Here is a 144,179-nt window from a genome sequence, read left to right on the forward strand (position 1 = left end):
CTCGGGACCACCGTTATTGGTCCTGGGCCGGTAGACATGGTGACAGTTTGCTGCCATGACAAACCTGCACGTTATGGAGGCTTAGTGCAGTGCAGTCCATGACGTACAGGTACTGTATGTCAGGTTGGCTTAAGGGGTTAAATCATGTTTTTAGATTAAACATATTTTAAAATAATTTTTGGTGATGCTATATTAAACTTTTCATGTCAGTATCTATATTGAAAAATAAAATCCTGTAGTTTTTGCACTGGCCACTAACCCTTGTTATAGGCGCCACTTCTTGGTCTGTACAAATCACTTTACAGTTCTCTGTTTATCATTACATGCAGGGTCACAATAACATATATCACATATATTCAGAGGCGTAGCTAGAACTGACTGGGCCCCACAGCAAATTTTTGTATCCCCCCCCTCCCCACACACACACACACACACACACACACACTTCATTGCAACCCCTTACTCCCGCGCAAACCCCATTACATGGCTATTTTGTGATTTATTTATTTTTTTATGTATTTTACTGTAATCTTTAGCATCCATTTTAATAAGGGGCACGTAACTACTGCAGCCAATGACTGGCCTCAATGGTGGCTTGTCACCTGTTTGACACGTGACCCAGTGACATACTACATGGGTGATACATCACTGCTGTGGCCAGTCATTGGCTGCAGTAGTCAGGTGCCCTGGGACCTGCAGAGATGGCAGTGAAGTCACAGAGCTGGAACCTAGCAAATAGGGATCAGGTATGTATGATTAGCACCACAGGTCTGGCTACACTGGGGAAGAGCCGCTATCCCAACCTCTACCCACTCCTCTGTCAGCCTTCTGTACTATAGCTTGCAGTACATGGCAGCCTCCCCTCTCTGCCCCCGCTGCTCCACCATTTACTAGTAGTTATTATGGCACAATACATATGTATGCACCCAATGCCAGGACTATCCTGGCATCGCATATGTGTATATGTACTGTAAGTGTGCCAAAATAAGCACTAGTACACAGCGGAGGCAGAGAGGAGAGGCTGCCATGTAATGTGTGCTATAGTGCAGAAGGCTGACAGAGGAGAAGCCTGCCTTGCACTCATAGCTGTGCCCTGTACCCAATAACACATACCTCTCCTCTCGCAGCTGCCCTACCATCAGGCCCGGAACCTGCAGAATACCCTCTCTGCTATATGGCACGGCACATACCCACAGAAAGCTGTTGCGCCATCTTCTTCTTCCGGTCTGGTCCTCCTGTTTCCTGGGCAGCTGCTGCATACGTGACTCATACGCATAGCGTGCCGCCAGCCCAGGGAAAAATAAGGCTGGTGGTAGGGCTGGACGATATGGCCTAAAATCTATATTGCGATATAATTTGAAGCATGTACGATATAACGATATATCACAATATATTATTTTCTTCTGTATGTATTCAAATCATGGCCAACATCATCCATGTCCCCCAGCCAGCGCCATCAGCCCCATGCCATTGCCATTTGCCATCATCCATGTTCCCCAGCCAGCGCCATCAGCCCCATGCCATTGCCACCATCATGTCCCCCAGCCAGCACCATCAGCCCCATGCCATTGCCACCATCATCATGTCCCTCAGCCAGCGCCATCAGCCCCATGCCATTGCCATCATCATGTCCCCCAGCCAGTGCCATCAGCCCAATGCCATTGCCATCATCATGTCCCCCAGCCAGCGCCATCAGCCCCATGCCATTGCCATTTGCCATCATTCATGTTCCCCAGCCAGCGCCATCAGCCCCATGCCATTGTCACCATCATCATGTCCCCCAGCCAGCACCATCAGCCCCATGCCATTGCCACCATCATCATGTCCCTCAGCCAGCACCATCAGCCCCATGCCACTGCCACCATCATCATGTCCCTCAGCCAGCGCCATCAGCCCCATGCCATTGCCACCATCATCATGTCCCCCAGCCAGTGCCATGAGCCCCATGCCATTGCCATTTGCCATCATCCATGTCCCCCAGCCAGTGCCATCAACCCCATGCAATTGCCACCATCAAGTTCCACAGCCGGCGCCATCATCCCCATGCCATTGCCACCATCATCATGTCCCCCAGACAGCGCCATCAGCCCCATGCCATTGCCACCATCATAATTCCCAGCCAGTGCCATCAGCCATATGCCATTGTCACCATCATCATGTCCCACAGCCAGCGCCATCAGCCCCATGACATAGCCATCCACCCCCTCAGCACCCCACCCCCTGACCCCCCCACTCCCCGGTAGTTAGGGGCCCTTGTTAATATACTTACCTTTCATGCAGGGTGCGCGGCTGGCTGATGGAGTCCACAGGAGACGGACCGCGTCTTCCTCCCAGAATGCACTGGAAGGGACCTGACATCACACACAGCGTCAGCCAGCGCGCTGTCAATGTGTGAACGCAAGGCCCTGCAGCGCGGTGCAGAGTTGGAAGGCCACGGAACGGTGAGTGAGAAGCTTCACTACCGCTCCATGGTCATCTATCGTGATATGGCGATATAACTAAAATCTTTATCTTTGCCTGAATTTATGACGATATTATTGTATATCGTTTATATCGACCACCCCTAGCTGGTGGGCTCCATGCTTAGGGCCCTTCCTTTCATGAATTAAGGTGGCCCGGGCCCCAATGTTACCGCATGTTGAGGGGGCATGGCAATAAAATAATTTAGTGATGCTCCCGGGCCTCAAAGCATCCACTTCCAGTGCTTTCCTGATAGATATGCCACTGATTCCAGTCTTAGGCCCTGTTCACACGACTGACTTTGAAAAACATGCTTAAATAATTAGCGCAGAATCCACGTGTTTTTTTTTTTTCCAGCGCAAAAAAACATAGCTTAACACGACCAATGTTGAAGGTTTGATCAAACCGATGCTATTATAGTGGGCTAAACCCTTTATCCAATGAAAATTCACAATAGTGGGTTGCTAAATTAATACTTAACATTTATTAGTATCAAAAATTAAAATGATGGGCCCTTAGTATATAGAAAAAATCTAGACTGAGTGCATAAGATACTACATTCAACTCTCCGCTGGCAGATGCCAATCCAGAGAGAGGGGTATGGACCAAAAAATGAGAAGGGATAGATATAAAGATAGTTTGAGAAGAAAGGATGCGTAGTAAGAGGGACACACTGCTGGGTCAATAACCCTAGAGGTCCCTTGCCCTGACTCCTCAATACTCTATATAATCTACCACAGACCCTAGATGGCCCTACCTAAACATGGACTGCCCAGCTTTGACCGAAAGATAGAGTGTGGTCCCTAAAACTAGGGGAAAACAGTCAAAATGAGAGAAAGGAGGGCAGTGTAGACTGACAAACAAAACATATAGCGACCTATAATTGAACAATTTAACTGTAACTATAGGTATGATGCTCAGGAATAGATGATAAGTCCCAAGTCAATTAGAAAAAATGTCCCGACGCGTTTCCTTGAAGGTTAGCAAATCTTCAGGGGACTGAAACCTTTAATTGTATCGGTCACTGAGTTGGCTGAAATATAGATGTCACATTCAGTCAACTATATCAAGTTCTGCAAAAAGGTAGCTCTCAAGTATCAAAGATATAGCCACACAGGTAGTATACAGAAATCTTGTCTTTTTACCAAAAAAGACTCAAGAGACCCCCTGTGTATCCACCTATTGCAGGGTCACAGACTCAAAAAACATTCAAGTGAAGGGGTCTCGAGTCACTCCGGTTCAAATGACTAAAGCAGGCCAGTGACCACCTGTTCCAGGGTCACTAGTTCAGTTCATCAATCATAAACAATATATCAAGTGACTAACTGTTCAAAAGTCACTTGAAATGTACAGTGTATCAATTAGACCACCAATAAAACTAAAGTCCAAATGTAGGACAATATATGTAGCCTGGTTTACACTCAAAAAGATGCTAAAACTAGCTGGCTCTCCAGTGTTGAAACGGCTTTACTGGTGTAGTATAATACCCCAGCAGGTAATCATAGGCCGTTCAACACAGTGTGCCAAGAAGCGCTGTGCAGCAAATGATATTCAATTGCACAATCAGCAAAGTACTTTGCCTAAAGGCACTGTGCAACATTGATGTTTAATCACACAGTCAGCAGAGTACTTATCTGTACAGTCATAGTGTTCCGACTGTCCACAGAGAGGTGCGGGTGTCACTCCTTGGCATTCCGCGTATGGCAGCTGCACCGAGGGTGAGTTCGCGGCTCATTTAAAAAGGCCGCCTTGTACCGCCCATTCTCCGCCCAGTGACGTCATCACGTCAGCTGATCGGGTCACGTGACGACAGCACGTGAATGTTTACCGATCAGATGACCCGGCCGTGGTGAGAGGCGCTAGGCAAATCATGCTGTCATGGCAACTGCAAACGCGACAACTACCTCCACACACTGGAGGCCTCGATTGCTCTGCTGTCAATCCAGCGGTCGCCATGGCCATAGCGCCGCCCCACTCACGCAGGGTTATTGGCGTCACAAAGGGCGGATTTGTTTCAATGTGTCAGTGAAGCAAGCAGGCTAAGCAGCTCCACCTGGCACTTTAAACAGTAGAAACTTATCTAAGGGATCAATGATGTCATTGATCACCAGATAGTAACATAGAGCTTATATGGCTGGATATTGATAATAATAACTGCGTCAATATTAACTATGGAATGCTTCCACAAATCAAAACAGCAATGACAACAAGCCAAAGGCGAGAGGGAGAGATGAGACAGGTAGGCGTTGTTTAAAATACAGATGAGTAGTACATGGTGGTATCTATAAGACTGAGGCCTAGGGATCAATGTAGCTATTGAATGACAATTGTTCATTCAATCCCAAAGGAGCCACAGTCTGCAATTGGAAGATCCACCAAGTCTCCCTCTGTAGAATCCTCCTGTCCCAGTCTCCCCCTCGTCTTGGCCTCTGAACCATCTCTATTCCCATAAACTTGAGGCCAGATGTGTCGCCCCCATGTATAGTATTAATATGTGTGGCTATGGGTGTATCCCTGTCATTCCTGACGTCACCCAGATGTTCCCCAACCCGTCGACGGAGTTCACGGGTGGTTTTGCCCACATATTCAAGGCCACAAATACAATTGGCTTTATATACCACGCCCCTTGTGCGGCAGTTCACAAAGTGTCTAACCTGGTACTCCGTACCGGTGACATTACTACAAAAAGAGCGTCCCTGTATAATATGAGGGCATGCCACGCAGCCACTGCAGCGAAAACTACCAATAGGAGGCCGAAGCCAGGTTTCTCTCACCTCCTGGTTCTCGCTGAAGTGGCTGCGGACCAGCCGGTCCTTTAGGCTCAATCCCCTGCGATATGTGACCTGTGCTGTCTCGGAGACCGCATGTTTTATATCAGGGTCAAGTAGGAGGACCTCCCAGTGGTTCCTAAGAATCTGTTTCACTTCATTTGAAGCGCCATCAAACGTGCCTATCAGGCGTATCAGACCACTGGTTGTTGTTTTCGGTTTAGGGTATAATAGTTCATCCCTATTACTATTACAGGCCCTCCTATAGGCTGATCTCAGGACAACATCAGGATACCCCCTGTCACGAAACCTGCACCGCAAATCCCCGGCCTGTTTTTTGAAGTCATGCCAGGTGGAGCAGTTCCTCCTAATGCGTAGGTACTGTCCCACCGGTATCCCTCTCTTTAGGGGTTGTGGATGATGACTTGTCCAATGTAGCAGTGCATTCGTGGAGGTGGGTTTCCTGAATGTTTTAGTTTGTAACATGTTGTCCTTATCCCTTGATATCTCTATATCAAGAAAGGGCAAGGTGTTACTTTTATATTCAAAGGTGAATTTCATATTGATGGAGTTAACATTAAGTTCTTTAATAAACGCAATAAATTCACTCTCCTTGCCCTTCCAGACGACAAAAATGTCGTCTATGAATCTGGCCCAAGTCAAGACACATGGGATATAGTTACTGGGTGCATCGCTGAACACCAGGGTCCGTTCCCACCAGCCCAGGAACAAATTAGCATACGATGGGGCACAAGAACTCCCCATCGCGGTGCCCCTGAGCTGGTGGTAAAGGACCCCGTCGAACAAAAAGAAATTTCTTGTCAAGACAAAATTCAATAAGCATAAAACAAATGAATTATGCAAATGGAATTGACGTCCCCTTGTATTTAAGAATGTTTCTACTGCCCTCATACCTAGGACATGGGGTATTGAGGAGTATAGGGCCTCCACATCAATTGAGGCCAGAGATGTACCCTCCTCCATGGATATCCCCTCAAGCCGACCCAGAAGATCGCTCGTATCCCTCAGGTATGAGGGCAGGGTCTTGACAAAGTGTGCCAAAATGCGATCTATATAGATCCCCACATTCTGTGTCAAGCTGTTCACACCTGACACAATGGGGCGTCCTTTAACAGGGGTGCCACCCTTATGAATTTTAGGTAAACTATAAAAGGTGGCTATAGTTGGATGTTTTTTATAAAGGAAATCAAATTCCTCCCCTGAGATCAGATCTTTTGCCTTGGCATCCCGTAAAATACAAATCAGTTCTTGCTGAAAAATACCAGTGGGATCACTACTTAATTTTTCATAAGTGTCTCCATCACTGAGTAAGGTCTGACACATTGTCTTATAGTCAATGGTGTCCATCAAGACAATGTTCCCCCCTTTATCAGAGGGTTTAATGGTCAGATTTTTCTTCTGTTCAAGATCTTTTATAGATTTGTATTCAGCTTTGCTACAGTTGAAGTCATATGAAGATGGTACCAATTTTGACAAATCACGACATACCTGATTGACAAATACGTCGATACAGGTAGGGTCCCCCGACGGTGGGGTTTTAATACTTTTATTTTTTAAGGTAGTAAATGGACCCTTGCCTTCCTGAGGTGTACTATCACTGAGACTAAATAGAAGACGGACATCTTTCAAAATTTCTGGCGAGACACCCATCTCCTTGCTTTCTCGTTTCTCAACTAACGCAAAATGTTTGCGCCACCTGAGTTCCTCGCAAAGAGGTGGATGTCCCTCACCCAACTGAAGAGATCGAAACTGGATACAGGGACAAAAGAGAGGCCTTTGCTTAGGATACCTATCTCTGAATCCTGCAAAGACTGACTTGAAAGATTAACTATTTGGCTGTGTTTACCTGGGGCCTTGTTGTCTGTGAAGGTGGTTTTTGAGGACCCCGATTGCGAAGTGGATAGGGTGTCTCTAAAAAATCAAATCCACCACCAGTCTGACCACCTCTTAAATTGTTCCTGTCTCCCCTACGACCTCTTGTCTTCTGTCGGCCTCTGCCCCTACCTTTATTGTAGTGGCCTGCCTCTCTCCCATTTTCAGAGGCATCAGTGTCACTGGATGTGACATCCGTCTCAGGTCTTTTATTTTGTGATGCACCTCGATCTACAGCGTAGTAAACTCGGTTTTCCCTAAAGTCTTAAAGATCATGATTGAATTGACGATGCTTCCGTTCTTTCAAATGGAACTGGAATTTTTCCAAAACATTTTTAAGTTGTAATTCCTTATTATTGAACTCTGTTTCGGTTTTAAATTTTTGGGTGAGCTCTATCTGTTCTCTCAGTTTATTATCTAGAACGACAAGATTATTCTTCTCCTCCTCCAGCAATAGCTGCATGAACCGCAACGTGCTTTTGGTGGCTTCCTCCTCCCATTTACTACTCAATGAAGCGGTTCTGCATCTATTAGCTGGCATCAAAGTGATCCTCAATCCTCTAGGGACAATTCTATTCTTCAGGTAGTTTTCAATTGACTGAATCTCCCACCATGAAGTAATCTGCTCCTTGTAGATTTTGGTAAGATCTTTAAATGCTGCCTTGAATGAGGGTGCATACTTACTCTGGACTAGTGTTTTCTCAGAGAAAACCTCACTAGCCTCAGATAGTAATAATTTTTTGTCGACGCCAGTAGAAAGAAACCCAGCCATACTCTAGAGAAATAGAATAGCTTAACACGACCAATGTGGAAGGTTTGATCAAACCAATGCTATTATAGTGGGCTAAACCCTTTATCCAATGAAAATTCACAATAGTGGGTTGCTAAATTAATACTTAACATTTATTAGTATCAAAAATTAAAATGATGGGCCCTTAGTATATAGAAAAAATCTAGACTGAGTGCATAAGATACTACATACAACTCTCCGCTGGCAGATGCCAATCCAGAGAGAGGGGTATGGACCAAAAAATGAGAAGGGATAGATATAAAGATAGTTTGAGAAGAAAGGATGCGTAGTAAGCTACATTTATCCCTAGGCCTCAGTCTTATAGATACCACCATGTACTACTCATCTGTATTTTAAACAACGCCTACCTGTCTCATTTCTCCCTCTCGCCTTTGGCTTGTTGTCATTGCGGTTTTTTTGATTTGTGGAAGCATTCCATAGTTAATATTGACGCAGTTATTATTATCAATATCCAGCCATATAAGCTCTATGTTACTATCTGGTGATCAATGACATCATTGATCCCTTAGATAAGTTTCTACTGTTTAAAGTGCCAGGTGGAGCTGCTTAGCCTGCTTGCTTCACTGACACATTGAAACAAATCCGCCCTTTGTGACGCCAATAACCCTGCGTGAGTGGGGCGGCGCTATGGCCATGGCGACCGCTGGATTGACAGCTGAGCGATCGAGGCCTCCAGTGTGTGGAGGTGTGGATTATTACTATCTGAGGCTAGTGAGGTTTTCTCTGAGAAAACACTAGTCCAGAGTAAGTATGCACCCTCATTCAAGGCAGCATTTAAAGATCTTACCAAAATCTACAAGGAGCAGATTACTTCATGGTGGGAGATTCGGTCAATTGAAAACTACCTGAAGAATAGAATTGTCCCTAGAGGATTGAGGATCACTTTGATGCCAGCTAATAGATGCAGAACCGCTTCATTGAGTAGTAAATGGGAGGAGGAAGCCACCAAAAGCTCGTTGCGGTTCATGCAGCTATTGCTGGAGGAGGAGAAGAATAATCTTGTCGAATCTAGATAATAAACTGAGAGAACAGATAGAGCTCACCCAAAAATTTAAAACCGAAACAGAGTTCAATAATAAGGAATTACAACTTAAAAATGTTTTGGAAAAATTCCAGTTCCATTTGAAAGAACGGAAGCATCGTCAATTCAATCGTGATCTTCAAGACTTTAGGGAAAACCGAGTTTACTCCGCTGTAGATCGAGGTGCATCACAAAATAAAAGACCTGAGACGGATGTCACATCCAGTGACACTGATGCCTCTGAAAATGGGAGAGAGGCAGGCCACTACAATAAAGGTAGGGGCAGAGGCCGACAGAAGACAAGAGGTCGTAGGGGAGACAGGAACAATTTAAGAGGTGGTCAGACTGGTGGTGGATTTGATTTTTTAGAGACACCCTATCCACTTCGCAATCGGGGTCCTCAAAAACCACCTTCACAGACAACAAGGCCCCAGGTAAACACAGCCAAATAGTTAATCTTTCAAGTCAGTCTTTGCAGGATTCAGAGATAGGTATCCTAAGCAAAGGCCTCTCTTTTGTCCCTGTATCCAGTTTCGATCTCTTCAGTTGGGTGAGGGACATCCACCTCTTTGCGAGGAACTCAGGTGGCGCAAACATTTTGCGTTAGTTGAGAAACGAGAAAGCAAGGAGATGGGTGTCTCGCCAGAAATTTTGAAAGATGTCCGTCTTCTATTTAGTCTCAGTGATAGTACACCTCAGGAAGGCAAGGGTCCATTTACTACCTTAAAAAATAAAAGTATTAAAACCCCACCGTCGGGGGACCCTACCTGTATCGACGTATTTGTCAATCAGGTATGTCGTGATTTGTCAAAATTGGTACCATCTTCATATGACTTCAACTGTAGCAAAGCTGAATACAAATCTATAAAAGATCTTGAACAGAAGAAAAATCTGACCATTAAACCCTCTGATAAAGGTTGGAACATTGTCTTGATGGACACCATTGACTATAAGACAATGTGTCAGACCTTACTCAGTGATGGAGACACTTATGAAAAATTAAGTAGTGATCCCACTGGTATTTTTCAGCAAGAACTGATTTGTATTTTACGGGATGCCAAGGCAAAAGATCTGATCTCAGGGGAGGAATTTGATTTCCTTTATAAAAAACATCCAACTATAGCCACCTTTTATAGTTTACCTAAAATTCATAAGGGTGGCACCCCTGTTAAAGGACGCCCCATTGTGTCAGGTGTGAACAGCTTGACACAGAATGTGGGGATCTATATAGATCGCATTTTGGCACCCTTTGTCAAGACTGTGCCCTCATACCTGAGGGATACGAGCGATCTTCTGGGTCGGCTTGAGGGGATATCCATGGAGGAGGGTACATCTCTGACCTCAATTGATGTGGAGGCCCTATACTCCTCAATACCCCATGTCCTAGGTATGAGGGCAGTAGAAACATTCTTAAATACAAGGGGACGTCAATTCCATTTGCATAATTCATTTGTTTTATGCTTATTGAATTTTGTCTTGACAAGAAATTTCTTTTTGTTCGACGGGGTCCTTTACCACCAGCTCAGGGGCACCGCGATGGGGAGTTCTTGTGCCCCATCGTATGCTAATTTGTTCCTGGGCTGGTGGGAACGGACCCTGGTGTTCAGCGATGCACCCAGTAACTATATCCCATGTGTCTTGACTTGGGCCAGATTCATAGACGACATTTTTGTCGTCTGGAAGGGCAAGGAGAGTGAATTTATTGCGTTTATTAAAGAACTTAATGTTAACTCCATCAATATGAAATTCACCTTTGAATATAAAAGTAACACCTTGCCCTTTCTTGATATAGAGATATCAAGGGATAAGGACAACATGTTACAAACTAAAACATTCAGGAAACCCACCTCCACGAATGCACTGCTACATTGGACAAGTCATCATCCACAACCCCTAAAGAGAGGGATACCGGTGGGACAGTACCTACGCATTAGGAGGAACTGCTCCACCTGGCATGACTTCAAAAAACAGGCCGGGGATTTGCGGTGCAGGTTTCGTGACAGGGGGTATCCTGATGTTGTCCTGAGATCAGCCTATAGGAGGGCCTGTAATAGTAATAGGGATGAACTATTATACCCTAAACCGAAAACAACAACCAGTGGTCTGATACGCCTGATAGGCACGTTTGATGGCGCTTCAAATGAAGTGAAACAGATTCTTAGGAACCACTGGGAGGTCCTCCTACTTGACCCTGATATAAAACATGCAGTCTCCGAGACAGCACAGGTCACATATCGCAGGGGATTGAGCCTAAAGGACCGGCTGGTCCGCAGCCACCTCAGCGAGAACCAGGAGGTGAGAGAAACCTGGCTTCGGCCTCCTATTGGTAGTTTTCGCTGCAGTGGCTGCGTGGCATGCCCTCATATTATACAGGGACGCTCTTTTTGTAGTAATGTCACCGGTACGGAGTACCAGGTTAGACACTTTGTGAACTGCCGCACAAGGGGCGTGGTATATAAAGCCAATTGTATTTGTGGCCTTGAATATGTGGGCAAAACCACCCGTGAACTCCGTCGACGGGTTGGGGAACATCTGGGTGACGTCAGGAATGACAGGGATACACCCATAGCCACACATATTAATACTATACATGGGGGCGACACATCTGGCCTCAAGTTTATGGGAATAGAGATGGTTCAGAGGCCAAGACGAGGGGGAGACTGGGACAGGAGGATTCTACAGAGGGAGACTTGGTGGATCTTCCAATTGCAGACTGTGGCTCCTTTGGGATTGAATGAACAATTGTCATTCAATAGCTACATTGATCCCTAGGCCTCAGTCTTATAGATACCACCATGTACTACTCATCTGTATTTTAAACAACGCCTACCTGTCTCATCTCTCCCTCTCGCCTTTGGCTTGTTGTCATTGCTGTTTTGATTTGTGGAAGCATTCCATAGTTAATATTGACGCAGTTATTATTATCAATATCCAGCCATATAAGCTCTATGTTACTATCTGGTGATCAATGACATCATTGATCCCTTAGATAAGTTTCTACTGTTTAAAGTGCCAGGTGGAGCTGCTTAGCCTGCTTGCTTCACTGACACATTGAAACAAATCCGCCCTTTGTGACGCCAATAACCCTGCGTGAGTGGGGCGGCGCTATGGCCATGGCGACCGCTGGATTGACAGCTGAGCAATCGAGGCCTCCAGTGTGTGGAGGTTGTTTGTTGCGTTTGCGGTTGCCATGACAGCATGATTTGCCTAGCGCCTCTCACCACGGCCGGGTCATCTGATCGGTAAACATTCACGTGCTGTCGTCACGTGACCCGATCAGCTGACGTGATGACGTCACTGGGCGGAGAATGGGCGGTACAAGGCGGCCTTTTTAAATGAGCCGCGAACTCACCCTCGGTGCAGCTGCCATACGCGGAATGCCAAGGAGTGACACCCGCACCTCTCTGTGGACAGTCGGAACACTATGACTGTACAGATAAGTACTCTGCTGACTGTGTGATTAAACATCAATGTTGCACAGTGCCTTTAGGCAAAGTACTTTGCTGATTGTGCAATTGAATATCATTTGCTGCACAGCGCTTCTTGGCACACTGTGTTGAACGGCCTATGATTACCTGCTGGGGTATTATACTACACCAGTAAAGCCGTTTCAACACTGGAGAGCCAGCTAGTTTTAGCATCTTTTTGAGTGTAAACCAGGCTACATATATTGTCCTACATTTGGACTTTAGTTTTATTGGTGGTCTAATTGATACACTGTACATTTCAAGTGACTTTTGAACAGTTAGTCACTTGATATATTGTTTATGATTGATGAACTGAACTAGTGACCCTGGAACAGGTGGTCACTGGCCTGCTTTAGTCATTTGAACCGGAGTGACTCGAGACCCCTTCACTTGAATGTTTTTTGAGTCTGTGACCCTGCAATAGGTGGATACACAGGGGGTCTCTTGAGTCTTCTTTGGTAAAAAGACAAGATTTCTGTATACTACCTGTGTGGCTATATCTTTGATACTTGAGAGCTACCTTTTTGCAGAACTTGATATAGTTGACTGAATGTGACATCTATATTTCAGCCAACTCAGTGACCGATACAATTAAAGGTTTCAGTCCCCTGAAGATTTGCTAACCTTCAAGGAAACGCGTCGGGACATTTTTTCTAATTGACTTGGGACTTATCATCTATTCCTGAGCATCATACCTATAGTTACAGTTAAATTGTTCAATTATAGGTCGCTATATGTTTTGTTTGTCAGTCTACACTGCCCTCCTTTCTCTCATTTTGACTGTTTTCCCCTAGTTTTAGGGACCACACTCTATCTTTCGGACAAAGCTGGGCAGTCCATGTTTAGGTAGGGCCATCTAGGGTCTGTGGTAGATTATATAGAGTATTGAGGAGTCAGGGCAAGGGACCTCTAGGGTTATTGACCCAGCAGTGTGTCCCTCTTACTACGCATCCTTTCTTCTCAAACTATCTTTATATCTATCCCTTCTCATTTTTTGGTCCATACCCCTCTCTCTGGATTGGCATCTGCCAGCGGAGAGTTGTATGTAGTATCTTATGCACTCAGTCTAGATTTTTTCTATATACTAAGGGCCCATCATTTTAATTTTTGATACTAATAAATGTTAAGTATTAATTTAGCAACCCACTATTGTGAATTTTCAGCGCAAAAAAACTCATGTTTTTTCATGCTATTTTTAAGAAATTTTTGCTGAGGTACTTGATTTCGTCTTTTTTAACCAATGGATGTTCACTTCAATACAAAGCTGAATTGCCAGCTTGAGGTTTTGAAGCAGATCTGCGCCAAAAACGCATAGACTTACATGGAGCTGTTTTTTTTTTCTTCTTTCATTTCAAAGGGGGATTCAACTCTGATTCTGCCCCAAGATAGGGTATGCTGCTTCTTCTTCCACGTGTAAGTGCTGCTTCCCATTGAAATGAATGGGAGGGTGTTTTGAGGTGTTTTTGGAGCTGATTTTGATGCACAAACGCTCCAAAATCAGCACCAAAAATCTCTGTGTGAACTGGTCCTTGTTTATATCAGAATTTTGCCCCAGGTTTAACAGATGTCATACAGTGTTCCATTGTAAAAAAAAATAAAAAATAATATTTCACATATATGTTTTCACAGGACTCTGCAGCGTAGTATACTAGGCATTTGCATCCTTTTTTTCACACGTACAACATGTGTGAAATGTGGGACAAAAATGTTATTTGAACTAGCAGCATGTTACACATTTTTGTCGAAAAACAAAAACATACTCGCCTGCTCCCGACATGCTCTTCTGTGATCTTCCAGACCCGTTATGTAAATAAATGGATGGGCCACATGACTGGCCTCATAATGATGTGTCCCCAAGCAGCATATGGGGGCCCAGAGAACTAGCGGCATCAGATGGGCAGGGGGCCCAGGGGACAGTGGCATCAGATGGGTAGGGGGCCTAGAGGACTGGGTAGAGGGGGCCCAGAGGAAAGCAGATGAATGTCAGCTGGGGGACAGAGGACATGAAATGAAGGGTAGCTAGTGATGGCAGGGTTAAGCCTGGAATGTATGGGCTCCTGAGAGTGACAGAAACAGGCTCTCCTTTATGCAGCACTTCCTGTGCCACTGATCAGTCTCCCCTCTCCTTCCTGCTATTGCCAAATACAGAGCATTCTCTGTAGCAGGAAGCTGGACTGTACTAATAGTACAAGAGATGGAGGGGAGGCAGGGTCTTCCTGAAGCACACTGTACTGAGCCTTGGCTGCACTCTGAAACTGTGAGATTGTGAAACAGCTATTTCTGCATAATGTCTGTACTTAAACTGTCATTTTGCATTCCGGGCACTAGAGGCCACTGTTTTGCAGCTACAGCCAGCACACTCTGAGGTTTGAATATGCAAAACAGATGATGACTCATGCTGATGACTCATGCTGCTGCCTGTGAGTGAACCAGGAAGTGTGTTGATCTGGCATGGTGGAAGGATTGTGCTGTGAGGGACAGAATCCGATTCCATCCTGGCTTGCAGATGTCTGGCAGTTAATGGACACTCAGAAGAAGGAGAGTAGCTATTATACCCTGACTGAATCCAGCTCTTTTGAAAGAGAGGTTGTCCCAGGAAAACCAGTTCAGTGTGTGGACAGAAAGCCTCATCATCAAGCAAGGCCGCACGGTTGCTAAGAGGTTGGTGGCCATCCCTGGTAGGCTGCATCCTCGGGCCCAGAACGGATGCAGGTCAGTACACCTGGTTACTGATTGTTATATTGTGTGGCGCCTGAAGTTACAGAGACTAGCCTAGGCCTAGCATTAGTTAGTTAGTTAGGATTAGATCGTTTTGCTAGGCTGTACTGTGCTGTACTGTACTGCAGTGCAGTTATTGACTTGCAGGCTCTGCTGCATTTGCCATCGGCTAGGGGTGTCCTCTGTAGCGGCACAGCACAACTTGCAGGCTCTGCTGTGTCCACCATCGGCTAGGCCTGTCCAGTGGGCAGGGACATTGACTGTGGGTCCGGGGATATAGCGTTTTCTTTGCATGTTTGTATTGTTTTGGTGATGCTTATGTTATTACTCGTTGTCTAAGTAAAGTTTCTGTTCTTGCATAGTAAGATGGTGTCGGTGTCGCTTTCCTTGTCTGTGACTTCGCTGTTTCTGGGGAGCCCACCCAGGTACACGGCTTACAAAACAGTCAGGCTGCTCCATTAATGATCCGTGTTGGAGGGCGGGCTTATCTCACTGCTCTGCTATGCTGGAATCCTAGAGCAGTGCAGTGAGTGTAGAGGGTATGTAGCCAATCTGACACTGTTTAGTACAGCTCCCGGCCCCTTCTGAGCTTGGGCCGATTCACTTGCTTCCCTGGTAGCTATTAATGTTGATCGAGGACTAAAGTGCTCGGGTGCTCAAGTAGAACACTTTGGGATGCTCAGGTGCTCTACAGAGCATCCAAGCACAATAGAAGTCAATGGGAGAACCCGATGATTAAACCAGGCACCCCCTGCTCTGAAGATGGGAGGATGTCTGGTTCATAGGAAAAGGTCAGAAATTTATGGAAACACCACTGAAATGGTTCGGGAAGAGCATGGGGAGGATGTCTGGATGCATCTTGGACTCCCAGGTCGCTGCTGGGAACGATGTTGTCCGAGTAGTACACCACTTTTACAGACTGACAATAATACGCACCAAACCGAAGATAAAATCGATTTTAGAGGAAAAATGTTTAGTAAACATTCTTTCCTGTATATTTACTTGTATATAAAGTGCAAGTGCGGCCAGAAATTACAAGGAAGAGGCACTCCGATACAACCTGTATATCACATAAAGGAGGGCCTCATTCACATTTTGGTACAATTGTTCAGGTAGTGGGACTCCTACACTCATAAAGCCTATGCAGTAGGTGAAAGGGTTGCCAAAAATTACAAGGAACCGGCACTCCAATACACCCTTTATTACACATAAAGGAGGGCATCATACACACCCTTGAAAAATTATGATTGATGGCCTGCTGGTGACCCTCAAAACATTAGGAGCAAGGGCCTGCTGGTGACCCTGTAAAACATTAGGGGCGAGGGCCTGTTGTTGATCTGACCATCTAAAAAATTAGGGGTGAGGGTCTGCTGCTGAGCTGGCCCTCTAAAACATTAGGGGTGAGGGTCTGCTGCTGATCTCACCATCTAAAACATTAGGAGTGAGGGCCTGCTGCTGAGCTGACCCTCTAAAACATTAGGAGCGAGGGCAGCCTAATAAGTATGTTGATATGATGGAGGAGGAGGAGGAGAAAAGGAAGATTGAATCATATACCCTTTTTTTGTGGTGGAAGGGGTGCATGGGAATACAGTGCATTCAATACACCATAAAAGCCACATTTAAAGTGCCTTTATGTTCAGCCGCTTTCCTCTGGTAGAGTAGAGAAGTGAGGGGCAATCCAGGCCATGTTTATTTTGATAAGAGTCAACCTGTCAGCATTTTCAGTTGACAGGCAGATGTGCTTATTAGTTATTATACCCCAGCAGCACTAAATACCCGCTCTGACAAAACGCTGGCAGCAGGGCACCTCCAAGGCGTAGAGCGCCAGTTCGTGCCACGTGTCCAGCTTGGACACCCTATAGGTGTAAGGCACAGAGGGATTACTGAGAACGCTGACACAGTCTGCTATGTACTCCTTCACCATCTTCCACAACTTTTCCCTCTTTGTGACATTAGGCTGCGCATCAGGATGAGGGTACTGGCGGGGTGTCGTTAAACTGTTCCAGGCCTTAGAGAGTGTTTCCCTGCCTTTGTTGGAACTGCTGTGTGTTCAGTTAGTCTCCCCTCCTGGGTTGCCAAAGGAACTATGTACTCTGCCGCCAGCGTTGTCAGCAGGAAACGGGGGTCGAGAAGGGTGAACAACGGGTAATCGATGTTGGCCAAAATGCGTATAATGCGAGGGTCACGGGAAAGGCAGCATAACATAAAGTCAGTCATGTGTGCCAGAGTCCCAACAGACAAGACTTCGCTGTCCTCGTCAGGAGGATGACTCTCAATCTCCTCATCCTCTTCCTCCTCTTCGGCCCATCCACGCTGAACAGATGGAATAAACCTTTTATGGGTACCACCCTCTGTAGCGGAGGCAACCGTCTCCAGCTCCTCCTCCTCCTCATCATCCAATTCGCGCTGAGAAGACAAACTAAGGGTGGTCTGGCTATCACCCTGTGTACTGTCTTGCCCATTTCCACCTCTTCCACATGCAAAGCGTCCGCCTTCATTGTGAGCAGTGAGCGTTTCAGTAGAGACAGAAGTAGGATGGTTACGCTGATAATAGCGGCATCGCCGCTCACCATCTGTGTTGATTCCTCAAAGTTGCGTAAAACCTCACAGAGGTCAGACATTCATGCCCACTCGTCGCTTTTGAAGAGCGGAAGCTCACTGGAAAGACGACAACCATGTTGCAGCTGGTATTCCACTACTGTCCTCTGCTGCTCACAAAGCCTGGCCAACATTTGGAACGTGGAGTTCCAGCACATGCTCACGTCGCACAACAGTCCGTGAGCTAACAATTGCAAGCACTGCTGCAGCATTGCCAGCCCGGCGACAGTTGTAGATAACATTCAGAAATGGGCACACACCCAGTGAACTCTTCACCAGTAGCTCAGGCAAATTGGGGTAGGTTTTAAAAAAAACGCTGAACCACTAAGTTGAACCTGGCCTCCACAACATTCACTCAGTGTGCCGTCAGGGAAATGTAGCTTCCGTGGCCAAAAGCACTTGTCCATGTGTCAATCGTTAAGTGGACCTTTTCAATATGGTCAGGGCACGGGTGATGTTACGGAACACATGCTGGTGTAAGGCGGGGACGGCACACCAGGAAAAATAGTGCAGGCTGGGGACTGAGTAACGAGTTACCGCCACCGCCTTCAGGCTGCGGAAAGCCTAAGTGTCCACAAGCCTAAATGGCAACATTTCCAGGGCCAGCAATTTGGGATGGTGCGCATTTAGTGCTATGGCCTGTGGGTGGGTGGCTGGGTATTTTCGCTTTCGTTCAAAAGCTGGGACACAGAAGTCGATGTGCTAGCTGATGGTGCTTGCAAAGGTCCATGTGCGGGGCGGGAGGCATCCAGGCCTGCGTTTTGAACAGGGGATTGGCCAGCATGTAACAGGGGAAGAGGAGGCAGTGGTGTGACCCGCAGACACTGATTGTGGACCCAGGCATTTGGCCCACCTATTAGGGTGCTTTGATGCCATGTGGCGGATCATCCTGGTGGTGGTAAGGTTGCTAGTGTTCACGCCCCTGATCATTTTGGTACGGCACAGGTTGCAAATGACATATCTTTTTTCATCCGCACTTTCCTCAAAAAAGCGCCAGACTGCGGAACACCTACCCCCTGGCAAGGGAGATTGCCGCAAGGGGGTGCTCCAGGGAACAGTGGCGGGCCATTTTGGTGTGGCCCGCCATCTCCCTTTTGCCACCCCACTGCCTCTTCCAGCCTGTTGCGCTGCTGTGGATCCCTCCCCCTCTGTACTTCTGTCCTCGCTCGGCTTGCCACCTTCACAGGTTGGTTCAGTGATTTCATCGTCCACCACCTCCTCTTCCACTTCCTCACTCTGGTCATCCTCCTGACAAGGCAGCCTGATGCCTTGCAGAGGCTGCCCAATGCCTTGCACGGCATCGGGAACTGCCTTCTACGGGAGCCGAGGAGATCCAGCCTCAGGCTGGATCTCCTAGGCAACCTGTTAGTGTATGACTCAGTGTCATACACTAAAAGGCAATGCATTACAAAACAGATGTACTGTAATGCATTGCAGAGGGGATCAGACCCCCAAAAGTGAATGTCATAAAAAAATAAAGTAAAAAAAGTAGAAAAAAAGTGTTTTTAATAAAATTAATAAAGTAATAAAATTAATAAAGTAAAAAAGAAAAAAAAAAAAACGTCCCTTTCCTCTTATTTTATAATAACAGAAAAAAACCAAAACCCACACATATTAGGTATCACATGATCCACCCTGTCCGATAAAAACCATAAAAATAAATAAAATAAAAACAGTAAAAAAAAAAGCCATTTTTGTCACCTTACATCACAAAAAGTGCAACACCAAGCGATCAAAAAGGCGTATGCCCCCCAAAATGGTATCAATAAAACCGTCACCTCATCCCGCAAAAAATGTGCCCCTACCTAAGACAATAGATATGTAGAGAGAATCTCTAAATCGCACATCCTCATACCTATGCTTCTGATATAACAACTGTTTTCAATTATCAGCATTTCTTTTGATAAAACATGGCTATACAGCACTGTTATCAATCATTTGCTGTGCACTATAAAGAGGCAATTAGTATACAGTTTGATCAAAGAGCATAGGCCCACTTACCACGACAAGGTTGCCTCTTGTTTAAGTGGGAACCTACTCTAACCATGGCGCAGAGCCGTGCGGCGACCACCGCGCCTCCACACCGCTCCAGCAGGCAATGGGATCCAGCAGCCGCACAGCAGCCCCACTGTACAGTGAGGCCACCTGGGCCCCGGGTCCCATCACTCCACCAGCACGGCACAGAAGCAGAGACGGCCGCCGTCCAGCACCGCATGTGCACTATTGCAAAGAGCTCACCTGTTCACAGCCTCTCAGGAACTCCAACTGAGATGTGGTAGGAATTTATGGACCCTTTGCAGACTTCTGCTAATTAAAAAGCACCTGAGCCACATGGGGAGGGGTGCTGATTCAGGGGGGGGGGAAGAAGTTTATAGCATAAATTGTATAGATATGTAGAGAGAATCTCTAAATCGCAACATCCTCATACCTATGCTTCTGATATAACAACTGTTTTCAATTATCAGCATTTCTTTTGATAAAACATGACTATACAGCACTGTTATCAATCATTTGCTGTGCACTATAAAGAGGCAATTAGTATACAGTTTGATCAAAGAGCATAGGCCCACTTACCGCGACAAGGTTGCCTCTTGTTTAAGTGGGAACCTACTCTAACCTACTCTAATAAAACTGGCACCTTATCCCGTAGTTTCCAAAATGTGGTCACTTTTTGGAGTTTCCAATTCAGCTAAATTTGCCTTCCAAAAACCATATGGCATTCCTTTCCTTCTGCGCCCTGCCGTGTGCCCGTACAGCAGTTTACAATCACATGTGGGGTGTTTCTGTAAACCGAAGAATCAGGGTAATAAATATTAAGTTTTATTTGGCTGTTAACCCTTGCTTTGCTACTGGAAAAAATGGATTAAAATGTAAAACCTGCCAAAAAAGTGAAATTCTGAAATTTCATCTCCATTTTCCATCAATTCTTGTGGAACACCTAAAGAGTTAACAAAGTTTTTAAAATCAGTTTTGTATACCTTGAGGGGTGTAGTTTCTAAAATGGGGTCATTTTTGGGTGGTTTCTATTATGTAAGCCTCACAAAGTGACTTCAGACCTGAACTGGTCCTTAAAAAGTGGGTTTTGGAAATTTTCCGAAAAATTTCAAGATTTGCTTCTAAGCCTTCTAACGTCCCCAAAAAATAAAATGTCATTTTCAAAATGATCCAAACATGAAGTAGACATATGGGGAATGTAAAGTAATTACTTTTTTTGAAGGTATTACTATCTATTATAAAAGTATAGAAATAGAAATTTGGAAATTTGCTAATTTTTCAACATTTTTGTTAAATTTGGTATTTTTTATGAATAAAAATTGTTTTTTTTTAATCTTTTTTTTGCCACTGTCATGAAGTACAATATGTGAACAAAAAACAATCTCAGAATGGCCTGTATAAGTTAAAGCGTTTTAAAGTTATCACCACATAAAGTGACACATGTCAGATTTGCAAAAAATGGCCTCAGCAGGAATGTGAAAACAGGCCCGGGGATGAAGGGGTTAAAGCATATCTCTAAATGCTGTTAACAACAGTTCAGGCAAGTTGACAGCTCCATAATCATGTACATCAAATAGAATAAAAATATAAAAAAAAACTCAAATTAGAAATTATAAAGAAATTAGAAAAAAAGGATAAGGGTCAGTATCTGGTTTTAACTGGCAGAAAACTTTTTGGGTAACTTATTTGCTTTAAGTCAATAGAATGAACACTATCAAAGGTAGGCAAGATACAACACTATAAAGAATATGTAAACAAGGGACAGATAAAAGACATGCTAGAAAACAGTGTTCTAAGGGCTTGCTGCTCAAAATGGAATCAAAATGCACACACAAAGTTTTTTTTTTTTCATATTACCATATACTCACATAAAGATTAAAGAGGACCTGTTACTAGGGTTGAGCGAACCCAAACTGTAATGTTCGGGTTCGTACCGAACTTTTGGATTTTTGGACCCCGGACCTGAACCCGAACATTTCAGTAAAAGTTCGAGTTTGGGGTTCGGGGATTTCTTAGCGCTTTTTGAAAGGCTGCAGAGCAGCCAATCAACAAGAGTTTAACTGTCTGACCTTAGAAGCCATCACAGCCAGCCTACTAATGGCATGGCTGTGATTGGCCAGTGCAGCATGTGACCCAGCCTGTATATAAGCTTCAGTCACGTAGCGCTGCACGTCACTCTGCTGTTTCTAGTGTAGGGAGAGGATGCTGCTGTTGATTTCAGGGAGAGAATAGGAGAGAATCTTTGTTCAGAACTGGAATCTAACTCAGCGATCTACATACTGTACACTTAGTTGTGTGGGTGCAGGGCACAATCTTTTTACCCTACCCTGACCCCAGTGACAGAAAAAAAGAACTTTTATCCGTCTGTTAGTTAAGTGGGCGGCGGCAGTGGCGGCCATTTTATGCAAGCTCAGTGCACCAGCACTGCATCTGAGCTTTTGCGACATTCAAATCCAAGCTTGAAATACTGCACTAATAATCTGGCTTTAAAAAAATTACCCTTTTTTGGCAATATACAACATCTGGTGCATTTGCAGGATTAGTCAGTGTGCAACTTAAGCTAGAAATACAGCCATAATTTTTTGTATTTTTAAAAACACACTATTTTGCCAAAACACACAATTTGACAGCCCTTGCAGCATCAGCACTTGTTAAATTCAAGGGTTATATACTGCTGTCATATTGAGTTAGTAAAAAAAAAAACACTTTTTTGGCAATATCCAACATCTGGATTAGTCAGTGTGCAATTTAAGCTAGAAATACAGCCATAATTTTCTGGGTTTTTAAAAACACACATTTTTGGCAAAATCCATTATTTTACAGATCTGCACGTGTGAAATTCAAGTTTACTATATACAGCTTTAATATTCTGTTACTAAAAAAAAAAACACTTTTTTGGCAATGTCCAACATCTGGATTAGTCAGTGTGCAATTTTAGCTAGAAATACAGCCATAATTTTCTGGGTTTTTAAAAACACACTTTTTTGCCAAAATACCCAATTTTACAGCTCTTGCAGCATCAGCATGTGTGAAATTCAAGGGTTATATACAGCTTTCATATTAATTTAGTAAAAAAACAATTTTTTTCGGCAATATCCAACATCTGGATTAGTCAGTGTGCAATTTAAGCTAGAAATACAGCCATAATTTTCTGGGTTTTTAGAAACACGCTTTTTTGCCAAAATACCCAATTTTACAGCTCTTGCAGCATCAGCATGTGTGAAATTCAAGGGATATATACTGCTGTCATATTCAGTTACACCCAGTTTGGGCAAAAAACTTTAATTACGGCCTAGTCTGGATCAGGGCGTGTGAGATACACCCTTTACATACTGTGGTTCTAATCAGTTATTAAGCAAACACCCATTTTGGGCACAAATCTTTAATTGCAGCCTAGTCTGGATCAGAGCGTGTGAGATACACCCTTTACATACTGTGGTTCTATTCAGTTATTAAACAAACACCCATTTTGGGCACAAATCTTTAATTGCGGCCTAGTCTTGATCAGGGCGTGTGAAATACACCATTCACATACTGTGTTTCTATTCAGTTATTAAACAAACACCCATTTTGGTCAACAAACTTCAATTGCGGCCGAGTCTGTATCAGGATGTGTGAGATACACCGTTAACATACTGTGGTTCTATTCAGTTATTAAACAAACACCCATTTTGGGCACAAATCTTTAATTGCGGCCTAGTCTGTATCAGGACGTGTAAGATGCACCCTTTACATAATGTGGTTCTATTCAATTATCAAACAAACACTCATTTTGGGCATAAATCTTTAATTGCGGCCTAGTCTGGATCAGGGCGTGTGAGATACACCATTTACATTCTGTGGTTCTATTCAGTTATTAAACAAACACCCATTTTGGGCACAAATCTTTAATTGCAGCCTAGTCTGGTGGAAACGGATAGTTTTAAAGGCCTTATGGCGGTGGCTGTCCCACAGTACATCGTGCCCAGCTGCCACTACTTTTCCAGGCGAGCCATCCCTTTCCTGCACAACCAAGTGGGGGACAAAATCAGGTGTGCACTGCACAACACCATCTGTGGCAAGGTGCACCTCACTACGGATATGTGGACCAGTAAGCATGGTCAGAGACGCTATATTTCCATAACAGCACACTGGGTAAATGCAGTGGCGGCTGGGCCTGAGACGGATAGCAGTTTGGCGCATATCCTTCCACCACGAGCATTGCAGGGCACTTCAGTTTGTCTCCTGTTGCTTCCTCCTCCTACTACACTTACTCATCCTCTACCGGCTCCTCATCCGGTCAGCGTAACACCTTCACCGCAAACTTCAGCACAGCCAGGGGTAAATGACAGCAGGCAGTTTTAAAACTAATCTATTTGGGGGACAAACCCCACACCGCGCAGGAGCTGTGGACGGGTCTTTAACAACAGACCGATGAGTGGTTGGTGCCAGTAAGCCTCAAGTTCAGCCTGGTGGTGTGTGATAATGGGTGAAATCTTGTAGCAGCTCTGGGACTAGCCGGTTTGACGCACACCCCTTGCCTGGCGCATGTGCTGAATTTGGTGGTGCAGAGATTCCTTAAAAATTACCCCGATATGTCAGAGCTGCTGCATAAAGTGCGGGCCATCTGTGCGTGCTTTCGGCGTTCTAACCCTGCTGCTGCTCGCCTGTCAGCGCTGAAGCGTAACTTCGGCCTTCCCGCTCATCGCCTCATATGTGACGTGCCCACAAGATGGAACTCCAACTTGCACATGCTGGCCAGACTGTGCGAGCAGCAGCAGGCGATAGTGGAGATTCAGCTGCAGCACACACGGGTGAGTCGCTCTGCGGAACAGCACCACTTCACCAGCAATGACTAGGCCTCCATGCGAGACCTGTGTTCCTTGTTGCGCTGTTTCGAGGACTCCACCAACATGGCCAGTGCCGATAACGTAGTTCTCAGCGTAACTATCCCACTTCTATGCCTCTTAAAAAAAACGCTGCTGGCGATGATCGAAGAGGATGTGGCACAAGAGGAGGAGGAGGAAGAGGGATCCTATCGTAGGGTTTCCAACCAGTCATTCACAAGTGGCTCCGAGGGTGGGTTCCTGCACCCACAAACGCCAGGTACACAATTGTCCAGCCAGGGCACAGTTCTGGAGGATGACGAGGTGGAGGATGAGGAGGAACCATGTTCACAGCAGGGTGGCACCCAGACCAGCTCATGAACATCACTGGTGCGTGGCTGGGGGGATACAGAGGACCCCGGTTCGGGACCCGAACTTGACCCCGAACCCCATTGAAGTCAATGGGGACCCGAACTTTTGGGCTCTAAAATGGCTCTAAAATAGTCCTGGAAAGGGCTAGAGGGCTGCAAAAGGCATCAAAATGTGCTTAAGAGCATGTCAACTGTTCTGCAAACAAATGTGGATAGGGAAATGACTTAAAATAACATAAAATACAGAAAAATTTAAAATAACAATCTGGATAAAGGAGTAGGAGGTTGAGGAGGCGGTGGATGGGTGGATGTGGCGGTGTAGGTTGACATTGCAGTGTAGGTGGAAGTAGCGGTGAAGGAAGAATAGGTAGTCAACACTGATTTGTGTTATTTTTTATTTTTAAATTGGGGTATCCCCAAAAATATTGGGACATATAACAAAATAAAACTAATTATAAGTGCACTTGAGTACAATAATGAATGGTTGAGGCTGGTATAAATGTCTATTCTGCACAATGTACGGACAAGTCCTGTGGGATCCATGCCTGGTTAATTTTTATAATCGTAAGCTTGTCCACATTGGCTGTGGCCTGTGATAATGCTCTCTGCCGTGCTAAACACACGTTCACACTATACACTGGCTGCAGGGCAGGTCAGCACCTCCAAGGCTGACAAAGCTTTTCCACATTTGGGCCATGCTAACCCTGCCTTCTCAGGTGCTGCCGGTTCCCCAGCTGCATTGGCGACCTCTTCCTCCTCCTCTGCCTTCGCCTTGTGCTTCCACTGTGCCCCCGCTGTCAGGTGGGAATGCTATCATCAGCGTGCGCTTGTAGTCGAGCATCTTCCGATCAGTAACAGATGTTTTCACTAAATTTAGTTCCCTGTCAGCAATGCAGAGCAGGGGTTCATTGACGGCAAAAGGGGTACATGTCACCCAGCAATACAACAGAGGATTTGGAGAGATTGAGGCCCCTGTCACCCAGGCACAGCAGGGGTTTATTTACGGCAAAAGGGGGTTCATGTCACCCAGCAATACAACAGAGGATTTGGAGAGATTGAGGCCCCTGTCACCCAGGCACAGCAGGGGTTTATTCACAGCAAAAGGGGGTTCATGTCACACAGCAATACAACAGAGGATTTTGAGAGATTTAGGCCCCTGTCAGAAATGCAGAGCAGGGGTTCATTCACGGCAAAAGGGGGTACATGTCACCCAGCAATAGAACAGAGGATTTTGAGAGATTTAGGTCCCTGTCAGCAATGCAGAGCAGGGGTTCATTCACGGCAAAAGGGGGTACATGTCATCCAGCAATAGAACAGAGTATTTTGAGAGATTTAGGCCCCTGTCACCCAGGCACAGCAGGGGTTTATTCACAGCAAAAGGGAGTTCATGTCACCCAGCAATACAACAGAGGATTTTGAGAGATTTAGGCCCCTGTCAGAAATGCAGAGCAGGGGTTCATTCACGGAAAAAGGGGGTACATGTCACCCAGCAAAAGAACAGAGGATTTTGAGAGATTTAGGCCCCTGTCACCCAGGCACAGCAGTGGTTCATTCACGGCAAAAGGGGGTTTATGTCACCCAGCAATACAACAGAGGATTTTGAGAGATTTAGGCCCCTGTCACCCAGGCACAGCAGGGGTTCATTCATGGCAAAAGGGGGTTCATGTCACCCAGCAATACAACAGAGGATTTTGAGAGATTTAGGCCCCTGTCACCCAGGCACAGCAGGGGTTTGTATACGCCAAAAATGGTAAAATGTCACACGACAATTGAAAATAAGAATTTTTTCAATTTAGGGCACTAACATTGCCACTTTTTTGAATTAAAATGGCTCTAAAATAGTCCTTGAAAAGGCTAGAGGGATGAAAAAGGCATTAAAATGTGCTTAAGAGCATGGCAACTGCTCTGCAAATAAATGTGGATAGGGAAAGGAGGTTGAGGAGGCGGTGAATGTGGTGTTGTAGGTGGAGTCAGCAATGGAGGAGGAACAGGTAGCCAACAATGTTTTTTTTTTGTTTTTTATTGGGTAGGTAGCCCCCAAAATATTGGGACAAATAAAAAAAAAAAGAAAACAAAGAATCATTTCACTTGACTTGAGTACAAGAATGTATGTTTGATGGTGGTATAAATGTCTATTCTGCACAAGGTACAGACAAGTCTTGTGGGATCCAAGCCTGGTTCAATTTAATGAACGTGAGCTTGTCCACGTTGGCTGTGGACAGGCAGCTGTGTCTGTCTGTAATGACGCCTCCTGCCATGCTAAATACACGTTCAGAGAGTACACTGGCTGCAGGGCAGGCCAGCACCTCCAAGGCATACAGGGCAAGCTCTGGCCATGTGGACAATTTGGAGACCCAGAAGTTGAATGAGGCAGAACCATCAGTCAGTACGTGTAGTCGTGTGCACAGGTACTGTTCCACCATGTTGTTCAAATGCTGCCTCCTTCTAACACGCTCCATATCAGCAGTTGGGGCCGGTTGTTGCGGCTTTTCCACATGTCGGCCATGCTAACCCTGCATTATGAGGTGCTGGCGCTGACACAGCTGCGTTGGCAACCTCTTCCTCCTCCCCTGTCTTCGCCTTATGCTTCCACTTGTCCCCCGGCGTCAGTCGGGAATGCTCTCAGGAGAGCGTCTACCAGCGTACGCCTGTAGTCGCGCATCTTCCGATCATGCTCCAGTGAGGGAATTAAGGACGGCACATTGTTTTTGTAACGAGGATCCAGCAGGGTGGCCACCCAGTAGTCAGCACACGTTAAAATGTGGGCAACTCTGCAGTCGTTGCGCAGGCACTGCAGCATGTAGTCGCTCATGTGTGCCAGGCTGTCCAGAGGTAAGGCCAAGCTGTCCTCTGTGGGAGGTGTATCGTCTGCGTCATCCGTATCTCCCCAGCCACGCACCAGTGATGGGCCCGAGCTGCGTTGGATGCCACCCCGCTGTGAACATGCTTCATCCCTATCCTCCTCATCCTCATCCTCCTCCTCCTCGTCCACCAGTAGTGGGCCCTGGCTGGCCAAATTTGTACCTGGCCTCTGGTGTTGCAATAATCCTCTTTCTGAGCCACTTCTAAAAGACTGGCCTGAAAGTGTTAGAGATGACCCCTCTTCCTCCTCCTCATCCTGGGCCACATCCTCTTCCATCATCGACCTAAGTGTTTTCTCAAGGAGACATAGAAGTGGTATTGTAACGCTGATAACGGCATCATCGCCACTGGCCATGTTGGTGGAGTACTCGAAACAGCGCAAAAGGGTACACAGGTCTCACATGGAGGCCCAGTCATTGGTGGTAAAATGGTGCTGTTCCGCAGTGCGACTCATCCGTACGTGCTGCAGCTGAAACTCCACTATGGCCTGCTGCTGCTCGCACAGTCTCTCCAGCATGTGCAAGGTGGAGTTCCACCTGGTGGGCACATCGCATATGAGGCGGTGGGCGGAAAGGCCGAAGTTACGCTGCAGCGCTGACAGGCGAGCAGCAGCAGGGTGAGAATGCCGAAAGCGCGCACAGACGGCTTGCACTATGCAGCAGCTCAGACATGTCGGGGTAGTTGTGAATGAATTTCTGCACCACCAAATTCAGCACATGCGCCAGGCAAGGGATGTGCGTCAAACTGGCTAGTCCCAGAGCTGCAATGAGAATTCGCCCATTATCGCACACCACCAGGCCGGGCTTGAGGCCCACTGGCAGCAACCGCTCGTCGGTCTGTTGTTCTATACCCCGCCACAACTCTTGCGCAAACACATCAGTTTCAGAACGGCCTGCTAACGTTTTCCCCTGGCTGTGCTGAAGTTGGTGGTGAAGGTCTGTCACTGACCGGATGAGGAGGTGGAATAAGAGGAGGAGGAAGCCGAGTAGGAAGAGGAGGCAACAGGAGGCAAAGAATGATGCCCTGCAATCCTTGGCGGCGGAAGGACGTGCGCCAAACAGCTCTCCGCCTGGGGCCCAGCCGCCACTAAATTTACCCAGTGTGCAGTTAGGGAGATATAGCGTCCCTGGCCGTGCTTACTAGTCCACGTATCTGTGGTTAGGTGGACCTTGCCACAGATGGCGTTGCACAGTGCACACTTTATTTTATCCGATACTAGGTTGTGCAGGGAGGGCACGGCTCTCCTCGAGAAGTAGTGGCGGCTGGGAACGACGTACTGTGGGACAGCAAGCGACATGAGCTGTTTGAAGCTGTCCGTCTCCACCAGCCTGAATGACAGCATTTCAAAGGCCAGCAGTTTAGAGATGCTGGCATTCAGGTCCAGGGATTGAGGGTGGCTAGGTGGGAATTTACGCTTTCTCTCAAAGATTTGTGAGATGGAGAGCTGAACGCTTCCGTGTGACATGGTGAAGATGCTTGGTGACGGAGGTGCTGTTGTTGGTGGCACATCCTCTGTTTGCTGGGCGGCAGGTGCCAACGTTCCTCCAGAGGCGGAGGAAGAGGCTGAGGCAGCAGCAGAAGAGGGAGCAGGAGGGTCCTGAGCCCTTTCTTGGTTTTGAAGGTGCTTACTCCACTGCAGACCGTGTCTCGCATGTAGATGCCTGGTCATGCAGGTTGTGCTAAGGTTCAGAACGTTAATGCCTCGCTTCAGGCTCTGATGGCACAGCGTGCAAACCACTCGGGTCTTGTTGTCAGCACATTGTGTGAAGAAGTGCCTTGCTAGGGAACTCCTTAAAGCTGCCTTTGGTGTGCTCGGTCCCTGGTGACGGTGGCCAGTAGCAGGCGAACTGTTTTGGCGACGGCTGCTCTGCTTTTGCACCCTGCTCCCGCTTTTGCTACGCTGTTGGCTCGGTCTCACCACTGCCTCTTCCTCCGAACTCTGAAAGTCAGTGGCACGACCTTCATTCCATGTGGAGTCTAGGACCTCATCGTCCCCTGCATCGTCTTCCACCCAGTCTTCCTCCCTGACCTCCTTTTCGGTCTGCACACTGCAGAAAGACGCAGCAGTTGGCACCTGTGTTTCGTCATCATCAGAGACGTGCTGAGGTGGTATATCAGAGGGTTTTTCAACCCAGTAAGAAAAAAAGCTGTATTTCTGGCCTTAATGTGACAATCGCTTATGCACGTGTAATCAGAGATGTGCAGTATATCAGGCGGTTTTTTCACCCCAGTATGCCAAAGCCGGATTTCTGGCCTTAATGTGACAATCACTTATGCACGTGTAATCACAGATGTGCAGTATATCAGAGGGTTTTTTCACCCCAGTAAGAAAAAAGCTGTATTTCTGGCCTTAATGTGACAATCACTTATGCACGTGTAATCACAGATGTGCAGTATATCAGAGGGTTTTTTCACCCTAACCAAAAAGTTGTATTTCTGTCCTAAATGTGACAGTGACTTATGCAAGTGTAATCACAGATATGCAGTATATCAGAGGGTTTTTTAACCCCAGTAAGAAAAAAGCTGTATTTCTGGCCTTAATGTGACAATCACTTATGCATGTGTAATCACAGATGTGCAGTATATCAGAGGGTTTTTTCACCCCAGTATGCCAAAGCAGGATTTCTGGCCTTAATGTGACAATCACTTTTGCACGTGTAATCACAGATGTGCAGTATATCAGAGGGTTTTTTCACCCTTACCAAAAAGTTGTATTTCTGTGCTAAATGTGACAGTGACTTATGCACGTGTAATCACAGATGTGCAGTATATCAGAGGGTTTTTTCACCCTAACCAAAAAGCTGTATTTCTGTCCTAAATGTGACAGTGACTTATGCACGTGTAATCACAGATGTGCAGTATATCAGAGGGTTTTTTCACCCTAACCAAAAAGCTATATTTCTGTCCAAAATGTGACAGTGACTTATGCACGTGTAATCACAGTTGTGCAGTATATCAGAGGGTTTTTTCACCCTAACCAAAATACTGTATTTCTGTCCTAAATGTGACAGTGACTTATGCACGTGTAATCACAGATGTGCAGTATATAAAAGGGTTTTTTCACCGCAGTAAGAAAAAAGCTGTATTTCTGGCCTTAATGTGACAATCACTTATGCACGTGTAATCACAGATGTGCAGTATATCAGAGGGTTTTTTCACCCTAACCAAAAAGCTGTATTTCTGTCTTAATTGTGACAGTGACTTATGCACGTGTAATCACAGATGTGCAGTATATCAGAGGTTTTTTTCACCCTAACCAAAAAGCTGTATTTCTGTCCTAAATGTGACAGTGACTTATGCACGTGTAATCACAGATGTGCAGTATATCAGAGGGTTTTTTCACCCCAGTAAGAAAAAAGCTGTATTTCTGGCCTTAATGTGACAATCACTTATGCACGTTTAATCAGAGATATGCAGTATATCAGAGGGTTTTTTCACCCCAGTATGCCAAAGCAGGATTTCTGGCCTTAATGTGACAATCACTTATGCATGTGTAATCACAGATGTGCAGTATTTTAGAGGTTTTTTTTTCACTCTAACCAAAAAGCTGTATTTCTGTCCTAAATGTGACAGTGACTTATGCACGTGTAATCACAGATGTGCAGTACATTAGAAGCTTTTTTCACCCCAGTAACCAAAAAGCTGTATTTCTGTCCTAAATGTGACAGTGACTTATGCACGTGTAATCACAAATGTGCAGTATATTAGAGGGTTTTTTCACCCCAGTAAGAAAAAAGCTGTATTTCTGTCCTAAATGTGAGAGTGACTTATGCACGTGTAATCACAGATGTGCAGTATATTAGAATCTTTTTTCACCCCAGTAACCAAAAAGCTGTATTTCTGTCCTAAATGTGACAGTGACTTATGCACGTGTAATCACAGATGTGCAATATATTAGAGGGTTTTTTCACCCCAGTAAGAAAAAAGCTGTATTTCTGTCCTAAATGTGAGAGTGACTTATGCACGTGTAATCACAGATGTGCAGTATATTAGAAGCTTTTTTCACCCCAGTAACCAAAAAGCTGTATTTCTGTCCTAAATGTGACAATGACTTATGCACGTGTAATCACAGATGTGCAGTATGTAACCAAAAATCTGTATTTCTGGCCTTAATGTGACAATCACTTATGCATGTGTAATCACAGATGTGCAGTATATTACAGGCTTTTTTCACCCCAGTAACCAAAAAGCTGTATTTCTGTCCTAAATGTGACAGTGACTTATGCACGTGTAATCACACATGTGCAGTATATTAGAGGCTTCTTTCACCCCAGTAACCAAAAACCTGTATTTCTGTCCTAAATGTGACAGTGACTTATGCATGTGTAATCACAGATGTGCAGTATATTAGAGGCTTTTTTCACCCTAACCAAAAAGCTGTATTTCTGTCCTAAATGTGACAGTCACTTATGCTTGTCTAATCCCAGATGTGCAGTATATTAGAGGGTTTTTTCACCCCAGTATGCCAAAGCTGTATTTCTGGACTTGCAGATAGCCTATACTGGTGCACTATCAATGCATAAAATGGCTGCCGATCAGGTATTGATATTGATTTTCAGCAGTAGTTGGCTCAGGGCAGGCTTAAGAAAATTGTGCACTGCACCCACAAAACACTTTTTCTGTAGATCGCTGAGTACATGAACCAGTTCTTGATAAGATTGCTCCCTGATCTCTCCCTCACAGCAGCTGCAGCCTTTCCCTACACTAATCCGAGCAGAGTGACGGGCGGCACTAAGTGACTCCAGCTTAAATAGAGGCTGGGTCACATGCTGCAGTTGGCCAATCACAGCCATGCCAATAGTAGGCATGGCTGTGATGGCCTTTTGGGGCAAGTAGCATGACGCTTGTTGATTGGCTGATTTGCAGCCTTTCAAAAAATCCCATAAAAATCGCCGAACACCGAACCCGAACCCAAACTTTTACGTAAATGTTCGGGTTCGGGTCCAGGTGCCGAAAAACCTAAAGTTCGGTACGAATCCGAACTTTACAGTTCGGGTTCACTCAACTCTAGACACAGACAATACACCTCCCACAGAGGACAGCTTTTCGTTGCCTCTTGGCAGCCTGGCTCACATGAGCGATTACATGCTGCAGTGTCTCCGCAACGACCTCGGAGTTGCCCACATTCTAACTTGTGCTGATTACTGGGTGGCCACGCTGCTGGATCCCCATTACAAGGACAATGTACCGTCCTTAATTCCCTCACTGGAGCGTGATCGTAAAATGCGCAAGTACAAGTGCACGCTGGTAGACGCGCTGCTGGTGGCATTCCCACCTGACAGCGGGGGCACAGTGGAAGCACAAGGCAAAGGCAGCGGACGAGGAAGAGGTCGCCAACGCAGCTGGGGCACCGCCAGCACTTCAGAAGGCAGGGTTAGCATGGCCGAAATGTGGAAAAACTTTGTCAGCACGCCATAACAACCAGCACCACCAGCTGATATTGAACATCTTAGCAGGAGGCAGCATTTTCCCAACATGGTGGAGCAGTATGTGTGCACACGCCTACACGTACTGAATGACGGGTCTGCCCCCTTCAACTTCTGGGTCTCCAAATTGGGCTCATGGCCTGAGATTGCGCTTTACGCCTTGGAGGTGCTGGCCTGCCCTGCAGCCAGTGTATTATCTGAACGTGTGTTTAGAACGGCAGGGGGCGTCATCACAAACAAGCTCAGCCGCCTGTCCACAGCCAATGTGGACAAGCTCACGTTCATTAAAATGAACCAGGCATCGATCCCACAGACTTGTCCGTACCTTGTGCAGAATAGACATGTATACCGGCCTTAACCAGCCATTGTTATACTGCAGCGCAATTGCTCATTCTTGTATTTTGGATATTTCACACTCTTTTGGAGTGTAGCCTAATTTTTTTTTAAATAATCAAATTAAAACGAAAAACCAGTGTTGGCTACCTCATCCTCCTCCACTGCCGCTTCCACTCCATATGGAACTCCACCTCATAAATCAAATTTATTTTTTATTTATACAAAGTTTATTTTATTTTATGTCATTTCACTACTTTGTCTGTTACATTTTCGGGTGAAATTCACCAATTTTTGGGTGTGATGTACCACTGCTGTACCTAGTAGACAGGTAAAAAAACAAAAAACATTTGTCTGTTACATTTTCGGGTGAAATTCACCAATTTTTGGGTGTAAAATACCCCTCCTTTACCTAGTTGACAGCTTAATAAATTTCAATAATTTTATTTTACATTTTCGCGTGACAATAAACAATTTTTTTCTGTCATAGACCCCTGCTCTACCAAGTTCACAGGTTAATAAATTTCTGTAATTTTTTTGTTACATTATTGGGTTGACATTTTACAATTTTGGACGTGAATAAACCCCTGCTCTGCATAGGTGACAGGGAATAAAATTTCAGAAATTCTTCTTTAATTGATGCACGCCACCTCCTTTCATTCAATGCTTAAACTTTAACAAGTTGTCCCACATTTGCGCTTCAATAATTCATCCTACATTTGCGCTTTACTAATTTGTCCCACATTTGCGCTTCAATAATTTTCCCCACATTTGCGCTTTAATAATTTGTCCCACATTTGCGCTTCATTAATTTGTCCCACATTTGCGCCTCAATAACTTTTCCCATATTTCCGCTCGATCCAAAAAAAATTAATACTTGTATCTTACTTGGATGTGGTCTCTCTTTCTCACGCTCCCTCTCCGGCGTGGAACCCTGATTCGCCGATAACCGTGATCAACATGGTAGGCTCAGAACATCGAAAGTTGATAGAGAAGATATCCAAATGGATGGTGGATGTCACTGGGGCACCTCTGCATAGGTGACAGGAACATAAATGTAAAAAATCGTCTGTTACATTGTCAGGTGACATTTTTAAAATTTTGACGGATAGAAACCCCTGCTCTGCATAGTTGACAGGGAATAAAATTTTATAAATTCTTCATTAATTAGAAACATAGAAACATAGTAGGTAGGCTCAGAAAAGAACATCGAAAGTAGATAGAGAAGATGGAAATGGATGGTGGACGTCACAGGGACGTGCGATCAGGCAAAAGTTATCTAAAGTCAACAAAGCGGCAGCAAGGCCTCTCCTGTCTAACGTTTCCTAATCCAAAATACCGCAGTGACATTCCCAGTAATTTTAAATTAATCATTCCAATAACAGGGCATCTTAAGAGTCCTGTATTGTTATTTATCGTCACTACCTCCCCGAGTCGGGAGTGGGTAATTGCCGCGTGCCCCCTCCTTAACTTGGAAGCTTATGCTTCAATACTTTGTCCCATATTTCCAATCGATTACATTTAATTTCATCCATTGACCTCCATTGGATGTGGTATCCCTTTCTTAGGCTCCCTCTCAGGCCTGGAACCCTGAATCCACACCACCCGTGATCACCATGGTAGGCGCATAAAAGAACATCGAAAGTTGATAGAGAAGATATCCAATTGGATCGTGGACATCACGGGGACGTGCGACATAGTGGAGCAGTATGTATGCACACGCCTACACGTACTGACTGATGTGTCTGCCCCCTTCAACTTTTGGGTCTCCAAATTGGGCACATGGCCTGAGCTTGCCCTTTACGCCTTGGAGGTGCTGGCCTGCTTTGCAGCCAGTGTATTGTCTGAACGTGTGTTAAGCACGACTGGAGGGGGTTATCACAGGTTAAATTTAAAAACAAAAAGCAGTGTAGGCTACCTTCTCCTCCTCCACCACCGCTTTCACCTACATCGCCACATCCACCGCCTTCTCAACCCCCTACTCCATATGGACCTTGTCCTCCTAGATCAAGATTATTATTTTTTATTTTTACGTATTCTATGTTATTTAAAGTCATTTCCTTATCCACTTTTGTTTGCAGAGCACTTGCCATGCTCTTAACCACATTTTTATGCCATTTGCCGCCCTCTAGCCCTTTTCATGACATTTTTACAGCCATTTTAGTGCTCAAAGTTTGGGTCCCCACTGACTTCAATGGGGTTCGGGGTCAAGTTCGGGTCCCGAACTCAAACTTTTTTGCGAAGCTCGGTGAACATCCTGGTGTCCGCTCAACTCTAGTAGTGATAAAGCAAGCAGATAAGGCAGGAACATTGTCATCTGGCCATCTGAGATGCATGAGAAACAAGTGTTCAAACTACTGAAAGATAAAGTATGTTACAAGTATCTGCCTAATAACCCAATCCTAGAATTCACTGAAGACACCACTAAAACTTAACTTTTAATAGAGATAAAGTCCCTGATAAAATCATTGTTTACTTGACTATTTGTATAAAGCTGGGTACATCAATAGAAAATGGAATAAAGGAAAAAAGAAAAACAATTCCCTATCTCTCACCCTATATCTATTTAAATCCTACCTAAAAACGGAATGGCCGCCCCGATAGGGACTTGATATCTTGATTTAGATACAATTTTGGATTTGATATTTTATTGAGATATATCCGTAAGTGATGGTACAATCTTAGCCATTTTTACTCTCTGAGGATTCGTCAATGTGTTATGCGTGTCTTATCATAAGTGAATGTATATTGTTAGTGACTTAGTGTCTATATATACCCTACTTGACGGACATACATTATTCACTATTTGGTGATGGGATCTATCACTGTGTCAGGAACCCAACAGGGAAAACAGGAGGTTCCTGACACGGGATCACCCCTATCGGGGAGGCCATTACATTTTTAGGTAGGGTTTAAATAGATATAGGATGAGAAATAGGGAATTGTTTTTCTTTTTTTCTTTATTCCATTTTCTTTGATGTACCCAGCTTTACACAAATAGTCAAGTGAACAATGATTTTATCAGGGACTTTATCTCTATTAAAAGTTAAGTTTTAGTGGTGTCTTCAGTGAATTCTACTCTTTAATCTCCACTTCCTTCATTATCCGACCATCTGACTGTTGAACTGTATATTTATTTGTTTTAATAACCCAATCCTGTCATTCCAAAGGGAATTGAATTTGATCCTTGACTCGGCACAAAAAGAAAATGTGATTTCTAAAAAGTTGAAAGAAATGTTACTGGTAACTCATCCAAAGGTTCCGATGTTTTATATTATTCCAAAAATCCACAAAAATAGCTTGGATCCACCGGGAAGGCCTATAGTTGCAGGTAATGAAATCCTATGTGAAAATCTATGTAGATTTGTGGATTACCATCTAAAACAATTGGTGGTTGATTTAATTTCATTGATACAGGACACCACCGCCACGTTAAACAGATTGGAAAAAATTCAAATAGACGAGGAGATGTTGATAGTTACAGCTGATGTTGCGTCGCTCTATACTAGTATTACGCATGATGATGGCCTGAGAGCAGTGGCAGGATTCCTAAGAGGTAATAATCAAGAGAAAAGATTCAACAAACTTATTTTGGAACTATTGGACTTTATTCTAAGACATCATTTTTTTGTCTTTAAAGGCAGGGGCAAAATCATATAATTCCAAAAGCAGGGTCTGGTACACAGCAAAGCAGAACTTGCAAAACACCTTTACACTTGGAACTAGACAAGCTAGTGACCATGAGTTGCTCAGGCAGCTTCCTGGGGCAAGAATAACCTTTAAATACTTCCTGCAATCAGCCATAGGCTGGTGAGACAGAGGGCGTGTACGTGCTGCCTCACAAGGGAAGAGACACACACCCATGCAAGCCCTAACAAACAATACAGGTCTCCATCAGGAAGTAAGCTCTGGCATGGAGCAACAGTTAAACTATCTGCTGCCCGCGCTTGTCAGCATGGCACATGGCAGCAGGAGGGAAAGAGGGAGCCATGCCCGCGGGTAGGGGCAGCAGCGCCGGCACGGACCGCTGGGCTAATAGAAGCGGATTATGGCAATATATAAGGCAATCATCAGAATATAGGCATAGCAATGTGACAAGGCATGCAATTTTAGCATCATTGGAAGCTGATAATGAAATATGTTTGTGGAAAACATGCAGGGAATACAGTATAAAGACTTGAGAATATACCAGGCAAATGAAGGTAGTGAGACTGGGAGTTCAGTTTATTTATGAGCTGTTTCCATCTCTTATACACTAGCCTTGGATTCGACAGTTTTAGCTGACCATACAGATTAGAGGTAAGCCGAACATGGGATCATCAACCTATTCAATCTTTATTGGGGTCTCCCAACTTTTCCCTCAAGGCAAGTGTTGGTATACAGAAGGATTGTGCATGTTAGATGTTCCCAAAGGAGACAAGCTACTACCAGATCCAGATTTGTCTTTCAGCATTTTTCCCCCTCATCTTTTAAATTAAATGCACACTGAGCCGCACATTCATGTCTATGGTGGAAACGGAGGGAATAGCTGTTGAACAAGTGTTTTGTCAGCTTTTCTTACTACTTAAGGTACACTATGCTTTCTGATTGGAGTTTCACTTTTACCATCCATAACATATCCTCCAACCAGGGGCGTAACTACCATAGTGGCAGACCATGTGACTGCTATGGGGCCCAGGACAAGAGGGGGCCCAGTTGGGATCATCTCCTCTTCTACTGGAGGTGAAAACTTGGTCAGGACTCTACCCTCTAAAGAAACAACTTTTAGCAAATAATGGCTCAAGGGTCACTGAAAAGGGTTTAGGCAGAAACCCTTCTGTCCTGTGTGGGGGGCCTGGTTTGATTCTTGCTATGGGGCCCTTACTTCTCTATGTATGCCACTCCTCCAACATGTATAAAAGCAATACATAAGTACAAAACACTTTTACTAATCTAGTCTCCTTTAAATGAGAGGCAGTATATCAGTCGCTGGAGCAGATGAAAGCTGGTAAGTGTGTTTGAGAAATATCATTAATCAAAGTCAAGCAGGTGGCAAGTAAGGAAATCTGAAGAAATACATAGGCGAGCATGAAAGCAACGCTGCAATAATCAAGATGTAATGAATTAGATTAATATATGTGCATTACAAATGAATACAGATTTGTAATAATTAATATAACTCATCTGTATTATGGAATTCATTAAAATTGCTCCATTTTTCCACATCCATTCATACACCAGAGCTTTAAAACTACATGAATTTTTAATGGACAAGATTTAGAAGCTGTGATGATTAACAGTGGATGTTGCATTCAAAGTCTCCTATCCTGGCAGGTGCTTCACTTATTTTAAAGCCTCCTCCAAACAGGGATATAATGGCAGCACCCATAGAATTGTATGTAGGTGTTTTCCTATATGAATACAACAGAAAAATGAATTATGCCATGGTCCATTAGATACTAATTACAGAGATACAAATGCAACAGATCCCACAACCTCTCAGATGCCACAGCCACTATTGACTGCAGCATATGAGGGGTTAAACTGTCAGGATCAGCGTTATCTTCAATCCTGTCAGTGACAGCAGCTTGCCAGCTGTATAATACAGCCGGCACCCACAAAAGATGGTGCATCTCAGATCCTGAGCCTGCACCATCACTATGATATACAGTATCTTTATGGCACTGAGCGTTGACTACCTGCAGTAAGTGACTTAATAGTTTGTCACTGAATGGAATGGAGTTAACATAGGCCCAGGTGTCGATCTTTTGGACTGACAGTACTTACTTTTGATCCTAATCCCCTTGCCACATCTTTTTTCTTAATGGGGGACTTCAAGACTAAAAAAATGATATCCCATGCTTAAGATAAGCCATCAATATCAGATATGTGGGAGTCTGATTATCTGGAAAAAGGAACCTTGGAGCAACAGCCCCTTCAGTCACCTGGTTAATAGGGGTGTCAAGAGTTGGATCACCACCAATCTGATTCTGATGGTCTATTTTAAAGATTGGCAATGGGTTTTCTAATCTGGAATGCCCTTTTAAATGTCCCTCTTTTTAAACTAATAAATAGGCTTACGTTAATACATTTAGTATACTGATCCAGAAAGCATCTGGCTGGCTCCCAGTTGTTTATGATTTCTTCATCTATTGCAATTTGGACATTAAATATTTTTAAACTCAAATGATTTTTGTTTGTCATAGTATGTAAATTAAAAGTTACTCAAGTGTATGGAAATGCACAAAATAGTAGATCTTCTGTTCAACTTCTACAATATTTCTAGCTGCTTGAATTTGACAACCTGACATCCTATTCTGAATTCTATGTAAAATGTATTGACCTAAATAAGGCCTCATTCACACAGAAATAACATTTCCACAGACTTTGCACCTTGACAGATGCCCTACATAATGCCTTACGTATTACATACACATTGGTACTTTGTCTGTTGCCATACAGGGCAATGAGTCATGTATGCACAATGGCAGATTTAAGTATTGACAGTTAGCAGGACCCATGACGCCCAAAATTGCCTACCAAATTTAAAGACTGCATGTCATCAACTGGGCTGTGGTCACAGCAATTTGCTCCATGGCAAGGTGCAATAACAGAAACAGATGTGGGAGGGGGGATACTGTTCTTGGTGCGGGCAAAATGTATTTCTTCTGACAAATTTAAGCATACTTCTGGTACTGTATGTGTTCGTTAAGTTTTATTTAGGCACTATATAGTGATCGAACATGCTCGGCCGAACACCAGTTCGGCTCGATCAGCTCGATGCTCGGCACATGGCGGTATTCGCCCCGCACGTTTCCACCCAGCCAATAAACATGCAGGTAAGTACTGCCCTCACTGTAATGCCGTAGCCATGTTGGCTTCTGGCATTACAATGATTGGCTGGCCGGAACGCGGCATTGGGTGCTATATAGCACTCTGACGCATGTTTAGCTCATTCTTAGGCCTCATACACACGACCGTTGTTCGGGTCGGCATCCGAGCCGCAGTTTTTGCGGCCTGGGTGCAAACCCATTCACTTCAATGGGGCCGCAAAAGATGCAGACAGCACTCCGCGTGCTGTCCGCATCCATTGCTCCGTTCCGTGGCCCGGCAAAAATATAACATGTTGTATTCTTGTCCATTTTGCGAACAAGAATAGGCATGTCTACAATGGGCCGCCCGTTCTGTTCCGCAAATTGCGGAAGGCACACCGGGCGGCTTCCGTTCTTTGCGAATCCGCGATTTGTGGACCGCAAAAAATGGAACGGTCGTGTGCATGAGGCCAAAGTCAGGGAGAGCTGTGCTGCGGAAGCGACAGACAGTGTAGGGAGTGATTTAAGAATATTTTTACCACCAAATCTTTTCAGAGACCCAAAAGTCCTTTTGTGTGTGGCAGCAGCAATCTATATTTTTAGCGCAACCTGCGCTAAATTGCTAAAAATTTACAAACCCAAAAGTCCTTCTAAGAACTATTATGCGTGGCAGTAATATCTATTTTTAGCGCATCCTGTGCTAAATAGCATACAATAGTTAGGCTGCTGCAGACAGCGACATTAGCTACGCCACATCTCCAGTGTAGTGTGTGCATCCCCCAAAAATCTGTGACATCAAGTGTCCTTTTTCTGTAGACATTGTCCACTGCGGTCAGTGACATTAGCTGCGCCACATCTCCAGTGTAAAGTGTGCACATCCAAAAAATATCTTTGACATCCAGTGTACTTTTTCCGTAGACGGTGTCTACTGCTGACAGTGACATTAGCTGCGCCACATCTCGAGTGCAAAGTGTGCGCACTCAAAAAATATATAAGACATACAATCTACTTTTTCAATAGACGGCATCCGCTTTTGACAGTGACACATCTGCAGTGTAACGTGTGCGCAATTTTTTTTTATCTGACATAGTGTCCTTTTTCCGTAGACTGTGTCTGCTGCGGACATTGACATTAGCTGCGACACATCTCCAGTGTAAAGTGTGCACATCCAAAAAATATCGGTGACATCCAGTGTACTTTTTCCGTAGACGGTGTCCGCTGAGGACAGTGACATTAGCTGCACCACATCTCCTGTGTAAATTGTGCGCACTTAAAAAATATCTAAGACATACAATCTACTTTTTCAATTGACGGCGTCCGCTTTTGACAGTGACATAACCAGTGCCACATCTGCAGTGTAACGTGTGCGCTAAATTTTTTTTATCTGACATAGTGTCCTTTTTCCGTAGACTGTGTCCGCTGCGGACAGTGACATTAGCTGCGCCACATCTCCAGTGTAAAGTGTGCGCATCCCAAAAATATCTGACATCCAGTGTACTTTTTCCGTAGACGGTGTCTGCTGCAGACAGTGACATTAGCTGAGCCACATCTCCTCAGAAATGCTTGTCCGAGGAACTTACCTGTTCGGATGAAGTTTCGGGATCTTCTTCTCATGTCTTCTGCGCAGCCCCGTGCATGTGCCCAGAAAGGATCGATCACACCGTCATCACTGGTGCGCGCATGCGCAGTGACAGCCCAAAGGAAAACCTACCTTTTAAACAGAGTTGCCGGGAACCAAGGACCTTCTCTCCTCCTACTCCTCCGGAAAAAAAGGAAAAAACAAAAAAAGAAGATACTCACCCCCGGTTAAAGAAGTAGGCGATCCAGAGCTGCCTTTACCTTCCCTCAAGCCACTGACAGTTGGACCTGGTAACAAGGGTGAGATTAACAGTCATAATAGTCAGGATGGCACCCAGACGCTGCACAATTGTTACAATAAATCACATCAATTTAGTGAAAATAAAATACATTTATTTAATGAATTTCATATCTAACACAAATAAGGATGAATCGCAGTCAGGTCTGGGTGGATAAGACATCTGTCAATCCACAATTAGTCAATGACAGATTTACAGGCACAAATAAAGATTCAGTCTCTGTTTTTAAACCCTCAAACGAATAATTTTGAGGGTATAAAACAATCCTGCCTTAAAGAAGCTTTGGTTTATTATATTTCCCCACTTGGATACCACCTCTCAGCTTAAGTAAAGGAAAAAATATGGAACAGGGAATTTATTGATTTATATTCCCTACTCCCATCATCCATTAATAAATCAGAATTCAAAGATATTAAGGATTCTGACTCAAAAAACATAAAAACCAAATCAATTTTTAATTGGTTACAGGCTTTCTCTATTTATGCAGCAGTCATGGGAGAACGCAAACCCGTGCTATGCTGTGGTTTATTTTATCACATGGATTCAATTTTGGAAACTCATCGCAGTTTCGGTGGAATAGTTTGGAATTCATATGACAAGTCTTTCAGACAGAAACTGTCGGTATATCCTAATATGCAATGTGGAAACAAGGATGTTGGCCTATGGTTAAACCTTATGTTACCACAAAAGAATACTAATTTTCATCAGCAAAGTAACAACAAAAGAGGGCTATGCTTCGCATTTAGCGAAAATATATGCAAATGAGCCTCTAATTGCAAATATAGACATGAGTGCTCCTTTTGTAGTGGAAGCCACCTAGTCTTCAAATGTTTCAAAAAGCTTGGATCAGCTGCGGCCTCAGCTACTATAGATGCTCAAGGAAAAAGCAACAACGCCAGTGAGACTAACAAAAGTAACCCCCTGGCTAAATTGCTATTCAGACAAAGCGATAGCTAGGTTACTATAATCCAGCGTTTCTTTTGGTTTTTATGTCTGTGAATATTCAGGGACTGGCTGCAAATAGGTTGAGAACCTCAAATCTGTTAAATTAAACTTCTATAGTTAAGGATTTTTTTTTTAAAGAAATTCAATTAGCCCGTGTTGCAGGCCCCTTTTCAAGCCCTCCTTTTCAAAATATTCGCTTGTCTCCTTTAGGCCTAGTTCCTAAGAAAGAATCTAACTCATTCCGCTTAATTCACAACCTTTCTTTCCCACATTACCATTCATTAAACAACGAAATATTCAAAAGCTTATCTTTGGTTTCTTATTCTTCTTTTGATTTAGCTATAGTCAAGTTAAGGGAAATGGGCAAGAATGCCCTCTTAGCCAAAACTGATATTAAATCCGCATTTAGACTTCTTCCTATACACCCTAAAGGATTTAGTTCTCTTGGATTTCAATTCCAGGGCCAGTATTTCTTTGACAAGACTCTACCGATTTCACCCTTTCATGTTTCTACTTTGAAGATTTTTAATCTTTACTGCAATGAGTGTAGGAAGGCGCAAGGGTCCGTCATTGACGGAAGGTATGTGTCACCGAGGTTCCTGGCCTCGGTGAATATATAAAATAATTCATCATATATATATATATATATATATAAAAATAGAAAATAAATCAGCAGCACTCTGTTGGATTCCGGGTGCAATTCCACAGTTGCTCTTGGATAGGAGCCGTTCAATAGAAATAGAAAAAATATGGCAGCACTCCGGTCTTGTGAAGAAATTCAGTGACGTTTATTCACACTTATTTGCAATGCAGCATTTCAGCCCTCTCAATGGAGCCTTTGTCAAGCTTGACAAAGGCTCCATTGAGAGGGCTGAAATGCTGCATTGCAAATAAGTGTGAATAAACGTCACTGAATTTCTTCACAAGACCGGAGTGCTGCCATATTTTTTCTATTTATATATATATATATATATATATATACAGTCAGGTTCATAAATATTGGGACATCGACACAATTCTAACATTTTTAGCTCTATACACCACCACAATGGATTTGAAATTAAACGAACAAGATGTGCTTTAACTGCAGACTGTCAGCTTTAATTTGAGGGTATTTACATCCAAATCAGGTGAACGGTGTAGGAATTACAACAGTTTGAATATGTGCCTCCCACTTGTTAAGGGACCAAAAGTAATGGGACATAATAATAATCATACATCAAACTTTCACTTTTTAATACTTGGTTGCAAATCCTTTGCAGTCAATTACAGCCTGAAGTCTGGAACGCATAGACATCACCAGACGCTGGGTTTCATCTCTGGTGGTGCTCTGCCAGGCCTCTACTGCAACTGTCTATAGTTCCTTGGGGCATATTCCTTTCAGTTTTGTCTTCAGCAAGTGAAGTGCATGCTCAATCGGATTCAGGTCAGTTGATTGACTTGGCCATTGCATAACATTCCACTTGTTTCCCTTAAAAAACTCTTTGGTAGCTTTTGCAGTATGCTTTGGGTCATTGTCCATCTGCACTGTGAAGCGCCATCCAATGAGTTCTGAAGAATTTGGCTGAATATGAGCAGATAATATTGCCCGAGACACTTCAGAATTCATCCTGCTGCTTTTGTCAGCAGTCACATTATCAATAAATACAAGAGAACCAGTTCCATTGGCAGCCATACATTCCCACGCCATGACACTACCACCACCATGCTTCACTGTTGAGGTGGTATGCTTAGGATCATGAGCAGTTCCTTTCCTTCTCCATACTCTTCTCTTCCCATCACTCTGGTACAAGTTGATCTTGGTCTCATCTGTCCATAGGATGTTGTTCCAGAACTGTGGCTTTTTTAGATGTCGTTTGGCAAACTCTAATCTGGCCTTCCTGTTTTTGAGGCTCACCAATGGCTTACATCATGTGGTGAACCCTCTGTATTCACTCTGGTGAAGTCTTCTCTTGATTGTTGACTTTGACACACATACACCTACCTCCTGGAGAGTGTTCTTGATCTGGCCAACTGTTGTGAAGGGTGTTTTCTTCACCAGGGAAATAATTCTTCGGTCATCCACCACAGTTGTATTCCATGGTATTCCAGGTCTTTTGGTGTTGCTGAGCTCACTGGTGCGTTCCTTCTTTTTAAGAATGTTCCAAACAGTTGTTTTGGCCACGCCTAATGTTTTTGCTATCTCTCCGATGGGTTTTGTTTTGTTTTTTCAGCCTAATGATAGCTTGCTTCACTGATAGTGACAGCTCTTTGGATCTCATCTTGAGAGTTGACAGCAACAGATTCCAAATGCAAATAGCACACTTGAAATGAACTCTGGACATTGTATCTGCTCATTGTAATTGGGATAATGAGGGAATAACACACACCTGGCCATGGAACAGCTGAGAAGCCAATTGTCCCATTACTTTTGGTCCCTTAACAAGTGGAAGGCACATATGCAAACTGTTGTAATTCCTACATTGTTCACCTGATTTGGATGTAAAGCTGACAGTTTGCAGTTAAAGCACATCTTGTTCTTTTTATTTCAAATCCATTGTGGTGGTGTATAGAGCCAAAAATGTTAGAATTGTGTCGATGTCCCAATATTTATGGACCTGACTGTATATAGACTTTGATATCCTGATATCTGTGCTGTATAACAACCATTTTGTCTTATTTTGAAAGGGCGGGATGAGTTTAGGATCCTTTTGAACTTAGAATTACTAACTTTAGGTTAACAATCTGTACAAAGTGTTTACCCAAGTCTGCTTTTGTGAGAAGAAAATTTAGACAGATTCAATAAAAAGCATTTACTCAGGTAAGGGAATATGCTGAGTTTTGAATTATTCCCAGTGAGTAAAAAGAATACAGTTTTACCATATATTGTAAGGTTTATAGGTATAATAATGTAAGGGGATTTTGGTTTTATATCATTGGTTTAAATATGTGTTTTATATAACTAAGAGTATGGTAATTACAGATATATTCATTTCATGTTAGAATTGAGGTGAAATTCCTAGGCAATTTTAGAGTACTAGGTCAGAAACTGGTGTAAGTTAATGATCTCTTTCTTAGAAGATTTCTTGAAGGAGAATTGTGGAATTGTGGATACATGTGATCATAAACAAACCCTGGAACTTTACCAAACAATGACCAACAGTGTTGTAGTGTGTGTTTGGAATTAATTAAGTTTAGACAGAGATTTAGAAAGAGACTAGATGTTTGACAAAAGATAAATTTCATTGTATTTTTCAGATCTCTTCAAGGTTCTGTCTGGAATCTTAAAGTTTATCGCTTCTTCAAATTAAGATGGAAATAATAAATACAAATTAATTCCCAAAATTTATACATGGACCTTTGGTGCCATCTGGCGATAGAATAAAATTAAGGAAAGTATTGCAAAATCGGTAGGAGGTGCTATTCGTGATGTCACTAGTTGTTGATTAAACTAGACCAATCCCATTTTTGGAATGAGATAAAAAGATGGTATAAGCTGACAGGGGGATCTGGGAGCAAGATCATCATCTGAACACACCTCTGGAGGGGAACATCTTGAAAGACACATCTGGAGACATCTTGATCCATCTGATCCAACCGCTTGGCCACCTATCCAGCCATTGGAGGCAGCCATCTTAAAACCATTGAAACTGATTTCTGCTAGCCAATATTCTGGTATAGTATAAACTTGCCTATAATCTATAGGAGACTTAACATAATATATATATATATATATATATATATATATATTGTAGGAAGGCGCAAGGGTCCGTCATTGACGGAAGGTACGTGTCACCGAGGTTCCTGGCCTCGGTGAGATAAGAACCGGTTATTTTATGTGTCAGCCGCAGCTAGTGCTTGCTGACACTGTTTATTCTTAGTGTGGCTGAAAAGCCGATTCGGGCCGGTTCTTATTGGGAGCAGCCAAAGAGCAGGGTGGGTGGCTGTTCCCCACGTCCAGGCCAGGTTTTGGGCTGGGGTTTAAAAACCCAGCTAGCAGCTCAGCTGGGGGTGGATTATCCTCCATGGCAGAGGAGCTGAGGAGTCTGTGGTTTGAGACACTGAGGCATTTATTTGTGAGAGCCAATGGCTGGGGAAACAGGCCTCTAAAGCCTGCTGCGGACTGTGGGTGAAAATCATCTGCTGACCAGGTGAAGTCTTTTTGCACTGTGAACTTTGTGTGGTGTGAACAGGCACCAAAAAATGAACACTTACTTTTGGCTTGTTTTCTTTCTGTGTGAGAATAAACACTGAACTTTGATTTACAACCTTGTTTTTGCCTCTGTACTGCGTCCGCTTACCCTGCCTACCAGAGCGAATCCCCACAATTGGTGGCTTGGAGCGGGCAAGCGCAGTGAGGCTGGCGTGAACGCCGAAATTTTATTTTTTCTCTCACGGTTGTATGTCATTTATCAAACCGGCTAGATTCAAACCGGTGTCAAGAGACGAAATAGAGGCTGTTATGAAGGCCCTCATGGAGGCTAACCTGCAACAACGCGAGGCTAATAAGCAGCAGCAGGAGACCAACCAGTTGCTGCTACAACATGTAATGGCGTTACAGTCAGCAGGAGCAACCCCAAGCGTACACGATGCCCGGAAAGCAGTACGTGCAGCGATCCCTAAAATGACCCCCGCAGACGACATCGAGACCTACCTGGCGATGTATGAAAAAGTGGCCACCAGGGAAAAGCTGCCCCAAGACCAGTGGGCTGAGATCATCGCTCCTTTTCTGACATCAGAGTCCCAGTAGGTGTTTTTCGACTTGCCTGATGATCAAGCGGCCGACTACCCAAAGGTAAAGGGGGAGATTTTGGCAAGACTGGGGGTGAATGTGCTGGTCCGGGCCCAGCGGGTGCATCAGTGGGGGTTCAACCCGGCGGAGCCCGTGAGACCCCAGTATTATGACCTGCTTAACCTGTTACAAAAGTGGCTACAACCTGACGTGTTGAGCCCCACGGCTATGTTGGACCGGTTATTAGCAGACAGGTTCTGGAGGGCTCTGCCACCCCCTCTCCAGCAATGGATTGGCCAGGTCTCCCAGGGAATGGAGATGGTCGACCTGGTGGAGTGCTATGAGGCTACCCGGAACTTACAGGGGGGTTCTGTTGGGAGGGGGGCAGTCAGATCCCGTAACTCTCCACGCCGGACCCAACAACCGGTGCCCATCAAACCTGCCCGGGATATAACCCCTGTGGACCCCGCTCCAATAATCTGCTGGCGGTGTCGAGAGCCAGGCCATGTTCGAGCGGACTGTCCATGTCAGGGGGAACCCATGGACACAAACTGTGGCTTCCGTCAATCATTATATGCCAGGAAACTGTGTGCAGTGGGTGCTCCGGAGTCTCTGAACCACCTGTGCCAGGTTGAGGTGGGAGACACTCCAGCGGAGGCTCTGTTGGACTCAGGAAGTCTGGTGACCCTGGTAAGGGCTTCCCTAGTACGCTCCGCTGAGTACACCGGCCGTAAGATTGGAGTCATGTGTATCCATGGGGACTTAAAAGACTATCCTACTACTATAGTGTCTCTGTCTACGGTTTACGGCAGGTGGATCCACGAGGTGGCTGTTGCAACCCACCTCCACTATGAACTTATAGTAGGGAGAGTGACTGATACGCATGATACAGGTGTAACCCTAGCAGAATGGCCCGGCTCAGGGGGGAGACCAGAACCCTGGGAACCTGAGTCCGAAGGTCCCGCGGTAGGGGTTACCGCCACTTCGGTGGAAGAGGGGGAAACAACCCCGCTAAGTGTAATGGTTGGAGACATGGAGGACTCGCCACCGGGGCCTGAGCTGGCAGACCTCAATGTCTCAGGGGATAATTTTGGTACCGCACAACACCGGGATCCAACCTTATCCCGAGCCTGGGAAAATGTACTAATAATAGATGGTGAACCACAACAACCTGGGGCAAAATCAGTGTTTTCCCGTTTTGTGGTTCATCAGGATATGTTGTATCGGGTAAATCAGCTGCGAGGTGAATCCCTTGAACAGTTGGTGGTGCCCCAGGCTTATCGCAAACTCGTGTTAGAGTTAGCCCACCAGCATGTTCTTGGGGGTCATCTGGGAATGCAAAAAACACAGGACCGGATACTACAACGGTTTTACTGGCCCAGTGTGTTTAAAGAGGTGGACGAGTTCTGTAAGTCTTGCTTGACCTGCCAGGCAACTAGCCCCCAGCACCTTTTCCGCAATCCCTTGGTACCCCTCCCGATCATTGAGGTACCGTTTGAGCGAATCGCTATGGACCTAGTAGGTCCTGTACCAAAGTCCGCTAGGGGAAACCAACACATCTTGGTTGTCCTTGATTACGCTACTCGGTACCCGGAGGCAGTACCACTGCGACATACTTCAGCAAAACTTATAGCTAAAGAGCTAATGGAGATGTTCTCCCAAGTGGGGCTACCTAAAGAGGTCCTGACTGATCAGGGGACCCCTTTTATGTCCAAGGTCATGAGGGAACTCTGCAAGTTGCTGTGTATAAAACAGTTACGGACGTCCGTGTATCATCCACAAATGGACGGACTGGTGGAAAGGTTTAATAAAACTCTAAAAACCATGTTAAAAAGGGTGGTGACCAAAGATGGGAAGGATTGGGACCTTCTTCTGCCCTATCTCATGTTCGCAGTGCGAGAGGTGCCCCAGGCCTCTACTGGGTTCTCGCCCTTCGAATTGCTATATGGCCGACATCCTCGTGGCTTGTTGGATGTAGCCAAAGAGGCGTGGGAACAACAACCCACTCCGCATAAAAGCATCCTGGAATATGTTACTAAGATGCAACAGCGGATAGAGACCGTTTTGCCTCTTGTCAGGGAACATATGGAGGCCGCTCAGCGAGCCCAGAGTCGGATCTATAATCGGCAGGCTCGGGTCCGGAACTTTAACCCGGGTGATCGGGTTTTGGTTCTGGTGCCGACAGTGGACAGTAAGTTCCTAGCCAGGAGGCAGGGGCCCTACGAGGTACGTGAAAAAATAGGAGAAGTAAATTACAAAGTACACCAGCCGGGGAGGCGAAAGCCGGAGCAGGTTTACCATGTTAATTTGCTAAAACCTTGGAAGGATAGGGAAACCTGTACGGAAGACAGTCCGCAGCCGGGCTTTCTTGGATAAGAGATTCCGGCTCCTAGGTCTGATGCGAGGGAAGCGGTTGCCAACATAAAAATTGCTGACAGCCTCTAAACAGGCTCAGGAAACCAGGGAGTTCGTTAGTCGGAACACGGATGTGTTCTCAGACCTCCCTGGACGCACTTCCGTAATCCAACATGACATTGTAACTGAGCCTCAGGCAAAAATCCGGTTAAAGCCATACCGAGTACCCGAGGCTCGGCGAAAAGCCATCTCGGAGGAAGTGCAACTCATGTTGCGGCTGGATGTCATTGAGGAGTCTAAAAGTGAGTGGGCTAGTCCTATAGTCTTAATTCCCAAGCCAGACGGGTCGTTACGATTTTGTAACGATTTTCGGAAATTAAACGAGATATCAAAGTTCGATGCATATCCAATGCCTCGGGTGGATGAACTAATTGAGAAATTAGGTCAAGCCAGGTATTTTTCTGTTCTGGACCTCACCAAAGGGTACTGGCAGGTACCCTTGACGGAGGCTGCCAAAGAGAAAACTGCCTTCATTACACCAGAGGGGCTGTACCAGTATAAAGTGTTACCCTTTGGCCTGCATGGCGCCCCCGCCACTTTCCAACGTCTAATGGATATTGTACTTCGTCCACATCGGCGGTACGCCTCAGCTTACCTGGACGATATTATCATCCACAGTACAGACTGGGAAAGTCCCCTGCCCAAAGTACAGGCCGTAGTGGACTCCCTTCGAAAGGCGGGGCTAACGGCTAACCCAAAGAAATGTGCGATAGGGTTAGAGGAGACTAAATACCTTGGGTATGTCATTGGGCGCGGAGTCATTAAACCCCAAGTGAGCAAGATAGAGGCGATACGGAATTGGCCCCGACCTGCCACCTCTAGACAAATAAAGTCATTCCTGGGAATGGTGGGCTATTACATGAGGTTTGTCCCCCATTTTGCCACTTTAGCGGCTCCGTTGACAGGGCTCTTAAAGGGACGTAAGTCCGTGATAGTCCGCTGGAATGACCAGGCGGAAGAGGCTTTCTCCGCTTTGAAGTCGGCACTGTGTGGGTCCCCGGTTTTGGTGACGCCCGACTTCAAGAGGGAATTTGTGGTACAGACTGATGCCTCCGAAGTGGGCCTCGGTGCGGTACTGTCTCAGGAAGTCAACGGGGAGGAGCATCCGTTGTCTTCCTCAGCCGTAAGCTCACTCCAGCGGAGACCCGGTACAGTATAGTGGAGAGAGAGTGCCTGGCCATCAAGTGAGCACTCGAGTCTCTCTGCTATTATCTGTTGGGGAGGAAATTCCGTCTGGTGACCGATCACTCCCCTCTCAAGTGGATGAGCCAGGCCAAAGAGAGGAATGCTCGGGTCACCAGGTGGTTCTTATCGCTGCAAAACTTTAAGTTCACAGTAGAACACAGGGCAGGCCGGTTACAGGGAAACGCGGATGCCCTATCCCGAGTACACTGTCTGGCGTGTGTTCACCCCCTCAGGGTTGAACAAAGGGGGGAGGTATGTAGGAAGGCGCAAGGGTCCGTCATTGACGGAAGGTACGTGTCACCGAGGTTCCTGGCCTCGGTGAGATAAGAACCAGTTATTTTATGTGTCAGCCACAGCTAGTGCTTGCTGACACTGTTTATTCTTAGCGTGGCTGAAAAGCCGATCCGGGCCGGTTCTTATTGGGAGCAGCCAAAGAGCAGGGTGGGTGGCTGTTCCCCACGTCCAGGCCAGGTTTTGGGCTGGGGTTTAAAAACCCAGCCAGCAGCTCAGCTTGGGGTGGATTATCCTCCATGGCAGAGGAGCTGAGGAGTCTGTGGTTTGAGACACTGAGGCATTTATTTGTGAGAGCCATAGGCTGGGGAAACAGGCCTCTAAAGCCTGCTGCGGACTGTGGGTGAAAATCATCTGCTGACCAGGTGAAGTCTTTTTGCACTGTGAACTTTGTGTGGTGTGAACAGGCACCAAAAAATGAACACTTACTTTTGGCTTGTTTTCTTTCTGTGTGAGAATAAACACTGAACTTTAATTTACAACCTTGTTTTTGCCTCTGTACTGCGTCCGCTTACCCTGCATACCAGAGCGAATCCCCACTATATATATATATATATATATATATATATAAAATTAACCATACTTTGTGTATAGTATCTGTTTTGGAATAAGGCTGGGGTGTAACTGCAGTATCTTTCTAAACCTTGCTCCAATCCAGTGAGATTGTAAATATACTCGTGAAAACACGGTATCATCTCCAAGGAACTGAATTCAATTCTAGGCCGGTATGGTTAATTATGTATATACATACAGTACAGACCAAAAGTTTGGACACACCTTCTCATTCAAAGAGTTTTCTTTATTTTCATGACTATGAAAATTGTAGATTCACAATGAAGGCATCAAAACTATGAATGAACACATGTGGAATTATATACATAACAAACAAGTGTGAAACAACTGAAAATATGTCATATTCTAGGTTCTTCAAAGTAGCCACCTTTTGCTTTGATTACTGCTTTGCACACTCTTGGCATTCTCTTGATGAGCTTCAAGAGGTAGTCCCCTGAAATGGTTTTCACTTCACAGGTGTGCCCTGTCAGGTTTAATAAGTAGGATTTCTTGCCTTATAAATGGGGTTGGGACCATCAGTTGCATTGAGGAGAAGTCAGGTGGATACACAGCTGAGAGTCCTACTGAATAGACTGTTAGAATTGGTATTATGGCAAGAAAAAAGCAGCTAAGTATAGAAAAACGAGTGGCCATCATTACTTTAAGAAATGAAGGCCAGTCAGTCAGCCAATAAATTGTGAAAACTTTGAAAGTAAGGGCTATTTGACCATGAAGGAGAGTGATGGGGTGCTGCGCCAGATGACCTGGCCTCCACAGTCACCGGACCTGAACCCAATCGAGATGGTTTGGGGTGAGCTGGACCGCAGAGTGAAGACAAAAGGGCCAACAAGTGCTAAGCATCTCTGGGAACTCCTTCAAGACTGTTGGAAGACCATTTCAGGGGACTTGACAGCCACACAAAGTCCAGGGAATGCAGGTCGGCATGCAAGCCAAGCACACTCTGCTTTTAACCCCGTCCGGTGCCATTACAGCTTTCATCGGATCCAGGGATTCAAGTACCAACATGCATGCTGAGCCCACCATATATTTCTCCTGGAGCCAAATGGCTACTGGTAGGTTCTATATAAGCAGACTCAGTTTTATACTGACTTTAAAACCAGCCTCCAGGACAGATTGACTGGTCAGGTGTGCATGACTCCAAGGAGATCACCCCGCCTCCAATATATACTACAAAGAAAAAATGTGGGGGATGTCAGCGCAGAATCAATCTTCATGTCATAGCAGAGAATCAGGCTTCACGTCACCCACCACTGGAACAGGCCACTGTCACATATTTAGGCCCCGGCACCCAGACAGGGGAGAGAGGTCCCGTAACAGAGAATCTGGCCTTATGTCAGCACAGAATCTGTCTTCATGTCATAGCAAAGAATCAGGCTTCACGTCACCCACCACTGGAACAGGCCACTGTCACATATTTAGGCCCAGGCACCCAGGCAGAGGAGAGAGGTCCCGTAACAGAGAATCTGGCCTTATGTCAGCACAGAATCAGTCTTCATGTCATAGCAGAGAATCAGGCTTCACGTCACCCACCACTGGAACAGGCCACTGTCACATATTTAGGCCCCGGCACACAGACAGAGGAGAGAGGTCCCGTAACAGAGAATCTGGCCTTATGTCAGCGCAGAATCAGTCTTCATGTCATAGCAGAGAATCAGGCTTCACGTCACCCACCACTGGAACAGGCCACTGTCACATATTTAGGCCCAGGCACCCAGACAGAGGAGAGAGGTCCCGTAATAGAGAATCTGGCCTTATGTCAGCACACAATCTGTCTTCATGTGTCACTACCAGAGCTTTGGGACGTTCTCACAGCTCTGTTTCTCCACCCCTGTGATGATGTCACTACTAGAGCTGGGAGGAGTTTTCTGTTTCCTTCCTCCCAGCTGCGTTTGATTTCCCTGCCTTTATATTCCCCGTCCTCCTATTGTAGGTGTGGATTATATTTCTCATTTGGGTTGTAGCTCTTGCTTGAGTATCTTCCCTTGCATGCTATCATTTCACTGGACCTGTGTTCTGCTGCAGCAAGTACTCCGGATATTGCCAGCCTGTCTTTGGATCCGTCTTCACTGCGCCTGCAGCCCCTTCAGCTAAGTGTGCAGACATTGTTGTGTATCTGTGTGTTTTCTGACTGGATCCGAGGCGACCACGGTTCCCTCCATATACTGAGCAGGGCATCGGTGGCCGTGCCCCTTCCACTATTGTAGGGGTTACAGTGGTCATCAGTCTTAGGTACGCGGGCATGCCTCCTTCCACCATTTGGATCCGGGCATGGGCTTAGCAGCATAGGGAGAGCTTTCGAGGGTCTGACAGGGGTAACCCTTTATCCTCCCTAGTTTGGGTCCGGTCAGTAGCTCTATTTTCTGTGCATGCTCTTGTTGCTCACATACAGCCGTGACATCATGTCATAGCAGAGAATCAGGCTTCACGTCACCCACCACTGAAACAGGCCACTGTCACATATTTAGGCCCCGGCACCCAGGCAGAGGAGAGAGGTCCCGTAACAGAAAATCTGGCCTCATATCAGCGCAGAATCAGTCTTCATGTCATAGCAGAGAATCAGGCTTCATGTCACCCACCACTGGAACAGGCCACTGTCACATATTTAGGCCCAGGCACCCAGGCAGAGGAGAGAGGTCCCGTAACAGAGAATCTGGCCTTATGTCAGCACAGAATCTGTCTTCATGTCATAGCAGAGAATCAGGCTTCACGTCACCCACCACTGGAACAGGCCACTGTCACATATTTAGGCCCAGGCACCCAGGCAGAGGAGAGAGGTCCCGTAACAGAGAATCTGGCCTTATGTCAGCACAGAATCTGTCTTCATGTCATAGCAGAGAATCAGGCTTCACGTCACCCACCACTGGAACAGGCCACTGTCACACATTTAGGCCCCGGCACCCAGACAGAGGAGAGGTTCATTCAACTTTGGGTTGCCCCGCAATATAATGGTAAAATGAAAATAAAAATAGTATTGAATGAGGAAGTGCCTTGGAGTAGAATAATATATTGTTAAGGGGAGGTAGTTAATATCTAATCTGCACAAGGGATGGACAGGTCCTGTGGGATCCATGCCTGGTTCATTTTTATGAACGTCAGCTTGTCCACATTGGCTGTAGACAGGCGGCTGCGTTTGTCTGTAATGACGCCCCCTGCTGTGCTGAATACACGTTCAGACAAAACGCTGGCCGCCGGGCAGGCCAGCACCTCCAAGGCATAAAAGGCTAGCTCTGGCCACGTGGACAATTTGGAGACCCAGAAGTTTAATGGGGCCGAACCATCAGTCAGTACGTGGAGGGGTGTGCACAGGTACTGTTCCACCATGTTAGTGAAATGTTGCCTCCTGCTAACACGTTCCGTATCAGGTGGTGGTGCACTTAGCTGTGGCGTGTTGACAAAACTTTTCCACATCTCTGCCATGCTAACCCTGCCCTCAGAGGAGCTGGCCGTGACACAGCTGCGTTGGCGACCTCTTGCTCCTCCTCTGCCTTCGCCTTGGGCTTCCACTGGTTCCCCTGTGACATTTGGGAATGCTCTCAGTAGCGCGTCTACCAACGTGAGCTTGTACTCGCGCATCTTCCTATCACGCTCCAGTGTAGGAAGTAAGGTGGGCACATTGTCTTTGTACCGGGGATCCAGCAGGGTGGCAACCCAGTAGTTCGCACACGTTAAAATGTGGGCAACTCTGCTGTCGTTGCGCAGGCACTGCAGCATGTAGTCGCTCATGTGTGCCAGGCTGCCCAGAGGTAAGGACAAGCTGTCCTCTATGGGAGGCGTATCGTCATCGTCCTGTGTTTCCCCCCAGCCACGCACCAGTGATGGGCCCGAGCTGCTTTGGGTGCCACCCCGCTGTGAACATGCTTCATCCTCATCCTCCTCCACCTCCTCCTCATCCTCGTCCTCCTCGTCCTCCAGTAGTGGGCCCTGTCTGGCCACATTTGTACCTGGCCTCTGGTGTTGCAAAAAACCTCCCTCTGAGTCACTTCTAAGAGACTGGCCTGAAAGTGCTAAAAATGACCCCTCTTCCTCCTCTTCCTCCTGGGCCACCTCCTCTTCCATCATCGCCCTAAGTGTTTTCTCAAGGAGACATAGAAGTGGTATTGTAACGCTGATAACGGCGTCATCGCCACTGGCCATGTTGGTGGAGTACTCGAAACAGCGCAACAGGGCACACAGGTCTCGCATGGAGGCCCATTCATTGGTGGTGAAGTGGGGCTGATCCGCAGTGCGACTGACCCGTGCGTGCTGCAGCTGAAACTCCACTATGGCCTGCTGCTGCTCGCACGGTCTGTCCAGCATATGCAAGGTGGAGTTCCACCTGGAGGGCACGTCGCATATGAGGCGGTGAGCGGGAAGGCCGAAGTTACGCTGTAGCGCAGACAGGCGAGCAGCGGCAGGGTGTGAATGCCGGAAGCGCGAACAGACGGCCCGCACTTTATGCAGCAGCTCTGACATGTCGGGGTAGTTGCGAATGAACTTCTGCACCACCAAATTCAGCACATGCGCCAGGCAAGGGATGTGCGTCAAACCGGCTAGTCCCAGAGCTGCAACGAGATTTCGCCCCCTAATTATCGCACACCACCAGGCCGGGCTTGAGGCTCACCGGCAGCAACCACTCGTCGGTCTGTTGTTCTATACCCCGCCACAACTCCTGTGCGGTGTGGGGCCTGTCCCCCAAACATATGAGTTTCAGAACGGCCTGCTAACGTTTACCCCGGGCTGTGCTGAAGTTGATGGTGAAGGTGTGTGGCTGACTGGATGAGCAGGTGGAAGAAGAGGAGGAGGAAGCTGAGTAGGAGGAGGAGGAGACAGGAGGCAAAGAATGTTGCCCTGCGATCCTTGGCGGCGGAAGGACGTGCGCCAAACAGCTCTCCGCCTGGGGCCCAGCCGCCACTACATTTACCCAGTGTGCAGTTAGGGAGATATAGCGTCCCTGGCCGTGCTTACTGGTCCACGTATCTGTGGTTAGGTGGACCTTGCCACAGATGGCGTTGCGCAGTGCACACTTGATTTTATCGGACACTTGGTTGTGCAGGGAAGGCACGGCTCCCTTGGAGAAGTAGTGGCGGCTGGGAACAATATACTGTGGGACAGCAAGCGACATGAGCTGTTTGAAGCTGTGTGTGTCCACCAGCCTAAATGACAGCATTTCATAGGCCAGTAGTTTAGAAATGCTGGCATTCAGGGCCAGGGATCGAGGGTGGCTAGGTGGGAATTTACGCTTTCTCTCAAATGTTTGTGAGATGGAGAGCTGAACGCTGCCGTGTGACATGGTTGAGATGCTTGGTGACGCAGGTGGTGGTGTTGGTGGTACATCCCATGTTTGCTGGGCGGCAGGTGCCAACGTTCCTCCAGAGGCGGAGGAAGAGGCCGAGGCGGCGGCAGCAGCAGAAGAGGCCGAGGCGGCGGCAGCAGCAGAAGAGGTAGCAGGGGGAGCCTGAGTGAGTTGCTTGTTTTTAAGGTGTTTACTCCACTGCAGTTCATGCTTTGCATGCAGGTGCCTGGTCATGCAGGTTGTGCTAAGGTTCAGAACGTTAATGCCTCGCTTCAGGCTCTGATGGCACAGCGTGCAAACCACTCGGGTCTTGTCGTCAGCACATTGTTTGAAGAAGTGCCATGCCAGGGAACTCCTTGAAGCTGCCTTTGGGGTGCTCGGTCCCAGATGGCGGCGGTCAGTAGCAGGCGGAGTCTCTTGGCGGCGGGTGTTCTGATTTTGCCCACTGCTCCCTCTTTTGCTACGCTGTTGGCTCAGTCTCACCACTGCCTCTTCCTCCGAACTCTGAAAGTCAGTGGCAAGACCTTCATTCCATGTGGGGTCTAGGACCTCATCGTCCCCTGCATCGTCTTCCACCCAGTCTTGATCCCTGACCTCCTGTTCAGTCTGCACACTGCAGAAAGATGCAGCAGTTGGCAACTGGGTTTCGTCATCATCAGAGACTTGCTGAGGTGGTATTCCCATGTCCTCATCATCAGGAAAAATAAGTGGTTGTGCGTTAGTGCATTCTATCTCTTCCACCCCTGGGGAAGGGCTAGGTGGATGCCCTTGGGAAACCCTGGCAGCAGAGTCTTCAAACAGCATAAGAGACTGCTGCATAACTTGAGGCTCAGACAGTTTCCCTGATATGCATGGGGGTGATGTGACAGACCGATGGGCTTGGTTTTCATGCGCCATCTGTGCGCTTTCTGCATTAGACTGGGTGGGAGATAATGTGAACGTGCTGGATCCACTGTCGGCCACCCAATTGACTAATGCCTGTACCTGCTCAGGCCTTACCATCCTTAGAACGGCATTGGGCCCCACCAAATATCGCTGTAAATTCTGCTGGCTACTGGGACCTGAGGTAGTTGGTTCACTAGGACGTGTGGCTGTGGCAGAACGGCCACGTCCTCTGCCAGCACCAGAGGGTCCACTAACACCACCACGACCATGTCCGCGTCCGCGTCCCTTATTAGATGTTTTCCTCATTGTTCCCGTTCACCACAATTTTGAGAATGGCAAATTTGGGAATAGTTTTTTAACCCAGAACAAAAAGTGTGCTTTTACGGTCACTACAAATAACTTGACTAGCTAAAACAGTACAGATTTGGTTGAATAGAAATGTGAGGCCTGTTTTTTTTTGCGCTGTGTGACAGGCATAGGTTTAATCACAGAATTAGACTTGTATCTGCACGGTAGCGTGTGTGTTAAGTTTTTCTGAATGACACTATCAGCACCTTCAATGTAAGATATCCTTTTTGGGATAGATTTCAAGCAGGCCTCATATAGCAGAAACCAGTTATTTTGAGAATGGCAAATTTGGGAATAGTTTTTCAACCCAGAACAAAAAGTGTGCTTTTACGGTCACTACAAATAACTTGACCAGCTAAAACAGTACAGATTTGGTTGAATAGAAATGTGAGGCCTGTTTTTTTTTGCGCTGTGTGACAGGTATAGGTTTAATCACAGAATTAGACTTGTATCTGCACGGTAGCGTGTGTGTTAAGTTTTTCTGAATGACACTATCAGCACCTTCAATGTAAGATATCCTTTTTGGGATAGATTTCAAGTTGGCCTCATATAGCAGAAACTAGTTATTTTGAGAATGGCAAATTTGGGAATAGTTTTTCAACCCAGAACAAAAAGTGTGCTTTTACGGTCACTACAAATAACTTGACCAGCTAAAACAGTACAGATTTGATTGAATAGAAATGTGAGGCCTGTTTTTTTTTGCGCTGTGTGACAGGTATAGGTTTAATCACAGAATTAGACTTGTATCTGCACGGTAGCGTGTGTGTTAAGTTTTTCTGAATGACACTATCAGCACCTTCAATGTAAGATATCCTTTTTGGGATAGATTTCAAGTAGGCCTCATAAAGCAGAAACTAGTTATTTTGAGAATGGCAAATTTGGGAATAGTTTTTCAACCCAGAACAAAAAGTGTGCTTTTACGGTCACTACAAATAACTTGACCAGCTAAAACCGTACAGATTTGGTTGAATAGAAATGTGAGGCCTGTTTTTTTTTTGCGCTGTGTGACAGGTATAGGTTTAATCACAGAATTAGACTTTTATCTGCACGGTAGCGTGTGTGTTAAGTTTTTCTGAATGACACTATCAGCACCTTCAATGTAAGATATCCTTTTTGGGATAGATTTCAAGTAGGCCTCATATAGCAGAAACTAGTTATTTTGAGAATGGCAAATTTGGGAATAGTTTTTCAACCCAGAACAAAAAGTGTGCTTTTACGGTCACTACAAATAACTTGACCAGCTAAAACAGTACAGATTTGGTTGAATAGAAATGTGAGGCCTGTTTTTTTTTGCGCTGTGTGACAGGTATAGGTTTAATCACAGAATTAGACTTGTATCTGCACGGTAGCGTGTGTGTTAAGTTTTTCTGAATGACACTATTAGCACCTTGAATGTAAGATATCCTTTTTGGGATAGATTTCAAGTTGGCCTCATATAGCAGAAACTAGTTATTTTGAGAATGGCAAATTTGGGAATAGTTTTTCAACCCAGAACAAAAACTGTGCTTTTTTGGTCACTACAAATAACTTGACCAGCTAAAACCGTACAGATTTGGTTGAATAGAAATGTGAGGCCAGTTTTTTTTGGCGCTGTGTGATTGGTATAGGTTTAATCACAGAATTAGACTTGTATCTGCACGGTAGCATGTGTGTTAAGTTTTTCTGAATGACACTATCAGCACCTTGAATGTAAGATATCCTTTTTGGGATAGATTTCAAGTAGGCCTCATATAGCAGAAACTAGTTATTTTGAGAATGGCAAATTTGGGAATAGTTTTTCAACCCAGAACAAAAAGTGTGCTTTTACGGTCACTACAAATAACTTGACCAGCTAAAACAGTACAAATTTGGTTGAATAGAAATGTCAGGTCTATTTTTTAGGCGCTGGGTGACAGGCTCAACTTGCCCCTGATGTAGTATATGGCCAAAAAATAACCAGACTGTTGATGGTTAAATGCACTTCGGTGACACAGGCTCAGCCTGCAGCTGATGTAGTATATGGCCAATAAATAACCAGACTGTTGATGGTTAAATGCACTTCGGTGACACAGGCTCAGCCTGCAGCTGATGTAGGATATAGCAAAAAATAACCACACTATTGATGGTTAAATACACTTGGTGATAGCTTGTGCTGGCGCACCACAAGCCACGAAATGGCCGCCGATCACCCCAGAAAAAAGTGATCTAAAAACGCTCTGGGCAGCCTCAAAAAAGTGAGCAAGTCGATATTAGCACTTCAATGATCCACAGCTGCAGATCGATCACAGAATGAAGTCTTTTGGAGGAGTTAATCTGCCTAATCTCGCCCTAACGTCGCAGCAACAACCTTTCCCTATGCTTGAATCAGCAGAGTGACGTGCAGCGCTACGTGACCCAAGCTTATATAGAGGTTGGGTCACATGCTGCACTGGCCAATCACAGCCATGCCAATAGTAGGCAAGGCTGTGATGGCCTCTTGGGGCAAGTAGTATGACTCTTGTTGATTGGCTGCTTTGCAGCCTTTCAAAAAGCGCCAAGAAAGCGCCGAACACCGAACCCGAACCCAGACTTTTACGAAAATGTTCGTGTCCGTGTCACGGACACCTTTAAAATTCGGTACGAACCCGAACTATACAGTTCGGGTTCGCTCATCCCTATTAGGGACCACTCAATAGAGGCGACCTTGACGTGGTGAGTGGCTTATTATGCTTTGGCCAAAATGTACACCAATGCCTCATCCAGCATGGAGGCAGGGCAGAATGCTGGATGCAGAGTGCGATCACATTTGTATTTTCCGTTTGTATATGTATTTCGCCATAGTGATGTGCACCTACATACAGGTTGTGCTGACCCAATCCCCCACATTTCAGGGGACTACCTATTGAAGCTCATCAAAAGAATGCCAAGAGTGTGCAAAGCAGTAATCAACGCAAAAGGTGGCTACTTTGAAGAACCTAGAATATGACATATTTTCAGTTGTTTCACACTTGTTTGTTATGTATATAATTCCACATGTGTTATTTCATAGTTTTGATGCCTTCATAGTAATGAAAATAAAGAAAACTCTTTGAATGAGAAGGTGTGTCTAAACTTTTGGTCTGTACTGTATATCTGTATAGATAGACCAGATTTGGGTTTAATCAGACATTTGACGGCTGAGAGAAATCCGGTATCAAATTGATTTAAAGTATATCAGAAGGTATTAGCGTTATAAGGCATTGTAGTAGATAGACATACTCTCGAGTACTTTGACTTTCTTAAAGGATTTGCATATCATTGATTGATTTTATAATTATATTGTCACCGATTTTTTATATATATTAATTTGCCCTGTTTTATTATTATTTAATAAATATATATTTTGATTTACCACCACCTTCTTTTTGTTGTCTAAGATCATGAGCTCATTTTAGCTTGGTATTTATGATAATAGATTAGAATCTCCTTCATTACAGATTCTAATTTATTGACATAAATAATATAGACTGTTAATCGGAGACAGCACAAATATTCCGACAGCGGCAGCTAGTGCTGACTGACACTGTTTGCTGTTAGTATGGCTGTAAAGTCAATCCGGGTCAGCTCTTACTGGGAACAGCCAAAGTGCTGGGTGGGTGGCTTCTCCCCACGTTCCAGGCCGGGTCTTTACTGGCCTATATTAAACCCAGCCAGCAGTCTCAGCTGGGTGTGGTTTCTCCTCTCTGACAATGGAGCGCTGTCAGTCTCTGTGTGTTTGGGAAATGAGAACTTTCCTGGGAGTGAAAGAAGCCACATCTCACTGAGAGACGCCTGCTGGAAAACAGGCCCTAAAGCCTGCTATGGACTGCAGGTGGAAAAACTGCTGACCAGGTGAAGGCTTTTGTTCTGTGAACTTTTTATGGTGTGAACAAACACCAAGACTGCAAATCGTTACTTTTTGTTTTTCCTTATGTGTGAATAAAACACTGAACTGTTTAAGTTAAAGACTTTGTGGTTGCCTCTGTTCTGCGTCCGCTAGCCTGTCTACCAGTGCAAATCCCCACATGGGTTATTGAACAATTTCACATAGATGGTCACATAATACATTATTTGGAGGATTTCCTTTTCATGGGAAGAGGAGATTCCAACAACTGTCAATTATTACTTAAATTTTTTTTCAAAATAACTAAGGACTTTCATATTCCATTAGCAGAGGAGAAAACGGTCTTCCCAACTAATATTCAGACTTTTCTAGGAATCACTATAGATACTTAAAAAATGGAATTCAGTATTCCTGTAGAAAAAATAGACAATATCAAAATTTCCATTAATCTACTACAGGCTAGAAGCAAACGCACTTTAAAAGAACTACAATCACTATTGGGTTCTTTAAACTTCATTTCACGGGTTATACCCATGGGAAGAGTCTTCTCAAAAAGGTTATATAATTCAACTGAAGGTATTCTCTCACCTTTCTTACATATCAGATTAACGAAAGAGTTAAAAGAGGATTTACATATTTGGTTATTATTTATATCTAAATTCAATGGCAGGACAATCTGGCAGCAAGAATTTATAGAGTCTGACGCATTACAATTGCACAGAGACGAAGCTAGCTCCATAGGCTATGGTGCATTTTTTTTAATCTTTTTTTTGTCTGCTGAAGTCTGACCTCAAAAATGGAAGGATCCAGGTTTATTAAACAAAATAGTCTTTACTGACCTGTTTCCTATTTTAGTTGCTTTACATGGAGGCCAAATTTTGCTAACAAAATAATTCAGTTATTATCAGACAACAATGTGTAGTTTTCGCTATTAATTGTCTTGCGTCAAAATCTATACCGGTTACTATATTACTTCGTGAGCTAGTTCTGTTCTGTCTGATTAATAATATTTGGCTAAAGCCAAAATATGTTCCTGGTAAATCTAATTTAATAGCAGATGCTTTATCTCGCCAGAATCTCGCACTCTTCAAAGAACTAGTTCCAGATGCGGCAACCTCCAACTCTCCTTGCCTGACTCATCTTTGGGGGTTAATTTAGGAGTTCTGTGGGACTTAATATGGAAATCTCTTTCTCCAAATACATGGTCCTCTTACGCATTTTCCAATGATTCTTTATCTTTAATTGAATTCTTTAATATTTTACTGGTAAATAAAAACTCTTTCCATACTATAAACAAAATTTTATTGGCATTTCCTTCTTTTTCAAAATTTTAGGTTTTCAACTAGTAAAAAATAATTTCATTTTAAAACAGGCCTTAAAAGGTTTGAATCGATGTACAGTCTAAAAAGAAAGAACCAGACCAATTCCCAAGAAAATTTTAATTCAATTATATGACGTTTTACCTTCAATATATTCTTCAGATCTAGAAACTAAGCTTTTCCGATCTGTTTTTCTTTTGGCCTTCTTCGCTGCTCTCCGGATTAGCGAATTCACGGTACATCACCAATTATTAATTCTTATTCGGTTTTTCAATTATAAAATTTTTAAACTTTACATACGAAAGTCAAAAACTGATCAACTACAAAAAGGTCATTGGATAAGTTTACACCCATTCCATATCTCTTGTTTATGCCCTATATTGGCTATGCAAAATTGGTTGTATATTAGGCCAAAGGTGGATGGTCCTTTAATCCTACACCTAGACCATTCTCCTCATACAAGATTTCAATTTAAAGAGGACCTTTCACTAGTTTAAAAACTAAAAACTAACTATATCAGTGGGCAGAGCGGCACACAGGGGTCCCCCTGCACTTACTAGTATGTCTGGGCGCCGCTCCGTTCGCCCGGTATAGACTCCGGTGTCTACAGCTCCCTCTGTTGTACTGGGCGGAGTTTTTGTATTAGGGTTGTCCCTTGCTGCAGCGCTGGCCAATCGTAGCGGACAGCTCATAGCCTGGGAGTCCCAGGCTATGAGCTGTGCGCTACGATTGGCCAGTGCTGTACTGGGCGAACGGAGCGGCGCCCAGACATACTAGTAAGTGCAGGGGGACCTCTGGGCGCCGCTCTGCCCACTGATATAGTTAGTTTTTAGTTTTTAAACTAGTGAAAGGTCCTCTTTAATGCAATTCTAAAGAAATGTTTCTCTATGTTAGGATGTCAAAACCATAATATTTCTGTCCATTCATTCAGAATAGGAGCAGCCACCTTGGCTGCTCAACAAGGATTGGCTTCATCCTTAACACGTTCAGGACCTTGGACGAGAATGCTCGTCCTAACTTGCAGGTACTTAACGCACTAGGAGGAACAATTTCGTCCTGCAGTAAAACTGTCACTGTGAGTAAACACACAGTTGATAAGAACTGAGCTACTTGTAATTTTCCTTCTCTAGTGGAGGAGATCAAAGCTGTGGATTAGCCTGCCCTTCCTCCTCAGCTGCAGAGTTAACCCCTTCAGTACTCCTCACACATCCATAGCCCTTCCTTAGTGCTATGTTTGGGGAGCTGTGTGACCAATAAATGTAATTTACAAAATGATCCAAACATGAAGTAGAAATATGGGAAATGTAAAGTAAACTATTTTAGGAGGTATTACTATATGTTTTAAAAGCAGAGAAATAGAAATTTAGAAAATTATGAATTTTTCAAAATTTTTGGTAAATTTTGTATTTTTTTTATAAATAAAAATGAAATATTTTGACTCAAATTTACCACTGTCATGAAGTAAAATGTGTGATGAGAAAACAATCTCAAAATGGCTTGGATAAGTAAAAGCGTTCCAAAGTTATTACCATATAAAGTGACACATGTCAGATTTGCAAAAAATGGCCAGGTCCTTAAGGTGAAAAATGGCAGGGTCCTTAAAGGGTTAATAAAAAAATGTAGGTAGATGGAAGATCTACATCAGACCAGAATTGTTATTAGAATAGTTTCATTTGTCTTACATTGTAAGTGGATTGTAGGAAACCACATTGTTAATGGAACATTAAATCAAGCTTCTCAAAGACAGTATTTACATGACCTTGGTCTAAATTTGAATATATATATTCATTGGTCCGCATTCACGGCACTGGACAACAAACAGTTCACGCCCCCCTCCCCTATATTGTTGCAATGTTAGATTCATTGGGTGAAGTCGCTCATTAATGACTGGACAGTTTATTTTTTTCTCTATTTAAACTGCTTATTAGTTATTTAAAGAATTAACATCGCGGCCTTTACCTCCACATATATACTGATATATAATTTCCTTAATAAATGTTATTCAGAAGTTAACTGGTCTTGGTAGTAATCTCTGATATCTATGCCCATCATGCATCCTATTACCATACTGATACCGTTGGTCCCCTGATGAATCTTTGATTATCTATAAGGGAAAACGCATTGGGAAATTGTATGTTGTGTCAGAAAGTGATAGGGCTGTATAAGGACAGGTTAGCCCAGGTACGTGGACAGAGTGCACCTACCTTCAAGGTGCATCTCTGGGCTGAGCAGTATTTGTAAGGGCATGAATAGAGACAGACATATTATATCTTGATTCTCTGTCCCAGATGTATTTATTTTGTCCTAATTTTTTGCTAACCGTCCATTGTATTTGACAGCTTTTTGTACTATAGCTATCATGGTCCAGTCTGGACCACATTTATCTATTGTATTTTAATTGAATGTAGATTAAAGGTTAAGTTTTAGGAAGTTGGCTTCAGTGATTTATGTTTTAAAAAGTATACTTGACCTCTGCACCACTACCACTAGGTTATTATGTTTTACTACATTTTGCCATTATACCCGCAGAAACTAGTGTTTTATAATTGACCATTGCATAATAAATCTACCTTTTTTTTGTTCAGATCAGAAATCAAAATTTCACAGTAAAAATCTTAGCTCAGTGTGAGATTTTCCTTTTGTCAAACTATAATACAAGAGTGGAATTACTGAAAAATATGTCACTTTCTGCTAGTCTGGTATGTTCAATATATAAACTTTGTTATAAAATATAAAGTTACCAAGCCTTATTTTTCTTACTTGTATTCTCATTTATACGAGTAATAAAATTACTGTAGCTGCTGTCTGCTTATAATACACAGTCATATTTTACTGCAATCATTAGCAAATTAAGACACAAAAGTTATGTAATTTGCTGTAAATTAATACATGGGACTGGCACATTATATCTCAATTTAGCCTAGTCATTTCCTAGACCGATTAATAAGTCATATTCCCAAATCCTGCATTTCTTTAATCATTTGGCACCAAATTGCTCTTATTGAGGACAAAGAAAAAAGCGTTGCTGATGTATAAATTATTTTTTCTGGCCCAGAATGCTGATTCTATGCCTTTCTAAGTCATATAAACTGCAGTTTATAGCAAAATGCAAAAGTACATAAAAAAAAATAAAGTGAACAAGTAGATTCTGAAAGCATATTAATGAGTAGCAAGGCGCAATAACTCTATATACTTACTTTACAAGTATACTAAGTAAAACATATAAAATATTTCAAAGCAAAAAATAATTTGCTGTCTTGATGATATCATCATTAAGGATAGTAGAGTTATCAAGGACATTGGCTAGATGAAGATATTGATGGGAACATGGCGCATGAGAACACAACAAGGTTGCCAGCCCTATAGATTGAAAAGTGCAGGCTTACGAAGTTGCTAGAGAACCATGGTGCCCGAGATCACTGTGTGAGGCATGCTGATTCCTCCTTTAAAGAGAACCTGTTATGCTGAACATGGTGTATTATCTGCAGGTGGAAAGTTACAGAGCAAGAGGAACTGAGCAGATTGATATACAATTTTATTGGAAAAGCTTCAGTAAAACTTGTAATTTATTTATATAAATTGTCCAGTGGGTGAATCAGTTTCCTGTATGACTGTGTATACAGATGTAGCTGTCCGTCTAAGAAGGACTGCAGAGATTTAAATAAACTAATAAAAATTTATACTGAATCTTTTTCCGCAAAACTATACATTAATCTGCTCAGCTCCTCCTGCTGTATATTACTGCCCGCAGATTCCACCCCATGTTTAAAGTGACAGGGTTTCTTTAAGTTTTAACAGTAAGTGGAGAGGCAGTTCCTGAAGCTTCCAGACTGTCATAGCAATGGATCACATAGCTGTCCAGGAGTAAAGAGGACTGCAGGAAGAGGTGAGTAAAATGTAAAGATATAGGGGAAGATTTATCAAATATATTGGTATTCACTACGTTGCAGGAGGATGCTTCTAATTTATGATGAGACACCAGCCTCATCATATATTTGACATGTCCACCAGCAGCCTGTGCTTACCTAAATAAAGATAAATGTGCTGGACCCACCGGCCTCACCATTTTCCTTACCCTCACCACGTCCCTTTTTTTTCAAAGTGGAAAGGATGGTGTAGAACCATAGCTGCAGGAACCAGGAACAAAGGAATCAATACAGGGATTGAGTTTTAAAGATTATTAAAGGATTGCAACATACAGAAAAAACAAACAAAAAAACGAGTAGTAGAGTCTGGCAGTGTGGACATTCATGTAGAGAAACAGTAAACAATGGATTGATAGCATGACTTTACAAATCCTTCTTGTCAGATGATGATGTCACAGTTAAAGCATTCTAAAGGTAGCCTTCCACATTCAATAGCTGTCGGCTGAACAATAGTTTGGCTAACAGCTATCTCTCCCAGAACTCTTCATGCTCCCCTGTACACATAAAGTACATGTTCAGCTCAGCCAAACATGTACAGTGACTTGCAAAAGTATTTACCCCCCTTGACTTTTTTTTGTATTTTGGTGCCTCACAAACTGGAATTAACATGGATTGTTTGAGGATTTGCATCATTTAATTTACAGAACATGCCCACAACTTTGGAGATGTTTTTTTTTTTTTTTTTAAGCAAACAACAAATAGGACAATATAACAGAAAAAGTCAATGTGCATAACTTCACTCCCCTAAAGTCAATACTTTGTAGAGCCACGTTTTGCGGCAATCACAACTCCATGTCGCTTTGGATAGGTCTGTATGAGCTTGCCACATCTTACCACTGGGATTTTTGCCCATTCCTCCTTGCAAAACTGCTCCAGCTCCTTCAAGTTGGATGGTTTGCGCTTGTGAACAGCAATCTTTAAGTCTGACCACAGATTTTATATTGGATTGAGATCTGGGCTTTGACTAGGCCATTCCCACACATTTACATGTTTCCCCTTAAACCACTCAAGTATTGCTTTAGCAGTGAGTTTGGAGTCATTGTCCTGCTGGAAGGTGAACCTCTGTCCTAGCCTCAAATTACGCACAAAGTGGTTCAGGTTTTGCTCAAGAATATCCCTGTATTCAGCACAATCCATCTTTCCCTCAACTCTGACCAGTTGTCCAGTCTTGGCTGCTGAAAAACATCCCCACAGCATGATGCTGCCACCACCATGCTTAACTGTGGGGATAGTGTTCTTTGGGTGATGTGATGGGTTTGCGCCAGACATACTGTAGCATTTTCTTTGATGGCTGAAATGTTCAATTTTAGTCTCATCAGACCAGAGCACATTCCTCTATACATTTTGGGAGTCTACCACATGCCTTTTCGCAAACTCACAACATGCCTTTTTGTTTTTAGCTGAAAGTAATGTCTTTCTTCTGGCCACTTTGCCATAAAGCCCAACTCTATGGAGTGTACAACTTATTGTCGTCCTATGTACAGATACTCCAGTCTCTGCTGTGGAACTCTGCAGCTCCTCCAGGGTTACCTTAGGTCTCTGTGCTGCCTCTCTGATTATGCCCTCCTTATCCAGTGTCACGGGGTTCCGAAGGTGCACTCGGTCCCCCATTGCCCGCAGAACTGTTGCTTAGCTTTTGGAATGAGGTTCTGTGTTTGACCTCATTCCCAGGGCGGCTTTACTAGCTGGGTGGCTCCCTGCTCCTAGTCTGCCTTGAGCGCCGAGCTGATCACTCGGTGCTCGACTGGTTGGTCTGTCGGTCATGTGACGCTGGCCACGTCACATGACCCTCACTCCCCACTATAAATACAGGCAGCCTGCTGGCTACAGGTTGCCTGTTAATTTCTAGGTTCCTGGCTATTTGTTGGACTACTGAATATTTACCTGATCCTGTTCCCTGACGATCCTCTGCCTGCTCCTCCTGTACTGCGCATACATCCTGGTATTGTGACCTCGGCTCCCACCTGACTACTCTCTTTGGACTCCTCTTGTACTTCGCTACTCTCCTGGTATTTGACCCCGGCTTCTCCTGACCATTCTTTGCTTAATCCGTTGTAGTGCGTAGCTCTCTTGGTTCTGACCCGGTCCGTTCATGTTCCGTATTTTGTCTTGTCTGTCTTCCTTGCACATATCCTAAGTTAGGGACTGCCGTCCAGTTGTCCCCTGTCATCAGGACTCGTGAGGCAAGTAGGCAGGGCCAGGGGTGAGGGTGGAGCGCAGTGGTCACTACCCTTCCCACTGTGTGTGTGTGGACGTGACCGTTACAGATTAACAGGCCCAATAACCACTGTATCATGAATCCTCTTACTACCCTGACTGACCATGTCTCTAATTTGACACAGAGGGTGCAGGAGCTAGGAGAGAAACTCCGTTCTTGTGAGTTAGGGCAAGGTTCTTCCACTCCTCTGTCCTCCAGTCCATATTTTGAACCCCAGATCAAGCTCCCAGAACCCTTTTCTGGAGACCGGAAGAGGTTTCTCTCCTTTAAGGAGAATTGCAAACTCTACTTCCGTTTGCGCCCCGTGTCCTCCGGTCCCGAGAGCCAACGTGTGGGGATTATCATTTCTCTACTACAGGGTGATCCCCAGGACTGGGCATTTTCGTTACCTCCTGGGGCCAGTTGTCTAACTTCTGTGGAGGGGTTTTTTCAGGCCCTGGGTACCCTCTATGACGAACCAGACAGGGCCCTGGTAGCCGAGACAGCTCTTAGGGCACTGGTTCATGGCCATCTCCCTGCGGAGGAGTATTGCACCCAATTCAGACGGTGGTGTGTCCCCTCGGGATGGAATGAACCAGCCCTGAAGAGTCAGTTTAGGTCTGGTCTATCTGATAATTTAAAAGATCTATTGGTCAATTACCAAATTCCTGAGACCTTAGAGGAGATGATGACCCTAGTTGTCCGACTTGACAGACGAGTTAGAGAGAGACGACAAGAACGACAGTTCTGTTCTCAGATGGTGGTCCAGCCAGAGGCCTTTTCCAGGGACAACACTGAGGTCTCCACCGAGGAACCCATGCAGGTTGACATGACCCGGGGTAATCTTCGTCGCAGACGCGGAGAGTGCTTCTACTGTGGAGATCCTGGCCATTGGATCAACAAGTGTCCTAAGAGGGTTCTCTCCGACAAGTCTTCTAAGGCAAGACAACCTAAAGACCAGGTACACCCTGATTTTTCTAAAGGTAAGCTTTTGGTACCCATAACAATTTCTCTGGGGGTTAATAAGTGGCCGGGTAAGGCCTTTATTGACTCCGGTTCAGCGGCCAGCTTTATGGACTTTGAGTTTGCTTGTAAATTGGGTATTCCAATGTTTGCTTTACCTACACCTATCCATGTCATGGCTATTGATGCTACTCCCCTGATTGGTGGTACGGTGAGGTCATGCACCTCTGAAATTTCTCTGTCCGTGGGTGTGTGCCACTCTGAGAGATGTTCTATTCTAGTCCTGGAGAACCTACCGGTTGAGGTGGTACTAGGGTTGCCTTGGCTCCGTTTACATAACCCCACAAATGATTGGTCCAAAGGAGAGTTGGTGAAATGGGGACCTAAGTGTGACTCATGCTTGTCCGTGGTCCAGGCTGGGGTTTCAGTAAGGTCTAATACATTACCCTCTGTTATTAAGGAATATTCTGATGTGTTCTCATCCCTTACTCCAGAGGTTCTACCCCCCCATAGACCTTATGATTGCGCCATAAAGCTAATTGAGGGTGCCGAATTTCCTAAAGGTCGAATTTATAATCTTTCAGGGCCAGAACGCAAGGCTATGGAAGATTATATTAAGGAGAGCCTTGCTAAAGGGCATATTAGACCTTCAGTCTCTCCTATGGGAGCAGGGTTTTTCTTTGTTAAAAAGAAGGATGGTGGTCTTAGGCCTTGTATTGATTACCGGAGATTAAATAAAATCACTGTCCAAAATAGATACTCTCTCCCATTGATTCCGGATTTATTTAACCAGGTTTTGGGGGCAACCTGGTTTTCCAAGATTGACCTGAAAGGGGCATACAATCTAATCCGAATCAAGGAGGGAGACGAATGGAAGACAGCGTTCAATACTCCGATAGGACACTTTGAATATCAGGTGATGCCTTTTGGACCCAGCAATGCCCCAGCTGTGTTCCAAAACTTAATGAACGATATTCTTAGGGAGTTCTTAGGTAAATTTATTATTGTCTATCTTGACGACATTTTGATATTCTCTCCTGATTTCGAATCTCATGTGTCCCATGTCAAACAAGTATTAGAGGTGTTGAGGGAGAACCAGCTATCCGCTAAGCAAGAGAAATGTGTCTTTGGTGTACAGGAGATACTGTTTCTAGGGCATGTTTTGACTCCTCACGCCTTTAAGATGGATCCTGGTAAGGTTTTAGCAATTAAGGAATGGGTAAGGCCTTCATCCTTAAAGGCTTTACAACGGTTTTTGGGTTTCGCTAATTACTACCGTAAATTTATCATGAATTTTTCTGTAATTGCTAAGCCATTGACCGACCTTACTAAGAAAGGGGCGGATTTGGAGAATTGGTCTACCAAGGCCATTTCTTCATTTGAAACATTAAAAAAGGCATTTAGTAGCGCTCCCATTATGATCCAGCCTGATCAGGAGAGACCCTTTATTGTGGAGGTGGATGCGTCCGAGGACGGCGCAGGAGCAGTCCTTTCACAAGGTCCTGCTAGCCTCACTAACCTGAGACCGTGTGCCTTCTTCTCTAGGAAATTCTCTCCCACAGAGAGAAACTACGACATAGGGAATAGGGAGCTGTTGGCCATTAAATGGGCATTTGAGGAGTGGAGACATTTTTTGGAGGGGGCAAGGCATCGAGTAACTGTTGTCACTGACCATAAAAACCTAATGTTTCTCGAGTCCGCTAAGAGGTTGAATCCCCGACAAGCCCGATGGGCTCTGTTTTTTACCCGTTTTGATTTCTCCATTACGTTCAGGCCGGGAAGTAAAAATGTGAAGGCAGACGCATTATCGCGGAGCTTCCATGCTTTTCAACCCACTGAGACGCCGCCTGAATCCATCCTACCAGCAAACATCTTCTTAGCGGCTCTAACCCAGGATATCTCGGCTCGCATTAAGGCTGAACAACATCTGGCACCGGCATCCACCCCAACAGATAAGTTGTTTGTTCCCGTACAATTTCGTCTCCAGCTGTTGGGTGAGTGTCACGATTCTGCCTTTTGTGGACATCCGGGTATTGAGGGCACTAAGGATCTGGTTTCTAGATCTTATTGGTGGCCCACCCTGACCAGGGATGTCAAGTCCTACGTGTCAGCCTGTGAGGTTTGTGCCAGGTCTAAGACACCTAGGACTCGCCCTGCTGGTAACCTACGACCCCTACCCATTCCCAGTAGACCCTGGTCCCATATCTCGATGGACTTTATAACTGACCTACCGCTGGCGGAGGGTAAGACTGTGGTTTGGGTAGTGGTCGATAGGTTTAGCAAGATGGTTCATTTCATTCCCCTGTCTAAACTTCCGAATGCTAAAACCCTGGCGTCTATTTTTGTGAGAGAGATTGTTCGTTTACATGGCATCCCGGAAAATATTGTTTCGAACAAAGGTGTGCAGTTTGTGTCCAAATTCTCGAGGGCCTTCTGTCAAAGATGTAAAATTTCGTTGTCTTTTTCTTCCGCCTACCATCCTGAGAGTAATGGGCAGACTGAACGCCTTAATCAGTCTGTGGAACAATTCCTGAGGTTGTATGTTGCTGATGACCAGCAATTATGGGTCAAATTCCTTCCGTTGGCTGAATTTGCTCTGAATAACCGTGTCAATTCTTCTGCTGGGGTCTCCCCTTTCTTTTGTAACCATGGTTTTCATCCCCGTTTTCATTCTGGGTCGTCCGTCTCCTCCTCTAACCCTGAAGCTGATAAACTCTCCTCCGAACTGTGCACAGTTTGGGCCCGGGTTCAATCGAACCTAGAAAAGGCTCAATGTTCTCAAAAACTCAAGGCCGATAGGAGACGTTCAAGGGGGGTAAACTTTCAGGTTGGGGATAAAGTATGGTTGTCCTCCAAGAATCTATCTCTCAAGGTAACTTCTAAAAAATTTGCTCCTCGTTTTATTGGACCATATAAGATCACGGAAGTGATTAACCCGGTATCTTTTAGGTTGGAGCTGCCTGAGTCATTCCACATTCATAATGTGTTCCATAAATCTCTGCTTAAAATATTTTGAACCGGTAGTACCATCAAAAGCCTCGCCTCCGCCAGTTCTTGTTAATGATGCTGTCGAGTATGTGGTGTCTAAAATAGTGGATGTCAGGAAGGTGCGTAATTCCTTGCAGTACCTGATTCACTGAAAGGGGTATGGACCTGAAGAGAGATCCTGGGTACCTGCCAGGGAGGTTCATGCTCCTAGACTGGTTCGTAAATTTCATTTAGAACACCCTGAAAAGCCATCGCCTGAAGTCTTGGGTCCGGTGGCCCCTCGTAAAAGGGGGGGTACTGTCACGGGGTTCCGAAGGTGCACTCGGTCCCCCATTGCCCGCAGAACTGTTGCTTAGCTTTTGGAATGAGGTTCTGTGTTTGATCTCATTCCCAGGGCGGCTTTACTAGCTGGGTGGCTCCCTGCTCCTAGTCTGCCTTGAGCGCCGAGCTGATCACTCGGTGCTCGACTGGTTGGTCTGTCGGTCATGTGACGCTGGCCACGTCACATGACCCTCACTCCCCACTATAAATACAGGCAGCCTGCTGGCTACAGGTTGCCTGTTAATTTCTAGGTTCCTGGCTATTTGTTGGACTACTGAATATTTACCTGATCCTGTTCCCTGACGATCCTCTGCCTGCTCCTCCTGTACTGCGCATACATCCTGGTATTGTGACCTCGGCTCCCACCTGACTACTCTCTTTGGACTCCTCTTGTACTTCGCTACTCTCCTGGTATTTGACCCCGGCTTCTCCTGACCATTCTTTGCTTAATCCGTTGTACTGCGTAGCTCTCTTGGTTCTGACCCGGTCCGTTCATGTTCCGTATTTTGTCTTGTCTGTCTTCCCTGCACATATCCTAAGTTAGGGACTGCCGTCCAGTTGTCCCCTGTCATCAGGACTCGTGAGGCAAGTAGGCAGGGCCAGGGGTGAGGGTGGAGCGCAGTGGTCACTACCCTTCCCCCTGTGTGTGTGTGGACGTGACCGTTACATCCAGTCTGTGAGTTTTGGTGGGCGGCTGTCTCTTGGCAGGTTTGCTGTTGTGCCATGTTCTTTCCATTTGGTTATGATAGATTTGATGGTGCTCCTGGGGATCATCAAAGCTTTGGATTTTTTTTTTATAACCTAACCCTGACTTGTACTTCTTAACAACATTGTCCCTTACTTGTTTGGAGAGTTCCTTGGTCTTCATGGCAGTGTTTGGTGAGTGATGCCTCTTGCCTAGGTGTTGCAGCCTCTGGGGCCTTTCAAAAAAGGTGTGTATATGTAATGACATGTAGAGATGTCACGAACATAAAATTTTCAGTTCGTGAACGGCGAACGCGAATTTCCGCAAATGTTTGCGAACAGGCGAACCGGGCGAACCGCCATAGACTTCAAAAGGCAGGCGAATTTTAAAACCCACAGGGACTCTTTCTGGCCACAATAGTGATGGAAAAGTTGTTTCAAGGGGACTAACACCTGGACTGTGGCATGCCGGAGGGGGATCCATGGCAAAACTCCCATGGAAAATTACATAGTTGACGCAGAGTCTGGTTTTAATCCATAAAGGGCATAAATCACCTAACATTCCTAAATTGTCTGGAACAACATGCTTTTAAACATCAAGTATGATGTTGTATTGATCAGGTAGTGTAAGGGTTATGCCCGCTTCACAGTGACAGACCAAACTCCCCGTTTAACGCACCGGAAAAAACCGCAAACAGTCTATTTGCACAACCGCAAACTCCCCATTTGCACAAGGTTAGATACCAAGCTAGCCATGTCCCGTTCCTTGTCCTCACTGATGTCATTGAAGGTCTCTTCCTCCACCCAGCCACGTACAACACCAAGGGTCCCCGAAAGGTGACAACAAGCCCCTGGGACACCTGCTGTGGTTGGTCTTCCACCTCATCAAAGCCACCTTCCTCCTCTGACTCCTCTTCCTCAGACTCCTCTCTCTGCGTTGCCTCTCTCTGCGTTATTATAAGGTGTGTTAAGTAGTACTATTCCTATCAGTTTAATCCCTGTTACGTCCCCTATCGGGGATGTGTATATGGAATCGATTTTAGGAACCGGGAGATGGAAAAAGATGCTTGGTCGGTCCTCCTATGTCCAATTTGAGGCACTGTGCGTGCAATCTACTGTGCCACCAGATAGGAGCGGTGTGTTAAGTAGTACTATTCTTATCAGTTTAATCTCTGTTACGTCCCCTATCAGGGGATGTGTATATGGAATCGATTTTAGGAACCGGGAGATGGAAAAAGATGCTTGGTCGGTCCTCCTACTTCCAATTTGGGGCACTGCGCATGCAATCTACTGTGCCACCAGATAGGAGCGGTGTGTTAAGTAACATAGTAACATAGTACATAAGGCCGAAAAAAGACATTTGTCCATCCAGTTTGGCCTGTTATCCTGCAAGTTGATCCAGAGGAAGGCAAAAAAAAACTGTGAGGTAAAAGCCAATTTTCCTCACTTTAGGGGAATAAAAAATTCCTTCCCGACTCCAATCAGGCAATCAGAATAACTCCCTGGATCAACGACCCCTCTCTAGTAGCTATAGCCTGTAATATTATTACGCTCTAGAAACACATCCAGGCCCCTCTTGAATTCCTTTATTGTACTCACCATCACCACCTCCTCAGGCAGAGAGTTCCATAGTCTCACTGCTCTTACCGTAAAGAATCCTTTTCTATGTTTGTGTACAAACCTTCTTTCCTCCAAACGCAGAGGATGTCCCCTCGTCACAGTCACAGTCCTGGGGATAAATAGATGATGGGATAGATCTCTGTACTGACCCCTGATATATTTATACATAGTAATTAGATCTCCCCTCAGTCGTCTTTTTTCTAACGTGAATGACCCTAATTTTGATAATCTTTCAGGGTACTGTAGTTGCCCCATTCCAGTTATTACTTTAGTTGCCCTCCTCTGGACCCTCTCCAGCTCTGCTATGTCTGCCTTGTTCACTGGAGCCCAGAACTGTACACAGTACTCCATGTGTGGTCTGACTAATGATTTGTAAAGTAGTAGGAATATGTTCTCATCACGGGCATCTATGCCCCTTTTGATGCAACCCATTATCTTATTGGCCTTGGTAGCAGCTGCCTGACACTGTTTTTTGCAGCTTAGTTTGCTGTTTATTAAAATTCCTAGATCCTTTTCCATGTCAGTGTTACCCAGTGTTTTACCATTTAGTATGTACAGGTGACTTGCATTACTCCTTCCCATGTGCATAACCATACATTTGTCAGTGTTAAACCTCATCTGCCACTTATCTGCCCAAGCATCCAATCTATCCAGATCCCTCTGTAGTAGTATACTGTCCTCTTCAGTGTTAATTACTTTACACAGTTTAGTGTCATCTGCGAAAATTGATATTTTACTATGCAAGCCTTCTACAAGATCATTAATAAATATATTGAAGAGAATAGGGCCCAATACTGACCCCTGAGGTACTCCACTAGTGACAGTGACCCAATCTGAGTATGTACCGTTAATAACCACCCTCTGTTTTCTATCATTGAGCCAGTTACTTACCCACTTACAGATGTTTTCTCCCAGTCCAAGCATTCTCATTTTATATACTAACCTTTTATGTGGTACAGTGTCAAATGCTTTGGAGAAGTCCAGATATACGACATCCATTGATTCGCCGCTGTCAAGTCTAGAACTTACCTCCTCATAGAAACTGATTAAATTAGTTTGACATGACCAATCCCTCACAAAGCCATGCTGATATGGCGTTATTTGCTTATTTCCGTTAAGATGCTCTAAGATAGCATCTCTCAGAAAACCTTCAAACAGTTTACCCACAACAGATGTTAAACTTACCGGCCTATAGTTTCCAGGCTCTGTTTTTGGACCCTTTTTGAATATCGGCACCACATTTGCCATGCGCCAATCCTGTGGGACATTCCCTGTCAGTATAGAGTCCGCAAATATCAGAAATAAGGGTCTGGCTATAACATTACTTAATTCCCTTAGGATACGGGGGTGTATGCCATCCGGTCCTGGCGATTTGTCTATTTTGATCTCTTTAAGTCGCTGTTGTACTTCTTCCTGGGTCAGACAGGACACTTTTAATGGCGAATTTATTTCAACATTCAGCATTTCATCTGACAGTTTATATTCCTCAGTGAATACATTGGAGAAAAAAATATTTAACAGCTTTGCTTTCTCCTCGTCGCTCTCTGCGACTCCCCCCTCATTACTCTTTAAAGGGCCGACACCTTCAGATTTATACTTTTTAACATTTATATAATTGAAGAACATTTTAGGGTTAGTTTTACACTCTTTGGCAATTAATCTCTCGGTCTCTAGTTTGGCCGCTTTTATTTGTTTTTTACATGTTCAGTTTTTTTCCTTATAGTTTTTCAGTGCTTCCGTGCTACCCTCCTGTTTTAGTGTTTTATATGCTTTATTTTTGTCATTTATTGCTTTCTTTACAGTTCTATTTATCCACATTGGTTTCTTTTTGTTCCTTAACCTTTTATTCCCATACGGTATGTACCTCTCACAATGAGATTTTAGGATGTTTTTAAAGATGTCCCATTTTGTGGCTGTATTTTTATTTTTGAGGAGTAGTACTATTCTTATCAGTGTAATCCCTGTAACGTCCCCTATCAGGGGACGTGTATATGGAATAAATTTTATTAACCGGGAGATGGAAAAAGGTGCTTGGTCGGTCCTCCTACATCCAATTTGGGGCACTGCGCATGCAATCTACTGTGCCACCAGATAGGAGTGGTGTGTTAAGTAGTACTATTCTTATCAGTTTAATCTCTGTTACGTCCCCTATCAGGGGATGTGTATATGGAATCGATTATAGGAACCGGGAGATGGAAAAAGGTGCTTGGTCGGTCCTCCTACATCCAATTTGGGGCACTACGCATGCAATCTACTGTGCCACCAGATAGGAGCGGTGTGTTAAGTAGTACTATTCTTATCAGTTTAATCTCTGTTACGTCCCCTATCAGGGAACGTGTATATGGAATCGATTTTAGGAACCGGGAGATGGAAAAAGATGCTTGGTCGGTCCTCCTACGTCCAATTTGGGGCACTGCGCATGCAATCTACTGTGCCACCAGATAGGAGCGGTGTGTTAAATAGTACTATTCTTATCAGTTTAATCCTTGTTACGTCCCCTATCAGGGAACGTGTATATGGAATCGATTTTAGGAACCGGGAGATGGAAAAAGATGCTTGGTCGGTCCTCCTACGTCCAATTTGGGGCACTGCGCGTGCAATCTACTGTGCCACCAGATAGGAGTGGTGTGTTAAGTAGTACTATTCCTATCAGTTTAATCCCTGTTACGTCCACTAGTATTATTATTATTATTATAAGGTGTGTTAAGTAGTCCTATTCCTATCAGTTCAATCCCTGTTACGTCCCCTATCAGGGGACGTGTATGGAATAGATTTTAGACAACCGCAAAGAGTTGTCAATATAGTTGACACACTCATGACATAAATTTTATACCTCTATGCGTCAATCTTGGTGTAGTGATGACTGTGCTCGTGCGCACGTTTGGGAGATTGCAGGCGATGGGGTTTTTTCAAAGCCTATGGTCGTGCTGAGGTAGTTCAGTGACAGTTAAGTGACCCAGAAAACAATGATTCTGCAGTGTGGGCCCATTGTTGGCCTAGTAGGCTTTAATGATCACCTTAGATGATCACAAAGAAAATTAATGTTTTTTCTATGCAAAATTATCCAGCCGATCGCTTTTGGTCTGTTCACAATGAAGCAACGACCTTATCATCTGGGGTGTGCCAACATTGCCATTGCCAACACACTCATAGAGGTGGTCACTTCATTGTGATACGCAAGCCCCTTCACCACAACAAGATAACGATCACGAAGGGGAATTGACACATGTATGTGCTTTTTTTTTTTTTTGTTTTTGAAGCCACAGTGCAGCACCAGAGGCCAGAAAAATTAGGCATGTACACATGCCTGAAAAATTAGGTATTGTTGCAGCCGCTGCTGTAGCAGCGGCCAGCAAAATTGATGTTTCCCAGGCAGAAAGTGCCCTAAAACATTGCGGCTTGAACCCTAGTTGGTGGCGGATAAGTCACGCAATTAATCCGGCATTCAGAGATAAAATACAGCAGTGTGTGGACCATTTTTAGCCCAAGGCAGCTCATCTCATCAGGCCTTTTTTAGTCGAATGTATCGCCCACTGTCAGTCCCTTCGGGATCCATCCCTCATTCATCTTAATAAAGGTGAGGTAATCTAGACTTTTTTGACCTAGGCGACTTCTCTTCTAAGTGACAATACCTCCTGCTGCACTGAAGGTCCTTTCTGACAGGACACTTGAAGCGGGGCAGGCCAGAAGTTCTATTGCAAATTGGGATAGCCACAGGTCAAGCCGGCACACCCAGTAGTCAAGGGGTTCATCGAGTCGTTCTCTGAGGGTGGACCCCGAAGGGCTGTGGCGATGAGTAGGACTTAAAGAGCTCCGCATGTCCTCCATCAACAACACATCTGTAAAGCGTCCTGTCCTTGCCGGTGTGGTCGTGGGAGGAGGAGGATTACTTTCACCTCTTCCCCTGTTAGATTCCCGTTGTGCTGTGACATCACCCTTATACGCTGTGTAAAGCATACTTTTTAATTTATTTTGGAACTGCTGCATCCTTTCTGACTTGCGGTAATTCGGTAACATTTCAGGCACTTTCTGCTTATACCGGGGGTCTAGTAGCGTGGCCACCCAGTACAGGTCATTCTCCTTCAGCCTTTTTATACGAGGGTCCCTCAACAGGTACGACAGCATGAAAGACCCCATTTGCACAAGGTTGGATGCCGAGCTACTCATGTCCCGTTCCTCGTCCTCAGTGATCTCACTGAAGGTATGTTCTTCCCCCCAGCCACGTACAACACCAATGGTACCAGATAGGTGACAACGAGCACCCTGGGATGCCTGTTGTGGTTGGTCTTCCTCCTCCTCCTCAAAGCCACATTCCTCCTCTGACTCCTCTTTCTCACACTCCTCTTCCAGCGTTGCCGCAGGTCCAGCAAGCAATGCTGATAAGGCTGTTTCTGGTGGTGATGGTGACCACAACTCTTCCTCTTCACGCTCATCTACGACCTGATCCAGCACTCTTCGCAGGGCACGCTCCAGGAAGAAAATAAATTGGATGATGTCGCTGATTGCGCATGAGCGTCCAGTAACGTGGCAAAAAAATTCCCAGCTCCGCAGAGGCTGTCCTAGCACCCCGGTCATACAAATACTCGTTGACGGCTTTTTCTTGTTGGAGCAGGCGGTTGGACATTAGGAGTGTTAAATTCCAACGTGTCGGGCTGTCGCAAATCAAGCGCCTCACTGGCATGTTGTTTCGCCGCTGGATATCTGAAAAGTGCGCCATGGCCGTGTAGGAACCCCTGAAATGGCCACACACCTTCCTGGCCTGCTTCAGGACGTCCTGTAAGCCTGGGTACTTATGCACAAAGCATTGTACGATCAGATTACACACATGTGCCATGCACGGCAGATGTGTCAACTTGCCAAATTCAATGCCGCCAACAAATTGCTTCCGTTGTCACACACCACTTTGCCGATCTCCAGTTGGTGCGGAGTCAGCCACTGATCCACCTGTGCGTTCAGTGCGGACAGGAGTGCTGGTCCGGTGTGACTCTCTGCTTTCAGGCAAGTCAACCCCAAGACGGTGTGACACTGTCGTATCCAGGATGTGGAATAGCCCCTGTGGAGCTGGGGGGGGTGCCGTTGATGTGGAGCAAGACGCAGCAGCAGAAGAGGTCTCAGCCGAGGAGGTTATGGAAGAGGATGGAGTAGGAGGAGTAGAGGAGGTGGCAGCAGGCCTGCCTGCAAGTCGTGGCGGTGTCACCAACTCCTCTGCAGAGCCACACATTCCATGCTTGGCAGCCGTCAACAGGTTTACCCAATGCGCAGTGTAGGTGATATACCTGCCCTGACCGTGCGTTGCAGACCAGGTATCAGTGGTCAGATGGACCCTTGCCCCAACAATGTGTGCCAGACATGCCATTACTTCCTTTTGCACAATCGAGTACAGGTTGGGGATTACCTTTTGTGCAAAGAAATTTCGGCCGGGTACCTTCCACTGCGGTGTCCCAATAGCTACAAATTTTTTGAAGGCCTCAGACTCCACCAGCTGGTATGGTAAAAGCTGGCGGGCTAAGAGTTCAGATAAGCCAGCTGTCAGACGCCGGGCAAGGGGGTGACTTTGTGACATTGGCTGCTTACGTTCAAACATGTCCTTGACAGACACCTGACTGTGCACAGATGAGCAGGAACTGCTCAAGGCGAGAGATGGAGTGGCGGATGGTTGAGAGGGGACAAGGAGGACAGCAGTGGTTGACGTGGCTGAAGATGCTGGACCAGGAGGAGGATGGCGACTTTGAGTTTGTGTGCTGCTTGTACTCATGTGTTGATCCCATAGGCGTTTGTGATGTGCGATCATGTGCCTTCGCAAAGCAGTTGTACTTAGGTGGGTGTTGGACTTCCCACAACTCAGTTTCTTTTGGCTTAGGTTGCAAATGGCATCGCTGTTGTCAGAGGCAGACACACAAAAAAAATGCCACACTGCTGAGCTCTGCAATGACGGCATTCTGGTGGTGGCAACAGCATGCGTTGATTGGCGTGCTGTCTGGCTGACCCCAGGTGCCGATGCATGCTGTCTGACTGTGCCACTAGCTCCTTGTGACGACCTCCCACTGCTTCCAACTCGTCTCCTCCTCCTCTCTGTCTCCCCATCAGAACTTTCCACCTGTTCTTCTCTTCGAGCGGGCACCCACGTGACATCCACGGACACATCGTCATCATCAACCGCTTCACTTGTATCTGACAACTCAGCAAAGGAAGCAGCAGCGGGTACAACATCATCATCATCACACCGTATGTCCATGTGTGTAATGCTGCCTGAGTGAGACATATCCCTGTTATCTACATCCTCTGGCAATAATGGTTGCGCATCACTCATTTCTTCCAACTGATGTGTAAATAACTCCTCTGACAGATCAAGTGAAGCGGCTGTGGTGCTAGTGTTGGTGGTGGTGGCGGCAGGCAGGCGAGTGGTAACTTGAGAGGTGCCTGAAGCTGAGCTGGAGGAGGATGGTGCGTCAAGGTTCCGAGCGGAAGCTGTAGAAGATTGGGTGTCCTGTGTTAGCCAGTCAACTATGTCCTCAGAACTTTTCAAGTTCAGGGTACGGGGCCTCTGAACACTGGGCATTATTCTAGGGCCAAAGGGAATCACAGCACCACGACCACCTGCCTCTGCCTGTCATTTTTTTTAGATTAGTTAAGGCTACTTTCACACTAGCGTTCGGGGCCCTGAACGCATCCGTACTGCCCTAATGCATTCTGAGTGGACGCGGATCCGCTCAGAATGCATCGGTCTGGCAGCGTTCAGCCTCCGCTCCGCTCAGCAAGTGGACACCTGAACGCTGCTTGCAGCGTTCGGGTGTCCGCCTGGCCGTGCGGAGGCAAGCGGATCCGTCCAGACTTTCAATGTAAGTCAATGGGGACGGATCCGTTTGAAGTTAACACAGTATGGCTCAATTTTCAAACGGATCCGTCCACCATTGACTTTCAATGTAAAGTCTGGACGGATCCGTCTGAAGCTTAGGCTACTTTCACACTAGTGTTCAGAGCGGGTCCGTCTGATGTCTGCTCAGACGGATCCGCTCCTATAATGCAGACGTTTGTATCCGTTCAGAACGGATCCGTCTGCATTATAACTTAGAAAAAATTCTAAGTGTGAAAGTAGCCTGAACGTATCCGTCCAGACTTTACATTCAAAGTCAATGGGGGATGGATCCATTTGAAGATTGAGCCATATTGTGTCATCTTCAAACGGATCCGTCCCCATTGACTTACATTGTAAGTCTGGACGGATCCGCTTGCCTCCGCACGGCCAGGCGGACACCCGAACGCTGCAAGCAGCGTTCAGGTGTCCGCTTGCTGAGCGGAGCGGAGGCTGAACGCCGCCAGACTGATGCATTCTGAGCGGATCCGCGTCCACTCAGAATGCATTAGAGCTGGACGGATGCGTTCGGGGCCGCTTGTGAGCCCCTTCAAACGGAGCTCACGAGCGGACACCCGAACGCAGGTGTGAAAGTAGCCTTAGTTGTACTATGCGTGCAAGCTACTATGACACCAGATATGAGTTGCGCTGAAGTGACACTATGGACTTGCAGCTGGGCCTTAAACACACAAACACGTGTGTGCAACTGACTGCTATTTATTCACAGTCAAAATTGTTGTTTTTCTTTAAATGTAATCGAATGTGACACCAGATATGAGTTGCGCTGGTGACACTATGCACTTGCAGGGCATGAAACACAAGCGCGTGCCAGCAACTAACTGCTATTATATTACTGTCAAAAATGAATCTTTATTTTTTAAATGCATGCTACTGTGACACCAGATTTGAGTGGTGGCATTGGGCAAGTGGGCACAGTATACGAGCCTGACACACACGCTGGCAGGCAACTGCAATTAGATTACACAGGAAAAAAAAAAAGCAGAATGATGTTCTAGCCCTAAAAAGGGCTTTTTGGGGTGCTGTCAGGACGCTGGCCTTACAGCAGACGAGTCTGTGGACACAGAACACTGCCCTAGCTAAGGCTTTCCCTATTGAATCAGCAGCAGCAGCACTGTCCCTCCTCTCACTGAGAATGCAGCTTCCGAATTAATCTAAAATGGATGCTGTCCAGGAGGTGGGAGGGTCTGGGAGGGAGGGTCTGCTGCTGATTGGCTGGAATGTGTCTGCTGACTGTGAGGTACAGGGTCAAAGTTTACACAATGATGATGAATAAGGGGCAGACCGAACATTGCATATGTTCGCCCGCCGCGGTGAACGCGAACAAGCTATGTTCGCCGGGAACTATTCGCCGGCGAATAGTTCGGGACAACTCTAATGACATGTAATGACAGATCATGTGACGCTTAGAGTGCACACAGGTGGACTTCATTTCACTAATTATGTGACTTCTGAAGGTAATTGGTTGCACCAGAGCTTTTTATGGGCTTCCTAATAAAGGGGGTGAATACATACACACATGCCAATTTTCTGTTTTCTATTTTTAAACAATAGTTTTATTTATATATTTTTCTCTTTTCACTTCACCAACTTTTACCACAGACTATTGTGTTCTGATCCATCACATAAAATGCAGATTAACAAATTTGAACTTAAGGCTGTAATGTTACCAAAATGCGAAAAAAGTCAAGGGGGTGAATACTTTTGCAAGGCACTGTATGTGTATTCAATGAAGAGAAGGGAGAAAACCACTGCCAGACATTTCTAGCAATGGCTTATCTCTAAGGAGGACAAAAATATTCATTTCACCTTATCTGTCTCTCCCTGACATCATCTGCCATGGGAGAGTCAGGAGCTCCTCATACACATTAGACTGCTAGCCAATCCCACCATTCTTGGCGGGTTTGGCCGACAATACACTAATTTTCATAGGGACCTTTACTCAGAGTTCTGACTCAGACTCTTACATGATTGGCCAACTCTCCATTCTTAGCTGGGCTCAACAAGCCTCTATTGTGTAGAGAGCAAGTCCCAAAGGTGGGACCACCACCTATTGAATATTTATGGCATATACTGTGGAAATGCCTTCAATGTCCCAGAAGGAAATAGTCCCTTTAACTATAAAAGTGCACCTATCAACAGATTTGTACCTATGAAACTGACTGATCTGTTGCATGTGCTCTTGGCAGCTGAAGGCATCTGTGTTGGTCCCATGTTCATATGTGCCTGCATTGTTGAGAAAAACATTGTTTTAATATATGCAAGCTTGTGTTGCTGTTACACCTAGAGGCTCTCTGCACTTTGACAGGGCCAGGCAGGGAAAACGTTATCACGCCTGGACTTATCAATCAAAGTGGTGAGGGTGTGCCAGTTGCAGAGAGAGCAGAACCTCTAAGTATAATGGCAATGCCCCTGTTGCTCCTAAAGGTTCATTTGCATATTTTAAAACAGCATTTTTCTCAGCAATGAAGGGAACATTTGAACAACGCAGATGCCTTCAGCTGCCAAGTGTACATGTAACAGGTCAGCCAGTTTCATAGGTACAAATCTGCTGACAGATGTCATTTAAGTAACTGCTGCACTCTAAATGAACACACTGAATTTCATGTAATTTGTAAACTGCAGCTGTCAATCCCTTAAGGACCCTCGCTGTACATGTACAGCGCTGGTGGATGTGACTTAAGGACCAGCGCCTTACATGTACGGCGGGCTGATGCTGCACCCTCCCGATCAGCAGCATGGACCAGGCAGTCACTGACAGGCGGGCCCCTGCTGCATACGCCGGCATTGGTGAAAACACTGATGCCGATGTATTAAACTCTTCTATGCCGTGGTCAAAGCTGACCGCGGCATGTACAGGGTTCGCAGAGGGTACCGATGCCCTCTGCAACCCCATCGAGTCCCCTCGCTGCAGTGGCGGGGACCCGATGGCAGAGAAGTCAAGCCCGATGCCTTCCATAGGCATCGGGGCTTGCCTTCTACGGAAGCCTATTAGATCCAGCCCTTAGGTTGGGTCATACAGCTAGGCTGTCAGCATACAAGCTGACATGCAATATATTACAATACAGGATGTATTGTAATGCATTGCAAAGGGGATCAGACCCCAGAAGTTGAAGTCCCAGAGTGAAACAAAAAATAAAAATGTAAAAAAAAACAGTTTTTCATAATAAAAAAAAATAACGTTTCAAGTAAAACCTGAACGGCGTAGAAAAAATAAAATAAAAACTTTGCTAAAACAATCATTTTTTTGTCACCTTAGATCACAAAATGTAGACATATTAGGTATTGCCGTGTTCGTAACAACCATGTCTATTAAAATATTACATGACCTAACCCCTCAGGTGAACACCGTTAAAAAAAATAGAAATAAAAACAGTGTCAAAAAAAGCTATTTTTTGTCACCTTACATCACAAAAAGTGTAATACCAAGAGATCAAAAAGTCATACACACCCCAAAATAGTACCCATTAAACCGTCGTCTCATCCCACAAAAAATGAGACCCTACCTAAGACAATCGCTCAAAAAATAAAAAAAATTATGAGACACTAAAACATGATTTTTTTTGTTTCAAAAATGCTTTTATTGTGTTAAAAGTGAAAAAAAAAAAAAAAAAAGTTGACATATTAGGTATCGCCGTGTCTGAAACAACCAGATCTATTAAAATATCACATGACCTAACCCCTCAGGTGAGAACCGCAAAAAAATAAAAAGTGTCAAAAAAACATTTTTTGTCACCTTACATCACAAAAAGTGTAATACCAAGCGATCAAAAAGTCATATGCACCCAGGGGCGTACATAGAAATCACTGGGCCCCATAGCAAGAATCTAAATTGGGCCCCCATTCCCCTTTTATAGCCCCTCCCACTACCCATTCCAGGCCTCTCTCTTTGTTCCATGAACTATGTTTGCCGCTGCGTTTTATAATTTATGCATCAGGGCCGGATTGGGATTACAAAACAGGCCTGGCAGACAAAAGAGGTATAATAGATGCAGTGTGTACAGATGTATAGTGTATACAGCAGTGTACTGATACGTGAGGAACATGGTATAATATATGCAGTGTGTATAGGTATATAGTATATACAGCAGTGTATTGATATGTGCAGTACAGGGTATATTATATGCAGTCTGTACAGATATATAGTATATACAGTAGTGTAATGTGAGGTACGAGGTATAATAGATGCAGTGTGTACAGGTATATAGTAAATATAGCAGTGTACTGATATGTGAGGTATAAATTACAGCTCGTACCTCACATATCAATCCAATACTGTATATACAATATACCTGTACACACTTCATCTATTATACCTCATACCTAACATATCAGTACACTGCTGTATATACAATATATCTATACACACTGCATATATTATACCTCGTACCTCACATATCAGTACACTGCAATATATATTATATATCTGTATATATTGCATCTATAATACTGTTTAATATATGCAGTGTGTGTATGTATATATATAGATGTGAGGCATACAAGGTATAATACTGTAGATGCATTGTTTATAGAAATATGTGGTCAGTTATGCATTATGGTCACTGTGTGGGAGGTACATGAGGTAGTGGTCACTGTACCTGTCTGAAGTATTATACATGAGTGTGCAATCAGTAAAAACAGGGCCTGGGGGGGGGGGGTAAATGACAAGAAGTGGAGGACCTCCTCTTACCTCTCCATTCCAGTCTGTATGGATCAATGCAGAGCTGATTGTGAACTTCTAATACTTACTGTTAGGGGATGAAGGACCTGTGATGATGTCATCACAGGTCCTGGCAGATGTACCTTTCAAACCTAGGAACTACACCATTTTTGGTGCAGTTCCTTTGCTAGATCCTGCAGGACCTGTGATGCTGAAGATGATGTCATCACAGGTCCTGGCAGATGTACTGTTCTAACCTGGGAACTACACTTTACACTGTGCAATTCCCTTACAGGACCTGTGATGACATCATCAAAGGTCCTTTAGCTTTAGAAAGATAGACCGGAGCAATTAGGGGTGCGGGGCCTCTCCTCCTCTGCGGGCCCCTCTTCCTCACGGGCCCCATAGCAGCTGCGTGGTCTGCCTATATGGTAGATACGCCACTGTATGCACCCTAAAATAGTACCAATCAAACCGTCATCTCATTCTGAAAAATGAGCCCCTACATAAGACAGTCTACCAAAAAATAAAAAATATAAATAAAAAATAAAACTATGGCTTCCAGAATATGGAGACACAAAAAAATCATTTTGTTTTCAAAAATGGTTTATTATGCAAAACTGAAACATACAACCAAAAACATATTTGGTATTGTCGTGTCCATAACAACCTGCTCTATAAAAATAGCACATGATCCCTGTCAGATGAACATTGTAAATAACAAAAATAAAAACTGTGCCAAAACAGTTATATTTGTTACCTTGCCTCAGAAAAAGTATAATATAGAGCAACCAAAATCTCATAGTTTCCAAAATGGGGTCACTGTTTTGGAGTTTCTATTCTAGGGGTGACATGGCAACTTAAAATTATCCCAGTGAAATCTGCCTTCCAAAAAACATATGGCGTTCCTTTCCTTCTGTGCCCTGCCGTGTACCCATACAGCAGTTTACGACCACATATGGGGTGTTTCTGTAAACTACAGAATCAGGGAAATAAATATTGAGTTTTGTTTGGCTGTTAACCCTTGCTTTGTTACTGGAAAAAAAATTGATTAAAATGGAAAATCTGCCAAAAAAGTGAAATTCTGAAATTTCATCCACATTTTCCTTTAATTCTTGAGGAACACCTAAAGGATTAACAAAGTTTGTAAAATCAGTTTTGAATACCTTGGGGTGTAGTTTCTAAAATGGGACAATTTATGGGGGGTTTCTATTATGCAAGCCCCACAAAATTACTTCAGACCTGAACTAGTCCTTAAAAATTGGGTTTTGGAAATGTTCTTAAAATTTTAAGATTTGCTTCTAAATTTCAAAGCCTTCTACAGTAACTTCCTAAAAAAAGAAAATGTAATATTACTAAATAATCCAAACATGAAGTAGACATATGGGAAATGTAAAGTAATAACTATTTTAGGAGGTATCACTATCCGTTTTAAAAGCAGATAAATTGAAATTTGAATTTTTTGGTAAATTGGTATTTTTTTTATAAATAAAAATTAAATATTCTGATTTAAATTTACCACTGTCATAAAGTACAATATGTGACAAGAAAACAGTCTCAGAATGGCTTGGATAAGTAAAAGCATTTTAAAGTTATCACCACATAAAGTGACACATGTCAGATTTGCAAAAAATGGCCTGGTCCATAAGGTGAAAAATGGCAGGGTCCTGAAGGGGTTAAGGGATTATAAAAACATGTAACATTAATTAATAATCAGGTCACATATGCAACACTGCATACTATAGATCAATAAAAATAAAGAACATGACCCCAATTTTAATAATTAGCCAAAATGTGTTTTATAAGACAGGTAATAATCCATCTAATGCTTATATAAATATGTGCAAGCAATATTTTCAATTACGGCAATGTTCTTTCCTGCAGTATGTGCTTATTTTTAGATGTGCTATCAGAATGGCCATTATGCAGAAATGACGCACAAAAGCAAATGCATTTTCTTTTCTGTACTTAACACAATCTGGTTTCTGATCTGTTTGACTTTTTTAATTTATACATATTTGTGCAGAAAGAATGGTTTAGTACTATTGTGTCCCGATTTCTAGAAGAGTTCTGTTGATTTGATTGTACTCATCTGATTAAAGTAAACACAATTATATCAATTGCATTGCTTTTCTGTAACTAAACTTAGTACATCTATCTGAATTATCAACCTCTCTGTTTTATGCACACTAAGTACATATAATATTCAGCACACTCATTATATGAACTCAATTCATAACCCAAAAAGCAAGATAGTGACAGGGCAGAATCCAAAGACATGTCAAGTCTTGCGTATATGAAATGGTTATATAACTTTCTCATTTCCTAGTATACAGTCTAAATTGATGCATATGAAAAGACACATATAGCCCCATATTTAGGACTGTTGTATGTGCTTGTAGCTCCCTGCAGTGTCAATAACATGCTTTAATAAGAACTACACCTTTTGACATACCAAGCTCTACATTTCCCTTATAGCTACCTCTGCCTTCTTCTCACTCGTGTTCTCTGGCATTGATATCTGTAACACTGCTGGTGTTTACCCCCTGTCACTAAAAAGATTTTACTTGGGGCTACTCGCAAGTGTGTTGTCTAAGTGGATCCCCGGGTCTTCATGATTTTATTTATATACAGGGATCTGATCTCTGCCGCAGGGGAACCATCAGGCTGCTACCTCTACCTCTGCTACCTCTAGAGCAGGGATGGGCAAACTCGGCCCTCCAGCTGTTGTAAAACTACAAATCCCATGATTCCCAGTCTGCCTACAGCTATCAGTCTACAGCAGGGCATGATGGGATTTGCAGTTTTAAAACAGGTGGAGGGCCGAGTTTGCCCATCCCTGCTCTAGAGTAATCTTTATTCAGTGACAGCTGACCCAAGCAGGTCAAGAGAGGTCAGTACTGTGCATGGCACTAAAGTGGAACAGGCAGAATCGTAGTTAGTGGACCAGTCATGGTCAGGATGGGAACAGTACGTTCTTCTGGAAAACAGGTCAAGGGTCAGGGCAGGCAGCACATGATCAGGATGGTAACAAAGCAGAGATCAGGGGTGGAGGAACAGCTAAAATGTAGTAAATGAGCAGAGATATGGCATAGAAGGTCAGACAACACACCTTCGCAGGGACTAGCAAGCTAGGAGCCTAACTGCTCAGGTACCTTCACATAAGGAAAGGTGGCATATATCCCAGGGACAGCAGTCATTGGTAGTAGACCACAGCAGGCAGGAGACTAGGAAGCTCTAAGAGACCTAACAAGTGGAGCAGCAGAAGGCTAAGCACTGTGGTGGCATGCTCACCAGGAAAGATAGAGAGAGAGAGACACTGGCTTGCTGGCATAACAATATGACAGGATAGATAGGGCAGCATTTATTGAATGGCATAATTAAATTATACTTACTGGCATCATTCCAAAAATAAAAATGTAGGTATAATTTGGGAATTTTTGATAGTGGATAGAACAGGGATGAACAATATAGGGAGGAATCATTCCACAGTATTGAAGCAGAACATGGTTCAGTAGGGGAGTTTACAGCCTGGATAACAGGAACAATCCTATTACACATTGCTGCACTGACTGGGGATTCAAATTGCCATTATACAGCTCTGTAATTCCAGCAACCTGTTTTTGTTATTGGGGTGTTACAGCCATTAACAGGGTTTATTACAAGGAAATATTTATATGTCTTATTTGCCCTTGTGCAGTGCAGTTATATGTTCTAAAGGATTTTGGGGCTTGTACTAGTGGGAAAAAAGGGCTTATTAGCCGTTGTGTGGTGCAGTGCTAAAATGACAGCACTTTTTTTGTGTATTAGTGGCAAAAGAAAAATATATTTGTCGTTCAGCAGTGCAGTTATATTTTCTAAAGCCCTTATTATCATGTAATAGTGGCAAAATAAAAATATATTTGACGTTCAGCGGTGCAGTTATATGTTCTAAAGCCCTTTTGTGGTGTTTATTAGTGGCAAAATAAATATATATTTGCCATTCAGCGGTGCAGTTATATGTTCTAAAGACTTTTATGGCATGTATTAGTGGCAAAAGAAAAATATATTTTCCATTCAGTGGTGCAGTTATATGTTCTAAAGCCTTTTGTCGTGCAATAGTGGCGAAATAAAATTATATTTGCCGTTCAGCGGTGCAGTTATATGTTCTAAAGCCTTTTGTGGCATGTATTAGTGGCAAAAGAAAAATATATTTGCCGTTCAGTCAGGGGTGTAACTACCATAGCGGCAGACCATGCAACTGCTATGGGGCCCAGGGCAAGAGGGGGCCCAGTCTTAGTTGGAATTATCTCCTCTTCTACTGAAGGTCAAAACTTGGTCAGGACTCTACTCTCTAAAGGAACATGTTTTAGCAAATGAAGCAGTGGAAAAATTGCCCAAGGGTCAATGAAAGGGGTTTAGGCAGAAACTGTTCTATTCTGTGTCGGGGGCCTGGTTTGATACTTGCTATGGGGCCCTTACTTCTCTTTGTACGCTAGTGCGTTCCGCAGTGCAGTTATATGTTCTAAAGACCTTTTTGGCGAGTATTAGTGGCAAAATAAGAATATATTTGCCGTTCACCCGTGCAGTTATAAGTTATAAAGCCTTCTGTGGCATGTATTAATGGAAAAAAATAAGGGCCTATTTGCCGTTCAGCTGTGCAGTTATATGTTCTAAAGCATTTTGTGGCGTGTATAAGTGAAAAAATATAAATATATTTTCCGTTCAGCGGTGCAGTTATATGTTCTAAAGTCCTTTTTGCCGTGTATTAGTGGCAAAATAAAAATGTATTTGCCGTTCAGCGGTGCAATTATAAGTTATAAAGCCTTCTGTGGCGTGTATAAATGAAAAAAAATAAGGGCCTATTTGCCATTCAGTGGTGCAGTTATATGTTTTAAAGCATTTTGTGGCGTGTATAAGTGAAAAAATAAAAATAAATTTGTCGTTCAGCGGTGCAGTTAAATGTTCTAAAGACCTTTTTGCCGTGTATTAGTGGCAAAATAAAAATATATTTGCCGTTCAGCTGTGCAGTTATAAGTTCTAAAGCCTTCTGTGGTGTGTATAAGTGGAAAAAAATAAGGGCCTATTTGCCGTTCAGTGGTGCAGTTATATGTTCTAAAGCATTTTGTGGCATGTATAAGTGAAAAAATTAAAATAAATTTGGCGTTCAGCAGTGCAGATAAATGTTTTAAAGCTTTCTGTGGCGTGTATTAGTGGCTAGAGATGGCCTTGCGGTTCGCCCGGCGGTCGGTTCGCCGAACATGCCATCATATGGCGATATTCACATTCACCCATGATACATCCATCAGGTGGGACAGGACAGCCAATTGAAACGTTTCAGCAAATGGACACATCCCCAACCTTTTTTGGAGCAGGGGACGGTTAGGGACACCAAACGCTAGCTAATAGGGCCACAAAAGTACTTTTAAGGACTGGTATAAGTGTGCTATCGATAGGTGTGATATAGACCGGTGTGATATACTTATAATATACTTTCTAACATAGAAATTATATTATAGTGTATTTGTATTGTACAGCAGTTGTGTGCGGTTCTGCTGCGATACCGCAGCTAGATAGAGGGACAAACGATATTGGAGTAACTAATTGCAATGGGTGTGATATATCTGTTGCCCCCAAAAAAACTGTTTGAGGACTGCAATATACCTTCTTCCACAAAATCCTGATTGAGGGGTGCTATATACCTGTTTCTGCTAAATACTGATTGAGGGGTACTATATACCAGTTTCCGCCAAATACTGATTGAGGGGTGCTATATACCTTTTTCCACCAAATACTGATTGAGGGATGCTATTTCTATATACCTTTTTTTACCAAATACTGATTGAGGGCTGCAATATACAGTGGCGGAAATAATTATTTGACCCCTCACTGATTTTGTAAGTTTGTCCAATGACAAAGAAATGAAAAGTCTCAGAACAGTATCATTTCAATGGTAGGTTTATTGTAACAGTGGCAGATAGCACATCAAAAGGAAAATCGAAAAAATAACTTTAAATAAAAGATAGCAACTGATTTGCATTTCATTGAGTGAAATAAGTATTTGAACCCTCTAACAAAAAAAGACTTAATACTTGGTGGAAAAACCCTTGTTTGCAAGCACAGAGGTCAAACGTTTCTTGTAATTGATGACCAAGTTTGCGCACATTTTAGGAGGAATGTTGGTCCACTCCTCTTTGCAGATCATCTCTAAATCCCTAAGGTTTCGAGGCTGTCTCTGTGCAACTCTGAGCTTGAGCTCCCTCCATAGGTTTTCGATTGGATTAAGGTCCGGAGACTGACTAGGCCACTCCATGACCTTAATGTGCTTCTTCTTGAGCCACTCCTTTGTTGCCTTTGCTGTATGTTTTGGGTCATTGTCGTGCTGGAACACCCATCCACGACCCATTTTCAGTTTCCTGGCAGAGGGAAGGAGGTTGTCGCTCAGGATTTCACGATACATGGCTCCGTCCATTTTCCCGTTTATGCGAATAAGTTGTCCTGTGCCCTTAGCAGAAAAACACCCCCAAAGCAAAATGTTTCCACCCCCATGCTTGACGGTGGGGACGGTGTTTTGGGGGTCATAGGCAGCATTTTTCTTCCTCCAAACACAGCGAGTTGAGTTAATGCCAAAGAGCTCTATTTTGGTCTCATCAGACCACAGCACCTTCTCCCAGTCACTCTCTGAATCATTCAGGTGTTCATTGGCAAACTTCAGACGGGCCTGCACATGTGCCTTCCTGAGCAGGGGGACCTTGCGAGCCCTGCAGGATTTTAATCCATTGCGGTGTAATGTGTTTCCAATGGTTTTCTTGGTGACTGTGGTCCCTGCTAATTTGAGGTCATTAACTAACTCCTCCCGTGTAGTTCTAGGATGCTTTTTCACCTTTCTCAGAACCATTGACACCCCACGAGGTGAGATCTTGCGTGGAGCCCCAGAGCGAGGTCGATTGATGGTCATTTTGTGCTCCTTCCATTTTCGAACAATCGCACCAACAGTTGTCACCTTCTCTCCCAGCTTCTTGCTAATGGTTTTGTAGCCCATTCCAGCCTTGTGCAGGTCTACAATTTTGTCTCTGACATCCTTGGACAGCTCTTTGGTCTTTCCCATGTTGGAGAGTTTGGAGTCTGCTTGATTGATTGATTCTGTGGACAGGTGTCTTTTATACAGGTGACTAGTTAAGACAGGTGTCCTTAATGAGGGTGACTAATTGAGTAGAAGTGTCTAACCACTCTGTGGGAGCCAGAACTCTTAATGGTTGGTAGGGGTTCAAATACTTATTTCACTCAATGAAATGCAAATCAGTTGCTATCTTTTATTTAAAGTTATTTTTTCGATTTTCCTTTTGATGTGCTATCTGCCACTGTTACAATAAACCTACCATTGAAATGATACTGTTCTGAGACTTTTCATTTCTTTGTCATTGGACAAACTTACAAAATCAGTGAGGGGTCAAATAATTATTTCCGCCACTGTACCTTCTTCCACAAATACTGCTCTTCTCTACGGACTTAGGGCTCGTTCACGTGAACGTTTTTTTAATTCTGTATGCGGGCCGTTTTTTAGTTCCGTTATACGGAACCATTCATTTTCATGGTTCCAGAAAAAATACGGAATGTACTCTGTATGCATTCTGTTTCCGTATTTCCGTTCCGTTCAAAGATATGACATGTCCTATTATTACCTGCAAATCATGTTCCATGGCTCCATTCAAGTCAATGGGTCCGCAAAAAAACGGAATGTACTCCGTATGTCTTCCGTATCCATTCCGTTTTTGCAGAACCATTCATTGAAAATGTTATGCCCAGCGCAATTTTTTCTATGTAATTACTGTATACTGTATATGCCATACGGAAAAACAGAACGGAAAAACGGAATGGAACCGGAAACACTACTGAAATAAAAAACGGAAAAACTGACCGCAATACACTGAAAAAGCCATACGGTCGTGTGAGCAAACCCTTAGGCAGAGTCATTTAGAAAATGACAGGCAGAGGAAGAGGCAGACCGTTCCACAGGGATGGTAGGGGTCGGGTAGGTGCACCAGGCCGGATTCTAAGTGGGAAGTTAGAGAAGGCGCGTGCGATAACTTCAAAGGGCGCACCAGAGTTGCTTGAGTGGCTTACTCAGCCTTCCGCTTCTGCACCTTCCTCATCCTCTTTATCTGCACCCTCCTCACTCTCTGCTGTGTGCACCCCCAAAGACACAAAGACACCACCACCACCACAGCCCCTCCATCCGAGTCAGAGGAATTATTTTCCCATCCATTACAAGACCTTACCGATGCGCAGCCATTCTTGGCATCGGATCAGGAAGATGAGGTAGCAACGGCCGCCACCCAGCGGTCTGACGGCAGTACCCAGATCAGCCCAAGGAGGGTGTTCCCCGCTGTTGCTGCCTACACCGAGATCTCTAATGTCAGAGGTGGTGAAGGTGACGATGATGACGCGTCGATGGACGTCACGTGGGTGCCCACAAGAGAGGAAGAGGAGGGGAGTTCAGAGGGAGAGACAGAGCAGCAGATAGGTAGGAGAAGGAGGAGAAGCAGGCAGAACTCACAGTGCACAGGAGGCAAAAAGCAGACTACAAATGGATCTGGAGGGAGCCATCCACCATGCACGGTCACATCTTGAGCTCCCAGTACGCCGGCACATGGCTCCGCAGTGTGGGCTTTTTTTAACGTGTCAGCGGCTGATAATAGTGTTGCCATCTGCAGCCTGTGCTGTTAATGCATAAGTGATTCTGTAGGAGTAGTTATATGCTCTAAAACCCTTTTTGGCGTGTATTAGTGTAAAAAAAAATATATACTATTTCCCGTTCAGCGCTGTAGTTATATGTTCTAAAGACTTTTTTGGTGTGTATTAGTGGCACAATAAAAAGTATTTGCTGTTGTGTGGTGAAGTGACAAAATTACAGTCCTTTTTGGCATGTATTATTGGCAAAAATAATATATATTTGCCGTTCAGAGGTGCAGTTATATGTTCTAAAGCACTTTTTGGCATGTATTAGTGGCAAAAATATATGTTGTTTGCCGTTCAGCGGTGCAATTATATGTTCTAAAGCCTTTTGTGGCCTGTAGTGTTGGGCAAGCATGCTCGGCCAAACACCAGTTCGGCTCGAGCATCGCGGTGTTCGGTCGAATATCGCATGTGCTTGAGTCAGTGTATTTGAATCTAATTTAGCCTCTGTATTTCTGAAAAGTTTCTGGCAGGATTTAAACTCACAACCTTCAACATTTACATTACAGCCAAGAATGTTAACCAATACACTATTTTTTTTATTTTTTTTATTCTTTATATTTTTATTTTGAAAAAGACATACAATTAATACATAGACCGATTCAGAACAGAGCAATGTAAATAATATAATAGTCATAAATATCCTTATATCCCCCCCCCCACCGCCATTGGCTGTCGTTCCCCTCAATTCATTCAAATACAACAGACAATACAAACATTAGAGATATCTACGTGGCTCTGCGTGCTACTCTCCGCTTCCTTTCAATATCCTCATAGATTTTAATTTGTTGAAGGTATAGATCCCACACCCTGAAAGAGGGCTGAGAGACAGAGCCCCAGTACTTCACCAATATAGCCTTCGCTACCATCAAACCTCTCATCCAAATCCGTCTAATCTGGGGGGGGACTTCCGTTTCTGAGCCATAGTCACCGAAAATCACTATCAAGATCCCCGGGTTATAGTTCATTGAGGATTCCTTTTGTAAAGCAAAGAAAACCTCGTCCCAGTATTTTCTTATTTTAGTGCAACTCCAAAGCAGATGGACATAGTCCGCATTTACATATCCACATTTAGGGCAGCAACAGTCCCGGCCCCTATTTTGGGGGAATTTCCCTTGGATTTTGGGCGTATAATACAACCTATGGAGGATCTTAAATTGAATTAGTCTATGTGCACTGGAGACTGTCGCCTTTCTCACGCTCCTATAGATAGTAGGCCACTGTAAAGGAGGGCAATTCAACTCTTGCTCCCATTTGCTTGGGCTTTTAAAAGGCGTTACAGTTGCCAGTGCCATTCGGAGTTTAGAATATAGTCTAGATATTTTCACCTTCTCATCCTTCTGGGCGTCAGAGTAATCAAAGAAAATATTCTCTCGTGGAAAAATATGACCCCTATTCCTAGAGGCTTCAAATACATGTTTCAAACGTGCATACATAAATATATCAAGTAGTGAATGTTGATTAAAACCGAATTCCAAAAGTGATTTAAAGCGTCCTAAATAAAAAAGGTGAGACACCGTATAGATGCCCTTTCGTGACCAATAACCAAAATCTGTAATTTTGAAGAACTCCTCCAGCCCCCCGTTCCCCCACAGAGGGGTGAAGCCAAACGGACCGGAGACTTTAAGGATCTCCTTCAGCCTGTTCCACACCCTCTGTAGTGAGCAAGGGATCAGCAAGGACCTCCTCATTCCCATAATAACCAATACACTATAGCGCTGCATGGCCAGTTACTTTAAAAAAAAATTTTCAAAATATGAGACTTCTGTTGTTATTAGTAGTAAGTATTCCTATACAGCATAAGTCTCATATTTAATTTATTTTTTTAAGTAACTGCCAATGCAGCTGTATAGTGTAGTGGTTAACAGTCTGGGCTATAATGTAGGAAGGTTGTGAGTTTGAATCCTGTCAAAAACTTTTCAGAAATAGAGGCTAAATTAAATTTATATATTTTATATTTTTTTAGCAATTGTAAAAAATGTGTAATTACTAAAAAAAAATTATCATACTTCTGATATATATATGATTGCATAATATGTGGTAAACTACTATTGATGGTTTAGCCATAATATATTTACATATATTATAATATAATATATATTCTAAATATATAATAATATATGTAAATATATTATGGCTAAAAACTTATTTATATGTTTAAATTAAATTTAGGGGGGATTGGGTCAGCACAACCTGTATGTAGGTGCACATCACTATGGCGAAATACATATACAAACGGAAAATACGAATGTGATCGCACTCTGCATCCAGCATTCTGCCCTGCCTCCATGCTGGATGAGGCATTGGTGTACATTCTGGCCAAAGCGCAACAAGCCACCCACCACATCAAGGTCGCCTCTATTGAGTGGTCCCCAACACTAGTTCCTACCTGTTCATGGGCCATAACAGCCACACAAAGTCCAGGGAATGCAGGTCAGCATGCAAGCCAAGCACACTCTGCTTTTAACCCCGCCCGGTGCCATTACAGCTTTCATCGGATCCGGGGATGCAAGTACCAACATGCACGCTGAGCCCACCATATACTTCTCCTGGAGCCAAATGGCTACTGGTAGGTTCTATGTAAGCAGACTCAGTTTTATACTGACTTTAAAACCAGCCTCCAGGACAGATTGACTGGTCAGGTGTGCATGACTCCAAGGAGATCGCCACGCCTCGAATATATACTACAAAGAAAAAATGTGGGGGATTGGGTCAGCACAACCTGTATGTAGGTGCACATCACTATGGCGAAATACATATACAAACGGAAAATATGAATGTGATCGCACTCTGCATCCAGCATTCTGCCCTGCCTCCATGCTGGATGAGGCTTCGGTGTACATTCTGGCCAAAGCTCAACAAGCCACCCACCACGTCAAGGTCGCCTCTATTGAGTGGTCCCCAACACTAGTTCCTACCTGTTCATGGGCCATAACAGCCATACAAAGTCCAGGGAATGCAGGTCAGCATGCAAGCCAAGCACACTCTGCTTTTAACCCCGTCCGGTGCCATTAAAGCTTTCATCGGATCCAGGGATGCAAGTACCAACATGCACGCTGAGCCCACCATATACTTCTCCTGGAGCCAAATGGCTACTGGTAGGTTGTATGTAAGCAGACTCAGTTTTATACTGACTTTAAAACCAGCCTCCAGGACAGATTGACTGGTCAGGTGTGCATGACTCCAAGGAGATCGCCACGCCTCCAATATATACTACAAAGAAAAAATGTGGGGGATTGGGTCAGCACAACGCGCTTTGGCCAGAATGTACACCAATGCCTCATCCAGCATGGAGGCAGGGCAGAATGCTGGATGCAGAGTGCGATCACATTCGTATTTTCCGTTTGTATATGTATTTCGCCATAGTGATGTGCACCTACATACAGGTTGTGCTGACCCAATCCCCCACATTTTTTCTTTGTAGTATATATTGGAGGCGTGGCGATCTCCTTGGAGTCATGCACACCTGACCAGTCAATCTGTCCTGGAGGCTGGTTTTAAAGTCAGTATAAAACTGAGTCTGCTTACATAGAACCTACCAGTAGCCATTTGGCTCCAGGAGAAGTATATGGTGGGCTCAGCGTGCATGTTGGTTCTTGCATCCCTGGATCCGATGAAAGCTGTAATGGCACCGGACGTGGTTAAAAGCAGAGTGTGCTTGGCTTGCATGCTGACCTGCATTCCCTGGACTTTGTGTGGCTGTTATGGCCCATGAACAGGTAGGAACTAGTGTTGGGGACCACTCAATAGAGGCGACCTTGACGTGGTGGGTGGCTTGTTGCGCTTTGGCCAGAATGTACACCAATGCCTCATCCAGCATGGAGGCAGGGCAGAATGCTGGATGCAGAGTGCGATCACATTCGTATTTTCCGTTAAATTAAATTTAGCCTCAATTTCTGAAAGTTTTCTGACGGGATTCAAATTCACAACCTACTACATTACAGCCCAGAATGTTAACCACTACACTATACAGCTGCATGGGCAGTTACTTAAAAAAAAAAAAATAATATGAGACTTCTGCTGTACAGGAATACTACTAGTAACAGCAGAAGTCTCCTATATATTTGTTTATTTTTTTTATTTTTTTTTAAGTAACTGTCCATTCAGCTGTATAGTGTAGTGTTTAACATTCTGGGCTGTAATGTAGAAGGTTGTGAGTTCGAATACCGTCAGAAACTTTTCAGAAATAGAGGCTAAATTAGATTTAAACACACTGGGGTGTCCTCAAGCACTGACTCCATATATGAAAATAGCTATATATGGAGTCAGAGCAGGGACTCCTAAACTGAACTAGAGTGCCGACACCCTCCCTTCTTTAGAGCAGGGGGTGCCTGGTTTAATGCTAGGGTACTTCCATTGTACTCGGGTGCTCTGTAGAGCACCCGAGCATCGGGATGTGTTCTACACAAGCACTTTGGTGCTCGACCAACACTAGTGGCGTGTATAAATGTAAAACAGTAAGGGCCTATTTTCCATTCAGCGGTGCAATTATATGTTCTAAAGACCTTTTGGAGTGTATTGGTGGCAAAAAAATATATATTATTTGCCGTTCAGCAGTGCAGTTATATGTTCTAAAGCCTTTTGTGGCGTGTATAAGTGGAAAAGAAGTTCCATACCCTGCACAGGGGAATGGCAGAGGCCAAAATGTTTCTGGCGCAGGCACAAGTCGCATCAGAGTTAGGGATTGTGGCAGCAGGAATCGCAGTGAGAGGCCTGAGCTCCCGGTGTCATCTAGTTGTCGTGTCTTGACCAGCAACCCAGCAGTTCTTGAATGGTTAACTTGGTCATCCACTTCATCCCAAGTGACATCAGACACCCCCAGCCAAGTTGGCATGGCCCGGGAGCAGGCCCTGTGCCCTCACCTGTCCTCAACCTGCCTCTGTCCTTTTCTGTTCCCTCAGCCAGACAAGTATTATATGCCGTGGGCTCAGATCCTCTATACAGTGAGTATGAGCTACTAGAGGACAGTCAGAAGCTAGTGGGAAGTGGGGAGCCAAACATGTCCAGGGTAGACCACCCGCTTTGCAAGAGCCTACCTGCCCTGAAAGGGGTTCACGGAAGCAGCGGCGGAAATCATCTACTCATCGGTGAGGCAGTTTTTGTTAAGCCATCGCAGGAGGGGTAACATGGCCATTTGTATAATCTGTGGGCAGAAGGTGAAGCATGGCCAGAGTTGGCCCTGCGTCAACATATGCAGCGTCACCATAAACTGACCTGGGACTAGTGTTGATCGCGAATATTGTAATCGTGAATTTTTATCGTGAATATCGGCACTTCGAGAATTCGCGAAGACGTAGAATATAGTGCTATATATTCGTAATCGCGAATATTCTAGATTTTTTTTCATCAGTAACCTCCCTTCTTGCTTGTGGGCCAATAAGAAGGCTGTAGTATCTTTGTCAGAGCTTAGCAACATCCTTAGCAACCAATAGGAAAGTTGCCTACCCCTTTACTATATGAGAAACTCCCCAGCAGCCATTTTCTGCTGTTTTTTTTTTCCAGTTCTAAGAGAGAGAGAGAGCAGTGACATTGCTGTGCTCTGTGCTTTCATCTGGATCCTATTCCTTATCCAATTACTTTAGATAGTTAGTTAGCTCATATATATAATACAGATAGTTAGCAGGAGATAGTCAGTGTAAGTCAGATAGTGATATAGTGTAGCTGATAGGTTCCAGTGCAGGGTGTTAGGTAGTGTGATAGAAATAACTGTTTCTCTGCTGTCCATACATACAGTCGTGGCCAAAAGTTTTGAGAATGACACAAATATTAGTTTTCACAAAGTTTGCTGCTAAACTGCTTTTAGATCTTTGTTTCAGTTGTTTCTGTGATGCAGTGAAATATAATTACACGCACTTCATACGTTTCAAAGGCTTTTATCGACAATTACATGACATTTATGCAAAGAGTCAGTATTTGCAGTGTTGGCCCTTCTTTTTCAGGACCTCTGCAATTCGACTGGGCATGCTCTCAATCAACTTCTGGGCCAATTCCTGACTGATAGCAACCCATTCTTTCATAATCACTTCTTGGAGTTTGTCAGAATTAGTGGGTTTTTGTTTGTCCACCCGCCTCTTGAGGATTGACCACAAAATGTCAACGTTTTGGTCCCCGAGCCACTTAGTTATCACTTTTGACTTATGGCACGGTGCTCCATTGTGCTGGAAAATGCACTGTTCTTCACCAAACAGTTGTTGGATTGTTGGAAGAAGTTGCTGTTGGAGGGTGTTTTGGTACCATTCTTTATTCATGGCTGTGTTTTTGGCGCTCACCTTTTCTTCTCCGGACAAGCCTTTTTCCAGATGCCCCAAACAATCGGAAAGAGGCGTCATCGGAGAATATGACTTTGCCCCAGTCCTCAGCAGTCCATTCACCATACTTTCTGCAGAAGATCAATCTGTCCCTGATGTTTTTTTTGGAGAGAAGTGGCTTCTTTGCTGCCCTTCTTGACACCAGGCCATCTTCCAAAAGTCTTCGCCTCACTGTGCGTGCAGATGCGCTCACACCTGCCTGCTGCCATTCCTGAGCAAGCTCTGCACTGGTGGCACTCCGATCCCGCAGCTGAATCCTCTTTAGGAGACGATCCTGGCGCTTGCTGGACTTTCTTGGACGCCCTGAAGCCTTCTTAACAAGAATTGAACCTCTTTTCTTGAAGTTCTTGATGATCCTATAAATTGTTGATTGAGGTGCAATCTTAGTAGCCACGATATCCTTGCCTGTGAAGCCATTTTTATGCAACGCAATGATGGCTGCACGCGTTTCTTTACAGGTTACCATGGTTAACAATGGAAGAACAATGATTTCAAGCATCACCCTCCTTTTAACATGTCAAGTCTGCCATTTTAACCCAATCAGCCTGACATAATGATCTCCAGCCTTGTGCTCGTCAACATTCTCACCTGAGTTAACAAGACGATTACTGAAATGATCTCAGCAGGTCCTTTAATGACAGCAATGAAATGCAGTGGAAAGTTTTTTTTGGGATTAAGTTAATTTTCATGGCAAAGAAGGACTATGCAATTCATCTGATCACTATTCATAACATTCTGGAGTATATGCAAATTGCTATTATAAAAACTTAAAGAGGACCTTTCACCAGAATAAAGTATCTAAACTGACTATATAGACGTGTAGAGCGGCGCCCAGGGATCCCCCTGCACTTACTGTTATCCCCGGGCGCCGCTCCGTTCTCCGGTTATAGCCTCCGGTATGTTCATAGTTAGGCTCCACCCAGGGGAACCTGCCGGCGTCTCTTTCTCCTATGCTGTAGCGCTGGCCAATCGCAGCGCTCAGCTCATAGCCTGGCTGCCACAACAACCCCTTTTTCTTTCCAGCCTGCCACAACAACCGTTGCATCAAACACTGGCACGCACCTGATTTCAGGCAGTCAAGGCTCCACCACCTCAGCCGAAAGAAGCTGTCTGTCCTTTCCATCATCTGCTGGTCCTGATGCTCCTGCTCCTCCTCCTACTCCTCGTCAGTCATTCCTTCATCAATCGATCACCAAAGCGATTACCAAGAGACAACAGTATTCGTGCACTCATCCAACAGAAGCTGAATGTGCTACTGGCCAAATTGCTGGTGCTGCAGTCCCTCCCTTTCCAAGTGGTGGACTCTGCACCGAAGTAGAGAGTCCGAAGCCGTCATTTCTTTCCCAAAAAGGCAGTACCAGCCCTGCACAAGTATGTAGAACAGAAGGTGGGTCAGTCCTTGAGCCTGTCGGTGTCTGCCAAAGTGCACGGCAGCTCCAATGTGTAACTAAAGTCAGGGACAATACATGTCCTTTATGGCCCACTGGGTGAATGTGGTATCTGCACAGCCACACAAGCAACTTGGCCAGGTGACGCCGCTTCTGCCTTCACATTTTGACCCCGTTGGTCCTAAAAAAATGACCGCCTCTGCCTCTTAATCCTCCACCGTGTCCTCAGCCTCCACTGCAGGGACAATTCACAGTGCCTCTCCAGCATGCCACATGTGCACGGCACGGCGGTGTCATGCTATTATGCACCTCATTTGCCTAGGCCACACAGGGGAGGAACTGCTCCGTGTCCTTCATCAATAAATCGAATCCTTGCTTTCTCCGCGACAACTGAAAATTGGAACCATGGTGACCGACAAATGGAAAAATATGGTGTTAGCGCTCCATCAAGGAAGGTTGGGCCATGCTCCCTGCATGGCATACGTGTTCAATCTGCAAGACATCCTAAAAATGGCCAGGAAACTTTGCATGCACTTCAGCCACTCGTACACCACAAAGTACACCCTCCTTGAGCTGCAGTGGCAGAACGGCATCCCCCAACATAGACTGATATGCGACGTTTGCACCCGTTGAAATTCCACCCTCCATATGTTTGACCGAATATACGAACAGAGAAAAGCCATAAACGAATTCTTAATGATCCAAGCAGACAGGAGTACTCCTCTGTGTAACTTCGCTGTCAGCCAGTGGTAGCTCATTCACGACACCTGCCGTTTGCTCAGGCCCTTTAAGGAGGCCAAGTTATTTGTCAGTTGCCAAGACTATGGGATGAACGATGTCATTCCACTGCTTCATGTCCTGGAACAGATCCTGGTAAATCTGGCTTGTCAGGAGACTGGAGACGTGGCATCTAGATCTCACGGCCACATGAGCCCTGTGGGTGCTGAACTGGAGGAGGAGGACATTGGAGCACAAGCAATGTGTAGCGAAATGGGTGGTTATTCTACACAGGTGACAGGAGAGGAGGAGCTGGCAGAGGAGCTACAGGGCGATAAGGAAGAGAAGGCAGAGGACCCAGACACACCGTGGCATTATGCAGTGGAGATGGAGGCAGGGAGTCCCTCCGAGTCACTTGCGCAAATGGCCCGATGCATGCTCTCTTGCTTGTGAAGTGACAGTCACCATTCGGCAGAGGGATGACTTATGGCTCTCCACCTTGTTGGACCCTCGGTACCAGTCCAAAACGGTGGCCTTTTTTACACCCGCTGAGAGGGAGGACAAACTGAACTACTTCCTATGTAGTCAGTTGGCCACTGCCTATGGGCACCTTCGCCCATCCTCATGCAGATCTGACCGGGGGGCCCTCTGCGCTCACGTTCCACTGTCATGGCTGCTGGAGGAGGGGTGGGGGGGGGCAGGAGTAGTACCAGTTTCATCAGCAGTAACTTAAGTCGAGAGTCGCTGATGAGCAACTTTCTTCCCCCGCCTAGTGAAGAAACTACTCACTAGCAGCAGCATCTAGACCTGGAGCAGAACCTGAACCAGCAGGTGGTGGCATACTTGGAGTGCATCCCGTCATTGAAGATCCACTGGACTACTGGGCAGCCAAACTGGATTTGTGGCCGCAACTGGCCGAGTTTGCCTTGGAAAAGCTGTCCTGCCTGGCCAGTAGTGTGACATCAGTGCGGGTGTTTAGTGCAGCGGGGGCCATAGTTACCCCAAGAAGAACTCGCCTGTTCACCCAAAATGTGGAGAGACTGACCTTTGTCAAGATGAATCAGGTGTGGATCAGCCAGGATTTCCACCAACCAATTCCTGATGCATCAGACTAGATTATCCATGGTGCCACACCAACACTTTGACAAAAGAGACCGGTTTCTTCTGGCTACCTGCCTCAGCTACTATTATGATGCTGTGTCACGGAACCATGAACCAGACGTACAACAAGAGATAAGTGAAAATAGAAGGCTTTATTGAAAATAAAGCTGTAAAGCAAAAGTCCAAACGGATGGTGAAACCGAGCAGAGTCTTTGCGAAGCCAGAGGTCAGGAACCAGAAGGGTAGTCAGACGAAGCCAGGATCAGGAACCAGCAGGGTAGTCAGACGAAGCCAGGATCAGGAACCAGCAGGGTAGTCAGACGAAGCCAGGATCAGGAACCAGCAGGGTAGTCAGACGAAGCCAGGATCAGGAACCAGAAGCAGCAGCAGTCTTAGAAGCATGTGAACACAAGAGGACCAAGCAAGGAACTGAAGCCACAGACCTCCTATATATATGAGCTAGGCATCCAGCTCCTCCCAGGGGAAGGAGGAGCCGCAGGGTGGAAGGCTACAAGAAACCCAGAAACCAAGATGGCCGCCAGCACATGTCAAACGAAGGAGAGCAGCAAGCAGGTAAGACCATGACAGTACCTCCCCCTCAAGGGCCCCTCCTCCGCGGAGCACAAAACGGTTTCTGAGGGAAGCGTGCGTGGAAGGCTCGGAGCAAGGCAGGAGCATGGACATCTGCGGAGGGAACCCAGGAACGCTCCTCTGGACCATAACCACGCCAATGGACCAAAAACTGCAACCGACCGCGGACCAGGCGTGAGTCCAGGATATTGCTCACCTCATATTCCTCACGATTGCCCACTTGGACCGGACGAGGCCGAGGAACCGAGGAAGTGAAACGATTACACACCAGTGGCTTCAACAGGGAGACATGAAACACGTTGGAGATCCGCATGCCAGGAGGAAGCGCAAGGGCATAGGCTACCGGGTTTACCCTGCGAAGCACTCGGAAGGGACCAACAAAGCGAGGCGCCAGCTTGGGAGTGGGCACTCGAAGGTTGAGGTTGCGGGTGGACAACCATACACGGTCTCCGACCTGGTAGGAAGGAGCAGGGGCTCGTCTGCGATCAGCCTGGAATCTCTGGCGCTGCGCAGAGACCTCAAGGGACTTCTGGATCTGTACCCAAGAAGCACGTAGGACGGAAAGGTGATCCTCCACAGTCGGAATATCCTGGGGAGAGAATACCTCCGGTAACACGGCAGGTTGGAACCCATAATTGGCCATGAAGGGAGACGTCCCAGAGGAAGAGTTCACCGCCGTGTTCCTGGCAAACTCAGCCCAAGGCAGGAGGTCAACCCAATTGTCTTGGTGATCGGAGACATAGCAACGAAGGAATTGCTCCAAGGCCTGATTGGATCGTTCTGCGGCCCCATTGGACTGAGGGTGGTAGGCCGAGGAGAAGGAGAGATGAATCCCCAACTGGGAGCAAAAGGCGCGCCTGAACCTGGACACAAACTGACTCCCCCGATCCGACACAATCTCCTTAGGCAAACCGTGCAACCGGAAGACCTCCCTGGCAAAAATCGTGGCCAACTCTTGTGCAGAGGGTAACTTCTTGAGAGGAACACAGTGGCACATTTTGGAAAACCGATCCACAATCATGAGAATGACCGTATGGCCTCGGGATGCAGGGAGGTCCACAATGAAATCCATCCCCAGGTGTGACCATGGGCGCTCCCCGGTGGCTATGGGTTGCAGAAGGCCCAACGGAAGGTGCCGAGGGGACTTACTCTGGGCACAAACGGAGCATGCCGCTACATATGCGGCGATGTCGGAACGTAGGGAAGGCCACCAGAACAGACGTGAAACAGCCCAGGACAGCTGATTCTTTCCAGGATGCCCCGCGGTCTTGGAGTTATGGTAGGTTCGCAACAACCCAGTGCGCAACTCCTCAGGCACAAAACATCTGCCGTTGGGTCTCCCAGAGGGAGCACCAGATTGAGCCGCCAAAATCTGCTCACCCAGGGGAGAGGTCAGGCTGGTGCGAATGGCGGCCAGGATCTGATTCGGAGGTATGACCGAAGTCGGAATCGACTCCTCCCTGGACAGCTCGGAGTACTGCCGTGATAAGGCATCCGCCCTGATGTTCTTGGAACCGGGTAGGTAGGAGACCACGTAATTAAAACGTGACAAGAACAGAGCCCATCTGGCCTGACGTGGTGTCAATCTCTTGGCCTCAGAAAGGTAGGTCAGATTCTTGTGGTCCGTCAGGATGAGAACCGGAACCACCGAACCCTCGAGCAAGTGCCTCCATTCTTTAAGGGCCTGCACGATGGCCAATAACTCCCTGTCACCAATCTGATAGTTGCACTCCGCGGAAGACAGTTTCCGGGAGTAAAACCCACAAGGAAGCAGAGGACCCTCTGGTGTTCTACGCTGAGACAGAAGGGCGCCTACTCCCGTCTCAGACGCGTCCACCTCGAGGACAAAGGGCAACCCAGGGTTGGGATGCGACAGAATCGGAGCCGACACAAAGGCGGACTTTAGGGCCTCAAAAGCTCGGATGGCCTCGAGCGGCCAGACCTGGGAATTACTGCCCTTCCTGGTCAGATCCGTGAGAGGCTTGGCCAGCATGGAAAAGTCCCTGATGAACTTCCGATAATAATTGGCGAAGCCCAAAAAGCGCTGCAGGGAACGAAGACCACTGGGCTGGGGCCACTGTAAGACAGCCGAAACCTTCTCAGGATCCATGGAGAACCCCTCAGCGGAAATGATGTAACCTAAGAAGGTTACCTGGGATCGGTGAAATTCGCATTTCTCAAGCTTACCGAACAGCTTGTTCTCTCGTAACCGTTGCAACACTCGTCTGACATCCAGAATGTGGGCCTCCATGGATTCAGAATATACCAAGATGTCATCCAAATAGACTACCACACACTGCTGCAACAGGTCACGGAAAACATCGTTGATGAATTCCTGAAAGACTGCGGGCGCATTGCACAACCCAAAGGGCATAACCAAGGATTCGTAATGACCGGTCCTGGTGTTAAACGCGGTCTTCCACTCATCGCCCGCCTTGATCCTTACCAGGTTATATGCCGCCCTCAGGTCGAGTTTGGTAAAGACCGTGGCCCCTTTAAGGCGATCGAACAGCTCGGAAATCAAGGGTATCGGGTAAGCGTTCTTGATCGTGATGCGATTGAGACCCCTGTAATCGATGCAAGGCCTCAACTCACCGCCCTTCTTTTTCACAAAGAAAAATCCAGCCCCTGCCGGGGACGAAGATTTGCGAATGTGTCCGCGTGAAAGCGCCTCCCTCACGTACTCCTCCATGGCCTCATTCTCCGCTACCGACAGTGGATAGACTTTGCCACGAGGAGGAACGGCACCAGATTGTAACTCTATGGCACAATCGTATGGGCGGTGCGGAGGTAGGGCAACCGCGCGCACCTTATCGAATACATCCCGGTACTCCTCGTATTCAGGAGGCAACAGAGAGTCCGAGGAAGTACACAGCAACTTGACAGACCCATGGATGCAACTAGCCCCACACTGCGGTGACCACGAGAGGATCTCGACCGATCTCCAATCGAAAGTCGGATTATGCTTCTGGAGCCAGGGGTACCCCAAGACCACCGAGTAGTGTGGAGACGAAATAACCTGGAGGCAGACCGACTCTCTGTGAACGGCACCAATGGCTATCCCCACTGGAAGGGTCTCATGAGTCACGTGTGGCGGCAGAAGGGGTCTGCCGTCTATCGCCTCAAGAGCCAGTGGGGAACCTCGAGCCTGCAGAGGAATGGAATTGGCGGCAGCGAACACACTATCAATGAACAAACCACCAGCACCAGAGTCCACCAACGCCTGGGTCGTCACCGAGCCCCCGACCCAGGAGAGGACAACAGTGATCAGTGGTTTGTCAACACGGGAAACCGGGGACGAGGAGACTCCACCCAAGATCTGCCCCCGACAGGATCTCAGGGTACGAGCGTTTCCCGGACGGTTCGGACATGCCAACCGAAAATGCCCACCGAGACCACAGTACATGCATCGGCCCTCGCGTCTCCGGAGTGCCCTCTCCCCCTCGGACAGGCGAGCAAACCCCAGCTGCATGGGTTCACCCCCAGACAAGTCATCCCCAGGAGGCGTGGGAGGAGAGGGAGGCACGGGTGGGACAGCAAACGTAGGCACCAATCTGTTAGAAGGCCTCCGCAGGTTCTCCTTAAAGGAAGGTCTCTCCCTGAGTCTGGTGTCAATCAAAATCAGGAAAGAAATAAGAGACTCGAGCTCAACTGGTAGGTCCTTAGCTGCAACCTCATCCTTCAAGGCATCCGAGAGACCATGAGAGAAAGCAGCGACCAGAGCCTCATTATTCCAGCCCACCTCTGCTGCCAGGGTACGAAACTCAATGGCGTATTCAGCTACGGATCGTGAACCCTGTCTGATGGACATAAGGAGCTTCGCAGCAGAGGCAGCACGAGCCGGCACATCGAATACCTTCCGAAGAGAAGCAACAAAACCGGAAAACTCGGCAACCACCGGATTGTTGTTCTCCCATAAAGGGCTGGCCCAGGCCAAGGCCTTGTCCGAGAGCAGCGAGATCAAGAAGCCCACCTTTGATCTCTCAGTAGGAAAGGCATGTGGCAGCAACTCGAAATAAATGCCCACCTGGTTAAGGAAACCTCGGCACTGAGTTGGCTCTCCCCCAAAGCGCCGTGGAAGAGGGGCAGAACCGGTCATACCCCGAAACACCGCAGGCGCAACAACAGGTGTCGGGGTAGACTCTGGCGCAACAACCGGAGCGGCAGTAGGAGCGAGCCCAGGAGCGACAACCGACCCATCGGCAACGGGAGCGAAATGAGCCGTGCGTTCAAGCAGGGTTTGCAACGCCACAGCGAACCGACCCAACAGGTGATCCTGCTGATCAAGTCTGGCAACCAGCGTGGGTAGCGAGGATGGCCCTGTACCGTCAGAATTCATGGCTTGGTCCTAATGTCACGGAACCATGAACCAGACGTACAACAAGAGATAAGTGAAAATAGAAGGCTTTATTGAAAATAAAGCTGTAAAGCAAAAGTCCAAACGGATGGTGAAACCGAGCAGAGTCTTTGCGAAGCCAGAGGTCAGGAACCAGAAGGGTAGTCAGACGAAGCCAGGATCAGGAACCAGCAGGGTAGTCAGACGAAGCCAGGATCAGGAACCAGCAGGGTAGTCAGACGAAGCCAGGATCAGGAACCAGCAGGGTAGTCAGACGAAGCCAGGATCAGGAACCAGAAGCAGCAGCAGTCTTAGAAGCATGTGAACACAAGAGGACCAAGCAAGGAACTGAAGCCACAGACCTCCTATATATATGAGCTAGGCATCCAGCTCCTCCCAGGGGAAGGAGGAGCCGCAGGGTGGAAGGCTACAAGAAACCCAGGACCCAAGATGGCCGCCAGCACATGTCAAACGAAGGAGAGCAGCAAGCAGGTAAGACCATGACATGCTGCCACCCGCCTGTTGCCACACATTCGATGCAAAGTCCTCCTTCTTTCACCCACCATCTTCAGCGGGTACTGGTATTGCCACCCACCTCCACACTATGTCACCTTGCCACTCTGTGGTCTCCTTATGCTGCTGCCACCTCCACACTGTCACCTTGCCACTCTGTGGTCTCCTCATGCTGCTGCCACCTCCACACTATGTCACCTTGCCACTCTGTGGTCTCCTCATGCTGCTGCCACCTCCACACTGTCACCTTGCCACTCCGTGGTCTCCTCATGCTGCTGCCACCTCCACACTATGTCACCTTGCCACTCTGTGGTCTCCTAATGCTGCTGCCACCTCTACACTATGTCACCTTGCCACTCTGTGGTCTCCTCATGCTGCTGCCACCTCCACACTATGTCACCTTGCCACTCTGTGGTCTCCTCATGCTGCTGCCACCTCCACACTATGTCACCTTGCCACTCTGTGGCCATCTGAAGCTGCTGCCACCTCCACACTATGTTACCTTGCCACTCTATTGTCTCCTGATGCTGCCGTCATCTCCACTCTGACATTGGGCCACTCTGTGGTCTCCTCATGCTGCTTCCACATCACCACTCTGTCATAGGGCCACTCTGTGGACTTCTCATGCTGTTCCCACCCTCCCCACTTCATGACTGGGCCACTATTTTGCCTTTCGGCCTGGCTGACATCATCATTTATTCGATCCTTCTTCTGATCTGTCAGAAGGAAGGAAATATGAAATGCACAGCGGATTCTATCTGTGTAGCAGCTGTAAGGCCTGTATGGTCCCATCAGAATTGGCTTATGATTTGGAAGCCAAAAGCAGGAGTGGGTACAAAACACAGAAGACATGCAAATATTCCACTCACTTGTCTTTCTGTTTTGGATCCACTCCTGTTTTTATTTGGCATTAGCAATACTGATGAATCACTGACCAAATGCTGACCGAGTGAAGGTGGATGCTCATCAGTCAGGATCTGTTTTTTGGGGATTATTGTTCTTACGAATCAGAGGAAGGGCAAAATAATCAGTGACGTCAACACAAACTTACTGCTGATACCCTCTCCACTCTGTCAGGGGGGCTCTACTTGCATAAGCGTTTAATAGAACAGGTTCTGTTGACATCTATGTGGAATCAGCTGATGACGGTGTAAAAGGAGTGCTCTTCTTCTTGGCGCTAATATCGACCTGTAAGACTGAAAGGCACAGCAGGGGTTCATTCACGGCAAAAGGGGGTTCGTGTCACCCAGCAATAGAACAGAGGATTTTGAGAGATTTAGGCCCCTGTCACCCAGGCACAGCAGAGGTTTATTCATGGCAAAAAGGGGTTCATGTCACCCAGCAATATAACAGGGGATTTTGAGAGATTTAAGCCCCTGTCACCCAGGCACAGCAGGGGTTTGTATATGCCAAAAATGGTAAAATGTCACCAGACAATTGAAAATAAGATTTTTTTCAATTTAGGGCAATAAAATTGTCACATTAAAATGGCTATAAAATAGTCCTTGAAAAGGCTAGAGGGATGTAAAAGGCAGTAAAATGTGCTTAAGAGCATGGCAACTGCTCTGCAAACAAATGTGGATAGGGAAATAACTTAAAATAAAATAACTAAAAATTACAAATTATTAACCTGCAACTCAGAGAAGGAGGTGGATATGGAGTCGGAGGTTGAGGAGGCGGTGAATGTGGTGTTGTAGGTGGAGGCAGCAATGGAGGAGAAGGAGGTAGCCAACAATGTTTTTTTTTTTTTTTTTTATTGTGGTATGTAGCCCCCAAAATATTGTGACAAATGAAAAAAAAAGAAATCATTGCACTTGACTTGAGTACAAGAATGTATGTTTGATAGTGGTATAAATGTCTATTCTGCACAAGGTACAGACAAGTCTTGTGGGATCCAAGCCTGGTTCATTTTAATGAACCTGAGCTTGTCCACGTTGGCTGTGGACAGGCGGCTGCGCTTGTCTGTGATGACGCCCCCTGCCGTGCTAAACACACGTTCAGATAATACACTGGCTGCAGGGCAGGCCAGCACCTCCTCCAAGGCGTAAAGGGCAAGCTCAGGCCATGTGCCCAATTTGGAGAGCCAGAAGTTGAAGGGGGCAGACCTGTCATTCAGTACGTGTAGGCGTGTGCACACATACTGCTCCACCATGTTGGTGAAATGCTGCCTCCTGTTCCATATCAGCTGGTGGTGCTGGTTGTTGTGGCGTGCTGACAAAGATTTTCCACATGTCGGCCATGCTAACCCTGCCTTCTGAGGTGCTAGTGGTGCCCCAGCTGCGTTGGTGACCTCTTCCTCATCCTCTGCCTTCGCCTTGTGCTTCCCCTGTGCCCCCGCTGTCAGGTGGGAATGCCACCAGCAGTGCGTCTACCAGCGTGCGCTTGTACTCGCGCATCTTACGATCACGCTCCAGTGACGGAATTAAGGGCGGTACATTGTCCTTGTAACGGGGATCCAGCAGCGTGGCCACCCAGTAATCAGCACAGATTAGAATGTGGGCAACTCTGCGGTCGTTGCGGAGACACTGCAGCATGTAATCGCTCATGTGTGCAAGGCTGCCCAGAGGCAACGAAAAGCTGTCCTCTGTGGGAGGTGTATCGTCTGTGTCCTCTGTATCCCCCCATCCACGCACCAGTGATGGCCATGAGCTGGTCTGGGTGCGACCCTGCTGTGTACATGGTTCCTCCTCCTGCATCTCCTCCTCCTCATCCTCCACCTCCTCATCCTCCTGAACTGTGCCCTGGCTGGACAATTGTGTACCTTGGGTTTGTGGGTGCAGGAACCCACCCTCGGAGCCACTTGGGAATGACTGGCCGGAAACCCTACGAAATGATCCCTGTTCTGCTTCGCGTTATTGAACTGTTGTATAACACTAGTCAGACAGCTTAACAATAATTCAGAAGTCAAGAAACGTGAGACATCAGATCTGTATGTATTCTCTTTTCTGAATAACTTTGTAAAACTACAATATAAACATAAACAAAACATATGTGTCAGTACATTACATATAATACAGCAGCCTCACTCCATCAGTGAGAGTACTCACAGACAATTCCATCATTAGTCCAGGAATAGATCAAGAGCTCCTCTGCATGCAGCCTGCCACATCCAAGAGCAGTGATGAAATGGAGGAAATACAGTTCCAGGTTAAAGGTTACTGCCTCTGACTCAGAGAACAATACACTTCCTGTAAAGTTCTGGCGAAGTAGAAACTAACTCTGACCACTAGATGGCAGCAACGTCAAACATAACATTTCAATATAATCTTTACAGCACATTACATCCATTTATTATGCACAAAATGAGCAGAACACTCCCTGTCTGGCATAATTATTATGTCACTACCTAAATAACTACTGCTATGCAGGAAAAACATATAAACAGGAAATGGAATCCTAGCTAATCGGAAACTAAAACTATAATGTCAGTTATAGGTCTAAGATAGATTTTGGAAGTCCCATTCTTTGCAATCTTGACCTCCACCTTCCTAACCTTGCCATCCCTGCTTGGTAGAGCATTGACAATAAGTCCTACAGGCCACTCGTTCCTGCTCTCTTGGCTGTCTTTCAACAGAATAACATCACCTACTTTTACATTTGGGCGATCCTCAGTCCATTTCCTACGGCGTTGCAGATTGGACAGATACTCCCTCTTCCATCTTTTCCAAAAGGTGTCTGCCAAGCATTGTACTTGCTTCCATTGTTTTGCATGAACTTGTGTTGTACTTATGGTTCCGGATGGAGCAGACAAAGAGTTCACCTTTTGAGTCAACAACATTGCTGGGGTAAGGACCATAGGTGTATCTGGGTCTGAGGACACAGGAACTATAGGCCTGGCATTCATAATAGCTGTAACCTCTGCCATAAAGGTGCTTAAAGTCTCATGGGTCAAGTGAGCAGTTTTAGTTTGTAGCAACATAGCATCCAAGATTCGCCTGGCAATACCTATAAGCCTCTCCCAGACACCACCCATGTGTGAAGAGTGTGGAGGATTAAAGACCCATGTACATCCTCTGTCTTGGAGAAAGTCTTGCATTTGTGATTCGCTGGCACAAATGTTAAGTTCCTTGCAGGCTCCTACAAAGTTTGTTCCTCTGTCAGAACGGAGCAGTTTTGCTGGGCCACGAATTGAGAAGAATCGCCTTAAGGCATTAATAAAGCTTGATGTTGACATGGTTTCAAGTAGCTCTATGTGTACAGCTCGGGTGGACAAACAAGTGAAAAGGACTGCCCATCGTTTACTGTCTGCGCTGCCTCCTCTAGTGCGGCGAGTTAAAACAGACCACGGACCAAATACATCTAAGCCCACATTGGTGAAAGGTGGTTGAGCAATTACTCTGTCCTCTGGTAGCTCTGCCATCTTTTGACTTTGTAACCTTCCTCGCAGCTTGCGACAGATGACACATTTGTGTATGACAGCTGATACCAAGCGTTTGCCACCAAGAATCCAGAAACCTGCGGATCTAATTGCACCCTCTGTGATGTGTCGGCCTTGGTGAACTACTTGTTCATGATAGTACCTAACAAGCAGTGTCGCAATGTGGTGATCATAAGGTATAATGACAGGCTGTTTCTCTTCCTCTGTAAGTTCTGCAAGAGACAAACGTCCACCTACTCTCAACAACCCATTTTTGTCTAAAAAGGGGCTAAGCTTCCTAAGACGGCTTAGTTTTGGGAATGTTTTTTGTTTTTTGATGCAGTCAATTTCCTTCTGGAAATGTTTGTTTTGAACAGAAGAGATTATAACAGACTTTGCCTGAGTAAGTTCTTCTAGATTGACCTGTTCATGGAAACTTTCCCACCTTCTGACCTGATTGCTGCTGGTTCCCTTCTGGAAGGTTCTAGCGACATGAATGAGTCTGGCTAGGGTCTTGACTAATATCTTCCAGCAAGAAAATCTATCAAAGCAATGTGAGTGAAGTGTGGCTTCAGAAGCTCTGGTGCTGAAGCTTGTAATTTCAAATCTGATTTCAGGGTCAGCTTCAGGCTCTATGAGTGGAAAAACATTAGCAGTGTCTATATCCTCACAGTATGGTTGGTACAGAAAGGATGGGCCTGAGAACCATATAGAGTTCTGAAGGCATGCTGCTTGAGTAGGCCTAGTGGCATAATCTGCAGGGTTTTGCTCTGTAGATACATAGAACCACTGATCTGGGTGTGTAGACTGCCTGATTCTATTCACTCTGTTGGAGACATACAGATAGAACCTCCTAGTGGTGTTGCAAATGTACCCTAGGACAGTCTTGCTATCAGTGAAGAATCTCACAGCATCAAAGTCAGTGTCTAGTTCATCTGTGATTAGCTCAGACATTTCGACTGCAAGTACGGCAGCACACAACTCTAAACGAGGAATAGTGTGGGCTGGTTTTGGGCTTAATTTGGACTTTCCCATGACAAATCCAACATGACACACATTTTCTGCATCAATTACTTTCAAGTAAGCTACTGCACCTATAGCTGTGGTGGATGCGTCTGAGAATATGCATAGTTCTTTCCTGCAAGCTGATGATAGAGATATGGGCACATAGCATCTGTCTATCTTTAGGTGCTCTAACGCTTGCAAGGATTCTGTCCATTGAACCCACTCACTTAGTCTCTCTTGTGGAAGCAATGCATCCCACTCACTTTTCCCAGATGACAGTTCACGAACTAAGGCCTTACCTCTTATAGTCACAGGTGATACAAACCCTAGGGGATCATAGAGGCTATTTACGGTGGATAGAATACCTCTACGTGTAAAAGGCTTTTCCTCTGAGGAAACTCTGAAAGCAAAACTATCATCTTCTAAATCCCAACTTAGGCCTAGGCTTTTCTGCAAGGGAAGGGTGTCTGTACCTAGGCAAAGATCTTTAAGGTCCTTAGCTCTGTCTGCTACAGGGAAGGCTTCCATTACTTTTTGGCTGTTGGAAGCGATTTTATGAAGACGCAGGTTGGATTCTGCCAGCATTTCTTTTGCTTTACTAAGGATGGATATTGCGTCTTCAGGTGTGCTAGCAGAAGCGAGTCCATCATCTACATAGAAATGTCTCAATACAAAGTGTTTGGCTTCTTGTCCATAGCACTCTGCATTTTTCTGGGCAGCTTTTTGCATGCAGTATATAGCGACAGCAGGAGAGGGGCTATTGCCAAATACGTGCACTTTCATTCTGTACTCGATAATTTCTTTGTCTATGTCATTGTCTTTGTACCAGAGAAAACGTAAAAAGTCTCTGTGGTCTTCTCTGACAAGAAAGCAATAAAACATTTGTTGCACATCTGCTGTGAAAGCAACGGGCTCTTTTCTGAAGCGCATGAGGACACCTAGCAAAGTATTGTTTAGGTCAGGGCCACTCAACAGTACGTCATTTAAAGACACTCCTTTATACTCTGCGCTGGAATCAAAAACTATTCTGATTTGGTTAGGTTTGTGCGGATGGTAAACACCAAACATTGGTAGATACCAGTGTTCCCTGTCTGTCTCAAGTGGTCCTGCAACTTCAGCGTGATCATTGTCTAGCATCCCTTTAATGAATTCAGTGAAATCTCTCTTCACTTCTGGCTTTCTCTGCAGTGTTTTGCTGAGTGAATGCAAACGCTTCATGGCTTGCTCCCTGTTACTAGGCAGAACACGTCTGGGTGTGCGAAAGGGGAGAGGAGCCACCCAACTGTGATTGTCATCTTGGTAAGCCTCTTTATCCATAATCTGCAAGAAGATCTGATCCTCTATAGAGAGGGCCTGTTTATCATCATCTTTAGTTTTCTGAAATACCGTAATCCCTAGATTGTCCGTCTCAATGTTGTAATTGACTTCTTCTTTACCATATAATGTAGAAGAGTCACAGTGTTGTGTTGACCTGCCAAAGCTTTCCTTGACAATGAAGTTGTTGTGACAGGGACTGAGAAGAGACGTACGTCCATTTGTTAACACAGACGTCTTCAAAGTGCTAATGTTGTCAGGCTGGTGCACTGTCCCCAGGCAAACCTCTCCTACAATGACCCACCCCAGGTCGAGTCTCTGTGCATAGGGGGCATTATAAGGTCCATTGATTTGCTGGCGTACCTTGTGTACCTGAAGGATATCTCTTCCAAGAAGTAGAAGGATAGAAACATCTGGCTCAACGACTGGGATAAGGTGAGCAATTGAGCGGAGGTGAGGGTGGTGATGAGCCACTTCTGGAGATGGAATCTCAGTTTTGTCATCAGGTATCATGCCACACTCTATTAGGGTAGGAAGTGGGAACTGCACTTTCTTGTTGAAGGATTCAATGGTAAAGTCAGTAGCTCTTCTCCCTGTGGTTTCAATTGTCCCCGCACATGTCCTTAGAGTGTATGGAACTGCACTTGCCTTAAGGTTAAAGATATCAAAGAAATCTGACTTTGCAAGGGATCTGTTGCTCTGTTCATCTAGCACTGCATACATTTTCACTGCCCTTTCTCTCTTGCCAGTGGGATACACAGTCACTAAACAGATTTTAGAGCATGATCGTGCACTCTTGCCTTGTCCACATACTTCTGTGCAATTAGACATTACAGAGGAGAGTGGGGTCTCTTGTGGCTCCCTGCCCTGATCTTTCCTGGGTTCTACAGTCTCTAGTGGGGCAGGAGCAGGGCCAGGGTGTAAAGCTGCAATATGTCTCTCACTGCCACATTCTGTACAGTCTACTGGTATTTTGCAGTCTTTGGCAATGTGATAAGTAGATCCGCAGCACTTGAAGCAGATGCCGTTTTGTTTAAGGAAGGACATCCGCTCCGCAATGGGTTTGCTTCTAAAGCCTTTGCATTTCTTTAGTGGATGTGGTTTTTTGTGTATTGGACAATGTCTGTCAGGGTTTTCTATGGTGTGTACCTTGTGGGTGCTTTGGTAATCTGTAACTTCTGAAGGTACAGCTGTTTTGTGTGTGGATACATAGGTCCTACCGTGAGGTCTGTGAGGTCTCTCAGGTCTGTGTGATTGATTGCCGCTGGTGGTGAAGGCGAAACTGGGATCACTTCGGATTTTCGCTTGCTGTCGGACAAACCTAGAAAACACAGAAAAAGGGGGAAAAGCGACTCCATAATCTTCTTTGAATTTACCTCCCACGGACATCCACTTGTCTTGCAGATTTGAGGGTAGTTTCTCTACTATGGGATTAGTGCCTCTAGCTGTATCTAGATACGAAAGTCCTTGCAAGTAGCCATCCTCTTTGGCATATTCTATCTCTAGTAGAAGATCACTTAGTTCTTGTAGCCGCACGTTGTCTCTGTAGCCCACCTTGGGAAAGACTTCAAGTTTTTTCAACAGTGCTCCTTCTATTACCTCTGGGGATCCATACGTTTCTTCTAGTCTTCTCCAGGTCATGTTGAGTCCTGCTGCAGGGTTGAACAGGTTTGCTCTTCTCATCCTCTTAGCATGCTCTGCTGACTCAGTACCAAGCCATTTTATCATTAAATTAAGCATTTCTGCTGGTGATAAGTTCAGACCTTCAGTGGCATTCAGAAAGGAAGATTTCCATGCCCAAAAGTTTTCAGGACAGTCATCAAATTGGATAAAGCCTGAGCTAACCATTTCTTTGCGGATGAGATATTTGGTGACATCCACTGCACATTGTTGTTCGCGTATGTAATCTATAGGTTGAGGTGATGGGAACACTTGTTTTTTGTTCTTAGGGGTTTCTGGTGCTTGCTTCTTGGTTTGCTGGCAGCTGCTGACCTCATGTGGTTGATTGGGCCTGCTCAGGGGGTATGTTGATCTCGGCCTGAATTCCTTTGCTTCAGGTATAAGAGACTGTTCCTTTGTATGCGCATCAGTAAGGCTCTGGACGTACTCACTTGTACGATCTGCAGAGAATAGAGGTTTTTCTGGAACCTCTGAGTCTTTATATGATTTTTCACTTCCTGACCGACTTGTTCCCATGTAGGCAGCGGCCTCTGCTTCAGCAACTGCAACTGCAGTCTGTCGCTGCAGGATGAGCAATTTTGATTCTAAAACCGCTTCTTCTTGTGCTATGGCAGCTTCCCTAGCTGCTCTCTCTTGTGCTATGGCAGCTTCCCTAGCTGCTGTCTCTTGTGCTATGGCAGCTTCCCTAGCTGCTCTCTCTTGTGCTATGGCAGCTTCCCTAGCTGCTTCCATAGCTGCTTCCTTAGCTCTCTCTTGTGCTATGGCAGCTTCCCTAGCTGCTGTCTCTTGTGCTATGGCAGCTTTCTTTGCTGCTAACTCCTGTATCATCATGGCTTCTTTTTCTGCATACTGTAGCTGGACGCGGGCAGCTTCTGCCTTGGCACGAGCTCTAACTGCTGAGGAACTTGCTGAGGACATCTTGCTAGCCCGTGAAGTTCTAGAGACATGCGACCTTGCATCGTCTTGCTGGGCACTGGGAATGTTCTCCCTGCCTTGCTGTGTCGGCGGTAGCGTGGCATCAGCCTGGTACTGTGTTCCTGATCTTAGACTCATGCTGCAGTAATGGCGTCTCAGTTTATTCCAGACCGCCACGTGGGTTGTCTTTTTACTGTTCTGCTTCGCGTTATTGAACTGTTGTATAACACTAGTCAGACAGTTTAACAATAATTCAGAAGTCAAGAAACGTGAGACATCAGATCTGTATGTATTCTCTTTTCTGAATAACTTTGTAAAACTACAATATAAACATAAACAAAACATACAGTATGTGTCAGTACATTACATATAATACAGCAGCCTCACTCCATCAGTGAGAGTACTCACAGACAATTCCATCATTAGTCCAGGAATAGATCAAGAGCTCCTCTGCATGCAGCCTGCCACATCCAAGAGCAGTGATGAAATGGAGGAAATACAGTTCCAGGTTAAAGGTTACTGCCTCTGACTCAGAGAACAATACACTTCCTGTAAAGTTCTGGCGAAGTAGAAACTAACTCTGACCACTAGATGGCAGCAACGTCAAACATAACATTTCAATATAATCTTTACAGCACATTACATCCATTTATTATGCACAAAATGAGCAGAACAATCCCTCTTCCTCCTCCTCCTCCTCCATTGCCACATCCTCTTCCATCATCGCCAGGAGCGTTTTTTCAAGGAGGCATAGAAGTGGGATAGTAACGCTGAGAACGGCGTTATCGGCACTGGTCATGTTGGTGGAGTACTCGAAAAAGCGCACCAAGGAACACAGGTCTCGCATGGAGGCCCAGTCATTGGTGGTGAAGTGGTGCTGTTCCGCAGAGCGACTCACCCGTGCGTGCTGCAGCTGAAACTCCACTATCGCCTGCTGCTGCTCGCACAGTCTGACCAGAATGTGCAAGGCGGAGTTCCACCTTGTGGGCACGTCGCATATGAGGTGGTGAGCGGGAAGGCCGAAGTTACGCTGCAGCGCTGACAGGCGAGCAGCAGCAGGGTGAGAACGCCAAAAGCGCACACAGACGGCCCGCACTGCAGCAGCTCTGACATGTCGGGGTAATTTTTAAGGAATCTCTGCACCACCAAATTCAGCACATGCGCCAGGCAAGGGATGTGCATCAAACCAGCTAGTCCCAGAGCTGCTACGAGATTTCGCCCATTATTGCACACCCCCAGGCCGGGCTTGAGGCTGACCGGCACAAACCACTCATCGGTCTGTTGTTCAAGGCCCGTCCACAGCTCCTGCACGGTGTGTGGTTTGTCCCCCAAACAGATAAGTTTTAAAACTGTCTGCTGTCGTTTACCCCTGGCTGTGCTGAAGTTGGTGGTGAAGGTGTTACGCTGACCGGATGAGGAGCTGGTAGAAGATGAGGAAGGAGTAGGAGGAGGAAGCAACAGGAGACAAACTGAAGTGCCCTGCAATCCTCGGTGGTGGAAGGACATGCGCCAAACTGCTATCCGCCTCAGGCCCAGCCGCAACTGCATTTACCCAGTGTGCCGTTATGGAGATATAACGGCCCTGACCGTGCTTACTGGTCCACGTACCCATAGTGAGGTGCACCTTGCCACAGATGGCATTGCGCAGTGCACACCTGATTTTGTCCCCAACTTGGTTGTGAAGGGAAGGGATTGCTTACCTTGAAAAGTAGTGGCGGCTGGGCACAACGTACTGTGGGACAGCCACCGCCATAAGGCCTTTAAAACTATCCGTCTCCACCAGACGGAATGACAGCATTTCAAAGGCAAGTAATTTAGAAATGCTGGCATTCAGGGCTATGGATCGCGGGTGGGTAGGGGGGTACTTCCTCTTCCTCTCGAGCGTTTGGGATATGGAGAGCTGAACGCTTCCGTGTAACATTGTGGAGATGCTTGGTGACCCAGGTGTTGGTGTTGCTGGAAGATCCTCTGTTTGCAGGGTGGCAGGTGGCACTGTCACTACAGAGGTGGATGAAGAGGCCGCTCTTGGTTTTTGAGGTGTCTACTCCACTGCAGCTCGTGATTTGCACTTAAATGCCTGGTCATGCAGGTTGTGCTCAGGTTGAGAACATTTATGCCTCGCTTCAGGCTCTGATTGCACAGCGTGCAAACCACTCGTGTCTTGTCGTCAGCACATTGTCTGAAGAACTGCCACGCCAGGGAACTCCTTGGAGCTGGCTTTGGTGTGCTCGGTCCATTGCGGGCAGTAGGAGGCCTACTGTCTAGAGGACGGCCGCTCCGCTTTTGCACCATGCTCCCTCTTCTGCTGTGCTGGTGGCTCTGTGCGACCACCGCCTCTTCCTCCGAACTACATCGGTCACTCGCTTGACTTTGATTCCATGTGGGGTCGAGGACCTCATCGTCCTCCACATCATCTTCCACCCAGTCTTCACCCCTGACTTCCTTGTTGGTCTGCAAGCTTTCGAAAGCCCCAGCAGTTGGCACCTGTGTTTCGTCATCATCCGAGACGTGCGGCGATGGTCCTCCCATGTACTCATCTTGAAAAATAAGTGGTTGGGCATCGGTGCACTCAATCTCTTCCACTTCTGGGGCAGGGCTAGGTGGATGGCCCTGGGAAACCCTGCTAACAGAGTCATCAAAAATCAGAAGAGACTGCTGCATGACTAGGGGCTCAGACTACTTGGCTGATTTGCAAGGGGTTAAGGTAAAAGACTTATGGACATCGGCTGCTGGTGCCAACTGTGATCTTTTAGCAGGAGACTGGGTGGGAGACAATGTAAAGGAACAGGATCCACTGTCAGCAACCAAATCTACTATCGCCTGTACTTGTTCAGGCCTCACCATTCGTAGAGCAGCATTAGGCCCGACCAAATACCGCTGTAGGTTTTGTCGCCTACTCGCACCTGAGGAAGGGGTTTCATTTGTGCGTGTAGCTGGCACAGATCTACCATGTCCTCTTCCTTCAGCAGGAGCTCAACCAGCAGCACCACGACCTGGGCCTTGTCCCTTATTTGACGCTTTTTTGAATTTAGTATCTTGCCTTAAATGGGTGTTTAATTAATAGTAAAAAAGAACGACAGTATGTAAAGGGTGTATCTCACATGGCCTGAACCAGACTAGGCCTCAATTAAAGATTTCTTTGCACAAAATGGCTGTATTTCAAATGGCTGTATTTCAAATGCCTAATTCAAACCCCTGTATGTATAGGGGGGATCACACACGCCCTGAATTAGTGTAGGCCTGAATTAAAGATTTATTTGCACCAAATGGCTGTATTTCAAATGGCTGTATTTCAAATGCCTGATTCAAAACCCTGTATGTATATGGGGGATCACACACGCCCTGAATCAGTGAAAGCCTGAAGTAAATATATCTTTGCACAAAAGGGTTGTATTTCAAATGACTGTATTTCAAATGCCTAATTCAAACCCCTGTATGTATAGTGGGGATCACAAACGCCCTGAATCAGTGTAGACCTGAAGTAAATATATCTTTGCACAAAAAGGCGGTATTTAAAATGGCTGTATTTCAAATGCCTAAATCAAACCCCTGTATGTATAGGGGGGATCTCAAAGGGCCTGAACCTCTGTAGGCCTGAAGTAAATACAGTCAGGTCCATAAATATTGGGACATCAACACAATTCTAACATTTTCGGCTCTATACACCACCACAATGGATTTGAAATGAAATGAACAAGATGTGCTTTAACTGCAGACTGTCAGCTTTAATTTGAGGGTATTTACATCCAAATCAGGTAAACAGTGTAGGAATTGCAACAGTTCGCATATGTGCCTCCCACGTGTTACCTACTTCCTACAAAGGACCCTATCTGGGAAGGGTTTATTAATTACTTGAAACACTAATGCCTACATGGCTGCTAACCACTCTTGTCCCAGACTAATAAAACATAACTTTTACTTATTCATGTTAAGAAACTACTGAAAAAATTATTGTGAGCTACCTAAAGGGTTAAAAGCACTGTACCCCATGAGATTTGCTGTGTGTGAAGGGGTCTATTCGGTGCATAGGTTGGCGGGAGTGCACTAACACCGCTCAACAGAGCACCATCAACCCAGCTGTATAAACAGATTCAAATCTGTGCCTAATATGTACTTGGCCCCCGTATCTGGGGTATATATGAAGTTTACACACCAAGGTTACATAAGCCTGATGGCAGCGTATATTATTATATCAGGCACACAGTTCACTGCAAAGGCTCTGTAGGGTCAGCAGGTTAAAAACCTAAATTCAGAGATAGCAAAAACATTAGGCTTGGCCAAAACAACTGTTCGGAACATTCTTAAAAAGAAGGAACGCACCGGTGAGCTCAGCAACACCAAAAGACCCGGAAGACCACGGAAAACAACTGTGGTGGATGACCGAAGAATTCTTTCCCTGGTGAAGAAAACACCCTTCACAACCGTTTCGCCAGATCAAGAACACTTTCCAGGAGGTAGGTGTATGTGTGTAAAAGTCAACAATCAAGAGAAGACTTCACCAGAGTGAATACAGAGGGTTCACCACAAGATGTAAACCATTGGTGAGTCTCAAAAACAGGAAGGCCAGATTAGAGTTTGCCAAACGACATCTAAAAAAGCCTTTACAGTTCTGGAACAACATCCTATGGATAGATGAGACCAAGATCAACTTGTACTAGAGTGATGGGAAAAGAAGAGTATGGAGAAGGAAAGGAACTGCTCATGATCCTAAGCATACCACCACATCAGTGAAGCATGGTGGTGGAAGTGTCATGGCGTGGGCATGTATGGCTGCCAATGGAACTGGTTCTCTTGTATTTATTGATGATATGACTGCTGACAAAAGCAGCAGGATGAATTCTGAAGTGTTTCAGGCAATATTATCTGCTCATATTCAGCCAAATGCTTCAGAACTCATTGGACGGCGCTTCACAGTGCAGATGGACAATGACCCAAAGCATACTGCAAAAGCAACCAAAGAGTTTTTTAAGGGAAAGAAGTGGAATGTTATGCATCGGCCAAGTCAATCACCTGACCTGAATCCGATTGAGCATGCATTTCACTTGCTGAAGACAAAACTGAAAGAAAAAATGCCCCAAGAACAAGCAGGAACTGAAGACAGTTGCAGTAGAGGCCTATCAGAGCATCACCAGGGATGAAACCCAGCGTCTGCTGATGTCTATGCGTTCCAGACTTCAGGCTGTATTTGACTGCAAAGGATTTACAACCAATTATTAAAAACTGAAAGTTTGATTTATGACTATTATTCTGTCCCATTACTTTTGGTCCCTTAACAAATGGGAGGCATATATGCAAACTGTTGTAATTTCTACACAGTTCACCTGATTTGGACGTAAATACACTCAAATTAAAGCTGTCAGTCTGCAGTTAAAGCACATCTTGTTCATTTCATTTCAAATCCATTGTGGTGGTGTATAGAGCCAAAAATGTTAGAATTGTGTTGATGTCCCAATATTTATGGACCTGACTGTATATCTTTGCACAAAAAGGCTGTATTTCAAATGGCTGTATTTCAAATGCCTGATTCAAACCCCTGTATGTAGGGGGGTATCTCACACGGTCTGAACCAGTGTAGGCCTGAAGTAAATACTGTATATCTTTCCACAAAAAGGATGTATTTCAAATGGCTGTATTTCAAATGCCTAATTCAAACCCCTGTATGTAGAGGTAGTATCTCAGAGGGCCTGAACCTCTGTAGGCCTGAAGTAAATATATCTTTGCACAAAAAGGCTGTATTTCAAATGGCTGTATTTCAAATGCCTAATTCAAACCCCTGTATGTAGGGGGGTATCTCACACGGTCTGAACCTGTGTAGGCCTGAAGTAAATATATCTTTGCACAAAAAGGCTGTATTTCAAATGGCTGTATTTCAAATGCCTAATTCAAACCCCTGTATGTAGGGGGGTATCTCACACGATCTGAACCTGTGTAGGCCTGAAGTAAATATATCTTTGCACAAAAAGGCTGTATTTCAAATGGCTGTATTTCAAATGCCTAATTCAAACCCCTGTATGTATAGAGGGGATCTCACACGGTCCCTTGCTGCAGCGCTGGCCAATCGTAGCGCACAGCTCATAGCCTGGGACTCCCAGGCTATGAGCTGTGCGCTATGATTGGCCAGCGCTGCAGCAAGGGACAACCCTAATACAAAAATTCTGCAACGTACAACAGAGGGAGCTACAGACACCGGAGCCTATACTGGGCGAACGGAGCGGCGCCCAGACATACTAGTAAGTGCAAGGGGACCGCTGGGCGCCGCTCTGCCCACTGATATAGTTAGTTTTAAGTTTTTAAACTAGTGAAAGATCCTATTTAAATTGCACACTGACTAATACAGATGTTGTAGATTGCACAAAAAGTCATTTTTTGCTAACAGAATATGAATGCTGTATATATTTAACTTGAATTTAACACTTGCAGATCTGGCAAATACTGTTTTTTGGAGAAAAAAAAGTGTGTTTTTCAAACCCCAGAAAATTATGGGTGTATTTCTAGCTTAAATTGCACACTGACTAATACAGATGTTGTAGATTGCCCAAAAAGTCTTTTTTTGCTAACAGAATATGAATGCTGTATATATTTAACTTGAATTTAACACTTGCAGATCTGGCAAATACTGTTTTTTTTTTTAAATGTGTGTTTTTCAAACCCCAGAAAATGATGGGTATATTTCTAGCTTAAATTGCACACTGACTAATACAGATGTTGTATTTTGCCCCCCAAAAATGGTGATTTGCAATATCACAAAAGCTCAGATGCAGTGCTGGTGCACTGAGCATGCATAAAATGGCCGCCGCTGCCGCCACCCACCTAACTAACAGAATTGTAAAAGTTAGTATTTTTGGTCAATGAGCTCAGGGCAGGGTAAAACGATAGTGCCCTCTACCCACACAACTATTTGTCTGTAGATCGCTGAGTTAGATTCTCTCCTATGCTCTCCCTGAAATCACAAGTCCAGCAGCATCCTCTCCCTACACTTGTAACAGCAGAGTGATGTGCAGCGCTACGTGACCCAAGCTTATATAGAGCCTGGGTCACATGCTGCTCTGGCCAATCACAGCCATGCCATTAGTAGGCATGGCTGTGATGGCCTCTTGGGGCAAGATGTATGACGCTTGTTGATTGGCTGTTGTGCAGCCTTTCAAAAAGCGCCAAGAAAGCGGCGAACACTGAACCCTAACCCAAACTTTTACGAAAATGTTTGGGTTCGGGTCCGGGGTCCAAAAATCCTAAAGTGTGGTACGAACCCGAACTTTACAGTTCGGGTTCGCTCAACCCTAGTCCTGAAGCCACAGTATCTCCCCTCATACACTGAGCACCCCCATACTCCACAGCATCTCCCCTCATACACTGAGCACCCCCATCCTCCACAGCATCTCTCCTCATACATTGAGCACCCCTATCCTCCACAGCATCTCCCCTCATACACTGAACACCCCCATTCTCCACAACATTTCCCTTCATACACTGAACACCCCCATCGTCCACAGCATCCCCCCTCATACACTGAGCACCCCCATCATCCACAGTATCTCCCCTCATACAATGACCACCCCCATCCTCCACAGCATCTCCCCTCATACACTGAGCACCCCCATCCTCCACAGCATCTCCCCTCATACACTGAGCACCCCCATCCTCCACAGCATCTCCCCTTATACACTGAGCACCCCCATCCTCCACAGCATCTCCCCTTATACACTGAGCACCCCCATCCTCCACAGCATCTCTCCTCATACATTGAGCACCCCTATCCTCCACAGCATCTCCCCTCATACACTGAGCACCCCATCCTCCACAGCATATCCCCTCATACACTGAACACCCCCATTCTCCACAAAATTTCCCTTCATACACTAAACACCCCCATCGTCCACAGCATCTCCCCTCATACACTGAGCACCCCCATCATCCACAGTATCTCCCCTCATACACTGAGCACCCCCATCCTCCACAGCATCTCCCCTCATACACTGAGCACCCCCATCCTCCACAGCATCTCCCCTCATACACTGAGCACCCCCATCCTCCACAGCATCTCCCCTTATACACTGAGCACCCCATCCTCCACAGCATCTCCCCTTATACACTGAGCACCCCCATCCTCCACAGCATCTCCCCTCATACATTGAGCACCCCTGTCCTCCACAGCATCTCCCCTCATACACTGAGCACCCCATCCTCCACAGCATATACCCTCATACACTGAACACCCCCATTCTCCACAACATTTCCCTTCATACACTGAACACCCCCATCCTCCACAGCATCTCCCCTCGTACACTGAGCACCCCCATCCTCCACAGCATCTCCCCTTATACACTGAGCACCCCCATCCTCGACAGCATCTCCCCTCATACACTGAGCACCCCCATACTCCACAGCATCTCCCCTCATACACTGAGCACCCCCATCCTCCACTGCATTTCTCCTCATACATTGAGCACCCCTATCCTCCACAGCATCTCCCCTCATACACTGAGCACCCCATCCTCCACAGCATATCCCCTCATACACTGAACACCCCCATTCTCCACAACATATCCCTTCATACACTGAACACCCCCATCGTCCACAGCATCTCCCCTCATACACTGAGCATCCCCATCCTCCACAGCATCTCCCCTCATACACTGAGCACCCCCATCCTCCACAGCATCTCCCCTCATACACTGAGCACCCCCATCCTCCACAGCATCTCCCCTCATACACTGAGCACCCCATCCTCCACAGCATCTCCCCTCATACACTGAACACCCCTATCCTCCACAGCATCTCCCCTCATACATTGAGCACCCCTGTCCTCCACAGCATCTCCCCTCATACACTGAGCACCAGCATCCTCCACAGCATATCCCCTCATACACTGAACACCCCCATTCTCCACAACATTTCCCTTCAAACACTGAACACCCCCATCCTCCACAGCATCTCCCCTCATACACTGAGCACCCCCATCCTCCACAGCATCTCCCCTCATACACTGAGCACCCCCATCCTCCACAGCATATCCACTCATACACTGAACACCCCCATTCTCCACAACATTTCCCTTCATACACTGAACACCCCCATCCTCCACAGCTTCTCCCCTCATACACTGAGCACCCCCATCATCCATAGCATCTCCCCTCATACACTGAACACCCCCATCCTCCACAGCATCTTCCCTTATGTATTGAGCACCCCCATCCTCCACAGCATCTTCCCTTATGTATTGAGCACCCCCCCCCCAGCATCTCCTCTTGAGTACTGAGCACCCCCCGCAGCTCCCCTTATATACTGAGGACCCCCCGCATCTCCTCTCATGTACTGAGCACCGCCTCCAGCATCTCCCCTCATGTACTGAGCCCCCCCTCATGCACTGAACATCCCTCATGCAAAGGCTCCAGCACATTTACATTATAGTTTGTACTCACTGTGAAGAAAGTTGCTCACAGGTCAGCTACCTGACTCCTCCCCAGATAAGCTCCTCCTCCTCCTCTCTCATGCAGCTCCACACAGCCCTCAGTGCCTTGTCCTCTTCTCACACTAGCCCCGCCTCCTTGCCTGACACGTTCTCACAGGCCCTTCCTCCTCCCTCACACACACTGCACAGGCTGCTCTATCCCTGAAAATACTGCAGCCATAGAGAAGAGGGCTAGCGGTGAGTACAGCTAGTGCTGGGAGCGCTGTATTCACTGTTTCTTCAGCCTCCTTTACTAATGATCGCTTCCACAATGGAAGCGCTCATTAGTTGTGTCCTGGCCCTGCTGCTGATCAGCTGAAAACACCAGTGACCAGCGCCCTCTTTTGCTTGTTGATGTGATGTGCCCCGTGCGGTGGCACCCCTCGCCCGGCTCTAGAAACGGCCCTGGTTATATGGTCAGCTTTGGCCCGTGACTGCCCAAATAAGTGAAGTGTGCCATTCTAAGGCCCCTTTCACACGGGCAAGTATTCCGCATGGGTGCAATGTGTGAGGTGAATGCATTGCACCCGCACTGAATCCTGAACCATTCATTTCAATGAGGCTGTGTACATGAGCAATGTTTTTCAAGCATCACTTGTGCTTTGTGTGAAAATAACAGCATGTTCTATATTCTGCGTTTTTCACGCAACACAGGCCCCATAGAAATGAATGGGGCTGCATGAAAATGGCATTTTCACGCATTGTTGCAATCGGTGCGATTTTCACGCATTGTTGCTAAGGAGACGAGGGATGAGCGATCCAGGACCCCATTTACTTTATTATTTTCCATTGTACCATTGGTTATAATGAAAAATAATAGCATTCTTTAATACAGAATGCAAAGTACAATGTCAATTGAGGGTTAAAAAATAATAAAAAGATTAATCACCCCATCCACTTGATCGCGCAGTCGGGATCCTCTTCTTTGTTCTTCTTGCAGGACCTGCAAAAGAGCCTTCGCTGACGTCATCGTGCTCACCATGTTAATGAAGATAGAAGCACCATGTTATAATGGAAAAGAATAAAATGTACAGAACACCAAACCCAAACCTGAAGAAGTCTGGGTTTGGGTCTGGGTACCACAAAAACGCATTGCACTCACGCGAAAAAAACAGAGCAATGGAACGCAATCGCAGCCAAAACTGACTGAAATTGCGTGCCTACTCGCGCGGATTTCCCACAATGCACCCTGAAAGCATCCAGCCCTCACCCGCGATGCCCGTGTGAAAGAGGCCTAAGAACGATGCCTGTCTTCTGCATGTCATACTGACTCACAGTATAATTTTACTACCACAGCAGACTCCATTTGCGTGTTACTGCAAGGAACAGTGTTCTACACCACTATAAAGGCTCTCTGCAGCCAGGAAATAGCAGTTTTTTTATGCGATTCGCCACAAATAAATTCGGATCGATCCAATTTTTTTTTACAAATTTGTCAAAATGGACGAATCAAATTTTTGAAAAATCCGCTCATCTCCAGATATATCTGGCCCTTATTTTGAAAATAAATAAATAAAAAATATATATATATATATTTTTTTTTAAAGATCCACTATGGATTCTATTGCTGCTTTGGCAAAGCAGTTGCAAGGTCTGTCTCTTGAAGTGACATAAATGAGGGCGTCGGTCCTTCAGCATCAGCAGCTGCAGCAGACCTCGAGCCTAGTGGTTGCTATGGGTAAACTAGGTCAATCCGGAACCTAAATTTGCTCTCCCCGACAGATTTTTTGGAGGGAGAGACAACTTTGTGGTGTTCCGAGAAGCCTGTAAATTATATTTCAGGCTGCGCCCAAATTCCTCTGGTAATGAGAAACAGCGGGTAGGGGATTGTTATCTCCCTTGTTTAAGGGGATTCTCAATCCTAGGCTTTTTCGTTGCCAGCTGGTACCCAGGCCCTCCGGTCGGTAGATGAGTTTTTTGAGGCCCTGGGTCTCATATAAGATGACCCTGACAGAGTCTCCCTAACTGAGTCTAGATTACGGCAGCTTCAGCAGGGTGATCGGTCAGTGGAGGTTTATTGTTACAAGTTTCAAAGGTGGGCCACGGATACTCGGTGGAATGACCCAACTCTCAGGAACCAGTTTTGCCAGGGGTTGTCAGAAAAAGTCAAAGATGTGCTTGCACTGTATGAGACTCCTATATCCCTTGAGGCCGCTATGTCGCTATCTATAAGAATTGATAGAGGTCTCATGGATAGGCTGAGGAGTACTTGTCCTCCAGAGACTTTTCTCGAGCAGGAGTCTGTTTGTTCTGACTCAGACGAACTTATGCAAGTAGGGGGAACCACTCGTCAGGTTGTTCCTCCTGGGGCTCGCTGTAAGTCTGGGATTTGTTTTTTCTGTGGTCGGAGAGGTCATTTCATTGGAGCTTGTGCATCCGTAGCCAAAAAGAAACAACCGTCGGAAAACTACTGACCCCAGGTTGTGCGGAGGATGACAACCTGGGTTTATACATCTCCTCCATACGAACATCTCAGTTTGTTTTGCCAGCTATGGTAGTTTTGGGTAATAAAACTGAGACGATTTCTGTTTTCTTAGAAAGTGGGGCAGGGGTCAATTTGGTGGATGTCCGTTTCGCTCGGACTCTGGGTTTTTCTTTTAGTCTTTTACCTAGATCTATCTCCATATTCACTATCGACTATGCTCCACGAGTACGAACTCAGGGGAACCTAACACAATTTGTACATAACATACATCTTTGGATGGGGACCCTCCATAATGAGTTTATTTCTTGCTATGTCCTTGAAGGTCTTCACACTCCAATGGAATTAGGTCTTCCCTGGTTGGTAGCGCACAATCTTGGGAGATATTGGAGTGGAGTGAACATTGTAGGGACAATCGCTTAAGTAGCAGTTGCTCAGCCACCTCCATTACAACCTTACCAGCATTTGTGTCCGACTTTGAAGATGTTTTCTCTGAGAAGGGGTGTCAGGAGTTACCACCCCATCGTCCATATGATTGTCCGGTTAACATGCTCCCTGGAGCAAAGTTACCTAAGACCAGGTTATATAATCTTTCTGGCCCCGAAAGACAAGCCATGAAGGATTATATTTCCAAGAGTTTGGCTAAAGGACATATCAGACCCTCTGCTTCACCTGTGGCTGCAGGGTTCTTCTTTGTGAAGAAGAAAGATGGGGGCCTGCGTCCTTGCCTAGATTTTCGTGAACTAAGGGCTCTTTCACACTTGCGTTGTCATGATCCGTCGTGCACTCCATTTGCCGGAGGTGCCCGCCGGATCCGTAACAACGCAAGTGAACTGAAAGCATTTGAAGACGGATCCATCTTCAAAATGCGTTCAGTGTTACTATGGCACCCAGGACGCTATTAAAGTCCTGGCTGCCATAGTAGTAGTGGGGAGCGGGGGAGCAGTATACGTACAGTCCGTGCGGCTCCCGGGGCGCTCCAGAATGACGTCAGAGCGTCCCATGCGCATGGATGACGTGATCCATGCGACACATCATCCATGAGCGTGGGGCGCCCTGACGTCACTCTGAAGCGCCCCGGGAGCCGCACGGACGGTAAGTATACTGCTCCCTCGCTCCCCACTACACTTTACCATGGCAACAGGACTTTAGCGTCCTGGAAGCCATGGTAACCATTCAGAAAAAGCTAAACGTCGGATCCGGTAATGCGCCAAAACGACGTTTAGCTTAAGGCCGGATGCGGATTAATGCCTTTCAATGGGCATTAATTCCGGATCCGGCCTTGCGGCAAGTGTTCAGGATTTTTGGCTGGAGCAAAAAGCGCAGCATGCTGCGGTATTTTCTCCGGCCAAAAAACGTTCCGTTCCGGAACTGAAGGCATCCTGATGCATGCTGAACGGATTTCTCTCCGTTCAGAATGCATTGGGATAATTCTGATCAGGATTCTTCCGGCATAGAGCCCCGACGACGGAACTCTATGCCGGAACCCAACAACGCAAGTGTGAAAGAGCCCTAAATTAGATAACTATCCAAGATCCCTATCTTCTTCCTCTAATTTCCGACCTTTTTAATCTGATTGCTGGTGCGAAATGGTTTTCCAAAATGGATTTAAGGGGAGCCTACAATCTGATTCGCATTAAAGAGGGGGATGAGTGGAAGATAGCATTTAACAATCCTGAGGGGCATTATGAAATCCTGGTCATGCCATTTGGCCTGACTAAGGCTACTTTTACACTAGCGTTTTAGTTTTCTGGTATTGAGATCCGTCATAGGGGCTAAATACTGGGAAAAAATGCTTTAGTTATGTCCCCATTCATTGTCAATGAGGACAAAACTGAACAGAACAGAACAGAATGCTCCAAAATGCATTCAGTTCCGTTTAGTTGCGTTCCTGTACCGGAGAGCAAGCCGCAACATGTTGTGGTTTGCTTTCCGTCCTGGGATGCGGAGCAAGACGGATCCGGCATGACCTCCAATGCAAGTCAATGGGGAGGGATCCGTTTTTTCTGACACAATCTGACACAATAGAAAATGGATCTGTGCCCCATTGACTCTTAATGGAGTTCATGACAGATCCGTCTTGGCAATGTTAAAGATAATACAACCGGATCCGTTCATAACGGATGCAGGTGGTTGTGTTATCAGTAACGGAAGCGTTTTTGCTGAACCCTGCCGGATCCAGTAAAAACGCTAGTGTGAAAGTAGCCTAATGCTCCTGCTGTCTTTCAATACTTTGTTAACGATATCTATAGTCATCTTGTAGGCAGATTTGTTGTGATATATCTTGACAATATTTTGATCTATTCACCCGATCTGGAGACACACAAGGTACATGTCAGGCAGGTGTTGCAGATTTTACAGACAAATAAGTTATATGCTAAATTGGAGAAATGTGTATTCGCCGTACAGGAGGTGCAATTCCTGGGGAATCTACTATCAGCTTCGGGGTCCCGTATGGATCCAGAGAAGGTCCGCGCGATCCTAGAATGGGATCTTCCTGAGAACCTAAAAGCTCTTCAGAGTTTTTTGGGTTTTGCCAATTTCTATAGAAAATTCATTCAGAACTATTCTGCGATTCTTAAACCCCTTACGGACATGACAAAGAAGGGGACTGATTTTTCAAAATGGTCTGACGCTGCTAAACTGGCTTTTTCCTCTCTGAAGGAGAGTTTCACCTCGGCACCCATACTGGTCCAGCCTGATGTTTCTCAACCTTTTATTGTGGAGGTTGATGCATCGGAGGTGGGAGTGGGGGCTGTACTGTCCCAGGGTCCGTCTCAAAGTAAATGGCATCCTTGTTGTGAGGAATATGGATCAATATTTAGTGTCAGCCATGTCCTCACACACACCATTTGCTGAAAGATAGCAGAGGTAGTGAACTCCATATGAGGGCCTTGCTTCAAAGCCCCAGCCATATGGCAGAAAACTCCTAGCAGGCCACATTTATTTACATTTCACACCTCCAGTCAGACAGCCCGGATCCTGCAGGAAAAACCCCAGCAGGAGGTATCAGCCCTTGCCAGGATCAATGATACCTTCCAGACATGTTGGCACCTACATTTCATAAGGAATTATGAATTGCCCCCGGTAATCGCAGGCGCAAACCGGATACATATTTGTGTCCCGGTGGCCACGATGATTGTGCCCATGGTCTTTGCTTCAGGCTAGGGTGCCAGGAAAGGGAGATATACATATCTCCCCACAGAAACCCAATTACGGCACCATGTTTGGACTCTAGTTGTATCCGGAACCCAGGCGGATCCGTTGGTCCCAGAACCATCTCCCTGTGACCTTCTGGATTGGAACTATAAACCCTAAAGGTTTTGTGGGTCATTTGCAGCCAGTCCAGCAGAGGGGAGTGGACCCCTCCCAAAGGCCGGGAGGGGCCGGCTACAGGTTAAAAGGCTTGTGCCAGCAAGTGGCCGTGTCTTTCTCTGAAGAAGGGTCACATCATGCAATGTGTTTAGGGGGACCCAGGAACTAGCTGAAATCACTGCCCTTCATGTGACTACAGCAAAGAACACCTCACAACCCAAAGGAACTCTCATCTTACCCGGTAACTGACTTTTACTCTGCTTAACCCTGTTGTACCCATATAACCTGTATCTGTAACCTCAGACCACTGTATATATACTCTGTGTATATTGTGCTATATCTAGTGTGCCCTTACGGTGATTAAATATATAATTTAATCTTGTGCTATCTTGTTTTTCGATCATGAATCCCCACGTCCGTGTTTTGGCCTAGTTATAAGCTACCACAGGTTGGTTTCTCACCCTATATAATCCCATTAGCGGACCAGGCTTATATGAAACGAGAAGCTGGTGGCAGATACCCGGGCTGAGACAGCGGTGTTTTCACTGTGGCAGTGAAAAGGCTCTCTCAGCTTGTTGCCTCTCTGTGCCCGCGTTGACAGGAGGTGTCTGTGTAAACTGTACCAAGCTGACCTTACCTGCTCCTCTGGAGGGCGTAACGTCACGTTTTTGTTAACCCTTGACCATACCGGTTCTCGTGAGCTCGACATAGGCGACGTCAAGTGGGCACGAGGTGTGTTATTTTGTCACACTTGTGCTTTCTTTTCTAAGAAATTGTCGGTAGCTGAAAAGAATTAGGATATAGACAACAGGGAACTTTTAGCTATTAAATTAGCGTTTGGGGAATGGAGTCACTTTTTGGAGGGGGCAGCTCATAAAAACCTGTTATACCTTGAGTCTGCTAAACGTCTTATCCCTAGACAAGCTAGGTGGTCTTTGTTTTTTTAACAGGTTTAATTTTATTATCACCTATTGTCCGGGGGGCAAAAAATAACAAAGCTGATGCGCTATCCCAATTTTTTCCTGGAAGGGGCGATGTCGACGATCTGGTGCTGATTTTACAAAAGGGGGTGGTTTTCTCTGCATTACACTCAGACCTGGAGGGGATGGTGTTGGAGGCTCAGGGGGATGCCCCGATCTCCTGCCCCCCAGGAAAGATGTTTGTGCCTTTGAATTTTGTGCCTTGAAATATTAAAAGAACACCATAACTCTGCACTCGCTGGGCACCCTGGTAGTAGGGCAACCTCGGAGCTATTGTCTCATCGTTTTTCTAAATTTTGGAGAGCTTTTTGTTCTCGTCTTGGGGTACATTTGTCCTTTTCCTCAGCCTTCCATCCACAGTCGAACGGCCAGACCGATCGCACCAACCAAAACCTAGAGACTTACTTTAGGTGTTTTGTGTCTGAAAATCAGGAGGAATGGTCATCTTACTTACCTATAGCAAAGTTTTCTATAAACATTGTCAAGAGTCAACTGTTAAGTCACCATTTTTTGGTGCATATGATTTTCATCCTCAATTTTGCACTTTCAGTGAGGGGGAGCCTTCTGGGATCCCTGAAGAACGGTTTACGCCATCACTCTCTTCTGTATGGCGAAAGGTTCAAAGCAATTTGAAAAGTATGGGAGGCAGATATAAACGTATGGCTGATAAAAAACATTCGTCAGGTCCAGACCTAGGGGTGAATGACTATGTGTGGTGGTCGACTAGAAATATTAAGTTAAATGTCATATCTTGGAAATTGGGTCCGAGGTTTATCGGTCCTTATAAAATAGTCACTGTCATTAACCCCGTGGCATTTCGCCTGGAGATGCCTCAAACTTTGAAAATTCATAATGTATTTCATAAATTGCCAGGGGGAGAGAGACAGAACTGTATTGCACATCCACAATGCTATGCTTTGATCTAACTCGCTTATCAGCGCTATATTGAAGTGTATAGCCCCCCATACTGCATGCTGTACAAGAGGCATTAGTGTACATTTTGATCAAAAGGCATAAGCCCACTCACCACGCCAAGGTCGCCTCTTTGAGTGGGACCTACTCTGACAAAAAGGCGCAGCGCAGTGCGGTCTATCTTTTTCTTTACTGGTATCAGCACTCCTCCCATTCGGCACAGGTGGTTTTAATCACACAAGTCTGCATAAAGTGGTCATTGACCTGTAGCTCCTGATAGCAATGGACATGTTGTGTTAGACAACTGTTCACATGGTGCAGTACTGCGTGGTGGCCTTTGTTTTTGTGGTGCTGCTCTGGTGGGTTGGTGGGACCCTGTGCCATGGTTGGCATTGTCAGACAGCAGGGTTGCTGTTTGACTCCTGGGTCCCGCCGCCTACCAGGGCAGTGCCGCTTTGTCACCGCACTGCGCTGCGCCTTTTTGTCAGAGTAGGTCCCACTCAAAGAGGCGATCTTGGCGTGGTGAGTGGGCTTATGCCTTTTGATCAAAATGTACACTAATGCCTCTTGTACAGCATGCAGTATGGGGGGCTGTACACTTCTATATAGCGCTGATAAGCAAGTTAGATCAAAGCATAGCATTGTGGATGTGCGATCCAGTTCTGTCTCTCCCCTCTGGCATATTTCATAAATTGTTGCTCAAAAAGTATGTTGCATCTCCGGAACCATCACCATTACCGCCACCTCCAATTATTGTCAATGGCAATTTGGAGTTTCAGGTGGCAAGAATTGTTGATTCTCATTTTGTTCGTCGCTCCCTTCAATATCTGGTGCATTGGAGGGGTTACGGTCCGGAAGAAAGAATGTGGGTGCCAGCATCGGAAGTAAACGACAGCAGGTTAATTCATTTTTTCCACATTTCTCATCCAGAGAAACCTGGTCCTGAGTGTCCGGTGGCCTCTCATAGAAAGGGGGTACTGTCATGAGGGTGTCCCGACCTATCGCTGACCCAGTGTTGCCTGGGGTCAAAAGGTCGCAGCGGGTGGCTACTCGCTCGGTTTCAAGAGATCACTCCATGACCTAGTGGTGAGAATGAATTCCGGTCCAGATTTTCCTGCTTAGGTTTGCGATCTTTTTTGTCCCATTTAGGAACCTACACACCCAAATTGCGAAGCGAATGAACGCCCGGTATTGTTGCTGTCCAAACTAACTACAAGTATTTACCGAAAACTAGACTCAGAACAGCATGAATTATAGAAATACAAAATCTTTTATTGGACATACACTTGTAAAAAACAGAAATCCATATACATAAGCAGCATTAAATCACACAGGATGATCTCCACAGGTCTGTCACATTAAAGTACATATAGCTTTGCAATAAAAATTCCCAGGCTGTGAGGAAAGGTAATCAGTCACAGCCCTCAGTCAGTATATATAAAGTGCATAGTGCCTCAGCTAAAGAAAATGACATAGGGAAAATATATGCAGTAAAGATAAATACAGACCAAAGCAGTCCTGGATCCCAACACGTGTTTCGCGGTCTCTTTCTCAAGGGATACTGGTGGTGTGTCTCAACTGGTCATATATAGTCTGCAAAATAGGTGAATTGAAATCACATGGGACACTCATCTTATTCCTCATAGCAGGAGCCTATGATGGGGGGCAAAAAACACACATACACACATTCAAAACAGGAGGGGGTCACATGTGGTGACAGAGATGTGCGGGGAACCCGCGGCGGCTGGCAGAGGCGGACCGCTCCAAGAGGGACCGCACCGAAAAACCGGATATCCGGCATGCATTCCACCGTGGAACGCATCGGCCCCAGAACCAGCCGACACAGTCTCCTCCCACATCCGAGCATGGGACAGCCGCAAATCCTGTGAGACAAATGAAAAGAAATACATGATGCGTTCCAAGACGGAAGGCAAACGATACTCTGCTTATAGATTTGGTCAGAGGTTCCTCATTCATCATGGATGTACACATCAAAGCAACGCCCACCTATATACATGTTTCTCTCATATAGCGTACACAGTGTATATATCTCCTTATAGACCACCAAGTATATACATTCATACCCACAAAAAGTGCATAGTTTAGGCTACTTTCACACTAGCGTTCGGGGTTCCGCTTGTGAGCTCCGTTTGAAGGCTCTCACAAGCGGCCCCGAACGGATCCGTAGAGCCCCAATGCATTCTGAGTGGATGCGGATCCGCTCAGAATGCATCAGGATGGCTCCGCTTGGCCTCCGTTCCGCTCAGCAGGCGGACATCCAAACGCAGCTTGCAGCGTTCGGGTGTCCGCCTGGCCGTGCGGAGCCAAACGGATACGTCCAGACGTACAATGTAAGTCAATGGGGACGGATCCGCTTGAAGTTGACACAATATGGTGCAATTTCAAACGGATCCGTCCCCCATTGACTTTCAATGTAAAGTCTGGACGGATCCGTCTGACTAACTTTCACACTTAGAATTTTTTCTGAACTATAATGCATACGGATCCGTTCTGAACGGATCCCAACGTTTGCATTATAGGAGGTGTGCAGACACCAGACGGATCCGCTCTGAACGCAAGTGTGAAAGTAGCCTAGCAAGGTTCTATATCATAAAACACCACATATGAATAAATAATAAGACCATATATGGTTATACAGTACAGATTTAAATGCTGATTTAAAGGAATTCTATGTTTTTTACAAGTGTATGTCCAATAAAAGATTTTGTATTTCTATAATTCATGCTGTTCTGAGTCTAGTTTTGGGTAAATACTTGTAGTTAGTTTGGATAGCAACAATACCGGGCGTTCATTCGCTTCGCGATTTGGGTGTGTATTCCTGTTAAGTGAATTTATTCTCTTTGCAGATATTCAGGATCCATTATAATGGATTTTTCAGTCCGGGAGGCCTCATGGAAGTCCCAGGCAGAAAGTATTTTTAATAGTGGCAGCTGCCGCTCACAGGATGTGGAACAGAGGAATTCACGGGAACTTAAGGTGAAATTTAAAAATCTTTCACATAGACGCCTCAAAATTTGGTGGAATAGAACATCACTTGAGCAGTACATTATGAGGAATTTTATCCCTCGTGGCCTAAGAGTACAGGTTTTTCCTTCCCATAATCTTGGTACGGAACAACTTAATACAAAATGGGAAGAAGCATGCAATTTATGTTCCTTGACATTCATGCAGACTCTCATTACTACGAATGACATGATGCTTGCAGAAGTTGATAATGAATTGAAGAATTTGGAAGAACAACTAAGTCAAGTGTTGAATGAGAATGAACGGGAGGTGTTTAAAAGTGAGCTTGACGAAGCTTTTAAAATATGGGAGAAACAAATCAAGGAAAGAAAGACTAGTAAATTTCAAAGAGATTTACAGGACCTGGATCAGAACAGGATCTACAAGTGGAAACAGAAGAGGGCCGAACCACGGAGCAGAAGTGCATCTTTGTCGTCACTCCACTCGACTGATAATGAGGCGAGCAACTCAGATTCGAATATGAGAACATATGCCACACGATATGGGCGAAAACGGAAGGAAGCGGCGAGAAGTCGCCCACCAACAAGGAGATTCCAGGGTACTGGTGATCCCAACAATCAGGTAATCAATTTATCTAATCATATTCTGAGTAATGAGCAGGTGGAGGTGTTGAGCCTGGGTCTTAACTTTATCCCCAAAACCGGATTCAATCTCTTTACAGCGGTAAAGGATTTACAGATGTTTGCACGAAACTTAATTTTAAAGAAGTTGTACCATAGGGGTGGCACGGAGGACACTATGTACACAGCGGTGGAATTGGAAGCAATCCGTACTCTAGAGGAATTGCAGAATGAACAAACGGATGATGCACCGGTGAGTAGACTACCTGTAGCATTGATACCAAAATCAAAGAAATTTCCTCCTACGTCGTTGTTTTCAAACATAGACATTTTTGTTAAAGTTGTGACAGACGAATTGAGGTCGGTTCAAAAATTTACATCCGGTGACAACCTCAACAGACGACAACGTCTTGCACTGAAACAACTTAACAAAATTGATAACCTTGTAATTAAATCCTCGGACAAAGGAGGTAATGTGGTCCTGTGGCCAACCCATATGTATGAGCGGGATGCCTTTTGGCAGCTAAGGAACCCAGACTGCTATCAGAAATTGACCTTTAATCCCTTGATTGCGTTCCAGGGTGACCTGGGTGTGATTTTACAAAAAGCAGCTGATACAGGAATAATCAACTCCAAAGAACAGAAGTGTCTATTCATCGTTGATCCAACTATAGCCACATTTTATATGTTGCCTAAGATCTACAAGAATGCGAAGATTCTGCAAGGATGCCCAATAGTCTCAGGTAATAACAATATGTGTGAAGCTGTTAGTAAACTAATCGACCACGTTCTGAGACCATTGGTTGAAAGTCTACCGTCATATCTTAAGGACACAGGCGACCTGTTACGGAAAGTTGACCGTCTGCAACTGGATGAAGACATGCTTTTAGTGACATGTGACGTGGAAGCACTCTATATGTCTATTCGTCACGATGACGGGATTCTGGCTGCAACACACTACCTGATGACCTCGAATATACGAAGTGAGTATGCTCGGTTTATCCTCGACCTACTCGATTTCACATTGCGACACAATTTTTTCATCTTTAAGGGGTCTTTCTACCTACAGCTCCAGGGAACCGCAATGGGGGCGTCTTGTGCGCCCTCCTATGCGAACCTTTTCCTGGGGCTGTGGGAGAGAAATATCTTCTTAACGGACCCAATAAAACACGTCGAAGGTCCACATGTGGTGTCGCTATATCGACGATGTGCTTATGATCTGGCAGGGAAGCATCGAGGACTTGAAAGAGTTCATGGCACTCCTCAATGAGAATAACGTGAATATTCATCTCACGTATAAGACGGGGAGAACCAAGATGGATTTTCTGGATGTGGCCTTACATGTGGATAATGATGGCTTTATACACACAGATCTGTTTCGAAAGCCGACCGCTGTGAACAGTCTCCTCCGTGCCGACTCCTATCATCCAAGAAAACTACTGGATGGCATACCCATTGGACAGTTCTTGAGACTGAGAAGAATCTGCTCCAGGGATGATGATTTTGAAAACGGGCGGATGATCTAACCAAGAGATTTAAAGATCGTGGATACAGTGATCGCTCGGTAAGAAAAGCATATGTGCGAGCTAAACACTGTAAAAGAGTGAAATTGTTGGAAGATCGAGGCAAATAAAAGGATGGTAGCAAAACAGTGATATTCATTACATCATATAATTCTGGCCATGAGTAGTGTTGATCACGAATATTCGAATTTCTAATTTTTATCGCTAATATAGGTACTTCGAAAATTTGCGAATATTTCGAATATAGTAATATATACTCGTAATTTCGAATATTAATTTTTTTTTTTAATCAGTACACATGATCCCTCCCTGCTTCTAGCTTGTGGGCCAATGAGAAGGCTGCAGTATATTTGACTTTAGGAGTAGTGTTGTTTGCGAATTTTCGAATTTTTATTGTGATTTTTTTAAACTTACAACTATTAGACAAAGAAGATTAAAGCACTATATTAGCTAAATTGCTCTATATTAGTTTTTTTTTCCGAATATTTTCTATATTGCTATAACTTCGTTTTTTCGAATATTCGTAATATTCTAAAACAAGAATATATAGCAATATAGTGAATATTCGAAAAAAAACGAATTTAGAGCAATTTAGCTAATATAGTGCTATAATCTTCTTTGTCTAATAGTTGTAATTTTTTTCTCATCTGAAGCTCAGATTGGAAAAATATTACAACTATAAAAAAAAAGATTTTAGCACTATATTAGCTAAATTGCTCTAAATTCGTTTTTTTTTTCGAATATTCACTATATTGCTATATATTCTTGTTTTAGAATATTATGAATATTCGAAAAAACTAAGTTATAGCAATATAGCAAATATAAAAAAAAAAACGAATATAGA

This window comes from Bufo bufo, chromosome 2 (genome assembly GCF_905171765.1).
Source record: "Bufo bufo chromosome 2, aBufBuf1.1, whole genome shotgun sequence".
Classification (NCBI taxonomy): Eukaryota; Metazoa; Chordata; class Amphibia; order Anura; family Bufonidae; genus Bufo; species Bufo bufo.